Here is a 121,896-nt window from a genome sequence, read left to right as displayed (position 1 = left end):
TGACAAGCAGAGGACCTTACTGTTCCTCCAACTCTGGGGGCCAAACTGCGTGGTCAGAGTGTGGGGACAGCAATGAGATGGTGGAGGATGGATTGTGTAGAAATGACAGTGCAGTGTTCTGCTCTTTAAAGACTGGTGGTGGAGAGCATAGAACTTGTTGTCAGATGGATCTTAGCTTTGCCACCTACTGGTTGTGTAAATTAAGTACATTTTGCCACACTGTGTCTTAAGTTTCCTCATCTGTACTATAGCAATAATAATATCATCTACCAAACAGAGTTGCTATGAGTACCTGGTACATAGTAAGTGTTTATTAAGGGGAAGAGAGGGACAATAATGATGGTGATGATAGTGATGGTGATAATGATAATTTAGGCTCAGAATCTCTTCCTGTGGGTAATCTGTCTACTTGGATGCTTTTCTGATTTATGAAAAATAGTAACTTTGGTTTAGCTTATATAGTTTAAACAAAGTGTTAATAAATACCCATTTATCATGTCTTCTTATGGTCAGTTTATCTAATTGTCCTTGAAGAAAATACTTGTTTATTGAACTAAAACCAGTTTTCATTCTTAGATATTGCAGTTTTGTGCCTGCAAAATAAAAATCTTTGATTTTGCTGTTGTTTCCTAGGAAAGCTTTTCTTCTGGAGGTCTTTTTGATACGTTAAGATCCTCTATGAGGATAATTAAAGAATTTAACATGAAAGTGAAAGTGAAGTTGCTCAGTCCTGTTCGACTCTTTGTGACCCCATGGACTGTAGCCTGTCAGGCTCCTCTGTCCATGAGATTTTTCAGGCAAGAATACCAGAGTGGGTTGCCATTTCCCCCTCCAGGAGATCTTCCCGACCCAGGGATTGAACCCAGGTTTCTGGCATTGTAGGCTGACGCTTTACCATCTGAGCCACCAGGGAAGTCCAATTTAACATATGAAGGTAAAAAAAGTAAGTATTAAGCCAGAAAAAGCTTTAGCTGTGAAACCAAAACAAAAGGGACATGAGGGACTTTTTTAGTTGTTTTAACTGGCGGCTTAGCATCAGCCTGGGATTTAAACATACATGATGTGGCATTCTATGTAATTTGAGGGTGTTCCCTTATTATGCTTTATGGAAACCTGACCATGGTTGCTCAAACATGTTTACTAGATTTTGTTTATGGGTTTTTTTTTTTCCTCTTTTTTGGTTATTGTTTTCATTCAGAGATCCTTTCTACTCCTAAAATCTGTCCACTTATGTCCACTTTGTGTGTGGCTGACAGGTGGCACTTGTCCAGATGTGGGTTTCTCACACTGGTCCCATCAGGTGAGGATGGGTGTTCTCCCACAGTGCACTGGTTTCCAATCTGCAAGTAGATTGAGAAGATCTGGGAACCACAAACACCGTAGTAGGCTTTCTGGTTCCAGTGTGATATATGGGGTGCTTGTGAATTTCGGTGAAGGACACTGAGATGAATCTTCCCCTGACTGAAAGTGCCGCCCACTTACACTGAGTGACATGTGTACTTCCTCATGGCTTCCAGGGCAGTGATGGCGCCCTGACAAACGGTGCTTGTTGGAAGCGACTGAACCTGAGAGTTTCTAGCCAACTGACATATAAAAGTGTCAGCATCCTCAGCACCCAAGGGAGAGAATTTGGTGATAAAGCATGTGACTTTTGCAAACTTTTGTTGCATCTCATGCGATGACGTTTGTTTTTTCTTTACCTACCTTGTGACTCTGGTATTCTAGGTACCTGGTGCAGCTAGAAGTAGAACAAAGTCACTGAATGCCTTCAGAGCCAAAGGAGGGCCAGGATGGCAGCATTCCAGGTCTAGGATCTAGGTGGTGTGGAGGCCTAGTCTAGGATCTAGGTGGCGGTAAGCTCCAAGGAAAAAAAATGGCCACGCTCCCGAGTGCAAGCCTTAGTCCTTATTTCGTCTGTGAGAGAATCAGGGAGGGGGGAGGCGCTGCGGAGGGGTGGAGGTGGACTATGCTAGGAGACGAGGACACAGGATGAGGACAAAGACGTGAGCTGACGCGAGGTTTGCCTTCACGAGGGTCTCCCCTCACCCACATCAGCCTCGGCCGCTCGCTTGACAGAGGCGCTCGGTTTCCTCTTCCGCTTCCGTCTTCCCCTCCGCCGCTTGTACGGATAACTCTGAGGTGAATTAGCTTGAGACACACACGATCTATTTTGGAAAACAGGCTGCAATTGTTTGGAGAGAAGTTTCTAGACCTCCTTTTGAGTCTATTAAATCAGCCGAGCCAAGAGCCTGCGCGTTTGTCCCACCCGTCCTGAGGGAGAGTGCAGGGGAAGCCAACCAGAGACCATGATCTCCACTCTTCTTCGTATCGGTGACTGAGAAAATAGCCATTACACTGTTGAGCAAGGAAAAAGCTTGCTTTATCTAGAATTTTCCATTGCACCCAGGAGTGAATCTGCATCATAGCAATTTGATATCTTTTGCTCCAGGGACTGAAAAGCATACAAGCTTGAGTTACTTCAGCTGCTTCCACAAAACGTGCTCTGTCTCTGACACACATGTAACTTTTTTTTTCCCCCTCATGATTCCAGGATGAGGGGAATTTGCCTTTTATTGTTTAATTGTATTACTATAAGAACAGATCACCGACTCAATGGACATGAGTTTGAGCAAACTCCGGGAGATGGTGAAGGACAGGGAGGTCTGGCTGCTGCAGTCCATGGGGTCGCTAAGAGTTGGACATGACTTAGCAACTGAAAAACAAGAACACAACAAACAGCGTGCCCCAGCCTCCATATTGGTGGTCTTTGGTCTGGATACTCTGTTTCAGGGGCTGTCCTGAATGCTGAAGGACTTTTATAAGCATCCCTGTCCTGTACTCACAAGATTCAGCTGCTAGCTTCCCCCTTTCCTCTCCAATCCCGTGTTGTGACAACCAAGTATGTCCTCAGACACCACCCAGTGTTCTCTGGGGCTGACACTGCCCACTCCCTCCGTGAAAACTACTGCCCTTGAGATAATGAAGATCCTTACTGATACTCTAAAGCCTTCGATACATCTCTGTTCAAAGAAAGACCCAAGTGGGTTTCTGTTTAATTTGCACAGAAGCTGAGTCCTTGTGCTACAAACTGTTGAACTCTCTTTTAGGTGACCCTCACCAGCACAGAATGACAATCTGAAATGTAATCAAAAAGCTCACTCAGGGCTTCTGGGTAGAGTCCTAAATCTTCTCCAGACTATAACAGGTCATTATATCAGATCATGTGGGGTCTTGACCAGTTGACAAAGTGGATTTTTTTTAAAACATGGCAGTTGGATTTATAATAATATTTAAGATTAAGTGGGAAGATGAGGGAAAAATTATTTTCTCTTGTCATGCATGCCCTTAATTGAATTTTAGAATGTCTGTTCGGAAGAGCAAGTTCAATGTTAGATAGAAGGTCAGGAGTATGCCACATGGTCAAAGTAAAAACAGATCCATGATGCTCTAAGAATTCCAAGAAAAATGAACTACACTGAACTCTTGTGACGGTCTATTTTATGTGTCAATATGACTAGGCCACAGTGCCTAGATATTTGGTCAAATATTAGGCTGGATGTTTCTATGAGGGTATTTTTGGTTGAGATTCACGTTTAAACCAGTGGACTCCTGAGTGAAGCAGGTTACGTTTCATAATGTGTGTGGGCTTGGATAGAACTCAAGATTGTCCTCCCCAGAGGAGAGAATTCTCCCAGCAGAATGCTTTTGGACTTGAATTGTGTTGGCTCCTCTCTGGGTCTCCAGCAGGCCCACTCTGAAGATTTTGGACTCATGAACCTCCACACAGGACTTCCCAGGTGGCTCAGTGGTAAACAATTCATCTGACAATTCAGGAGACATGCATTCAATCCCTGGGTTGAGAAGATCCTCTGGAGAAGGAAATGGCAACCCCCTCCAGTATTCTTGCCTGGAGAATCCCATGGACAGAAGAGCCTGACGGGCTACAGTCCATGGGGTCACAAAGAGTTGGAGATGACCGAGCAACTGAGCACTCAGTGAGCATGGGCCTCCATAGTCACATGAGCCAATTCCTTAAATCTCTTTGTCTATCCATCTGTTGTGCTGCAGTCCATGGGGTTGCAAAGAGTTGGACACGACTGAGCGACTGAACTGAACTGAATGGATCCATCTATCTATCATCTATTTCTTTATGTCTACTCTATCTATCCTCCATCATCTACATATTTATTTGTATCTATTCTATTTATCAATATATCATGTACCTATTTCTTTATATCTATTCTACCTATCCATGTACCATCTATATATTTATTTATATCTGTTCTTCCTGTCTGTCGTCTATCTGTCATCTATCTGTCATCTCTCTGTCACCTGTCTTCTGCTGGGTCTGTTTCCCCGGAGAACCTCAGCTAATACAACAATTGAGGCTATTTCAAGTACTCAGAACTTCCTGGTTAACTGCCACCACCCACTCACTCCCTCTCCGTTCTTCAGGAGCATATGGCTATAGATATCTCTTGGGAAGGTTATGAAATGCCTGTCTTTTTTTGTTTTGTTTTCATTTTTACACTGCATAGGCAGCAGGATGTCAACTCTTGGGGAAGAAAAGTTTACTTTGGGGTTTGTAGAGGGAAGCATTTAACCAGCACAGCAGCTGTGAAGTTAGAAAAAGCTGCAGGATTGCAGAAGAACCCCACAGGCTGCTGAGGTAGGAGGCAGATGTTTAAAAAAGAATTCATTAATTAAAAACACTTTGGGTCTGGCGGTATCTCCCACCCTGCAGGCTCTCCCTTGAGTCCTGCCCTTTCTCAGGGTGCCTGAGCCTGGTGCCCGCTGGGGTCAGGTGGTCCCTCCCTGCCACATGGGCTGTGGTACCTACAACCTTGCTCCTGAGTACACGCGGGCTGCCGGCTTGGGGAAGAGCCAGGACTGGGTCTGGGGGCAGGATGGTTCCAGGCTGGTGTGCACTGGCACACACTTGAGTCAGCATTCGGCAGTGTAACCTCCGAGCAGGTTCAAAACGCTCATCTCAGAGCCCGGTTGCCTTCGCACCTGCTCTTCAGCTCCCTCCTGGCATTGGCTTTAATTGGACAGACTCTCACGATGTCTCTGGTCTTGCATCATCAATTAACAACCTCCACAGTAATGATGATAAATGAACATAGACGGTGTGCTCACACAGCCCCATCGGGGAGGTTCTGGAGGCTTCCTCTTGCTGGTGATGAAGCTGAGCCCAGAGAAGAAAACCCAGCTGCCCAGTGCAGGGAGGAGGGACATGGACTCTGAGGGTGCACCTCCCCTCTGGGACTGCGTCGGTGGGGCTGACCCTGACCCTGGTTTGAGGATGCAGCTGAGCGTCCTCTGAAGCAGACAGGCATCAGTGCCACAGACATGGACCTGAGGACCAACCCAAGTTCCTTTCTCTGGCCCCAGACAGGAACTCTCCCAGGGCTTCTCATTCCTTTAGGAGGGCATGTGCCAAAAAGTGAACTGGTCTCCCCAGGTTGGGCCAGGCAGCAGACACCCAGCAGGGACTTGGTGCGAGGATGTCTGTTTCTTGGTGCCCCGGGTGGGTCTCAGGCTCCAGCGACGGCAGCTGGGAAAGCTGGAGGCACTGGAAAATGGCATGTTCCTCTCCGGCGCCTCCCAGGGCTGGACTCCTTCCAGTAACACTTGTTAAGTTACAAGCACATTTCTTGCTGAAACCATTCAAAGGCTGAGCTTTGTACCAGGGTGACATGGGCCCCAACAGAGACCGGGGCATAGCATGCAGAAGCCGGGGCAGAAGGCAGCCTGGTCGACCTCGGGGTCATATGGGATCCCCAGGGGGTCCTTTGGTTCCCAGGGTGCCCATCCCTGCTCCTCGGGTCTCACAGCTCCTCCTGTCTCCTCTGTGTTTCTTCGCTGCTCCTCCTGCACACCATCCAGAGTGGCACTGAGCCAACCATCTCCTTCTGGAATCTTCTCTCCCTGCTAACCCACCATCTCAGCATTGCACAGTTCCAGCATGCTGTCCATGTTGGAAACCCTGTTCCACCGAAACTGGTTTCCCTATTAACCAGGGGGTTAATGCCCGCAATTTTCTTTTCATCTCTACAAAACTCTGTGTACACAGTGGCCCAATTGGACAGGTGAAGGACTGAGATCCAGAGATGCTGATTGAGAAACTTCTTACCCCAACAGGGGCCAGGTTGGAACCAGGCAGGTGTGAGCCTGCCCCAATGCAAAGCCCACCACCCTAAGCCTTTCCTCGAGCCCCCCATCGAAAGTGAAAGTCGCTCAGTCATCTAACTGTGACCCCATGGACTATACAGTCCATGGGAACATTCCAGGCCAGAATACTGGAGTGGGTAGCCTTTCCCTTCTCCAGGGCATTTTCCCAACCCAGGGATCGAACCCAGGTCTCTGGCATTGCAGGCAGATTCCTTACCAGCTGAGCCACCAGGGAAGCCCCCTATTCATCACCTTACACTTACTGGTATGTCGGCTCTGACTGGTACCTTCCTTACGGATCCCGAAAGGAGTGTAAGAGTCCATGGGTCTATCCTAGTCACAGACACATGCAAGCATCCTCTCAGGTGATTTTGTTTTTTAAATTAATTTTTTTGGAGCATAGTCACTTTACAATGTTGCATTAGTTTCTCCTGTACGGCAAAGTGAATCAGCCCCACACATATCCACACATCCCCTCTTTCTCGGATTTTCTTCCCTTTTAGGTCACCGCAGAGCTCTGAGTGGACAGAGGAGGCTGAAGGGCCGCAGTCCATGGGGTCGCAGAGAGTTGAACACGACTGAGCGACTGACACACACAGAGCCCTGAAGTCCCCGGCACCTTACAGTGAAGTTCTCATTAGTTATGCTTTCTACACAGAATCAGTGGTGTACACATGTCAATCCCAACCTCCCAATTACTCCCACCCCAACTCCTTTCCCCTCCTTGGTGGCCATGTATTTGTCTGTCTGTATATTTCTGTTTTGCAAATAAGACCCATCTATACCATTTTTCTTCCCTGGTGGCTCAGACGGTAAAGCGTCTGCCTACAACGCGGGAGACCCAGGTTTGATCCCTGGGCTGGGAAGATCCACTGGAGAAGGAAATGGCAACCCACTCCAGTACTCTTGCCTGGAACATCCCATGGACAGAGGAGCCTGGTGGGCTACCGTCCACAGGGTCGCAAAGAGTCAGACACAGCTGAGCAACTTCACCTTCATACCATTTTTCTGGATTCCACATATATGCATTAATGTACACTATGTTTTTCTCTTTCTGACTTACCTTACTCTGCGTGACAGCCTCTAGGCCCATCCTCAGTTGATTTCAGAACATTTCCATCACCTCAGAAAGGAGCCCTGTTTCCTTAAGCTCTCACCCCCTGTATCCTGCCTGCCCCCCAACCCCCAGCCCTGTGCAGTCACTGTCTCTAGATGTCTCCCTATTGTGGACACTTCATGTAAATAGAATCCTATAGTACATGGTCTTTTGTGGCTGGCTTCTTTCACTGAGCATAATATTCTCAAGGTTCACTCATATTGTCCCATAGATCAGTATTGCATTAGTTTGCATGGCCAAATAATGGAATGATATTTACAATGGAGTAATATTCCATTTGTGTGTATGTGTGTGTATATAACATTTTATGTATTCACTCCTCAGTTGATGGACCTATTTGGGTTGTTTCTACCTTTTGGCTATTATATATAATGCTACCCTAAACATCTGTGTACAAATTCTTGCAAAGACATGTGTTTTCATTTATTTGGGGGTATATACAGAGGAATAGACATGCTGGGTCACACAGTAACTGTTTAATTGTTTGAGGAACTGCCAGCCTGTTTTCCTAAGTGGCCGCACCGTTTTTCATTCTCTGAGTCACTGTGCATGGGTTTAATTTCCCCACATCTTTATCAAGGCTTATTATTTGGACTTTTGATCCCTGCCATCTCTGTGGGTGTGAATGGGTCTCTCACTGTCTCGATTTGCATCTCTCTGGTGACTGTTGATCTCGAGCATTTTTCGGGTGCCTATTGGCCATTTGTGTATCTTCCCTGGACAAGTGTTGGCTAACAGTGGCTTTTGACCCTGGGGAGTGAGCTTCAGTCTCAGTCTTCCCATCTGTGAAATGGGCTGACCACTGCCCGTGGATCACTCTTACAGAACACAGGATATGTGCTATTGGGACTTAGTGACTTTGACCTGAGGATGCATGCAGCAGAGAGCTGTGATCTCAGGAGCTACTAGAACTGGGGGTGAATGCCCTCCCCCCCATGGCCTGGGTGACTTATAACTTGGCACTTTTGCCCTGCTCTCTTTTGGGTCCCCCAGCACACAGGCTTTGGCCGCTCTATGACCAGCAACACTGTAACAATCTGTAGTGGGCAAAACTTTCTCACAGTAAAGCTCAGGAAACCAATTGACCAGATGAACAGCTATTCCAACAGTGTGAGCTGGGAGCAGGGTTTCCGGCTTTTCATCTTGTGGCTGAGCCCTGAATTGAATAGTGTCCCCCTGAGAAGATAGATAGTTCAGGTCCTGAGTCCCAGGGTCCATGAACACAACCTTTTTTGGAATTAGGGTTCTTGCATATCTGATTTGTTGAGGTGAGGTCATCTAGGTGGGCTTCTCTGATGGCTCAGATGATAAGGAATCTGTCTGCAATGTAGGAGACCTGGGTCCAACCCCTGGGTTGGGAAGATCCCCTGGAGATGGAAATGGCAACCCACCCCAGTATTCTTGCCTGGAGAATCCCATGGACAGACGAGCCTGGCAGGCTACAGCCCACGGAGTGGCAAAGAGTAGGACACGACTGAAAGACTAATGCTTCCAGTTTTCAAACTGGATGGGGGTGGCTCTGGTCCAGTGACTGCCATCCTTAGAAGAACAGGGAAGTCTGGACACAGACATGCAGGAAGGTGTCCATGTTAACAACAGAAGCAGAGACTCGGTTTGAGTTGCAACAAGTCAATGATCATTAGGCACTGCCAGCAGCCACTGGAAGCGGAAGAGGCCAAGAATTATCGCCCCTGGAGCTTTTGGGGGAAGGCGGCCCTGCCCACACCTTCACTGCAAATTTCTAGGCTCCAGGACCAAGAAGTCACACATTTTCCACTGTTTTCAGCCACCCAGTTTGGGGTACTTTGTTATGGCGGTGACTAACAAATGCAGGTGATGATGATGTTCGTGACGATGTGGAACGCCCTGGAGGCAATTCTGCCCCACGTTTGTTATGTGGTTGGTATTTCTGTTTGTGTGTGTGTTAGTGACTCAGTCGTGTCCGACTCTTTGTGATCCTGTGGACTGTAGCCCGCCAGGCTCCTCTGTCCATAGGATTCTCCAGACAAGAATACTGGAGTGGGTGGCCATGCCCTCCTCCAGGGGATCTTCCCAACTCAGGAATCAAACCCGGGTCTCCTGCATCGCAGGCGGATTCTTTACCCTCTGAGCCACCAGGGAAGCCCTTCATAGTCATATAGTAACTAGATATAATCATGAGTGTAATAAATGGTGGAAGACCTGCAGCTCTTATCATTCTCAGGTCTGCTTAGACACAGATCATTCTGAGAGATAATATAGATTTTGGAAGAAGGTAGGCTGCATTCTCTAAGTGGAGGGTCTGGGTCCTAGTGAGTCAGCAGTGTTTGGTAACCTCCTCCCAACAAATGTCTACACAAACATTTCTCAGAAGTCTACGTGGCCTGGTAAGTCAATGTTATGTACCTAGGACAACTCTCTACCCAGTGACACTAAATGCACAAGACCCTCATTCTGTCCTCAACTTAGGAAGGGAGGTGGAGGCGTGAATGCAAAGAGCAGCATCCAGAGGTGACATCAGGGGCTGAAGGGAGGCCAGGGCTGGGGACACAGACTCTGGCCATGTGTGCCTTCCCCTGGCTCAGGGCCACCAAGCTGCCCTGTCCTTCTAGGGTGAAAACAGGTCAGGGTCCCTCCCAGCCCACATCTGTAGTCTGACTCTGGATCTCGAAGCTAATAATTATGATTATTTTCTCATCCTGCTCATAAGGGTTCCAGGGGATCTTTGGATAAATTAGGTGAATGTCTTATTTGTCAAATGCTGCTCACAGCCACCCCTGGGCTTACTACTAATCATTCTTCCCAAGTCTGTTCCCAAAGGACCTTCCAAGCACAGGGCCAGCTGCTCGGCCCAAGGAGTACATTTTAATCCACCACATTAAAGCTTTTCCACTTTATGACATTTCAAAGGAGGCGATTAGACTCAAGGTGCCAGGTGTCCAATAGTTTGGCTTTGTGTCTGGGAAACAATTTGTGAACATACTCCTTATTTTTGCATGTTCGTTATTTCTTTTGAAACCATCTGGCAACCCTAGCGAGATGAGAAAGAACAATCTCTGAGATATAAGAGAAAACAAACCACGCAGGAGCTTTATTAGAATGATTATTCTTGAAGTTAACCGTGGATAAATTCATTCAGGGGAACAATTTGCTTTCAGCGATCGGGAGCCCGCAGATACACGCCAGATGCAGCTAAAATGACAAGAAAGATGCGCGGCACGGCACTCCTGGCTGCAGCAGTACAAGGCGTCAAGGATGGGCCTTCAGCTCCGCAGCAGAGGGTGCAGCGGTCCACAGACGGACCCGCGCTGCCTGCCCTCAGGATCCCTCAGAGATGCCGGCTCCGGGAGGTAGCCAGGAGGAGGCTACACACCCAGGCGGCATCTCCAAAAGCCAGCCTCTGTTTATAGCAACATCTCAGTGGCTAAGAAATACGAGATGTGACTACGCACTGCCGTGAGTGTGAGACCTTGGCTCCAAAAGTCAATGAGAGGGGAAACCAAACGTTGCCTTTAAGATGTGAAGCAGGGCTGGCTTTTCCCTTAGAGAGGGGCAAAAGCTAGGTCTGCATCACCTTTACCAACCGTGGACATGGAGTTGGAAAGAGCGTCAGAAGGGCTGTGGGGTGCCTGCTGTCCCCATTGCGGATCTGCTGCCAAGTGGGACAGTCAGGCCACACCAGCTCCCAAAGCGTTTGCTCCGGGAGATTTGAACATGTGCCTTTCAGAAAAGCAGGGCACCCAATTGCTGTAAGCAGTCTAGGGCAGCTCTGGGTGGGAAACCTGGGCAGAAAGCATAGGATAATCTGAGATGCCCAAGTGAACGGTGCCCTAGGGCAGAGGGTGTTCTGACACTTCGACTGACTGACAAGCAGGCTTTTCTAGCTCCAGTGGTGATGTGATGCTTCTACTTTTCCCTCGGGGAGCAAAGGCAGGTTTTTATCTGATCTTTCCCTGTGGTCAATGCTTTTGCTCTAGCGTTCCAGGGTTATCCATGTGTCTATTCTTCCACCTGGTCAGGGATCACTCCGAGAACTTCAAAGCAGTTCTCGAGGTGATCACTGAAAAAATGAAGGTTCGCCTTGATTTCCCGGCGAGCCTGTGTGGATGGTGGGGCCGTGCGGGACTTGGGACCCACACTGAGAAATTTCAGTCTGGAAGTATTCCCTTTGGGCAAAATTTTTCAGCCAGATGACTCCTGGAATAAAAGAGCCTCTTCAGAGCTATAGGCTCTTCTCTGGCTTTTCTGGCAGAGCTTGGTGTCGCCCTGTGATCTGAGCCCTCGTCACACAAGGGAGGGAAATTCAGTGATGCTGTTGTCTATTGCAGTATCCTCCCTACTCAGGTTTTCTGTAATTAACGCCTTCATCTCTTTCTCTTCCCTCTAGGTGTTAAGATTTGATTGTCCTATGACTAAAAAGCATGCAATGATTGAGCTTTCCCCTGACCTTAATCTAATCCTCCCAGATTTGTGCCTGCTAATTTTTAAGACCACTGGCAGGGCAATTGATGAACCAGAACTAAAGCTAAACTGGGAACAACGTCACTTCACCCGGGTCTTAGTAAGTTCTGCTCAGGGCACAGAGAGAGGCGTGATGGTCCTCAGGTGACACCAGCCAGGACTCCCTGGAAATGAGGATTGGGGGTCTGATTCTAGTTTTAGAGCTGGAAATTGAAGGCAAAGGAAGGGGCACTTTGCTTTGTCTTAGATTTCCCAGTGGGGCAGTGTTTTGAGGAAGATGCCAGTTCTCTTTGCCGGAGGAAATACCAAGTGTCGGGGAACCGAAGTGTGCCTGGTGAGGGTGCTGGGTCCTCGCTGGTCACTTGCGAGGCTGCTGGATATGCTGGGTCCTTGGGGAGGGGTGTCTGTCTATGGAGGCGTGGGGCTTCTGGTGGGCCACCTGGGCGGCCGCTGGGGGGAAGTCCTTGTCGCCCTGTGGGAAGACACGGAAAACACTGGCTCAAAGCACTGTCTCATCAACCGTGAACAGCTGGGTGAGTTCATGCACGCCTGTCTGCCCAGTCGCTCAGTCACATCTGACTCTCTGTGACCCATGGACTGTAGCCCACCAGGCTCCTCCATCCATGGGATGTCCCAGGCAAAAATACTGGAGTGGGGAGCCATTTCCTTCCTCCAGGGGATCTTCCTGACCCAGGGATTGAACATGTGTCTCCTGCATTGCAGGCGGATTCTTTACTGTCTGAACCGCCAGGGAAGCCTGAGTAAGTTCATGAGCAAGACCCAAAGCCGGCATTCTCTGGCTTGCCTGTGCGAGTGGGTGGGTGGTGGAGTGGAGAACCTGTTGGAAGGTGGAAACCCATCTCCTAGGACTGTGGGGTAGTCCTGAGGCTTTCTGGGGGGCTCAAAGGGGCACAAAGACCCATGTACCTTCCAGAAGGTGAGAAAGCTCGCCATCTGTGCCCTCATGCCAGGGGCTCAGGCACCACACGACTCATTCAGAACCAAGCTCGGGTGTTGGGTGGCTTTCTTCTGCTAGAGCGGTTCTTGTGGTTGTTTTGAATCCCATGGACAGAGGAACCTGGTGGGCTATAGTCCATGGGGTCACAAAAGAGTTGAACCCGACTTAGCGACTAACACTTCACAGGTATCACCGTGTAATTCTTATTTCAAATCTCTTCAACCATTAAAAAATGTAAAAACATTGTCAGCTCACAGATCCCCCAGAAACCCTTTGGCCTGTGGATAGTCTACTGACCCTGGTCAAGTCTAAGGAGAAAGAAGACAGCAGAGGGTGGAGGAGAGGCAGGCAGGTGCTGTGGGCTCTTCCTGGCTACCACCCCGTCTGTCCCTGACCACAGAAGCACGTTCCGTGGACAGGGGGGCAATTAAGAGCCCCCCAGTGCCCCCGGCTCCCGGGTGGATGCATGGGGTGGGAGTAAGGACAGGAGGAATCAGGAGATCACGTGCTGAGACCCCGAAATGACGAAAGGGTGCTTACCCGGGCAATGACTCCAGAGATAAACACGGTCGGCTTGGGTGGACTGGAAGACAAGAAGGAAAAGACATGGACCACCATGAGTCACAGAGAGGAACACACAGGTGATGCGAATGGGGAGACTGACTTCATGACCGCATGACAAACCAAGGAGCCCCCGGAGGGCGGCGGGAGCACGCCTCTTCCTGTTATTTCATCACCCGCTGGCCGCCGTCCTCTGGACACCCTTCTTCCTGAGGCTGAGCTCAGGCAGAGAGGGAGAACGCTGTAGCAGAGGACGTGTCGCTGAAAAGCACTCTTTTTGTTTTTGGTTAATCCTTCAGCTAACTGTGGGCAAGCCCAGTGGTTTTGGTCTCAGCAGACTGTGAACCTGGGTGATCCCTGGAGCAGGGAAGGGGCAGGGTCACAAAGGATGAACAGGAGACTCCAGGCAAGGGGCCTCCGGTCCTCTGGGCTGCGAGGCGCTCTCTTGCCAGAGTCCTCAGCTTCCAGAAGCTTCTAACCTGTGAGTTTCCCAGAGCCGATCGATGCAAGGCTCTTGGCCCTTCTGGGATGCCAAGTATTAAAAACGTAAGGTTCACGCTTCCACTGCAGGTGGCATGGGTTTGATCCCTCATTAGGGAACTGAGGGGATTCCCTGGTGGCCCAGATGGTAAAGAATCTGCCCACAATGCAGGAGACTCAGGATTGATCCCTGAGTCAGGAAGACCCCCGGAGAAGGGGATGGCAACCCCCTCCACTATTGTTGCCTGAGAAATCCCAGGGACAGAGGAGCCTGGTGGGCTACAGTCCATGGGGTCAGAGAAGAGTCAGACAGGACTTAGAGACTAACACTTTCACTTCACTGTCTTAGGGAACTAAGATCCTGCATGCCCCATGGTGTAGCCAAAAAAATTTAAAAAAAGAAAAGAAAAAGTAAGGTCCTTGTGAAGCTCTTGCTACTTTTTTACACTCTTTCATCATACTGAGCTGACCCACCCTGTCACCAATACTGAGGGAACAGGATTTAGGATGAAAGCAGTACATGTTCATTGTTCAAAAGCAACAAGGCAAGCACATTAAAATCACTTGTAGTTCTACCACCTGGAGAGAACTACTGTTAACATGTGGGATGTCCTTCCAGCCTTCCTTTCTGTGGATAGAGAAATGCACTTGTTTCCTTATTAAATTTCCTTCTGTCTTACCAAAAGAGTCACCTTGTTTTGTAGTCTGCATTCAGCACTTAGTATCTGATGAGCATACTTCTAAGATATTAAAAATTCTTCTATGGGTTCAATTCCTTGAGTCAGGAAGATCCCCTGGAGGAGGGCATGGCAAGTCACTCCAGTATTCTTGCCTGTAGAATCCCATGGACAGAGGAGCCTGGCAGGCTACTGTCCATGGGGTCGCAAGAGTAGGACATGGCTGAGGTTACTTAGCACGCACACACATGCCTTTATAAAAATAACTGCATGTGTCGTAGTTTAGAAGCATCAGGACACAGTTACAGGCAGTACACAGGTGCTCAAGCCTCCGAAATGTCTCAATGAGAGATAAGGGGACCCGGAAGCTGTTAGGTGAATGCAAGGCCGGCCAGTCAGGGTGGAAAGTGGGGTGAGGGCAGCTCTCAGAAGTTGGTGGCTTGGCTTACAGCTAGTCCTGTGGGCAGACAGAGTGGAATCGTCACCCCTGAGCTGCCCAGCCCTCCTCCCACCAGCTCTGCTGCTCCACCCTGGGAGGAAATCATTCGTTTTAGCTTTCTTTTGCTGCTGGCAAAAGTCCCAGCATTCAGAAAGTTCATTGTTTACATCCCAAGTTCAGTTCAGTCGCTCAGTTGTGTCTGACTCTTTGCGACACCATGGACTGCAGCATGCCAGGCCTCCCTGTCCATCACCAACTCCCAGAGTTTACTCAAACTCATGTCCATTGAGTCAGTGATGCCATCCAGCCATCTCATTCTCTGTCTTCCACTTCTCCTCCTGCCTTCAATGTTTCCCAGCATCAGGGTCTTTTCCAATGAGTCAGTTCTTCACATTAGGTGGCCAAAGTATTGGAGTTTCAGCTTCAGCATCAGTCCTTCCAATGAATTTTCAGGACTGATTTCCTTTAGGATGGACTGGTTGGATCTCCTTGCTGTCCAAGGGACTCTCAACAATCTTCTCCAACACCACAGTTCAAAAGTATCAATTCTTCAATGCTCAGCTTTCTTTAGAGTCCAACTCTCACATCCATACATGACTACTGTATAGCTTTGAATAGACAGACCTTTTTGGCAAAGTAATGTTTCTCCTTTTTAATATGCTGTCTAGATTGGTCATAGCTTTTCTTCCAAGGAGCAAGTGTCTTTTAATCCCAAAGAGTTTAGCAAAAACACCTGAAATTCCCCCAAGTAATTTCTGTTGCTCCATGAGACTAAGGACTTCACGTCTTACTAAGCAGCACAGAAATGTTCCCTACATGATGCTGGTTTTGTTTTATTTAGCTTTTGTGGTTGGTTAACTGGGTTGGTTTTGTTTTTTTTTTTTTTTTTTCACAAATATGGCTTGGCTATGGGATCAACAGCCAGCCAGGGATGAGTAAGTTTTGCCCAAGTGTAAGTCTCTGATGTCATTATGTTTGGATTTGTCTGGAATCCAAGCACACCCTGCCTTGACTGCTCCAAATCACCCACCAGCTCTGCCTCCAGGGATTTCACGGCCAAGGGTTTCCCACTGGAAGCTTAAGAACCATGCTCTGGATTCTAATATTTTGGAGGAAGCATCGAATGGCTTTCCACAGCATTTCCACATCTTAGATTCCCACCAGCAATGCATATGGGCTCAATTTCTCCACGGGCTCACCACTTTTTCAAAAATCATACATTTATTTATTTAATTTATTCATTGGTGAGGGTGGGTCTTAGCTGCAGGACTTGGGATCCTCCATCTTCTCTGCGGCATGCAGGAGCTTTCAGTTGCAGCACTTGGGATCTAGTTCCCTGTTGTTGGTCAGTCGATAAGTTGTGTCTGACGCTTTGCAATCCCATGGACTGCAGCACTCCAGGCTTCCCTGTTTTTCGCTATCTCCCAGCCATCCAGCCATCTCATCCTCTGTCATCGCCTTCTCCTCCTGCCTTCAATCTTTCCCAGCATCAGGGTCTTTTCCAATGAATCAGTTCTTCCCATCAGGTGGCCAAAGCATTGGAGCTTCAGCTTCAGCACCAGTCCTTCCAATGAATATTCAGGGCTGACTTTCTTTAGGATGGACCGGTTAGATCTCTGACCAGTCTCGAACCTATGTTCCCTGCTTTGAGAGCTCAGAGCCTTGGCCACTGGACCACCAGGGAAGTCCCCTTACCACGAATTATTTCCTGTTATTTATTTATTTATTTTTTGATAGAAGTCATCTCAGTGGGTGTGAAGTGGTATTTCATTGTGATTAGATGTAGCAACTAATTTTAAGAATAAGCTTTCTTATGGCAGGGAATAATAAACATCTGTATTGATCATTCAAGATCTTTAAAGCATAAAATCCACTGCCCGCAACAAAGTCCAATCTCCTCTAAAACACTGAAAAGGCCATAACCAACCATAAGGACACACGGCAACTGCCTGTACAAAGGTGACGGACTGAAGGCTAGCCCCTCGTGTCTTATCTAAGAGCGATCTCTGTTTTCACAAGTCTGGCAGAGTGTGTGTGCAGTGCTGGTTTTCATCAGACTTAGTCTTTTCCATCTTCAATTAATAGCATCTCAAACTGGTCAGTGATTGTCTATTACCTTCCTGTAGTAAAAGCATTCTCTAAACTCCTTGAGACATGGTAGCTTAAATTCACAAACCCCAGTAAACCGTGTGCTCTCGAAGCTGTGCTTGCAAAAACACACTTGTTTTAAATTCCATTAGGGTTCCACGTGAAGCATAACCTACATTTCCAAGATTCTATAAACTGTGAGAGCGGCTTTGAGGATTTATTTAATCTGATGAGAATCATTCTGACAGATGTTGGTTTGAAGAAGCAACATTACTTTCACGAAACAGAGACGGTGAAAAATATCGTTCCTGCCCTCCCCACATCCTCAGGCCTTTCCAGTCTTTGAAAACCATATTTATTTAAATTTAAAGGAACCGCAAACCTGATGGAATTAGCTGGAATTAGAGCCCCTGTAACCCTCCCAGCCTGGTGGGCTGCTGTCCATGGGGTCGCACAGAGTCAGACACGACTGAAGTGACTTAGCATGCATGCATGCATCAGAGAAGGAAATGGCAACCCACTCCAGTGTTCTTGCCTGGAGAATCCCAGGGACAGAGGAGCCTGGTGGGCTGCCGTCTATGGGGTCGCACAGAGTCGGACACGACTGAAGCGACTTAGCAGCAGCAGCAACCCTCCCATACATCAGCAGAAACCGCAGCTCTCTCACACTTGGCTTGTGTAGCTGCCAAACGTTTGATGCACGTGGGTTTCCAGTATCCACCTGTCAATATGTGTTAGGTCCTCAGTCGTGTCCGACTCTTTATGACCCCATGGATTGTAGCCCACCAGGCTCCTCTGACCATGGGATTTCCCAGGCAAGAATCCTGGAGTGGGTTGCCATTTCTGTTTCCAGAGGGATCTGCCCGATCCAGGGATTGAACCTGGGTCTCCTGCATTGAAGATGGATTCTTTACCTGCTGAGCCATCTGGGAAGCCCGGCTTACAGGTGAGGGGACAGTACATCAGAGAGGTCCATAAGTCACCCGATGCCTGCACAGCGGAGAAGCGCTCTGAGCCAGACTTGGAACAAGGGCAGCCCAGAGCGTTAGCCTGTTGCCCTCATTTCAGGGCTGAGAACTGGGTCATGCAACAGGCTCTATTTTTAGGTTCTGGATTTTACACACGATTTAGAGGTGCAGATTTTTCACGTAAGTAATCTACATGCAGTCAGAGGATTCGTTATCCAGGCAGACGGTACAAGGTATTCAAACCGGCCTCCACACTTCCTTTCTGACTGGGTAATGGATTCTTTTCCCTTGAAAACCATCATTTATGTCTCTAGCACTTAACTAGGGCATGGAGCACTTCCATATAAGTTATTAATGCATCTGATGCTCTTCAGCAGGTGTTAGCCCTCTGTTACAGGTGAAGGCATGTCGACTGCAAAAGGCTGAACCTTTTCCGTGGTCCTTGGAAGCACAGCCTGGAGGACGCAGGTCTGGGGCCCTCAGCTCCGTGATCTGTGTTGGTTCACAGGCCCCACTGTTGCCTGCATCTCAGCTCCCAAGCTTCAGGAACAAAGCTTGGTTTCAAACTATCCATTGAGTCAAAATGCAGTCTACATGGCCTAAGAAGGAGGCCCAGAGGAAGGTGGCAGGTGGATGCCAGTTGAGTGTGGGTTCTGATGTCAGACCATCCCAACTCTGCCAATGATTGGTGGGTGGGCTGGCGTCTGACCTTCTGAGGCTCAGTTTCCTCATCTATAAAATGGGTGGCAGTGGACCTTCTCTCACCAGGTACTATACATACACACGCTGCTTAGCACATAGCAAGTACTTGGCAAAAAGAGGATCTGAGATACATATACAGATGTCACCAAACCATGGACTTGAAGAAAAAAAGCCCTCTGGGTCCTCAGTCGGATTCCTGTCTGACCGGATCGGAACAGACTGCTTGTTAGTTTCCCAGCCCATGGAAGACTGGAAGCAAGCCTGGACAGTGATAAGGCCACATGAGCTTAATTAAGGTGGGGCGGCTGCCCTGCGGCGGGTGGCTCTACCCGGCCCACCAGCTACTCATCCACCGCCAGCTGTGGTCACAGCACAGGAAGCCAGCTGGGAAGAAAGCTGCTGGGGACGCTGGAAGTGGTGGCGGGAGCACCATCATGTCGGCTACGTGGGGACCTGGGAGCCATCATCACGTGCTGCTCCACCCTTCCCGGTGAGAGAGCATGTGAATGCTCAGAAAGGGACTGTACCCTAAAAATCTCCCTAAGAGTCAAAGCTGCCTGGGAATCAGGGAGCAGGGCTCTGATGAATGCTCAGACCCAGAAACCTGCATCAGAGTCTCGATTTCATTTTCTGACAAGCGGCTAACACCCTGGGTGCAGCGTGCAGGTGGGTGGGTGGGTGGGGTACTTTGTAGAAGGAAGCCAGAGCAGACCTTGAGAGGCGGAGTTTAGGCTGAGATCTGAGTGTGAGCATGAGCACACAGGTGTGTAACAACAGGAAGGATACGACACCACAGCCCAGTGAGAAGGAAGGGGCTTGGCTTCATCTGCTGTTGTCAGCAGAGTGCGTGGGGCCCAAGCCTCTCATCTCTTAGTGACGGAGGTGCGTCACTTTGGGCTCAGGTCCTGTGATGGACTCCTGGGGAAAGCCATCTCCTTGCTGGGAGGACCGAACCTTGAGGTGGTCTAGAAGCTGAGGCTGTGGCTATGGTCTGTGACTTTGTGTTCTCACAAAGTTTACTGAAAAATATATCCCACCTGGGGTGATGCTGAATACATTTTCTAGTAAATGGAAGGCAAGCAAAATCCTTCCTGGCCACTGTTAATTCTTGAAATATCTTTCTGGCTTGGCGTTCGCTTATTAAAGCTATTAGTTTTCTGGACACCAGAATCCTAAGTAGCATGGCTGGTGACCAGAGGGAGCCCTCACACTTGACTGCACCCGGGCATTGCTTTGTCTCTCACCCTTCGAAGCGTGGCAGTCAAGGTTGCCTCCCTCCTTCGGCCTGATGTCAGGCGCTTCGAGAACTCTCCCACAAGATGGCACTGCTGGTCCTCTGAGCTTGCGGCTCTCAGGCCAGCAAGGCTTTGTCCAGCTCGGCCAAGCCCAGGAAACTTCCCCCAGGAAACTGGGGGTCCGCGGTGGGCAGGGGCCACGGGCATCTTAGGGGGTGCCCCCTTCTCCCTAAGGGCGAGGTTATTGTTCAGGGAGTCTGACTGCAGGGAAACCAAGGACGACTCAAGGGCTTTAGGAGAAATTCTAGATTAAAGAAAATGATCAGGAATCCAACTCCTTCCAGGATTTGGCATTCAGAGTTTGCAAAATCCTTAAAAAAAAAAAAAATTGGCTGCATCAGGTCTTGGCTGCAGCACTCAGGGTCTTTTTTGCTCGTGTGGGATCTTTCCTTGTGGTACACGGGCTTCTCTCTAGTTGCAGCGTACGGGCTCAGTAGTTGCGGAGCTTGGGCTTAGTTGCTCCATAGCAAGTGGGATCTTGGTCCCCCCAACTAGGGATCAAACCTGCAACCCCTGCATTGCAAGGCAGATTCTTAACCGTTGGACCACCAGGGAGGTCTCCTGTAATGTCTTTTTAAGGGCGTGAGCAAAGGTGCTTCTCTGGAGGAAAAAGTCTCAGTTTGTGTTCTCATCTTCATTTCAACAAGACCAAGCTTCAGCATCAGGCACGGAGTCTCTAGTTCCCCGACTCAGGCCTGCTGATCCCAGGGGGCCGACTTTGGGACAAAGCCCAACCCGGCCTGTTCCTCTGAGTCTGTCCTAGACATGGGTCTCCATGCCAGAGGAATTCCAAAAACTCTGCCCTCCAGATGACACTCTGCCCACAAATACTGGATTGGTTGTTGATCCAGATGCCAGCACCTCACCACCTGCTTATTTCGAGAAGACTGCTGCCCCTAGCGCTGACCGTGTGAGGCAAGGATGGCCCACGTGTAAACAAAGGTCCCATAGACGCTCTAGCCACAGTGGTTGCTGCCTTACTAGGGCCTCGGAAGCCCCTTCTTCCCTTTAGACACGTGTTTCCAGAAAGCTACTCTAAGCTTCCCACCAGTCTCTACACACAGGACCGTCTCGTCGTGTGACCCGACGGTGCTCCCTCCTCCGGCTTCCCTCTGCTCTCACCTTGTTCTCTCTCCCTTGCTGGATGCAAAGAGGATAAGATAAACACAGTCCCGACTCTCACTCTTAGCTTGCATCCTAAGGATTTCCTACACAGGTGCTGTTCCAGGCCACTGTGTGTGTGTGTGTGTGTGTGTGTGTGTGTGTCTGCATTCATCACGATACAGAGTGGTCACCACGTCTGATGAGGGAAGCCTAGCCTGGTCTCCTGAGCGTGCTGGGGTGAGCCGAGCATCTGCAGGGCTTGGCAACGCACCGCCTTCTGCCGCTGAATCTACCAAGCACTGTGAGGACTCAGCAGCAGAGAGCAAAGCTGTGTAATGGAGCGTTTGAGGGCTGGGCTTTGGAGACAAAAGGCTCTGGGTTCAAATCTTAGTGCAGAGTAGCCGCCTCCTTGAGCCTCTGTGTCCATCTGCAAAATGGGAACAATTCCTATTGTACAGAACAGCTGTTCAAGTCAAATAATGTATATAAACTGTGCTTACAATAGGATATTGCCTCCACTGGCAAAATCAGTTCATTACAACAGAGACTTTCTCTGAGCTTAACCTGAGACCACTTCATGTAACTATCTGACAACCTGTGTAGCAATCCTTCATATGTATTAAATATTCTAAATGTTAGCTCATTTCAGTAAAGAGCACTTACAACGAACTAACCCATCTTCAATTCTGAACACATTTGTTTCAGTGTCATTCTTTTGAATTCCAATATGGGGAAGTACTAGTGGTTCAGATGGTAAAGAGTCTGCCTGCAATGCAGGGGACCCGGGTTCGATCCCTAGGTCGGGAAGATCCCCTGGAGAAGGGAACAGCTACCCACTCCTTGCCTGGAGGATCCCATGGACAGGGCAACCCGGTGGGCTGCAGTCCATGGAGTTGCAAAGAGCTGGACATGACTGAGCAATTAACACTTTTCACCAGTGAATAGCAAATGCTGACTAGACAGGTGCTAAAAAAAAAAGATATTTGTGGCCTATATAGCTTGAAATCAGATCTTGTTGGCTGTCTTCAGGGTCAAGGTTATGTTTTATAATAAGCTGGGGGTTCATGGTTCAAAGTACAAAGTATGTATTTTCTATAAGACAGCTATCATGGCTATAAAAAGGAAAATGATTGTGTAAGTAGAAAAAAACCTGACAAGATGACTGTTAATAGGATTCCTATTAAAAAGAGGTACACACTGATGTTAAATCAAATACAGATACCAAAACCCTCGTCTGATCTGGGTCTACTCCCCTCCTGGGAGGTGCAGGGGGCTGGCTTTGCATGGGACCAGCTCTTGCTAGGCTGGTTCTGGGAGACCCTAGCCAAGAAAGAGGAAACCCAGATTAACTTGCTCCCGGGAGACTGTCAGCCAGCCTGTCTTGATTGTGGGAGCTTTGCCTCACACAAAAGTCAAGACATGGCCTGGGAGGACCAGTCACAGCTCACGTTAAAGTCAAGTACATAGAGAGATGGATGAGAGCTTTTGGATTTCTCTGCTGCTGGATTCCCCAGTAATTACATCCTTAATCCACCCTCCAAACTCACGGCGTGGAGGGACTCCGTGAGCTGATAGCGGCCGTGGCTCTCTCCCCAGGCAGTCCGGTGCACACGATAAGAGATAAGCCGTGGTCCTCAGTGGTCTCCGGATTTTCAGATTCACCCGCCGCCTGATTAAAACCCTGGCTCTGTGGGCCCTCTTCAGATAGCACCATGCCCTCCTGCCTTTTCCAGAACTAACAGAAAAAGAGGCAGAGTCAAGTACACAGAAAGCTAAACGCATTGCCAATTCTGCTTACTTGAAATAAGCAAACGCACGAGTTAGGACAACTTCCGTTCAGTTGGGCAGCTCCCACCCTCTCCCACGTTTTGACAGCAAGCTCTTGGGAATGTCCTGCTAGCACACAGCACAGCAGAATGGACCGGGTCAAGGTCACTGCGGTCGTGGGGAGTGCAGGCTGGGCGCTGGTTGGAGCCTTCACTCTCTGATGGTGAATAGTCAGCAAGCTCCGATTCCCCCCACAGTCCAGGTCACTGCCGGGGCGAGAAATCACTGTTCAGGACCCTAAGGCTTATTCTTGACTCGTCAGTTTCATTTGTTGGGTTATTTGTTGATTCATCAGTTTCACTGGTTTATTCATTCAACAAGAATATGTGTGTGTACACACGTATACACTCTAAGCACCCAACATGCCTCAGAATTGGGAAGAGGCCTCACGTTACATCAGATGCATCTCCCATTTGCTGCCTGGGCGGCGGCTGCAAGGACCTCCCCCTGCCTCTCATCATGCCTCCTCCTCTCCTCTGCTAACACCCACTGGGCAGCGCGCTGGGTTAGGGGCCGGGGGAAAGATGAAAGTCCTCGGGGAGCTGGGCCTGGAGACCAACAGGGCACACCTGTGAGGTTCCCCAGATGCCAAACTGGAAAACAGGTCAGCGCCATGTTCCAGAAATGGGTTTTCCTTATTTCAGTTGTGGCCCGCCTCCATGACAACCACAGGGAACCCAAGCTTGTCCTCATCGGCATGAAGGAGGTCCATAGGCCGATCCTCCGATGGGGACGGATCCTCCAGGGCTGCTCCTGAGCACCAGTGGGGGACCAGAGGCTCTCTCTGAACTTGACCAGGAAGGGTTCCAAGTGGGGAAGGAAGGGCAGAGACCCCAAAGCTCTCATCGCCACCCTCCCTTCCAGTGTTCCCTTTGGGTATCACCTTCCTGATGGTCCTTTGCTTTCCATTGAGGCACCCAGATAATCTCCTTTTGACACCAATGATGCATTCATGGTACCTGATATTAACATGTGAGGAGGGTAACAGGAGAAGGGGGTGGCAGAGGATGAGTTGGGTAGATAGCATCACAGACCCAATGGACATGAATATAAGCAAACTCCAGGAGACAGTGAAGGACAAGGGAGCCGGGCTACAGTCCACAGGGTGGCAGAGAGACTGAGACACTGCACGACAAGCACAACAGTAAGCATGCAGAAGCACGGGGCTGGGAGAGACGGGCTGGCAGACAGAAAACACCCTCTCTGACGGCCAGGTAGCACCTGAGCCTCAGCATCCTCATCTGCGATGTGGAGCTCGTCACCCCTGGATCTCACAGGGGTTCAGGAAGATCCGGGGAGCGCTGTTTGTTAGGCACGCTGCGTACGAGGTGGGACTCCAGGGAGAGCTGTCATGAGGCTAGTGTGTGAACGAGAGCAGATTTATCACCATGTCACCGTGTGGACGGCGGACTGGATGGTGGTCATAGTACTTGCAAAAATTAAAGCAGAGAAGCACATTCTTGTGGCTGGAGGAAGTGTAACCTGTAACCGTGAGGCAACACTTGGAGACCACGACGTGGATTGCGCCTGGGGCTTTGGGGGAAGAACTGAACCTGAACCAGGGCCGCGGCTGAGCTCTCAGCAGGCTGGTGATGACTGAGCTCCTGGGGTACTAGAGCTAAATGCAAGCCTGAAAGTGAGACTGTTGGTAGTCTCTCAGTCGTGTCTGACTCTTTGCGACCCCATGGACGGTAGCCCACCAGGCTCCTCTGTCCGTGGGATTTCCCAGGCAAGAGTACTGGCTAGAGTGGGTTGCCATTCCTTTCTCCAGGGGATCTTCCCCACCCAGGGAATGAACCCGGGTCTCCTGCATTGCAGGCAAATTCTTTACTGAGCCACCAGAGAAGTCCAAATGTAAACTCAGTGTTTAAGACATCAAAGAAGAACCTGTGTTTTGAGATGGCAGGCATGAACACACCCCGCCCAGTGCCTGCCTTCCACCACCATTGGGCAAATAAACCCTTACTGAAAGCACATCTATTCTGAGTGGGTAATGGCAAGTGTGAGGACAGTGTGGCCACATTTCAGAAGAGCCGAAGGTCGCCCTCAGTCAAGGGCAGCTGTGAATTACCATCACAGGCGTAAAGGATTTGGGATGTAAACTAAGGCTGGGAGAGAGAAAGAGGCAGGGGCCCTTTTCCTAGTTTTTTTTTTTTTTTTAACACCCAGAGGAAGGGGAGTTTCGTTAGGGTTGGGAAAGGCGGACAGTTCAGTTGGAAGAGCAGGTTCTGGCTGGGGAGCTCGACTTGGTGCTGTCAGGATCCAGGGTGGCACAGATGTCCATGGGGGTGTTCACCACCCTCTGTGCCTGGGCCTGTGTGTTGAATAAACACTGAACAACGCCGGTACAGCCAGAGGGCTGAGTTCTACAGACCCAGCATCACCAACACAGCCTAACTCCGTAGGGTGGCCTGGGGCTCAGGACACATCTGACCTACACGCAAGTGGACTCAGGGCCCCAATTCCTCTGGGTTTCTCTGGGTCACGTGCCACAGGTGAGAGAACCCTGCCACTGATTTGCACCTTGTTGTTGAAAACTAGAACACACTGCCTGACAAGCAGAAGCTCTCGTGTGACAGTGGGAACCAGTGTTTAAAACCAGAGCTCTTCCAGGGAATGTGGGCCACGTGGTCTCTGGAGCAGAGGGTACGAGTCGCCTGGGTTTGCACTGTCCACAGCCTCGGTTATCACATCCGATGGTGGAGCTGTTACGATGGACACCAGAGAGAAGGACCCTAGACTAAAAAACGCGACACCCAGGGGCCACCTGGAAAGGTGTGGGGCATGGAGTCTGCTGGGGAGTGGGTGCCTGGCTGAGAATCACTCACCCGGGGGAATCAGAGGGCCGTGTTCCACGTGAGACTCTCGACCAAGCACCCAGATAAACATCACCGGTGGCCCTGCGTCTTCTCTCACGGAGGCAGGCGAGGGTGGAATGCGAGTGCGAACTTGAAACACTGGTTTGTTTTTTTGTGGGTTCTTTGGTTTGTTTTTAAATATTTCTGGAGTATAGCTGCTTTACAATGTTGTATTATTTTCTGTACAGCACAGTGAATCAATATACATACATGTATATGTATATATGTATGTATGTATATATATCCCTGTTACAGGAAAAAGCCACTGCTGACTCCACGTTGGGACTGTTTCTGTGACTTGCTTTCTGTTGCTTTTGTTATTATAATCACACATAAAGGGCATCCTCAGAGAATCCTGCCCCTGTGCCTGACCATTAAACCAAACTGCTTTTGTTCATTTAGCACCCTGTCCTCAAAGTGGATGGCAGGAAGAAATGAACACCTCCCCTACCTGAGGCTTGCCATTCTAGGAGATACTTGCAAGATTAATGGCCTTTTCACTTTGCTTCCTCACCCCCCCCCCCCAATCTCTGATCCATAAAAGAACCTGGCATCTAGACACTGATAAGACGGTTATTTTGAGACATTAGTCTGTCACCCTCTCACTCGGCTAGCTCTCCGAATAAAGTAGTATTCCTGGCCGCAACACCTTGTCTCTGACTCACTGGCCTGTCAGGCAGTGAGCAGAGAGACCTGGAACTTGGTGACACCCTCTTCTTTGGATTTCCTTCCCATTTAGCTCACCGCAGAGACTAGGAAAGTTCCTTGTGCTGTAGCAGGTGCTCAGTAGTTATCTATTTTATGTGTGTTATACTGTGCCTGTGTGCTAAGTCATGTCCAACTCTTTGTGACCCCATGGACTGTAGCCTACCGGGATCCTCCACGGGATTTTCCAAGCAAGAATACTAGAGTGAGTTGCCGTTTCCTCCTCCAGGGAATCTTCCCAGCCCAGGGATTGAGCCCACGTCTCCTTCCTTGGCAGGAGTCACTTGGAAAGCCTTATTTTATGCACGGAGGTGGTTTAGTTGCTAAGTCGTGTCCAACTCTTGTGACCCCGTGGACTGTAGCCTGCCAGGCTCCTCTGTCCATGGAATTCTCCAGGAAAGAATACTGGAGTGGGTTGCCATTTCCTTCTCGAGGGGAACTGAACCTGGGTCTCCTGCATTGCAGGCAGATTCTTTACTGACTGAGCTAGGAGGAAAGCCTATTTTATGCCCAGTACTGTATATATGTCGATCCCAATTGGGATTGAAACACTGTTTTAAAAGAAATAACTTGTATCCCCTACAGCAAACCCCAGTCACAGAGGAGCTCTTCTTAACTCAAGATGTTCTGTTAAGTTTCCTCAGCATAAAGCGACATCTTTATGGTTCAGTAACAGGGCTGTGAGTCCCTAAAACAATTACTAGTGAGGTAAATACCAAGTATTTTCTGCATCGCTGTTTTCAAAACAGATCACGAGGGCAGAAGGCATTGTATATTTGTCTTGCTTCCCTTTCTGGGAAGAAGAAACAAAGCAGCCAAACCCCTCCTGCCTGTTCCCAGACCAGCAGAGAGAAGACAGAATTGGCCCCTGTGGTCCTGGGGACAGTCACGTGTCCCTGACTCCCTGGGACAGTCCAGCTTGAGGCCTGGGTCACAGTGTCACTACTATTTGCACCTCCTTTCACGCTGGAAGACATACCAGTCTAAACACGTTGCATGGCCGCTCCAAGCCGAGACGGAATTCTAGAAGGGTCCTCACCATTACTCGGGCTCTAAGGAGTTTGATCATGCATGTTAGCAATTCTCAAACTCGTGCCTGTATGACCTGAAAACCTGAGCCAGCTTCGAGGGCGGCTCATGGGCTTTCTTTCCATTGTTTTCCCTGCACTGACCCTTCCCCAGCTGTGCTACCCTGAGGACTTCCCACGTATCGTGATACAGCAGAAGCGCTTACACGCCCAGCACCCCGTCAAGGTCAAGGTTAATGGTTGAGTTTACACTGTCCCCAGCACCTGACATAGTATCTGGTGCACATGGAGGCCCAACAGATGCCGTCAGCACCAGCTGAGCGTGGCGGGCACAGTCTACAGTGGCAGGGGTGGGAGGGTGAGCTCACGTCTTAGGAACGCGCAGAGCTCCCCTGGTACCAGAGCCTCAAAGGCTTGCAAGGAGCAATTCAAAGATTTGCTTTTGTTCCCTACCAGTGGGCTGGGCCAGATCTGGTGCAGGGGATGGTGGACCTGGTGTTTTCAATCAAATGGGCTCCTTCCCCAGCGTTTGCCAGAATGACCTTGAAAACTAGTAAACAGTCTCTCCCTATTAAGACAGGGCTCAGGCTAAGAGGTACCTCTTAAGTCATCTCACGCCAAACTGAGAGTGCTGGTGGAACCATGAGTTGAGTCTTAGAGGATAAGAACAGTTAGCTGAGGGCGGATAGAAGACAGAAAAGGGGCGAGCACCTTACTGAGACCACTTTCCAGAGCTTATGAATTAAATTTCACAGGAAAAGAATCCATCAACTTTCTCTATGGCCATTCCTGGCAGATGCCAATAAGGGTTGGGTTTCTTTGCAGGACTCTCATCACATTTCCCTAAAAATCTCAAAAAATACAGACCTAAGGCACAGGTTCAAAGGCAGCCAACCCTGTAAAGAAACTGGAGTCTTTTTTTATAAAGTCTGACTTCACTTTACTGCAAGAGGGACCATAATGTCCGAGGCATTGACTCCAGAGCTTGGAGAAGACGAACTTGAGCACGTGCTATTCCAACTCTCATCATGGACAGGTTTTTAAGTTCCATTTGCTTCTTCCCTTTGGGGCTTCCCTGTAGGCTCAGACAGTAAAGAATCTGCCTGCAATGCAGGAGACCTGGGTTCGATCCCTGGGTTGGGCAGATCCCCTGGAGAAGGGCATGGCAACCCACCTCAGTATTCTTGCCTGGAGAATTCCATGGACAGAGGAGCTTGGCGAGCTACAGTCCATGGGGTCACAAAGAGGCAGACGCAACTGAGCGACTAACACTTGCCTCTTCAGCTGGATTCTCAGATATGTGTGTCAGGAATAGTTGTCGGGAATTTTATTTTAGAATTTGGAAGGACCACCAAGGGAGTAGCCCAGTGACCTTAGCTCTAAAAGAGATCTTCCTTCTAACAATTAAAAGAAATACACCACAGGATTATGAGGGCTGAGTAAATCATTAAAGCATTAAGACGTTGATATAAATAAGCAGTGTGCATTTGATCACTCAAAACGGACTGGTTCTACAAGACTTCCAAGACTCATAAAATAACGCTGGCTTTTGGCGGTAGCTGGCACCTTAGGTGCGGCTTCCCTGGTGGCTCGGTGGTAAAGAATCTGCCTGCTAATTCAGGAGATGCGGGTTTGATCCCTGGGTCAGGAAGATTCCCTGCAGAAGGAAATGGCAACCCAATTCTGTATTTCCATTCCTGGGAAATCCCATGGACAGAGGAGACTGGCAGACTACAGTTCATGGGGTCGCAAAAGGGTCAAACACAACTTAGCAGCTAAACAAAAACAACAACGAACAGCACCTGGGGTGCATGCCAACGGCTTCGTTAACCCGGCAGCCTGGCTGTGGGGTGCCAGGGAGCCTTCTCCTTGGCTGCCTCCCAAGGTGCCCAGTGGAGCAGAGAGCAGGGCCCTGTGCGGTGATGCGGGTCCCTGCCACCCAGCCCGGGGCCGGCCACTGGCCGGCTGTGACTTTAAGAGGGCGGCAGGGAGGAAGGAGAGAGAGGGGGTCACAGATGAAGCTTCCCGCCAGGTGCCGTGATAATGATGAGTGGGACAGTGAGACTGATCCACACGGTGTAGCAACCTCCCACCTGCACCAGGAACGAGGCAGCCCGCGCCCCCAGGCCCCGGGCCCGCGTGGCTGATGCTCATCTTCACACGTGCCTTTGTGCCTCAGAGTCTCCAGTATCTCCCCTGACTTCAAATCAAAACCCTTGGGGCCAGATAAGTTTCAGAATTCAGATTTTGTTGCAAATATTACAAAGGCACCACACTGCATAAATTGTGATTAATGAATATTCCCAAAGGGGCCAGGGGCAGCACCCTTTAGTCAAAACCATTCATATTTTCTACAGCCAAAATACGGAGGTTCCACCCAGTAGGATAAACAAGAACTATAAATAGCTGCACTTCAGTTTCTGCCACCGTATGAGTTTTATTGTGAAAATATGAAAACCTCTGCAGTTTTCCCAGCCCCCTTGGACTGTGCACTTTGCTTCTCTGGGGACACTGGGGCACTTTCCGCTTGCTACCTCCTAGGAGGCTCCCTCCGCCACCGAGCAAGAGAAATGGATTTGAAATAAACAAGACAGTACAGCTGTCGAGCGGTAAAAAGAATCTTAGGCATTAGTCTGGGATTACACAGAGAAGCTGCAGTCAGCTCTGTACATTTATCTATAGACAGCAAAATCTGATTCATGCATTTAAGCCAAATCTTTGGCAAGGCAGAATAAAACAGATGCAACCAGGAAATTCCTCCCAGATTGGCAGCCTGCCCCAGTGTTTTCAGGGTTCAGACACTTGCACTAATAACCTAGTCTCACATTTGCAGCTGATCTCAGAGCCTGCATTCCAGCCACTCTCTGCGAGGCGGGCAGGGCAGGCGGCACATGGGGAGCTCACCCTCTTTTTATACAGATGAGGAAGCCACCTAATGATAGAGGAGACCATGTTACCTGTGGTCCCCTGTCTGAGAGGAAGTGGGGTCCCAACAGGAACCTGGGTCCTCAAATTCTCTGGCAAACTGTCCTCCTGACACCGGCCACATGCACAACCCTCAGGACTGTGGCCCTCAAATATGTTCCAATCACTTCTAGTCTTTTTTTTTAAATTATTATTTATTTTTAATAGTATTGTGTTGCCTTCCCTGGTGGCTCAGACGGTAAAGACTCTACCTACAATGTAGGAAACCCCACTTTGATCCCTGGGTTGGGAAGATCCCCTGGAGAAGGAAATGGCAACCCACTCCTGTATTCCTGCCTGGAGAATCCCATGGACAGAGGAGTCTAGCGGGCTGCAATCCAGGGGGCTGCCTAGAGTTGACACGGCTGCATGACTAACACACACATTGTGTTGCCAGCCACCTCTAGTCTTGTAATGTGATGTGAGTAACCTCGGCCAACTAATTCTTGGAAACCCTGCTGCCCGTCTCCTCCTCTTGGAGATTTAAATGCCCTGAGCGCATGAGGACCCTGAGATGTTGCAAGGAACCCAGATGAACTTCATTTCATGTGTGTTTCGTGAATGCATTTGAATATGAAATCTCTGGGGCAGAACTCCCGTTGGCTCTGACACATTCAGGGACGCTGATTAAAGGCAACTCCAGTTGTGTTCCAGGCTGTGCACAGAACTGAATGCGGCTGATCCACTTGGAAAGTGTTTCACCTCCAGGATTAGAAGAGAAATCACAGTGATTTATCGGGAGACCCAAGTCTAGGGAACCCATTTTTCCAATCTTCCTCCTTCTCCTCCTTTGGCCAGTAATCCCCAGCCACGTGCTGTTGGAGTCCTGAATGGACAAGCCGGGCTCCCTCTACTGCTGACCGTGAGCAAGGCTGGGAATCCTGCTCACAGTTGCTTAGGCATCTTGTCACTTGCAGGGAGACAAAGTACCCCCACGGAGGGCTGAATGTCCTCACTGACTCACACTGTCTATGCAAAACCTGGTGAACAATGGGCATTTTTCAAGGCAAAAGGGGACCCATCTGTGGCCTAAGACCCTGCCCTCCTCCAGCCTTCCTTTCCAAGCCAGTATACCCTTTCCTGGGGCTTCCCCGTTGTTGCTAGTGGTAAAGAACCTGCCTGCCAATGCAGGAAACATAAGAGATGGGGGTTCGATCCTTGGGTTGGGAAGATCCCCTGGAAGAGAACATGGCAACCCACTCCAGTACTCTTGCCTGGAGATTCCCATAGATAGAGGAGCCTGGTAGGCTATGGTCCATAGGGTTGCAAAGAGTTGGACAGGACTGAGACGACTTAGCACACGAATACACATCCCCTTTCCTGGCTGAGCAAGGTGATGAGGGCACAGCTGCTGCTGCTGCTACGAAGTCGCTTCAGTCGTGTCTGACTCTGTGCGACCCCACAGACGGCAGCCCACCAGGCTCCCCCGTCCCTGGGATTCTCCAGGCAACAGCACTGGAGTGGGTTGCCATTTCCTTCTCCAATGCATGAAAGTGAAAAGTGAAAGTGAAGTTGCTCAGTCGTGTCCGACTCCCAGCGACCCCATGGACTGCAGCCTACCAGGCTCCTCCGTCCATGGGATTCTCCAGGCAAGACTACTGGAGTGGGGTGCCATCGCCTTCTCTGTGAGGGCACAGCAGCAGATTTAAAAGCAAAGTGAAGTCACACCTTTGGTTCTGATTTTTCCTTTGGAATTTACTTGACCTATCAACATGCTGGGAAATTCTAGAAATTATGAAATTCTTGGTCAGGTGGGAGAACTAGACCAAGTATCACTGGTGAACATTTGTTCCTGCAACTGTAACAAAGTGACGTTCAGGTGGTCACTAGGAATTTTACCTTCATTTGGGTAATAGTAAAATTGCCCTTGAAAGCCTGTGAGGTCCCTAGAAACAAAGCATTTTTTCAAACGTGTGCTGTTAGGTGGGACAAGAAAGCAAAAATTATCTCCAAACTTAGATCGGGGAATTCGAGCTTTGCTCAGGGTCAGCACTTGTATCAAACAGTAAGTGGGACACTGAAGGGTAAGGGTAAGGAAGGGTTAGTCGCTCAGTCTAACCCTGAGTTAGCGACTCAGTCAGAGTCGCTCAGTCGTGCCCAACTCTTTGTGGCCCCGTGGACTGCAGCCTGCCAGGCTCCTCTGTCCATGGAATTCTCCAGGCAAGAATGCTGGAGTGGGTTGCCATTTCCTTCTCCAGGGGATCTTCCCGACCCAGGGATCGAACCCGGGTGTCCTACATTGCAGGCAGATTCTTTACCGACTGAGCTACAAGGGAAGCCCCTGGGACACTGAAAAGATGCCCTAAAACCTGTGAAGCAGGTGGCAGCGCTGGGGCAGCCTGGCCCACTGCCTCCTGCCAGCCTTCCCAGTGGACAGCATGCCACAGCCAGAACAGACCCGGCAGCACCCTGTGCCCTAATGTTCTAGAATAACCAGAGGGATCTACTTACCGTGCGAGGACTGCTTTCAGCTCTAGGATTTTGACCGTAAAGTAGGTGAAGGGTCTGTTTTGGACATCCTGCTACTAAGAGCTAATGTTTCTCTTACTCTGTGCCAGGAACAAACCCAGGTGTGGGTGGTGTGTTAACTCATGCAGTCTTCACAAGGGACCTGATCAGGTAAGCTCTATCATCAACCACAACTTATCCACTGATGAGGACGCCAAGGTACAGAGAGGTTTAGTAAGCTGCCCAAGGCTACACAGCGAGTAAGAGGGGGAAGCTAGGATCCAAACTCACAAATCTGGGCCCTTCAGGGCAGGCAGTGCTTTTCAGAGTCCAAACCTCCACATACTTTAAGGTCTTTTGTGGCTGTGACACAATCCTGTGAATTTACCCAAATGTTGCTTATGTGATAAGAAAATCAGACCGTGACTGATGAGTTGTTAAGACTAACTCACTTTACTAATCGACGGCCAGGCATCAGTGAAGCTCCACATAGCAGGTGCCTCTGAAAGGGCAGAGTGTGCCAGGGCACAGAAATGACTTGGGGGCATAGATGGGCAAACTATAACTTAAGGAGAAAAAGCTGAATCTTCAGTTATTAATCCTCTATTCTGCCTGATGCGAAGAGCCGACTCATTGGAACAGACTCTGATGCTGGGAAGGGTTGAGGGCAGGAGGAGAAGTGGGGGGCAGCAGAGGATGAGACGGTTGGATGGCATCACCGACTCAATGAACGTGAGTTTGAGCAAACCCCTGGGGATGGTGAAGGACAGGGAGGCCTGGCGTGCTGCAGTCCATGGGGCTGCAAAGAGTCAGACAGGACTTAGCGACTGAACGACAAGTCTGGAACTGCTTAAGCTATTCTCTATCAGACGGCTTTGATCAAGACCCACAATGAAAACTCGGGTCAGGTAACACCGTGACCCAGTGCGCACACACAGACACACCTGAAACAAACAGCTCTGACTCTCACAGCCTGGGAGGCACTCACGTATTTTCTGCTTGATCCTATTCCATTAAAAAAAATGCTGGTCTGTTTCTACTCGCTGAACTGACTTCAGTGGATCATAGCCTGCATTTGTAAAGTACGGTTTACTCTGAGGAATCAGAGTAAATGGTAAGCCTTCCTGTGCCTCCATTTTTGTCTGTAATCATAATGATGCTTGCACATCGCTGTGGTTTCGCAGGGAAAGGCCCGCCCTGCAGGGCAGTTACAAGAACAGGCTGGCACACAGCCACGGCTCCCTGACCAGGACGCAGTGTCCTGGGGCCAGATGGTGAGGCGCTCGAGGGTGGCTGGAGTGTGTTGTCAGGTGGCTGATTTTTCCATTAGAGGAAAACCTTATTTAGTCAGATTTCACTGATTTGAAGTTTATATACATTAGGGGACAGTCTGGATGAGTAGGCAACATAAACAAGATGGCAGGCAGGATATCAAAACCCTTTACAGAAGAAAGGTTTGGGGAACAAACCCCGAACACTCATCAGTGAAAGTATTATTTGTGTATCATCTGTATACACAAATAGTGAATACGTTTATTACATAGGCATGAAATCACGACTCTTCTACGAGGAATTTTACTGGCAACACTCTAATTAGACAAGCCTGAGTTACGGTTTGGTTGCAAAAGTCACAATATCACATTTCTTTCTATTTTCTGACTTGGAATTCTAAAAAGAGTATCCCGTTGTTGTTGAACAGAATTAATACGATCTGGTAAAAGTTCTACTGCATGAGGTTATACTTTATAAGGGCTGTTAGGTTTGCTATTCAGAATACATACATGCAATCCTATAAACGGTCAGGCAGGGGACATCCCTGGTGGTCCAGTGGCTAAGACTCCAAGCTCCCGATGAAGGGGGCCTGGATTCGGTCCTTGGTCAGGAAACTAGAGCCCCCATGCCGTAACTAAAGAGTTCGAAAGCCACAGGTAAAGATTCCACATGCTGAAACTAAGACCCGGTGCAGCCAAATAAATAAATTTTTTTTAAAAAGAGGCAAATTACTTGGGATGGCAGGTGACAAGTAAAAGTCCAATTAATTCCATTTGACCCCACATTAGTCTCCTGGAGGCTGTGTAGCTGTGCCCAAGGTGCAAGGTCCAAACAGAACGTGCCCCCGAGAGGAATGAGGTAAACAGGTCAAGGGCTAGAGCCTTTCCACCGTCAGAGAAGGTTTCCTCCCCCACATCGCTGTGACAGCCCCGCTGCCCCCTGCAGAGGGCTGTGGATGCGCTCGGCAGATGTTGAGGCTGCCCAGGGTTTGTGGTTTTCTCTGTGCTGGGCCTCCCAGGCCAGGTCACAGCTCAGGTGCCCTGGGAATTCCCAAGACAGGACCATGAAAGGCACTGACGAGACTTCTCTGACCACAGGACTCTTAAAAATTTTCCTTTTAAATTTTAGCTTTTCCTTTAAAATCTGCAAACATACACAGGAGTAGAAAGCATCATGTACACTAGCACCCATACCACACTGCTCTATCATCTGTTCCTCCCCACTTAACTCTGTCTCGTGGTGGCTTTTAAAACAAATTCCTGGTGCCACATCATTCCATACATAAACATTTGAGCAGCTATCTCTAACAGATAAGGATTTTTGACAGAACAAGACAATACCATTTTAGTACACCCAATGCAATTAACATTCATTTCAAAAGTAGTATGTAATCAATAATGTGTTCAATTTTCCTGATTTGCTGGAAAAAAAAATCGTTTTTCCCTTGGCTTGTTTGAAGCAGTAAAAGAATACGTGGAACTTTAAAAATATTTGTATTAAAAAATGCTGTCCTGATTGTGCCCTGTGCGTTGGGCAGCCTGCAGGTCATTTCCACCTTGTTCTATGTGGCAGCCACTGGCTGGTGGGTGATCAGTGGGTATGGGCCCTGAGGCCACCCAGCGGGCCCCTGGTTCTCAGCCAGAGGCCTCTTGGGAGAGACTGCACAGGAACGCCAAGGGCACAGGAAGACAAAGGGGGGAAATTGGGGCCACAGGACTCTCTTTATCAGGGTCCTTTACGGGGCTGGCCGGCTGGGATGAGCAGGCTTGGAAAATTTTACACAAGGAATGCACCCACATCTCACAGTATCATCAAAAAACATGGCTCATGTAAAATAAGCTGACAGTTAGCTCCTTGTATCATGTCCCAGGGGGAGTCCTCGAAAGGCAAGCATGGCTGTCAGTGCTCAGCCTAATTTATCACGTGTCCCTCGAGTGCTTCAGGGCAGTGGCTCAAAGTGTGTGTCCCACAAGGCAGCATCAATTCTTTGGGAAGGGGCTGGAGAGGCAGACACTTGCCCCCCCCCACCCCCAGATTTGCTCAACCAGAAATGCGGGGGGCGGGGGGGCAGGGCTGGCGATCTGTGTTTCAGCCACTCCCAGGAGACGCTGCCTTGACTCGGGCTGAGAACGAAGCTGTCCCCAAGGTCATGGTGCTCTCAGGGAGAGGGGCAGCCCTGGAAGTCCGGTCTCCTCCACCTTTAGAAACAACCAGGGGAACACTTGCTCCCGTGTGTGGGGGCACTGACGACAGGACAAGAGTGTGTGTGATGGTCGCTCGGTCGTGTCTGCCTGTTTGCGAACCTACGGACTGTAGCCCGCCAGGCTCCTCCGCCCATGGGGATTCTCCAGACAAGAATACTGCAGTGGGTCACCATGCCCTCCTCCAGGGGGATCTTCCCGACCCAGGGATAGAAACCTGGGTCTGCCGCATTGCAGGCAGATTCTTTACCGTCTGAGCCACCAGGGAAGCCCCAACTAAGACAAGGCCCAGGGAAATAAAGAAATATTTTAAATAAGCGTTTTGGTCCTAACTCTGCACCTGTCCCATTTCAGAGGCTGAGGGGACCCTCCAGGGTGCAGCCCCCCCCCCCCAGTTCTGGGCAGGCTTGGGGTGCCCTGCGGAGCAGCAGAGCTGGCGCAGATGGTGCTGCAGGGAGCCCTGCTGGACAAGGACCAGGGAAGACGACGAGGGCCAGGGAAGACGACGTGCAAGTTCTGTAATCAACAGTGGACAGTGCAGGCGGCTGAGCTGAGAGAGCCCTCATTACGCTAGAGCAAGTCTCATCAGTCCACCCTCGTTATATTTGAAAACGGAGAAGGTACTCAGGACTGGCAGAGCTGCAGACCTGCTGTCCCGTCACTTAACTAAGCTGTGAGCCCTCCCCCCCTGAACGGAGGTGCATATGGGGTATAGAACCCTGAGAACCAGGCCAGCACCTAGACCTTCGAAAAGTTGTCTGATGTGCCGGAAAATTAGAGTGAATTTGAACTTGAGTGAAAGATGCTCAGTTGTGTCCGACTCTTTGCAACCCCGTGGACTGTAGCCGGCCAGGTTCCTCTGTCCATGGGATTCTCCAGGCAAGAATATTGGAGTGGGTGGCCATTCCCTTCTCCAGAGGATCTTTCTAAGCTAGTCGAACCCAGGTTTCCTGCCCTGTAGGCGGATTCTTTACCTGAAAAGCAATTCCCAAGAGTTTATCTGGGGAGGAAGCAACAGACAAAAGTGAAGGATTCACACAACTGTCGGGAAAGGAGGGGGTTAATGCAGGTTTCCAGGCAAACGGGGCTGTTTCTCCAACGCTGTGGAAAGAGCTGGGCAGCTGAGCAGGACGGGCGCTCTCCTGCCTTGTCCATCATCCGTGCCCCGGGGCCACGAAAGCTCACCGTGGAATTTTCACCAGGAGGCTGCACCGAGGCGTTTATCACTTTCTTTGCATGTCAGCTTGTCACATGTAACAATTAATTTGATGATCCCAAATTGGACCTGACAAGAAGCCTCTTGATGATACGGCATGCCTGGTATTCGGCAGAGATGAACACCATTTCTAATTTCTCCTGCAGAGACGCAAGGATCAGCTGGGGCCTCGATTCTAATTCCCAGAGCACTCGACTGGGTGCCCGGCTCGTGGCCGCGAAGCCCTCTCCTCTGACAGCTGTGGGTGATTTTAGGAAGCGCCATGTCCCAGGGCTGCTCACTGATCATTTACAGTTTTCAGGATGTGAGGAGGACAGGCAGAAACCGAGTGCCGCCAAAGGAGAATCAGTGGGAAAACACGGCTGAATAAACTCTGACAGTAAGTCAGGAAGGAAGAACATTTGGTTGGGGAACCAGATTAACAATGAACTTCTCAGGAACCCATCAATGGTGCCAGGTACACGCCCTTTGGACTAGACATCCATGGGCAGTCATCTCATTCCATCTCCTCCCCTCCGACAAGCAGCCACTGGCTAAACCCAGTCCCTGCAGTGTGGGGGTCCCTTGCTGGCTGCCACTCCTGCCCCCCAGGGCAGATACCTTGGTCACACTAAGGAGAATGGTTTAGGGGAAATATGTGTGTGCTAAGTTGCTTCAGCCGTGTCTGACTCTTTGTGACCCCATGGACTACTGCCCGCCCTGCTCCTCTGTCTATGGGATTCTCCAGGCAAGAATATCAGAGTGGGTTGCCATGTCCTCCTCCAGGGGATCTTCCCGATCCAGGGATTGAACACACTGTCTCTTATTGGCAGGCAGGTTCTTTACCACAAGCGCCACCTGGGAAACCCGGGGGAAATATATCACCGTCTAAATGAAGACACTTGTCCCCTGACAGTGATACCTCCCAGCTCACACCCACCACTCAGCAATGGGCCCTCACGCTTGACTCTTTCTGGAAGTCACTATTCCCAATCTCCCTTTAAGGGATGCAGTTAGGAATGAGCCCACAGAACCAAACATCAATCACAGAAGCTGCACAGCTAGACATTCAGTGTTCAATGTACTGAGAAACCCTCTTTACACGTCTTCTAGCCCTTGGCTCCTGCAGCCTCAAAGTCTTTGCCGTCAGAAGGTCAGCCGTCCTTCAGAATCATGTCCCTTGATGAAATGTCAAAGCCAAAGGAATATAGACAGACATGCCTTACACACCTGCCACCTCACCTCCTTCCTGCTATCATGTACTTAGTTGCTCAGTCATGTCCGGCTCTTTGCAGTCCCATGGACTGTAACCTGCCAGGCTCCTCTGTCCATGGGATTCTCCAGGCAGGAATACTGCAGTGGGTTGCCATGCCCTCCTCCAGGGAATCTTCCCAACCCAGGGATCGAATCCAGGTCTCCCGCATTGCAGGAAGATTCTTTACCATTTGAGCCACCAGAGAAGCCCAAAGAGCAAGCAGTTTACAAAAGAAAGCCAGCGAACCATTTCTCTCATCTGAAACAGTATTTATGACGATAAACTCTTAAGCTGATAGGAAAGAGAAGATACGTTAACAGCTTATTAGATAACAAATAAGAATGCAAAAAAACACGGCAATTAATTTAATCCCTTATATATACATCTCCTGTGTTCAGTCACTCAGTTGTGTCTGACTCTTTGTGACCCCATGGACTGTAGCCCACCAGGCTCGTCTGTCTACAGGATTCTCCAGGCAAGAATACTGGAGTGGGTTGTCATTTCCTCCTCTAGGCAATCTTCCAGACCCAGGGATCTAACCCACATCTCTCGTGTCTCCTGCATCGACAGGCGGATTCTTTATCACTAGCACCATCTGGGAAGCCTATGTGTCCCCTATCCTATAAACATCATTTGAGTTGTGCAAGATCCCTCAACTAGGTAGTGGTACAACTGGCCCAACTCAGGTCTTCCAGCTGAATCCTTCTATTCCATCTTGATACCCAGTGAGAACAATTCAGTGGCTACGAACCCTAGAAACAATACTAAGCTCCTCTGGAGCATCATAATGTTTATTGGTAAGCCCACTTCCTTGGGACATTTGGGGAGAAATAACAGATGAAAAATAGAGGTGCTTATAGAAACAACTGTTAAGAATACTCAGGCAATAAAAAAAAAAGAATAACCAGGCAAGAAAGAAAATAACAGTTTTGAGTATTTTTAGTAAAGGAACAGACAGCATGCTACAGTCACTAACATACAGTGCTTTTCAAGGAGAGACTATTTTGCAGGCTCTGGGTCAGAAGCAAAAGAAGAAATGTGTGAAAGCAAGCTCCCACCTCACTAGAAGTCTTGGTCTGAGTTGGCTCTACGTCTTACTATACGTCACCATCTTCTACCAGTCAGTCCTAAAGCAACTCCATCCTGAAGAGTCACTGGAAGGACTGATGCCGAAGCTGAAGCTCCAAACTTGGGCCACCTGATGCGAAGAGCCAACTCCCTGGAAAAGACCCTGATGCTGGGAAAAACTGAGGGCAGGAGGAGAAGGGGGTGACAGAGGATGAGATGGTTGGATGGCATCACTGACTCAATGGACATGAGTTTGAGCAAACTCTGGGAGATAGCAGAGGACACGGAAGCCTGGCATGCTGCAGTCCATGGGACTGCAAAGAGCCAGACACGACTGAGCTACTGAACAATAACATCTTCCTTCTCATTATAATGCTTAGTCATCACAGTGCAGCATTGATAGGGCTCCTAAGGATGAGTGAAAAGGATGCTTATCCATCTTGCCCTGCATCTGAAGGGTCCTGGCTGCCATCCGAGTGCATCTGCCAGCTGTCCATTTGGAAGATTATGGAAGAAATGCCGAAATACAGATGCGGCATCGTTCAGGGGCAGAAAGACACATATAGCACAAAGGTAAACCTGAGCGATTTGTTTAATGAGCCACTGAGCACGGGCAGCCCATTTCCCTGTGCTACCCTAAAACTGCTTTACAATAACTTTTAGTAAAAACTTAAAAAGATTTAAGAGCACAGCCCCTCTCATCCTGTTTAAGCCTGAAATGGTTTATAAACACCCACCCAGGAACTCGGTTGGGAAGATTCCTTGGAGGAGGAAATGGCAACCCACTCCAGTATTCTTGCCTGGAGAATTCCATGGACAGAGGAGCCTGATGGGCTACAGTCCCTGGGGTCGCATAGAGTCAGACACGACTAAGCGACTGAGCACGCACGAGCACCCAGGAACTACTCTATCCCCAGGGGAACGCAGAGGACCTCGGTGAGGACTGAGCCATCTCCCCAAGTTTCTGGAGGACTGAGTTCTGTTTTCTCATCTCCTCTCATGTCTAGTGGAGTTCTAGATAGGTGGAAGTATCTCCATAACAACCAGAGACTGGTTAATTCGTGCTGGGTTGCTAGTTCTCGCTCCTCAGAGCTTGCAGAGACTCACTGCCTCCTTCCGTTTCACTACAAAAGTCCAAAGAGAAATAGATTGCTCTACAAACCTCGTGCTGCAGATGAGGAGAGAGGCCCCAAAGGCCAGCATTCTACCTGGGACCACCCAGGGGCCATGGGCCAGGACACAGGGAGCCACCAACGTCCAACACCTGCCCCCACGTCCACCTCCCCAGCCAAGATGCTGTAGGCACATTTCAGGAACACGTGGAAACCTGATCCTTGAGGAGGACGTGTACCCAAGTGACTTGACTGCACGGTCATAAGGGTGGTCGAGATTTAAAAAGGAAACTGAGAAGACCAACAGATAAACTAACAGATGAAAGGCCTGAGTGGGTTTCAAGGGGACTATTTCTCTGCTTTGGTTCTGGGTCTCCCTAAGAAGCTCTCGTGCTCAGCCCCGCACCTGGGTGTTCAGAGCTTCTCATTCAGGATGACAGCCATCTGGGCACAAAGCCACAGGCTCTGAGAATCCAGAGATACTCAGGGTGGGATTCCCTCCCCTTCCCAGGAGGAGAGGTGGGGGTCAACAGATGCTTGCCAGCCTGAGCCTCATTCTGCCTCAGGCGCCCCTCTGCCTCTACAAATGCAAAAAAAGAGATTTCTCATAGAAATCCACCCTGCAGGCTCAGCCGTGCGGAAGGTGGCAGCGGTTTGCATCTGTTTCTACTTATAATCACATTCAGAAACTCTGGCAAAATGAAAACAGCCTCTCCCATTCTTTAACAGCATTTGTTCTGGGTCCATGTGGCACCACCCTTCCCATTTAGGCCATTATTTCTTTTTTCCGCTTAAAGTCGTAACGCATTTAGGGACCGTGAATCACTGGCTTCACCTTGACGCCAGCTTCCTTTCATTTGTACTTTGGTCTGGTCTCCTTTCTTTGCAGCGGACTTTGGAAACCTTGGACCCAGTTTCGTCCAACCAGGGATCGAACCCACAACCCCCATGATGAAAACACAGGGTCTTAACCACTGGACTGCCAGGGAAGTCCCAGGCTCCCTTTTCAATAATTTCTCTTCAACTCCTTGTGAAAAGAGGGCCAGCTGCCAGAAGACAAAGACTGGGCAGCAAATTAGCAAGTCTTTGTTGTTGGTTTTTTTTTTTTTTTTTAATGTAATAGTAAAGGACATTTTAAAAAACTTTTTATTTTATATGGGTGTATAGTTGACTTACAATGTTGTGTTAATTTCAGATGCACAGCAAAGGGATTCAGTCACACATATACATGTATCTCTTCTTGTTCAAGTTCTTTTCCCATTTAGGTTGTTATATAATATTGAACAGAGTTCCCTGAGCTGTACAGTTGGTCCTTGTTGGTCCATTTTAAATATAGCAGCATGAGTCTTTGGAATCAGAGGTTTGGGTTCAGATCCTACTTCTGTCAGTTTCTGCTGGAATGACCTTAGGCACATTATTAGCCTTTCTGAGCAAATTTCCTCCTTCATAAAATAAGGGCCCACCTTCCCTGTAGGCTGGGAGGACAAAATAAGACTAAGCATATAAAGCACTGGTCTAAGAGTGGCTGGTATTTGTCATTGTTTGACTATTAGACTTTCTGAATGATGCTGAATTGCTTGCTTGATAGCAGGGACCACCTTCTAAACTTATTCCGTGAGGCCTGATTAAGATGGGACATAGTCATAAGCTCACCCAGCTGAGTGACAGATGCTTTCTCAATAGATTCAAGTCCCATAGAAACAGGGTCCAGTCCTGCTTCTGATGGAAACAGGGACAGTTCTCAGAGTGTCTGCCTCCTTCTCTTCGCAGTACTTATAAATATGGAGACCACTTAGGAAGTTATAACTGCTTATGAACAGCCAAAAGGTAAACTGTTCATGTAACATTTTCTACCTTTTATAATACATGGGCTTCTCAGGTGAGAATCCGCAGTAAAGAACCCTCCTGTCAGTGCAGTTGTGGATTGGATCCCTGGGTGGGGAGGATCCTCTGGAGGAAATGGCAACCCACTTCAGTATTCTTGCCCTGGAAATCCCATGGACAGAGGAGCCTGGCGGGCTGCAGTCCACGGGGTCACAAACAGTTAGACATGACTGGGCAACCTTTGGCACAGTGCTGATACACTTCTGACAAGCACACAGACTTCGTCAGACAGACAGGGATGGGGTCTGGCTACACTAAGTGTGGTGGGAGCAGGCAGCACCATGCCCCATCCTCCCAGAACCACCCCACCAGCCCATGGCATTTTGGCAAGATTCCCAGGTGATTCACAAGTGCTCTGAAATCTGAGAGGGTCTGTCTGCTCCTGAGGAGCACTGCTGCTTGGCCAAGCACCACTGGGCAAGTCCCACGCTGTCCATGCCTCCTCCTTCCACCCCACCTGTTAAACTGCAACCTGTAAAGGATCTGGGTTTTACTTTACCTGCCAGCCAGCCAGTGTGGGGGAAACAAGGGGACGCCAGTTACAGATATCATATATATATACATAGTCATATATATATGTATGTATGCATATATATATATATATATGTATGTATGTATGTATGTATGGCTTCCTGATGGCTAAGCAGTAAAGAACCTGCCTGCCATGCAGGGGACTTGCATTCGATCCCTGGGTTGGGAAGATCCCCTGGAGGAGGGCATGGAAACCCACTCCAGGATTCTTGCTTGGAGAATCCCATGGACAGAGGAGCCTGGCGGGTTACAGTCCATGGGGTCACAAAGAGGTGGACATGACTGAGAACAGCACATATACTCACACGTATACTATTGTATAACTTAATACTGTATTGAGAGAGTAGATCTTAGATGTTATCATCACTAAAAACGCTAATTATTTTGAGGGGGTGGAGGTGTTAACCAACCTTATTGTGATGGTCACTTTACAATGTACACACCTGTCAAATCATGCTGCATACCCTGAATTTACGTGTATGTCAGTAATATCTCATTAAAGCTGGGAAAAGATTTAAATAAGAGTGGAAAACCTAGAGAGGATCAGGGTTTGGTGGAAGAAAATGATGTGTTCAAATCTGTAGGCAACTTGAAACATTTTTTAGGATTGAGATATCCAATCTCTATATAATTAATAGACAATTACATATAACATTAGGACATTTTTAGTTCACTTTTTTTTTCAGACCCCAGAAAGTGAACTTATTTTATTTGTTTACTTTTAATTTGTTTACTAGTAATATTTGTTGACAAATTTCTACTGTTTTATGAATTGTTTATTCATGTTCTTTTTAATTCTTTGGAACTCTAACAGTTTTACTATCAATATGCTCCCCATTCATTTTTGCAGTCCATGTTAGGCTTTTAATCATCACTGCTATTAAAAAAGAAAAAACATAAGTATGGAGTTACTAAAAACGCTGGGGAAAGATTTAGACAGCCCAAGGGGCAGGCAAGAAAGACCACACTGGGAACCTTGGAGGGACCAACACTCCTTTCCTTTCACCTTATTTTTCAGAGCTTCAGGGAAATGAAATATAAATCGATGTACAGAGTGGTAGATTTTGAGTGCAAGAAGTTAAAGCAGTGCTACTGACCTATAACCTAACTGCTCTGTGAGTGTTCTTTAGACACCTGACCTGCCAGCGTCAGGAATGGATATCATCTAGATCTCAGGTTCAAATGAACCATGAGCCAGGAGGAATGTATCCTGCCTGAAGGTAGGTGTTTTTGGTCACACCCCACTGCAGCGGCAGGGAGAGAAACAGCCGTATGTGGAGACCTCAGGCACGGTGTGAGCGAGGAGAGGAGAGCATGGGGAGGAGGAAGAGGAGGACAGACCCACCCCCAGTTCACCGTCCAGCAGGAGCACTGCTCACCCCACCTGTCCCCAAAAGCCCCTTCATGCTGTTCCCTGGCCACTGCAGTCTCTCCCTACCTGTCAAAACTTCATATATGCTCCCAGGCTCAGAGCATCAACTCTTCATTGTTAACTGAACAGCAGGTTCAGTAACTACACTCACGTGTTAATCATCTTAGCTTTTCTCTCAACTCCCAGAACTTATCCAATACTGCAGAGTATCAACGGTACTTCCTCCGCAAAAAGTGTAGATTTCAAAACTGTCAAAAAACGACTGCATCTGGTCCGTTTTCTACCGAATCCCTGTGTCGTAAAGTGAACTTAGCAGCAAAAGTCCAGCTATTCCGTAGGAAGGAATGTTGTTAAAGAAAAGGGAACCAGTTAGTCCCCCTATAATCAAACTTAAACATTATCTTCCACTGCCATCTTTGAAAACAGGCACCCAGACCAGAACTTGGCTGTCTCTACTCTGTCATCTTGGCTTTCCATCCTTTCATTTTCAGGCCTCCCGCGATGCCCCCAGGAGGGTAAGCAGCAATTACTTCTCTAAATTTAGTCAGCCTGGCTGAAGACACTCTAAATTTCACCGTCATCACACTGAGGGAATCAGCTACAAAAGGAGCAACAGATGCCATTTGGAATCTTTGCTCTCCCACTTTTCATTTTTAGTCCTGACTTACACAAGGTCAGCGTTAGCCAGAATAAAAAGTTCACGGTGGCGGTCCAACTTTTGGACAAATTCTTGGGGGTGCCAAGGACATACTCTTCTCAAACACTCTGGGATGCTCCCCCGTGGGGCTGTGCTCACCTGAAGTGCCAGGAAAGCAGCCAACCACCCCTACCAGCACACCAACCAGCTCGTAAGTAGAACTGTGTATTATCTGTCCTTTTGTGAGTGGCTTATTTCACTTGTTTTTGTTGTTTAGTTGTTCAGTTGTGTCTGACTCTTTTTGACCATGTGGACTGTCGCCCGCCAGGATCCTCTGTGGGATTTCCCAGGCAAGAATACTGGAGTGGGTTGCCTTTTCCTTCGCCAGTGGATCTTCCTGACTCAGGGATCGAACCCACGTCTCCTGTTTTGCAGGCAGATTCTTTACCACTGAGCCACCTGGGAAGCCTATTTCACTTGACACAGGTTAATCCACGTTGTGGCATTGTGACGGGATTTCCTTCTTTCCTAAGGCTGCACAGTATTCTGTTGTATGTATACACCACATTTTGGCTACCTGGTCATCCACTGATAGGCATTTAGGTTGCTTTGACCTCTTGGTTATTGTTAATAATGCTGCCACGGGTCTGCAGATAACTCTTGGGGACATTTTTTCAATTCTTTTGGATATATATCCATAAGTGGGCAAGGGCTTCTTCTTAACATAAAAATCTCTGTGGATCTCTTCCCAATAGATGTTTTGCTTCTGGTATCTAGACCTTTCTAGGTCTTTAAAACAATCTGGCATCTAGTCTGTCAAGAGCTCTGCCTAGGAGAGCCTGGGTTAGCTGACCTCTCAGGTGTGTCCAGCTCTAAATGCAATGATTCTATGAGGATTTCTGGAGTATAATACCATCCTCGTGACTCTGGTCCACATTAATGAGTATATCTTCCCCTATAAGATGTACACAACCAGAAATCAAAGTCAATCTCTCCCTGGAGACAGCTGAGGGCTCAATCGAATATCCCAGAAGGAGGAAGAATGTTCTTCCTTAACACTGACCTTACCTGGCTCACCTCTTTCACTAGCTGGAAAATAAGAGGTAACCAAGTTACTAAGTTAATTAACTATTTACCTTTAAAGAATCAAATTCTAAGCTCATTATTACTGATTCACTAAGTATTTTCTGAGTGCTATGCATTCTGACCCAGTTGAAGTCAACAGTTTATTTATTTTTGTTTTCCTCTTTCATTCTTTTTTTTCTTTTTAAATAGAATGTATTTAAATAGGGGGCTTAAAAATTTCAGGCATAGTTACTGTAATGTAATAAACTCAATAAAGGGCTCTTGTTTCTATGTAGTTATTTTTCGAGGTAGCATTATCCTATGTTGTTATTATTACATATTGCATTCTGTAAAATCCAGCCGCTGGAGAGTTGATTTAAATTCAGTTCCTATGTTTATGTAACAAGGAAACACTCTTGATAAATATTGCAACCCTCTGAGGAGCACCATAAAAACAAAAGAATTATCGGTTCCAAGAGGCTGGCTCCGGGGCAGACGCACAGGGCTGTCTGGAGACGGAAGCCGATAGCTCCATCTCCCTTCTCCCCTCCTTCTATCTGACGAAATGTGGAGGGCAGTGTGGCGGTCTGGTCAGGAGGCTGGAGGATTGTGGAGGGAGGGAAGCAGATGCTCAAAAGCGCATCGATCACACCTTGTTTCTGCATCCCTTACGGAACCAGATGTTGGGTAAATACTGCCTCCAAGCCCATGACCAGCAGCACCAGGCACCGGAGGATAGCACGTCCCTTCTCAGCCTCACCCTGGCAGGGTCCAACCAGGCTCTCCTGACACAGGGGTGCCCACATGCTTCCTCCCTCCACTGAACAGTGAGGTTCCGATTCACCACCCACCAGACCCCAGCCTGCCTCAGGGCCCATCTAGGGGAGCTCAGACTCTGAGCTCCTGATGACACCACTGCCCACGACTCCCAGGACACAAAGTATTTTGCGTCCCGTGCCAGCGGCTCTGTGTTCATTGCACAATTCTGGGCAAAACTTCTTAATGTACCTAGTTGTGCTCCTCCTGATCATCCTAAAATACATGAAGCCACGGGTTTTGGAAGACATGGAACTACCTACAACCAGAGAGGGGCTACCCAGTGTCACAGGGGTAAAGAATCTTCCTGCTAAGCGGGAGACATGGGAAGCCTGGGTAGGAAGATTCCCTGGAGAAGGGCATGGCAGCCCACTCCAGTATTCCTGCCTGGAGAATCCCATGGACAGAGGAGCCTGCTGGGCCACAGTCCATGGGGTTGCAGAGTCGGGCACGACTTCACGACTGACAGGGAACTCCTGTTGAAGCCACCACCCGCCAGTCAGTGACGAAGGCAGTCTCGTCTCCAGAGGCCACGGCACAGTTGGGGAAAGTGATAAACGTGCAGATTATTTTATTTACATTTATCCTTTATCTAAAAAACCTCAAACACAATGAACTAAACGTCACCGCGGTTCACTCACAGGGCCTATTTTGCCCGTCTGCAGCTGACTGCCCCCACCCGGCCTCCTGGTCCCTGGGGACCGAAGGGCCCGGTGCCCATTCCTTTACTTCCTGTGTCTGACAACATACGCACGACACTGGTTTGTGGGCTAGTTAAATTCTCTAGTTCTACCTTTCATATGTTTCAAGCATCTAAAACTGCACTCAAATACACAATGAATGAATTTAAACTAACTATGACAAGATGAGGGGGCTTCCCAGCTGGCGCTAGTGGTAAAGAACCCGCCCACCAATGCAGGAGACATAAGAGACTCGGGTTCGATCCCTGGGTCGGGAAGATGCCCTAGAGGAGGGCATGGCAACCCACACCAGTATTCTTGTCTGGAGAAAACCATGGACAGAGAAGCCTGGTGGGCTACAGTCCATGGGGTCGCAAAGAGTCAGACACGACTGAGCGACTTCAATTCCAGCTCGAGCTTCTCGTCCTGGTACGTGTATTTCATGAACCACATTACGAACACCAAAGATCTAACTAGACTTGACAGGAAGCCACCCTTCCCCACAAAACCTGAAATCACCAGGAAGGACATTAGAAATTTAGATTTACATCCTGAATCATTAATGAGAAACACTACCTCAAGGGTATTTGGACCTTGAGATATGAGCTAATGACAATAAAAAGTCATAATGGTTGGCAGGACATTTAAAACATTGCTTATTTCACCTTGATCTCATACATTAATATCCATTTTGTATACATTTTGTATATAACAGTAGCAAAATATGCACAGTATAATTTAAAAATGAATACACAAATATGGGGGGTGCAGGCAAACAGCAATTTTTAAATTGATGGAGGGACTTCCCTGGTGGCCCAGTGGCTAAGACTCCAAGCTCCCAATGCAGGGGGCCCAAGTTCAATCCCTGGTCAGGGAATTAGACCCCACACACCACAAATAAAGATTCCACATGCTATAACTAAAAGACTTTGCATACCTCAGTGAAAATCAAAGATCCTGTGTGGCGCAACTAAGAGCCGGAGCAACCAAGGAAATAAGTAAAATAAATACTTTTTTAAAATACTAAAAAAATAAATTTGGGGGTGTACAGTCATGATTTTGAGCCACTGCCCTGGTACAGGGCACCCACTGGGATGGGAGGGCAGACTGCTGCAGTGCTCAGCCTGGGCAACTGTACATGCTCGCACAGAAGCAGGAGTCATTTGCTGCGTGGGCCTCACAGGTGATAAGTTACTGTGCTGCCATTGCTGTTGGGATGTCATTGAAGCTGGGCGCTGCCAACTGGTGCCTCGTGCCATGAGGTGCTGAAGCGTGTTAAGAGGTGAACTGTGTGTTCCTCTGCTCCCCCTGCTTCTTATGTTAAAGTCCTAACCTCCAGTAGCTCAGCATGTGGCCTCATTTGAAAACAAACTTGTTGCATAATTAGTGGAAGCAGTGACAAGATTTTATTTTCTTGAGCTCCAAAAATCACTAAAGATGGTGACTGCAGCCATGAAATTAAAAGACACTTGCTCCTTGGAAGAAAAGCTATGACAAACCCAGACAGCATATTAAAAAGCAGAGATACAACTTTGCAGACAAAGGTCCATCCAGTCAAAGCTATGGTTTTCCAGGAGTCATGCACAGATGTTAGAGTTGGACCATACAGAAGGCTGAGTGCTGAAGAAGTGATGCTTCTGAACTGTGGTGCTGGAGAAGACTCGAGAGTCTCTTGGACAGCAAGGAGATCAAACCAGTCAATTCTAAAGGAAATCAACCCTGAATCGTCATTGGAAGGACTGATGCTGAAGCTGAAGCTCCAATACTTTGGCCACCTGAAGCAAAGAGCCGACTCACTGGAAAAGACCATGATGCTGGGAAAGACTGAAGGCAAATGGAGATGGGGGTGGCAGAGGATGAGATGGTTAGATAGTATCACTGACTCAATGGACATGAATTTGAGCAGACTCTGGGAGATGGTGGAGGACGGAGGAGCCCAGTGTGCTGCAGTCCATGGGGTCACAAAGAGTTGGAGATGACTTAGCGACTAAACAATAACCAGTTAAGATGAGGTCATTAGGGGGGCCCTGATGCAATATGACTGGCATCCTTATGAACAGGGGAAACAGGCCCCGACACACACAGTGAGACAGCCGTGTGAACACTAGAGTCCCGCTGCCTCAGCCCAGGAACCAGGAGGGGGCCTGAAACAGATCCTCGCCTACTGCTTTCCGAGAGGGCATGGGTCTGCTGACACCTTGACCTCAAATTTCTCGGCCCCCAGGGCTGTGAGACAATCCTGGGTCTGTGGCACTTTGTTCTGGAAGCCCTAAGGAAATGAATTCACTCCTTCCTTGAGGGGAGGCAGGCTGCCTGGCAAGAAGGTCCTACTATAACCCAGGTGGAGACGCAAGCAGGTGCACCTGAGCCTTTGCAGAGTGATGGGGAGAGGAGGGCTGCCTTGAGAAGGGGCTGCAGACTCCGTGATGCAGACAGACGCTCCCCACCCCTTGGCAGGCTCTCCCGCGCTACCCGCTGACCCGGGCTGCCATGTGGGGACCCGGGCACCTGCATGAGCTCTGTTAACCTTCTGCAGCCTGAGCGGCTCCAGGCAAAATGATGACTTTCACAGCTGCCTTGCCAGCATACAAACTGTACCACTTCATCCATGCCCAGGTGGCCTACAGACGCAGAACACTGACCATTGAGACTCCCGGGCAAAGCTGACAGTGAGAGCTGCCCAACGGCAACGAGACTCTCCCCGTGTTCCCCACCAAAGCAGACAGGACCGTCCATCACGACTTCCGGTTGCCATGACAATGTGCCTCAGGCGCCTTCTATTTGGAGGATCTTGCTGTACCTTCAAGAAGGCTCTTCCCTGGAGGTGGCATCTCAGTCCACAAGCAGGTGACAACCCGTTACCCCATTACAAGGACACCCCCTGTTATCCAACACCCCACCTCATCAAGACTCTTCCTGTGGCTGAAGGCAGGGGTTGGCTGCCACGTCATGGGTCCTGCCGGCTGACCGGGGCACCCAAACAGCACAGGAGTGGATGGCTGGCTGGCACCCCTAGTCCACTGGCAACTTCACACATCATGGGGAAAGGGTCACAATGCTTCTAAAAGGTAGCTGACAGCTAGCCTGGATATAAAAGATAATCCTATTGCAAAGTAAGGATGATGCTGAAACTGGCTCACAAGCCTCATTCAAGTTCAAACATGAAGATAATGGCTTAAAGATAAAAATTCCCAGGCGTATAGGGTGTGCCATCTCTTAACCTCAACGTTTTCAATTTTCCATTTCTTACTTAAGACAACTTTAACTGAAAGAACCATTAATAATGGCCATAGATTATCATTTGGCATCTATTAGGGAATTGACCCGTTCCCCACCCCCAACTACGAGAAGCCCTTACCCTCAGGGCCTTAGAATTTAACCTTTTATGGAAACAGCGTCTTACAGAAGTAAATGAGTTCAAATGAAGCTTTTAGGGTAGGTCCTAATGCAATATGAGTGGGGCTTCCCAGGAGGCGCCAGTGGTAAAGCACCCCCCTGCCAATGCAGGAGACAGAAGAGAGGCGGATTCAGTCCCTGGGTTGGGAAGATCCCCTGGAGGAGGAAATGGCAACCCACTCCAGTATTCCTGCCTGGAGAATCCCATGGACAGAGGAGCTTGGCGGCCACAGTCCATAGGGTGGCAAAGAGTCGGAAACAACTGAAGCGACTCAGCACGCATGCACAACGTCCTTACAGAAAGGGGAAAGAGACACACAGGGGGAAGGTACAACGACACAGGGGGAGGGCCGTGTGAAGACGGAGATCGAGGCGAGGCATCTAGGACTTCCCCGGTGGTCCAATGGCTAGGACTCTGAGCTCCCAGCTCAGGAGGTTCATTCTCTGTTTGCGGAACTAAGATCCTGAGCGCTGCACAGCATAGACCAAAAAAAAGTGATATATGTATAAGCCAAAGACGGCCAGCAAAGGAACCAACCCTGAGGAAACCTGGGTCTCGGCATTCCAGCCTCCAGATCTGTGAGACAATACAGCTCAGTTATTTTAAGCTACCTGGCTTGTGGCATTTGTTCCGGCAGCCTGAAGGTAACTCAGCCTGCATCTAGCAACAACTGTTTCAGGCTGGAGTTATCCATGACAGTGAAGAGCAACAGGTGAAAGCTTGTTGTGAAACAAATACAGCACTTTCACGGTCATTCACAGAACAGGAGCAGCAACAAGGAACATCATGGATGTGCAGGTTCCCATCTGAGGCCCAACGGGATGACTCTCTGCCACCCACCCCCCCTTTTTAAAAAATTTATCCCTTTTTAAGAAAAACTTTTAATTTTGTATTGGGGTATAGCCGAAGAATTGATGCTTTTGAACTGTGGTGTTAGAGAAGACCCTTGAGAGTCCCTTGGACTGCAAGGAGATCAAATCCTAAAGGAAATCAGTCCTGAATATTCATTGGAAGGACTGATGCTGAAGCTGAAGCTCCAATACTTTGGTTGTTTGATGCAAAGAGCTAACTCCTTGGAAAACACTCTGATGCTGCGAAAGACTGAAGGCAGGAGGAGAAGGGGACGACAGAGGATGAGATGGTTGGATGGCATCACCAACTCAATGGACTTGAGTTTGAGCAAGCTCCAGGAGTTGGTGATGGACAGGGAAGCCTGGTGTGCTGCAGTCCATGGGGTCGCAAAGAGTCAGACACGACTGAGTGACTGAACTGAACTGACAGCCGATTAATAAACAAAGCTGTGACAGTTTCAGGTGAGCAGCAGAGGGACTCAGCCATACACATACCCTCAAGCTCCCCTCCCCTCCCATCCAGGCTGCCACATAAAACTGAACAACTCTCTGCCTTCTTATCTCAGGTCTTCTACTGTAAACGAGTGTCTTTTTCATGGTCTCCATGTAAAGAAATTCCTTGCTTTGTGATTAATAAGTATATTGGGGGAAACAGACTGCAAATAGCCCGTTTCTCCTTAAATTTTTGCCCTCCAATTGTAGTATCCCTCAGTGTATCCTGCCAACAACAATTACTGTGGTGTTTGCCTATTGGTGATATTCTACTTTACACATTTATTCACTGGAATTCTTCTATAAAGAAGAGCTGCCCCTTCTCATCTATGTGTTCAATTATTCATATCAGTATAGACTCATGGATATCTATTTTACTCTAGGGGTTATAGTCCAATACTATCATTATTTATTTTATCATAAATTATTCCAGCTTTGCCATTAGGTGCGCCTTCAGGATGGCTTCTCTGTTGCTCGGGAACACTTCCGTGTGTTCTGGCACTACAAGCTGTGCCAGGCTCATCTGGTACTTTTCCAGCCCTGGTCCTGGAATGAACCACTTCTCCAAAAAACCCCTGATTGGGGAATGGTGTTTAGAAACCAAGATCCCGGCCCTGGGGGGTGCTCATGGCTATGTGGTGACAGTTCTTTAATGCCCTGTCAGTAAAACAGCTAGGATGTATGTACCTCTTCCATGTATGTTTATTTATGTATGTATGTTCCCATCTATACCTACCGTCCATCCATCCATCCATTCATCCAGTTAAGCTATGAGTTCGTACTAAAGTAAAGTGTTAGTCTCTCAGTCCTGTCCGACTCTTTGTGACCCCATGGACTGTAGCCCTCCAGGTTCCTCTGTCCATGGGATTCTCTAGGCAAGAATACTGGTCTGTCCATGGGATTCTCCAGGCTAGAAAACTGGAGTGGATAGCCATTACCTTCTCCAGGGGATCTTCCCGACCCAGGGAAGGAACCTGTGTCTCTTGCATTGCAGGCAGACTCTTTACCATCTGAGCCACCAGCGAAGCCTGAGTTCATACCAATACCTCCAATTCTGATTAAATATCACAGTCATCTTAGTCTTCCCCTTTCGATCTGTAATCTCTTTCCCTGACCGTGAGAAACTAGACTCTTCATCAGCCACAACATATTTACTTATTTGTTCAATCCTAGTGCACACATAAAGCAATTTCAGAATCACTAACCCAAACTCCTGTATGAAACACTGACTAACTGGAGTGTAACATTTATGCACAGTTTTTTTGTATTTTTTTTGTTTTTGTCTTTAGCCTGATAGTATCCAGTCAAAGTAATGTTTCCCAAAGTCACTTATGTTAGATCATTTTTTTTTTCCGCTGTACTCCTTGCAGTTGATAACCGTAAGCATTTGTGTTACATTGAGGGCCAGCTGTTACTGTGTGTATCCCATCTTGGGTATTTCCCACATCCTGGATGATTGGAACTGTTTGCTAATTTTGGGGGCGGGGGAGGTATGTGAACAAGAAACAGCATCACAGTCCTAAGTCAGTCCTGTACAAATTGTGGAGCTCAGGAAGGGCTGTTCCCTCCTGACCCTCACCACCCCCTTTCCCCTCCCTCACTCCTTCTACCCCTTTCCAATCCTCACCAAAACCTTCCAATTCTACTTTACTCCTCCTGCCACCTACCTTTTAGAATACTTTCTACCCAGCTTGATTCACGCTCAGGCCTCAGCACATGTTGACCACTACACTGTATGTTAGTGAATTCTAATGACCCCTGAAATCCATTCTATGTCTGCAGTTTCTCCGTTACATAATCAAACTGGACATTTTGACTTAATATGCTCAGCAGATGGCTTTGAGAGAAAAATCAGCTTTCCTTGATTGGGTCAGTTCTGAGATTGAATCTTGCACCCACTCAGGAAAGTATTAGCCCACAACAATGAAGCCTCTTACTCTTCTTGGATACAAAGGGCCGCAGGTAACTAGAATTCAGCCTGATGGGAATGTTTGGAAAACATTTTCAAATTTCTGCTACATTATTGGTTTCTTTTTTTTTTTTAATAGCATTTTTAAACAATTTGGTGGTATAAGGAATTATCTCTTTAATATCTGAAAAATGACAGGATTAAGGGGACAAAGGATAACACAAAGATTTGCAAAAGAAAAGTACAAGTAAGAGTGCTTTGAGGTTTTTTTGGGTCACACAACAACCTCTTTAATGCTCCAGTTGTTCATTTTCTCTGCAATCAGTATTTGATTTTCTGATTGGGAAAGGAAGCCACCAGAGATGAGTCAGTAAATGCAAAGCCAGCTTTAAATATCTAGGAAGTAAAGCAGAGAGTTTTGCAAATGCATATCCAAGGAGGAAATTGGCACCTGAGACCATGCACTTATTTTCATATTTGGAAAATGCTTGGCTCAAAACATGATAAAATAGAAAACTTTAGAATGAGGGTAATGTGAATTTTGAAGTCACATGCCATGGCATTTCCAAAGAAATTAATGTAAAACATTACATACCTGACTAATTCTGGAAATAACTATGGCCTTTCCATATGTAAGGAAATCAGCCCAGTGTCCTGAAAGCTTATTATAAGCTGTAATTAGGCCATCTACTTTGGTAAGGTTGCATGGGTGGGATTGTGGGCTTGAGGAATATGGGAAAGGTTATGGGCAACCCCGGAATCAATGTTTATTTTACAGAGGATCTAGGACTTCCCTGGTGGCTCAGATGGTAACGAATCCACCTGCAATACAGGAGACCTGGGTTTGATCCCCGGGTTGGGAAAATCCCCTGGAGAAGGGAATGGCCACCCACTTCAGCATTCTTGCCTGGAGAACTCTATGGATAGAGGAGCCTGGCAGGCTATAGTCCATGGGTTGCAAAGAGTGAGACATGACTAAGCTACTAACACTTTCTTCATTTTTCTGGATCTACAGTCTATATTGATCCTGAAAATATTTCGTCAGTTCAGAGGGTTTCTGTACCCTATTAGGGACATGGGATTCCAAGTTAAGACAGAGTTAGGGCTGAATCCTGGCCAGACCACTGATTGGGTCAGATAAGCTTACCGAGCCTTGGTTTCTTCATCTGCGTAATCGGCAGCTTTTAGGTGGTGTGAACATTAAACCCAGTGGGAAGCACTTACTAAGTGCCCAGCACAAAACAGGCACTCGTTGGTACACACAGCAGGGGCTAAGAGTAGGGGGCTCTGCACCCAGCTGCTAGTCTGGGATGCTGGCTCTGCCACTCACTTGCTGTATGCCTTTGGAAAAGTCATTTAACCTCTCTGAGCCACTGAAGTGGGAGTAGTAATCTGGAATGGAGATAATAATCAAGAGCCAACTCCCAAAGGGGGATGAGAATAGAGTAGTTGCAAGGATCAAATGAGTCAACAAGGGCAGAGCCCCCGTTAGAACCGGGCTAGGTCCACTGCACTCTGTATACCATCAGTGATCGCTATTAACTATAATTATTCAATTAGCCCACTAGCAAAATGGAGACTGCGTGGTGGTGGAAGAGGACTATTACACAGAGTTCCAGGTCTGGTGCGGGGAGTTTGGAAGGAGTTGTATTGGCAACATGTGCCGATAGCTGCAGCGTCGACAGAGGCTTCCCCCCACCTTTGTCAACAGTGTGGGGGGATTTAACCCGCAGCAGTGAGGAGAGAAGCCGGAGCCCAGAGGACAAGAGCTATCAGCCCCACAAGGAACACGGCACAACAATTTGACTTCAGGGAACAAACATACCCTGGCTCATATGCAAACCCTGCCCTGCAGTCAGCCAGACTCAAAATACCTGGTTCCACAGCAAACCAGCCTTCACGGTGGGTGAGAGACTAAAACCTAGGGTGCTGGGTGTTCCCCTCCTTTCTATTGTAATCATTCATCCTCTGGCACCTTTATTTACACTGTGCATCTTCCATAAATGCTGTATTTCACCTCATGAGAAAAAAAAAATCAGTAGAAAGAGAATGAACGGGCTGTTCTGTCTTGGTTTCTAAACATGCTAAGAAATGATCAGTTGTCACTGTATTGACACTGTGTTACACACAGAAGTAGCTATTTGTCCCTTATTCCACTTAAACTCATGCAGAAAAGCATGTTTCATTAATTTCCCAGGGTTTTTTCCCCCCTAGATACAGCTCTGTCTCATCCTCTTTCTCCCTTCTTAAGGAACCAGTGGATATGAAGGGAAATGACATTCCAGGTTTCTAGCGGAAGAATGCTACAGGTCACATGATTTTATCCTTGGTTCCAAGTCCAAGAATGTTTTCAACACCAAACGTTCTAACTCTTATGCAGGCAAAACTTCCCCTGAACTGGTCCAAGTCTGTAAATCTTTAAAATGAATCTCAGCAGGTATGAATATCATACACAGATTCCAACAGGCTGCTTGAGACCCCACAACAGGTACTATATGAAATACATACGATCTTATTCAGCTAAAACCTGCTTCCTCTCCCAAAACATGAGAATTTCTGAATTCTGATATGAATTAGGCCCCACGGTTTTCAGATACAGGACCATGGACCTGTAGGAGAATTCCTGATGCTGTTATGTTCCAAACACAAGTGAAGATAGTGGAAAGAAAATTCGAGACTTTTCTTTAAACCACTTTCTTCTTTTAAAAAATCAGAACTTGAGCTGACTTTCCTGGTGCTGATATCTCATGATTTAAAATGGGCAATAATCACTCACAAACTTCTCCCCCAATTTTGTCCTCCCCTCCAGCGACTGCCCTAAGTGACACCCGAGGTTTTACAGAAAATACCCAACGGCACAGCATCTACGTAAGCAGATATGTGGGGTCACCAAACCCATGCTCGTCCTTCTCAGGGGGCACCTCCTGTCAGGAGCTATCCTTTGGAAAGCCTGGGCTGCTCTGAACCCCAGGCGTGGGGTTCACTCCTGCGCAGTGTGGCAAGCATTGACCTCTGTGGACTTCAGTCCCCCATATGTAACCTGGGGAGCATTCCGCCTGCTCTTCAGGACTGCTGGAATGAAATGCACAAACATGCGCTGGCTGCTCTCCACACTCCCTTTCCCTCTGGCTGAGATTCGGTCAAAGACGAGTGACAAGGTGCAAAGCTTAAGTGATGAGTTACAAGGTGCAAAGCTTGGTGTTCACTTCTCTTTCTGGGGACAGGCTCAGAGACAGGTGGGCACTGAATGTGTGTTACAGGTGGGAGGAGATGGGCTTGTATCAAGGTCCTTGGACCAAACTTGGCATCAGAACCTGCAAGGAAAGCAGGTGTAAACAGAGATGGTGGTGTTGCAGGAAGGTGAGCTTTCGGGGACCCAGGGATCTGGGGGCAAAGACATCGTTTAAGGGCACTTGGTCACTCATCAGGGTGTGGCCTCGATGATTCAAGGTTTGGCTGAAACTGACAAAGCCCTAACGCTTGTGAACACTGTTTAAATCAGTGGTTCTCTGCCCTGACAGCCCAGAGACTCAACTAGAATGGCATTTTCAAAGGTCTGTGGATGATTTTAATGTGGTGGTGGAGGGCTTCTGCCCAAAGACGGATGAATCCACTTAGATTTATTCGGGGCAAGGGAAGAAGGCGTGCTCTAGCTGTCCTGTTTCTCCTCTGTCTGGGGGACAGAACCCCCTCCTCACTGATCAGGAGAGGAAAAGCTCACAGCACAGGGCCCCAGGAGCCCAGGGTTTATCGGAAGCACACAGCAGAGAACAAACATTAATGTTTAACTGAATAAGGGTGACTTGTGAATCCAGAACTTGCCTACCTGGGGCTCTCCCACTCCTGGTCGTCCTTGTCCTTCTCTTCTTTGGTGTCTCCAGAATGCGGGTGTTTCTGCACAATTCGCATCCCACCAGCTTTCACTGAAATGAAGACAACGGGGTGTGATCAGTGTGAACACACAACCACCAGATGGCAGGGGAGCTACTCAAAGGTGTGTGGCTGTCCCGTGGCCCCAGGTCCAGACCAGCTGGCAGTGACAGCGATTAATCACGGAGAATAGTGCTATTATTGCCGTTTTTGAGTGACTCAGTCATGGCTGACTCTTTGCAGCCCTGTGGACTGTAGCTAGCCAGGCTCTTCTGTCCATGGGATTGTCCAGGCAAGAATACTGGAGTGGGCTGCCATTTCCTTCTCCAGGGGATCCTCCCGACCCAGGGACTGAACCTGCGTCAAAGCCCCAGTACTACTGGGGGAGATTCAGAATGACAGGACACTCAGCCCTGTCTCGTACTCTGGAGCCACTCGATATTTTCCAAGGCTTGTCTGTGTGTCTGGTCTCCTTTCAAGTGGGTAAGAGCAGCGGTGCTACCAGAGTACAAACCACATGGAGAAAGCGGCCGCCTGCTTTTAGGTTTTGTACAGGTTGTGATGCCGCAGCGGCCACTCCATCCCTGCCGGGGACATTTTCTCAAATGCCGACGGTGCTCTGATGGGGATACAGCCACAGGCAACACAGGACATCGGCCGTGTCACAGCCACAGAGCCCGCTCTGGTGACGACCTTTCCCGGACTGTGCTGTGAAACCCTGGGTTTGGCAGAAGTTAATTTCGTTTTTAAAAAACAGCCTTATGGACATATAACTCACATACGACATGGTCCCCCTGGTTAAGAGTGTACAGTTCAGCGGTTTTGTGTATATTCAGAGTCGCACAACTGTGGCCACAATCATTGTTAAACAGGATCATCACCCTCAACAGAAACCCATCAAAGGTCCCTCTCCAATCCCTCCTCTCCCCCAGCTCCTAGCAACCAGTCATCTGCACCAGCCTATTCGGGACATTTGACATAAATGGAATCATAAAATATACAGCCTTTGATGACAAGACTTTTCTCTTAACATAATGTTTCCAAGGTTTGTCCATGTTGTAGCATGCGTCAGTACTTCATTCCTTTTTTCCTTTAAAGATTTTTTTTTTTTTTGATGTGGACCATTTTCAAAGTTCTTATTGAATTTGTTACAATACTGTCTTTGTTCTGTCTTGACCTTTTGGCCTCGAGAAATGTGGGATCCTAGTTCCCCAAGCAGGGATGGAACCCGCACATTCTGCATTTGGAAGGTAAAGTCCCAACCACTGGACCACCAGGCAAGTCCTTTCATTCCTTTTCATGGCTGAATAACACTCCACGGCATGGACAGACCACGTTTTACAATCCACTCATCTGTGGATGGTCAGTTGTGCTTTCCCACATTTTGGCTACTGGGAATAATGCAGTTATGAACGACTGTGTATGTACAAGTTTTGTGTGGCCACATGGACTTATACCCTTATTTCCTTGGTACATATGTAGGAGTGGAATAGTTGAGTGACATAGTAATCCCACATTCACCCTTTTGAAGGATCTTCAAATGCTTTCCAAAGCCATGGCACTGTTTTACACTCCCACCAGAGGAGGTTCTAATTTCTCCACATGCTTACCAACACTTGTTATGGTGTTTCTTTTTAATTATAGTTGTTCTAGTAGGTGTGGTGTCTTATTATAGTTTGATTTGTATCTCCTTATACCTAATGTTAATACTGTTTTGCAAGAGAAAAAGCAGCAACAAAAATGGAGATTCTAGGATCTAGCAAGTGTGGAAAGAGCTAGGTTGAACAAATTAAGTGGCTTTCCTCAAGATAGATATTCTGCCTTTAGCATGTGCTGTAAGGTTCATGTGGGCACACAGAGTGTGCCGTCTTTCCCAAGTGTATTTGACCACAGAACGTCCCTCCTTCCCCAGTAATACTGGTTATCATCCTTTAGGACTCCTGTATTCCACGGGATAAAGCTTGGAAATGCCGGCCTTATTCCCAAAAGCCAGTGTCACATGGCAGTTGACAGGGTTGTGTTTTAGGGTCAGCAAGTCCCTCCATGTCCTCAGCTGCATGGTCTCAGAGTAGTCAGCTGCTCACAGTCTCAATGCTTCATCTAGGTTAAAAGCCACGTCCTAAGTTGGAGGAGTTTAGATGAGAAGAGAAGCTATCTCTTCTATCTATCTCCCTCCTATCTCCCAAAGTCATGCTGTTTGGAGGCGAGGCCTTTGGAAGGCGCTTAGGTCATCAGGCTTCCCTGGTGGTTCAGATGGTAAAGAATCCACCTTCATTGAAGGAGACCTTGGTTCAATCCCTGAATTGGTAAGATCCCCTGGAGAAGAGAATGGTTACCCACCAGCATTCTTGCCTGGAGAATTCCAAGGACAGAGGAGCCTGGGGGACTACAGTCCATGGGGTCGCAAAGAGTCAGACATGAGTAAGTGGCTTTCACTTTCTTCCTTTCTTTTCACTTAGGTCATAAGGGTGGAGCCCTCATGAACAGGATTAGCACCCTCCTAAAGAGAACCCTGAGAGCTCCCTCACCCTTTCTGCCAGGGAGGACAGAGAATACAGCTGTCTGTGAACCAGAAGCAGGGCATCACCAGACACTGAATCTGCTGTTGCCTTGACCCTGGACTTCCAGCCTCCAGAATGGTGAGAATGTCCACTGTTTACAGCCACCAGTCGATGGTATTCAGTTGTAGCAGCCCAAACAGACTAAGACAGAGGTGCACAGCAGCTTCCCAGCACTTAACAGAAAGCAGACTTTGCTAACTGAGCTCATGGTCCAGGGTTCGTATGTGGGGCTCACAGCACCACCCACCCCTCAACCTACCCACCCCCTCTCCCCGCCCTGCCCCAGGATAGCCACTCCACAGTTCTGCCACAGCCCTGCTCCCATCACAAAGTACAGCCAGCTGGTCAGCCCACCTCCTCGAGTGTTTCAAATTAAGTTGTTCTTGTTCAGCTGCTAAGTCGCGTCCGACTCTCTGTGACCCCATGGACTACAGCATGCCAGGCTTCCCCGTCCTTCAGTATCTCCTGAAGTCTGCTCAAACTCGTGTCCCTTGAGTTGGTAAAGCAAAGTTAAGTTGGACCCTGCTGAATTAGGAAAGCTCCGGACTGCTTTCTTTGTGATGCTGCAAACAGGAAGGAGAATGTGAGACACTTTGAGGCTTATACACGTCAGGTTTATTAGTTTTCAGTTTCCCTGGGAGAATTCAGAAAGCTGCTGATGGCTGCAGCATGGCCAGCGGTACACAGAGGCACTCACTCAGAGGAAGGTAAAGCAGAGGCACGAGAAATAAAATACTGTATTTAGTGACACGTCTGCGGGTCTGGGTTTGGGATGAGAGTCTCCCTGCTGCCACTACCACTTCTTTTCCGCGGGGATATTCTATTTGTTAGGAAAGAAATACAATCCTGTCCAGTAATTCTCTCAAAAATCTGACTTCATCCTGAAAATTTTTGAAGTAGGAATAATTATCCTGATTTTGATTCCAATCATTTTATCTTTTCATTTCTAAAGCATTTCCCCCCTCGAATTCATGTGGTCTTTGAGAGCATTTTACTTGTTTCCCATGTTTTTGATTCTTTTATATATTTAACCATTTTAGCCATGCCTGTCTTGTGGTTGTATATCTAATTTTTTTAGTTTAAATTTTTGGTTGTGCTGGGTCTTTGTTGCTGCCCACAGGCTTTCTCTAGCTGGGGCTGTGCACCTCTCTAGCTGTGGTTCACAAGCTTCTCATGGAGGTGACTTCTCACGTGGAGTACGGGCTCAGGAGGTGCTATTCACAGGCTCCAGAGCTCGGCTCAGAAGTTGTGGGGCACAGGCTCAGTCGCTCCACAGAATGCGGAATCTTCCCGGTCCAGGGATCAAACCAGTGTTCCCTGCATTGGCAGGTGGGTTCCTATTCACTGTACCGCCAGGGAAGTCCTATGTAATTGTATTATTATCAGGAGTCTCGCCCCCACTGTTTGCTTTTCTGAATCTGGCTCGTTTGGGGGGAATGTCTTCAGTGAGCCTCTGTCTGTGGGGATCCTCTGGGGGTGGTCTAGGCAGCACCCCTTGGAGAGATGCTATGCACGCTTCTGTCAAACCAGGAGTAGGGGCAGCAGGAAATCGTTTTTACATCTGATTTCTCAGGACAGGAAAGACCAAACAGTGTAAATCTGAACAGACTGCCCATGTAAAGGCATACCTGCAGTTACAAATTCTCAAGGAGACTCTGTTCTCCATCCGGAGGCCAGGCTGAAACACACCAGCTTCCTCACCCCCCCACTGTGCTGCTGGACACTTTTTCCTGCACCCTTTCTCCATGGGTTTGGCCTCTGAGCACCCAGCTTGCAGGTGGCGTCTTGAGTTAAACGAGGCTGTGTGTGTGTTGGGGAATGGGTGGGGGATTGCCTAATTGAACATGAGTGAAAGTCGCTTTAGTTATGTCCAACTCTTTTCGACCCCAGGGACTGTAGCCTGCCAGGCTCCTCTGTCCATGGGATTCTCCAGGCCAGAATACTGGGGTGGTAGGCGTTCCTTCTCTAAGGGATCTTCCTACCCAGGGATGGAACCCAGGTCTCCTGCACTGCAGGCGGATTCTTTACCAGCTGAGCCTCCAGGGAAGCCCAACATGACTGCTGTTCTTATCAGAAGAGAAGACACCAAGTCACTTCCTGCCTCTCGTGGGCCCAAGGCTCAGGCTAACTGTTCATTTAGTTTCTTCTTTGGATGTTGTTCCTAGAGATCGCCCTCACTTTGGGCTAAGATTTAAAGAAGAAAAAGAAAACAAAAATAACATTTTCAGGTTGTTTCTCAAGATTTCCAGGGTTATGAAGCCTGCCAAACTTTAAGAAATGGGAGACTGAAAAGAAAATTCTACATTTACATTATTTTTCACCCACTCTCTTGAAATGTAAGATTATGAATGCTTTTGTTTGAACAATAAGGCTGGAAGAATAATCTCATTAAATTAAAAAAAAAAACACATTTTCCTGCCCCATTTATCCCACCCCTACCCCATGTCCATGAGAAATGGGTCAAAGGTGCTGTTATGAGTTGAACTATGACCTCCCCAAGTTCGTACGTTGAAGCCCTGATCTCCGGAACTTTAGGCCTGACTGGGTGTGGAGACAGGCCTCTAGAGAGGTGATTAAGGGGACTTCCCTGGTGGTCCAGGGGTTAAGAATCTGCCTTCCAAGGCAAGGGATCTGGGTTTGATCCCTGGTTCAGGAACTAAGATCCCACATGCTGCGGGTAAAACTAAGCCCAGGAGCCTCAACTAGAGAAAGCCCACATGCTGCAACAAAGACCTAGTGCAGCTTAAAAAAAGAGAAGTAATTAAGTGAAAAAGAGGCTGTGAGGGTGGCCCTGAGGCTTCCCGGCTGGTGCAGTGGTAAAGAATCCACCTGCCAATACAGGAGGCATTAGGGAACGTGGGTTCAATCCCTGGGTCGGGACGATCCCCTGGAGAGGGGAATGGCAACCCACTCCAGTATTCTTGCCTGGAGAATCCCATTGACAGAGGAGTCTGGCAGGCTACAGTCCACGGGGTCGTAGACAGTCAGATGTGACTTAAGAGACTTTACACTCACACACAGTCACACACACTCACACACACACAGGGTGGCCCTAATCTGATAGGACTGGTCTTCTTATCAGAAGAGGAAGAGACACCATGGATGCATGTGCAGAGAGGAAAGGCTACAGGAGGACACAGAGGGAAGGTGGCCATCTGCAAGTCGAGGAGACGCCTCAGGAGAAACTACACCTATTGGCGCCTTGATCATGGACTCCTGGCCTCCACAACTGTGAGAAAATAAATTTCTGTTGATGGAACCACCCAGTCTGTGCTATTTACTTTGTTATAGCAGCCTGCACAAACTAATAGAGATGCCCATTTAAAAATAATCTCTGAATCACTTCTGCTTGGCAGACAAAACACCTTGACACTGTAAGTCCCAGGTGTATTCTATCAACTGTGGCTAAAAGTAAAAAAAGGGTGCGCAACTCACTACAAAAGGAACAGATGATGAATGCCAAGGTGATGTTCAAAATAATCAAGCCTTGGGAAGCTCACAGGGAGCCCGTCCACTCCTCTCTTGAAGTAAACACACACTCCCAGACTCACACCTCCACATCAGCACTTCTTAATCTAGTTTATAAAAACAATTAACTTCATCAATCTCTCACAGTATGGGTGGTGATTAATGCTGCAATAAAGTGGCAATAATAATAATAACTCAAGGCTGAGACAGATTCATTTTAACTTGCACGACTGCCAAAAAATATGACAGCACATATTTATCGATTGTTTTATCATTGTCACTAGGACTCTTCATCGGTCAGAAATACAAAGGGAGAGTTACTTCTGCAGAAATCTTTGCAGGATTATTTGCAAATGCAAGTATTTTTCTGAGTAGTAAAAAACAAAACAGATTTTTGTTGTGATGGTTGTTATTCAAATATGAGCTTCAAATGTAAAGACTAACAAGCTTCCTCTTGGTACAAGTCCTGAGCCAAAGTTAAGGCATGGATTCTGGGAGCCGGATCTCCAGATTCAAGTTCCAGCTCTACATGTGTGTCCCGGCAGGTTGCCGGCACTCTGCCTCAGGGTCCCATCTGTGAAGAAGGGTGGCAATGCTGAGGACTGCGGAGGGAGCCCACCTGGAACACCCCCATCAGGGCCCGGCTCCCACAGATGCTCAACTCCTAGCCACTCTCACTCAGTGAAGTCGCTCAGTCGTGTCTGACTCTGCAACCCCATGGACTGCAGCACACCAGGCTTCCCTGTCCATCACCAACTCCTTGAGCTTGCTCAAACTCGTGTCAATCCAGTCGGTGATGCCATCCAACCATCTCATCCTCTGTCATGCCCTTCTCCTCCTGCCTTCAATCTTTTCCAGCATCAAGGTCTTTTCTAAGGAGTCAGTTCTTTGCATCAGGTGGCCAAAGTATTGGAGCTTCAGCTTCAGCATCTGTCCTTCCAATGAATATTCCAGGACTGATGTCCTTTAGGATTGACTGGTTTGATCTTGCAGTCCAAGAGACTCTCAAGAGTCTTCTCCAACACCACAGTTCGAAAGCATCAGTTCTTCAGCATTCAGCCTTCTTTATGGTCCAACTCTCACATCCATACATGACCACTGGAAAAACCATGGTTTTGATGAGACGGACCTTTGTTGGCAAAGTAATGTCTGCTTTTTATTATGCTGTCTGGGTTTGTCATTAAACGGTTTTAACACTTAGCATCCAGCACTCAGAGAGCCCTCCGTGTCCGAGTCCTTGGTGGTTTATCACCTCCTCCCCACTGTTTCCTCTGTGTAAAGTGGGGGTGGCAGGATCTAAGCACCGGATTGGTGAGTGAGCCACTCGCCCTCCATGGTGAGGGACTCCACCGCCTGGCAGCTGACCACTTCCAGGACTGTCCTCAGCCCCTCCAAAAGGAAGCTTTTGGAGAGTCGAGGACCTTGGATAACCCTTCCCACCGGATGGCGCCGCGTGCCAGGCCCTGTTCTAACCACCGGCCAGTTTCCACCCCACCCACTTCACCCTAACCCTGTGGTGCAGACCACACCCCCACCCCCACGAGGAGGGGAGGCCACAGTGAGCAAGCTTCTGACCCTGCCAGCCAGCGCCCTTAATCTCACCCCACAGGCCTTTTCCTGCTTCAATGTTCCAGGAAACAGAGCATCAGTGCTCCTCAGAGAGATGCCTCCGGGCAGGTTCTAGGCCCAGGAAGGCAGTGTGTTTGATGTGGAGAGCTCTCTGTGAAGCAGGTTTTCCTGCCCACAAAAAAAAGCAACGTGGGCGGAGGAAACAGCCTCCAGCTCGGACTTTGTCAGGGAGGGAAGCAACTGATGAAGATACTGCCCTGGGGCCTGGCAGCCCCTGAGGTGCTGGGGTGCCTGGCTATGAAAGGGTTCCCAACAGATTGCTCCATACCCTCAACAGCAGGCTAGGAAGACCCACAGCTGCAGGTCGGGCAGGGGAACGAGAAGGGTGTCCCCAGCGGGCTTGAGACAGTAAAGCGCCCGGAGCCAAGGGAGGGGCCAGCCCTGGGGACCAGTGGGGCAGGGCCCGTGAGCAGAGGCTTCCCTTTGCTCTTGCTGGGAAGAGCTATTGAAATCTGGTTCAAAGGAAAGCAAACACACCTAAAAGAAGCCAAGAAAGGCTCTGAGAATTGCTCCGGTGAGAAAAAAAGGAAGGCAAAACAGAGACGCCCAGAGCTGCAGATCAGGGGTGAGCGAAATCCTCCCAGGTAGAGCAGCGCTGTGGCCGGAAAGTGAAGTGGGCACCAGACTGGACGGCCCTGGGATGGGGACAGTGGGTGGGACCAAGGCAGAGGGAGGCGGTCATTCTCCATTAAGAGGAGGTGCCCCACCGGGAGAGGGGTCTCCATGGCCAGCAAAGAAGCCACGCCTATCCGGGGAGGCTGGCGCCCCGAGCCAGGGGGAGTCGCAAGGAGTGAGAGAAAGAGGGGCAGCGGCTCTGAGTTAGAGGGGGCCCCTGGAGCTCCCCACCCCCCGCGGCCACGTTCAGTCCCCACAGGGGCTTTCTGCAACGGGTGAAAGGGACGCTTGCCTGAAAAAATGAGTCCCTGATACATTGCTGAACTTGCACCCCTGATGGTTTCCTCTCTGAGAAAACAGAGGATGAAAGAAGGTAAACTGCCATTCTCCACTTAGAGGCGAAACGTGTTAGGGTGGGAAGGCCCTTAAGTGACAGGGAGGAAGCTCACTCGCTCTCCAGAGGCAGGGTGTGACTCAGAGACCTCGTGCGTGGGCTGGGACTTCCAGGCCGGCCAGTCTTCCACACAGTGCAGGCTCCATCCCCTAGCGGCTGTGACCCAGAGGTCAGAGTGCCTGGTCATTGTTCAGTCGCTCTATCCTGTGAGCCTCTGTGACGCCATGGGCTGCAGCACACCAGGCTCCCCTGTCCTCTGCTATCTCCTGGAGTGGGCTCCAACTCATGTCCACTGAGTCGGTGATGCCATCCAACCATCTCACCCTCTGTTGGCTGCTTCAACTTGTGGCCTCCATCAGGATCTTTTTCAGGAAGTCAGCTCTTCCCATCAGGTGGCCAAAGTATTGGAGCTTCAGCATCAGTCCTTCCAATGAATATTCAGGGTTGATTTCCTCTAGAATGGACTGGTACTGGTTGGACCTCCTTGCAGTCCAAGGGACTCTCAAGAGTCTTCTCCAGGGCCACAGTTTGAAAACATCAATTCTTCAGTGGTCAGCTTGTGTGGTGACAGGGCCCAGACCTGCCAGACAGTGACTGGTCCAAAGCTGAGGACTGGGAGAGGCGGATGCAGGGGAAACCCTGAGTTCAGGGAGGCTGGTTTCAGAAAGTCCAGGGAAGAGTGAGATCCCTGCCTCGAGGTTCTCGGGGACAGACAACCCGACAGTGTTCACCGACCACAACCCTAGTCTCCCCGCAGTGAGAGTGGGGCCATTTACCTGGGTTGTGGCCAATTCCGGGGAAAACAGACCACGGTAGGCAGGGTAATGTCCCCCTCCCCACCAAGCTGGCCACGCTCTAGTCCCCCACCTGTGAATACGCTTGGCAAGGAGGAATTAGGCTGTTAATCAGTTGACCTTAAAATAAGGAGGCTATTCTAGATTACGTGGCTGGGCAAACTGTGATCACAAGGGGGACCTGAAATGTGAGACAGGGACACGGAAGCATCAGCATGCCTACTGTGAGGAAGGCTGGACCAGCTGTTGCAGGTGAAGGAAAGGGCAGTGCACCCAGGAACGTGGGGGTGTCTGGAAAGTAGAAGTGGCAGAAATGGGGTTCTCCCAGGGAACCGCCAGATGAACCAGCCCTGCAAACGCCTTGACGTCTGCCCAGTGAGACTCATTTTGGACTTCTTACCTCCAGAACTGTAAAACAATAGAGCGGTGCTGTTTTAAACAACAAAGTTTACGGTCCTTTGCTACAGCAGCCGTGGGAAACTAACACAGTGACACATGTCACTTGCAGGTGGCACCTCGAGGCCCCAACACCTTGGCGTGCACAGTCCCCTCCGAGGAGGCCACACGCTGGGCAGGAGGGGCCTCGCCCTCTGCATTTTTTCCCCCCCCCCGGTTGGAGGGCCTCCTGGGAGAGAAATCAACCTTGACTTGTTCAGCCACTGCGATTTGGGGTTGTCTGTTACAACAGTGAATACATAATATAGCTGATATAACTGTAACTAATACAGGACCTGATACAAAAGTGGATAGTCCCTATACAAACAAAAGAGTCTGTGAACCTGGGAAGGCGAGGCCATTCACAAGACCAAGTAAGAGTGCGGAGGCATCTTCTGAAATGAACAGGACACTCACAGAAGTGAGGAGCAGGAGGCACGTGTCAGCCAAAGTCTCAGAGCACAGAGGGAAAATCTTAAACACGTCGTAGAAGTGCTTGGTCCACCCTAACTGGAAGCTCTTGAAAAAAAAAAATGCACTGACTTAAAGGGTCCCTTTTTCTTCTTGGCATCTCAGGAGCAAAGGCAGGCTTCCCAGCTGGCACTAGTGGTAAAGAACCTGCCTGCCATTGCAGGAGACATAAGAGATGTGGGTTCTATCCCTGGGTTGGGAAGATCCCCTGAAGGAGGAAATGGCAACCCCCTCCAGTATTCTTGCCTGGGAAACTCCATAGACAGAGGAGACTGGTGGGTTACAGTCCATGGGGTCGCAAAGAGCTGGACATGGGCCATGACTTAGCGACCGAGCACACACACGCAGGAGCAAAGGAGGACACCTCTGTCCTGTATCTTCAAGCACTGATCAGTGACTGGGTTGAGGATACTGGGGGTCGTGCTTAGCACACCTGTGATTTCACGGCTAATACAATAAAAACCAAATCAGTCTTGCCTTTCTAGCAACAGAGTGGCCTGGATAATATGAAACCTCCAAAGGGAGGTAATTCAGGGGGAAGTATCACCCACAACCTTTTAAATGTATCCTGAATGATCAGTAGAACAGAGAACTGAATTATTTTGAAGTTACTAAAGAAAAACAAGGTGGTCTCTTTTCCACTATAATGAATAGAATCGTGTTTGTATTTCCATTTGACTCAGTTCTAGAAGGGACATAAAGTCTACTCTTGAAAGGAAACCACACATAAGATTAGTAACACTTCAAGCCATCACGTATTAGATTTATGAGAACTTTCCTGACATATGGTTTGCGTCCCCTGGGAACTGGGAGGGGACCAGGACCAGCAAAACGTATGTCGCGAAGAGACGTTATTCCCACCACTGCCAGAAACCCACGGAAACCGGCAGGAGTGAGTCACAGTGAGGCTTGTCACCGAGTCCCCCTTTCTGCTGGGGATCAGCGTTCTGCTGTTAGATGAAACAGAACGTCAGTCACTCTGTTCATCTGTTATTTGCAAGAATTCCCAGAGAAGCAGCAGTCTCACCTCATCTCTCCACAAATATTTGGTTGCCGAGAACAGTGGCGAGCTCTCAAACATGAAGACTTGGCTACTTTGACAGAGGACCCAGCCACCAGCACATCACAGGATGCCAGGCAGTGCCCACCAGCACTGTATTTATTCACACAGTCCCCTTCCTCCGAGGCTCTTCAGGAGCCTCATTAACCTCACAGCCTGGGAGGAGGACCTGGTGAAGAATGGAGCCCCTTTGAGAAGGGCTGCTGAGGTTCCAGGAGGCAAAGCCCCCCCCTCAGGGAGCCCCCCTGAAGTCACTGTCTTGGGGGTGTCGGCAACACTCCAGAGGGCTTGGCCAGGGTTAAAAACAGCGTCGTCCCCTTGATCCCAACTGCAAGGTGACTGTTCGTTACTGCCAAGTGCTTAGAACTGACTGGTGAAGGGGAGCAGGCTGCCACCCCCAAAACCTGCCTCTTGGGCAAGTATGATTTTGAGTTGATTAAGAAACAGCACACAAGGAAAAGCTGGATACAGAGAAGTCACCCTTGCTGGGAACTTTTACACTCGTAGGGGAGATCTCCAAGTGTTAAGTGTCTCTTTTTCTCTGTACCAGGAAGAGAAATATGACTAAGTCACAGGAGAATCCTACTCTGCATAACGACCTTCCCCTGGCTTACCAGGCATTTCCTGGCTCCCTCCCACAGGGGGAACCTCCTCTCCTGGGCATGTTTTATTGTTAGTATTTAAGGTGGGGCTTGGGAGTCACTCATTTATCTTGAGCATCTCCTTTGTACACAGGAGAGATACATGTTATTGAACTGCTTCTTTTTCTTTATTAGTCTGTTCTTTATCCTAAGGGGGATCTCAGCCAGGAACCTAGAAGAATAAAGGGAAAGTGATTTTTCTCCCTTACACCCCACACCCTAAGCGTGCACACATACTAAGTTGCTTAGCCCTGTCCGACTCTTTGCACCCCTCTGGACCATAGCTTGCTAGACTCCTCCATCCCTGGGATTCACCAGGCAAGAGTATAGGAGTGGGTTGCCACACCCTCCTCCAGGGGATCTTCCCGACCCAGGGATCGAACCTGCGTCTCTTACGTCTCCTTCACTAGCAGGCAGGTTCTCTACCACTAGTGCCACCTGGGAAGCACCCCATGCCCTGTAACACTCAGCAAATATAAGTTACGATTTCCATGATGCTGCTGCCGCCTAAGCTGGCTGACAGTCCCGCCTGCACCACGAGGACACGCTGGAGACAGCTCAGCAGTGGAGGGAAGCTGTGGGCCTCTCGTGCCAGGGAGGAAGTGAGAGGCGGTTAAGAGGCTCTGGAGAAACTCACAAGCTATTTATTACGTATCACAAGCCAGGCCCTGCTCATCAACGGGACCCAGGCCCAGAAGCAAGGGGCACAGGCAGACAGGTAGAGGTTGTGGGGTGCAGAGAAGCGCACCTGGCTCACAGAGCAATAATGAGAAAACACGAAAGAACATGAAGAGAGTCACAGAGGAGAATTTTATTGTTTTCGATCGCAGACTTAGGCACGAGATTTTGTTATCCAACTTAAGCACTTAATGAAAAGTGTTGCCAATGTTTCAAGGCTGTTATTTTGATTTAGGAACTGGGCTCTGGGCTATCCGTGATGATTACCCTTTATTATAGTAGATGCTCTTTTTTCCTTTTAACATCTACTCTGCAGAACTTTCTGTTCTCTGGTCATGCTGGAGTAAACAAGACCACCCAGACCTTTCTGCCAGAAAAGGCTTCCACACAGAGGTCTCTGTGCGGTACTAACGGAGAGGCAAGACACTGCAACCGATGAAAGGTCTCTTTCTAACCTGCACCCCTGGGCCAGGATGCTAGGCCCTTCCTCCAGCTCTGGCCAAGTGTGACCATCCTTGCGAAAGGCAGGATGACAGTGATGGCTTCCTTAGCGTCTCCTGCTGGACTGGGAGTGAGCTTAAGTCTCAAAGCCTTAAGAAGTCACTGCCTGAAGTCACCGGAGTTGTTTACCTGTGGCATTAACTGTCCCTGGGCTCCAATCCTATAGACGGTGACATTAAGAGCACAAAGGCAGCCCTGCCCTGCTACTTCCTCAGGGACCATCTGACACAAACCTCCCATTTCATGGATTAGGAAAACCGAGCCCTAAAGAAGTGACCAGCCTCAAACTCAGAACTCAAGTTCACTGCTTTGCCAGAGCAAATACATTGGCTCCCTTCTCCTTGAACATAAATAAAATACTTAATTCGTGATTCACACAGCCTAGCTGTTTACAATTCAGAGAAAACTCTGAGTCCTTCATGAAATTTCTCCCAGGGAGGTAATATCGACAGTTTATTCCTCCAGTCTTAAAGATCTCCATATGGCTGTCTCTATATGCAATTTAATTACTGCCACTTTGCTTTGGTATCATCCCAACACATACATTCTACTGCTACTCACTCCCTGGGAACAGGGGAGCCCCAGGCAGACTGCGGCTGAGGGTCACCAGTGTAAACGAAGGTGTTACCTCCTGCCCAGCTGCCCAGGTCATCAGGCAGCTGGGCATGAACCCCCAGTGGTAAGACTTACAGGCCAGAGTTATCATGAAAGGAAACGCTTTGACATTCTTAACTTAAAACTGATTCAACACAGAGGCCCCCAAACTCTACTTTCCATTACAGTGGAACTGTTTTCTAATATCCCACACCTCTCACACCCCACATGCATTGGTTAGCCATCTTTCTTTCCTGGTGCCTGTCTTGCTCTTGAGAGCTTATTTCACTAATGAAAAGTATGACCTACTCTGGAATGCAACATATGCTAAGGAACTGCTCTATTCACTGTGTGGAGACAAAGAATTAGCGCCCTATGGTGGGGGCGGCAGGCAGAAATTGGGGAAATCTTTCCTTCAACAAGAAGATGGCATAAATGTTCCACAGAAAGCAGCCATGTTTGGCCCAGGCCTCTGTTACTAGCAGACTGAGTTGATACTCTTCACTAATGTGTGGAATGAAGACCCTAAAAATCCCACAGGCTTACGCGACTGGGGGTCAGTCATCTCTAATTCCCTTCCAGTGCCCTTCCATATGGACTGATGGCCATTTCAAGGGAGAGGTGAAAAAAGCAATCGACCAGTTTGGGCAGATTCGAAAGAGCAAACAGGAACTGTGTTCAAAAGGGGGAGGAGACGATATGAAAATAAACGCTGCTCAGAGTCCCATTTTCGAAGAAAAAAAGACTCCAGCATTTAACTTCCTTGCCTCAGAAGTTTGGGATGTACAGAAGCTAAAAGCAAAAAAAAAAAAAAAAAACAAACCACACACAGAATCAAACCACTTTTGAGGAAAGGCAGAATGCGAAAGAAACTGGAGGGAGGGAAAAAAAGTCATATTGAGTGGTTAACGAAAAAAAAAAAGATTTCCACTCCTTTGGTTCTTTTTTGTAATGCTGTCAGCCTACAATTAATCATCGCCAAGACGCTGAGAACTCTGTGATTTGTCACTGTTTTGGCTCCTCGTTTTCTTTTCTAAAGCATCTGTGCATTCTAAGGAAGCATTCACCGCCCAAACTTTTGGGGACACATTGTTCAGCTGGGGTTCTTTCAAGTCAGTCTAATCTGCACGCAACTCCCACGGACTTGCGATGTTTTCGCGTAAAGAAAACAGGTGTCGCCCGCGAGGGGCTGAGTCTACCTCAGACCGCACGAGTCGACCCATCCCGGGGCGGGTCGCTGCCTCCCCGCCCGGCGCCCCGCGCGTCCCGCGCCCCGCGCCCGCGGGTTCCAGCCCGCCCTCCGGACCCGCGAGAGGAGAGAAAGTGGGAACGCGTCCGTACCGGCGGGCGGGTGTCCAGCTTTCGTCTCCAGCTTCCCCTCGGGAGGCGAAGACATGGTGCGAAGCCGGTTTCAGACGGACCCGGACGGCGGCGGCGGGCTCGGGCTGCTAGGAGGGAAGCGCGCGAGCGTCGGCGCCGGGAGTGAGAGGCGCGCGCGTAGCGCTCCGGGGCCGCGCACAGGCTGACTGACCGCGGCCGCCGAGAGGGGGCGCGGCCGGCGCGCGCCGACGTGGCACGGTCCCGCCCACCCGCGGCTGCGCAGTGGCGTCACCGCACCCGCCCAGCCCCGCCCCGCCGGCCCCCCCGCGCGCGGGCGCGCGCTTGTGTCCCGTGGACTGAGCATGCGCACTCCGCGGCGCCACGTAGGACGCCAAGGTTAGAGGCTGAGGAGGAAGACGGGGGCGTGGGGAGGGCGGGGCGTTGGTAGACGCCTGCGGTGCTGGCGAGGCAGGAGCGGGAGACTGGGTGAGCGTAGTCCAGCGGGAGGGTGGCACCGACGTGGGCGGGGCTCCGCCAGCCCGCCAGAAGGGCTGTGACCGTGGTGGGAAAGCTGAGCCTCCAGAGCTGGGCGCCCAGGCCAGTGGTGCCTGTCGTCGTCGGGGAACCGGCCCGTCAGCCACGTGTCCTCCGCCCCCCCCACACCTGGAGCCGCAGTTCGGAAATGAGACACCAGCGGGGACCGACCAGGGGCACGAGAATAGCCCGGATTTATTGAAGTTCAGTTCAGTCACTCAGCCGTGTCCGACTCTGCGACCCCATGGACTGCAGCACGTCAGGCCTTCCTGTCCATCACCAACTCCCGGAATTTACTCAAACTCACGTCCATTGAGTCGGTGATGCCATCCAACCGTCTCATCCTCTGTCTTCCACTTCTCCTACCTTCAATCTTTCCCAGCATCAGGGTCTTTTCAAATGAGTCAGTTCCTCGCATCAGGTGGCCAAAAATTGGAGTTTCAGCTTCAGCATCAGTCCTTCCAATGAATATTTAGGACTGATTTCCTTTAGGATGGACTGGTTGGATCTCTTTGCAGTCGAAGGGACTCTCAAGAGTCTTCTCCAACACCACAGTTCAAAAGCATCAATTCTTCGGTGCTCAGCTTTCTTTATAGTCCAAATCTCACATCCATACATGACTACTGGGAAAACCATAGCTTTGACTAGATGGACCTTTGTTGGCAAAGTAATGTCTCTGCCTTTTAATATGCTGTCTAGCATATTGGTCATAACTTTTCTTTCAAGGAGTAAGCGTCTTTTAATTTCATGGCTGCAGGATTCATTGAAAAGATGCTGCAAACGTCCCCACCCGCCACCGCTGAGAGAGCGTGAGGCAGCGCTTTGAAGCCTGGAAACCTTAAAGGTCTTGGAAAGTTGAGCGTTTGTGCCCAAAGGATGGCTTTGCAATGGGTCTTGATTCTGTCCAAAGCTGAGTTGGTCTGGTGCACTGAATCTCATCCTTCTCGACTTCTCAAGCACTTTGCCACTACTCGTATCCTCTCCTGCACAGTCAATCCCACCGTACTAAGTTAGTGTTCACACATGTCCAGTGTCATTTTGAAATGGAAACACTGCCACCTGTCTTGACCGTACATCTAGCTTTGACAGCACAGCTGCTGGAAGACCACCTCACCCACTCTCACTCCTCAACCCAGTCCAATCCATCTGTTTGTCGTCGAGCTCCACAGAGGCTGCCACCCGCCAGGAAGGTCGTTTTATCAACTCCACTCCTAACCTCTCTGCTGCCCAGTCCAGTGGTCGCTCTTCAGCTCTCATCCTCATTGACTTCTGGGCAGCACTTGACCTCACTGACGTCAGGCTTCCATATCGCTGCTTTGATATCCAGTGTTTGGACTGGATACCTGCTGCTAACTCTCAGTGGGGTTGGTTGGCTCCTCTTGTAGATTTCTAAACACTTGAGAATCCCAAGGCTCAACACCAACTCCTCTCCACCTCACCTTGGTTTCCCTGGCCCGTGAGGCCCCATTACCATCTGTGGGCTTGTGGGTCACAAAGCTGCAAACCTATCTTTCTACACCTGTCCCTTCACTAAGCACCAGACTCACATTCCACTGCCCTCTCAGCCTCCCTAACTGGAGGTCTCACCCAGTGCTGCCCAGCTCTTTGCTTCAGGGCCCACGTAGAAATGCACACACTACAGGTGGATCTGGAACTTCCCCCCATTTCAGTAGCACTATTAGCAAGAGAGCTGTTGGCCAGGCAGCAGTCATGATATAGTTGTCATTATCTTGCATTCACATCCAAACTTGCAGACGGGTGTCAGCAGCTTTGAAGAAAATCCGAAATCAATAGTGGGACACTCTTTGAAGAGATGCTCCATCACTAACACTGTTGATATAAAAGAGTGAGGAATACACAGGCACAGGTGATCTCGATTCTAAACAGACGCTTGAAGGACATGTAAACAAATTAATTGTATGAATAATTTCCGTGACTGCTATATGGTTAAAAACTTAACTTTAAAATTACCATGTCTAAGAAGTGCAGGAAAAAAATTATGGGTTAGAAAACACTGTGTTATAGTTTAACTGGCATCATTTTTTCCCCTTCAGTCAGTCAGGTCAGTCTCTCAGTCATGTCTGACTCTGCAACCCCATGGACTGCAGCATGCTGGGCTTCCTTGTCCATCACCAACTCCTGGAACCTGCTCAAACTCATGTCCATTGAGTCAGTGATGCTATCTGAGCATCATCCTCTGCCTCCTCCTTCTCCTTTTGCTTTCAATCATCAGGGTCTTTTCCAGTGAGTCACTTCTTTGTATCAAGTGGCGAAAGTATTGGAGCTTGAACCTCAGCATCAATTGATCCAATGAGTATTCAGGACTGATTTCCTTTAGGATGGATTGGTTGGATCTCCTTGCAGTTCAAGGAATGCTCAAGAGTTTTCTCCAACATGTCAGTTCAAAAGCATTAATTCTTCGGCACTCGGTTTTCTTTATGGTCCAACTCTCACATCCATACATGACTACTGGGAAAACCATAGTTTTGACTAGATGGACCTTTGTTGACAAAGTAATGTCTCTGCTTTTTAATATGCAGTATAAGTTGGTCATAGCTTTTCTTCCAGGAATAAGCATCTTTTATCTTTTAATTTTGTGGCATGATCACCATCTGCATGATTCTGGAGCCCAAGAAAATAAAGCCTGTCACTGTTTCCATTGTTTTCCCATTTATTTGCTGTGACATGATGGGACTGGATGCCATGATCAGTTCTTTGAATGTTGAGTTTTAAGCCAACTTTTTCGCTCTCCTCTTCCACTTTCATCAAGAGGCTCTTTAGTTCCTCTTCACTTCCTGCCATAAGGGTGGTGTCATCTGCATCTTGATTCCAGCTGTGCTTTATCCAGCCCAGCTTTTCACATGATGTACTTTGCATAGAAGTTAAATAAACAGGGTGACAATATACAGCTTTGACATACTCCTTTCCAAATTTGGAACCAGTCTATTGTCCCATGTCTGGCTCTAGTTGTTGCTTCTTGACCTGAATACAGATTTCTCAGGAGGCAAGTAAGGTGGTCTGGTATTCCCATCTCTTTAAGAATGTTCCACATTTTGCTGTGATCCACATGGTCAAAGGCTTTGGCATAGTCCATAAAGCAGAAGCAGATGCTTTTCTGGGACTCTCTTGCTTTTTAATGATCCAACAGATGTTGGCAATTTGATCTCTGGTTCCTCTGCCTTTTCTAAATCCAGATTGAACATCTGGAAGGTCTTGGTCCATGTACTGTTGAAGCCTCGCTTGTAGAATTTTGAGCATTCTTTGCTAGTATGTGAGATGAGTGCAATTGTGTGGTAGTTTGAGCATTCTTTGGCATTGCCTTTCTTTGGGATTGGAATGAAAACTGACCTTTTCAAGTACTGTGGCGACTGCTGAGTTTTCCAAATTTGCTGGCATATTGAGTGCAGAGCTTTCACAGCATCGTATTTTAGGATTTGAAATAGCTCTACTGGAATTCCATCACCTCCATTAGCTTTGTTCTAGTGATGTTTCCTAAGGCCCACTTGACTTCACATTCCAGGACGTCTGGCTCTAGGTGAGTGATCACACCATTGTAGTTATCTGGGTCATTAAGCCCTTTTTTGTATAATTCTTCTGTGTATTCTTGCCACTTCTTAATGTCTTCTGCTTCTGTTAGATCCATACCATTTTTGTCCTTTATTGTGTCCATTTTTGCATGAAATATTCCCTTGATAGCTCTGATTTTCTTGAAGAGATCTCCAGTCTTTCCCATTCTATTGTTTTTCTCTATTTCTTTGCACTGATCACTGAGGAAGTCTTTCTTATCTCTTCTTCTATGGAACTCTGCATTCAAATGTGTATATCTTTCCTTTTCTCCTTTGCCTTTTGCTTCTCTTCTTTTCTCAGCTATTTGTAAGGCCTCCTCAGACAACCATTTTGCCTTTTTGCATTTCTCTTTCTTGGGGATGGTCTTGATCCCTGCCTCCTGTACAATATCATGGACCTCTGTTCATAGTTTTTAGGCACTGTCTATCAGATCTAATCCCTTGAATCTATTGTCACTTCCACTGTGTAATCATAAGGGATTTGATTTAGGTCATACCTGAATGGTCTGGTGGTTTTCCTTACTTTCTTCAATTTAAGTCTGAACTTGGCAATAAGGAGTTCATGATCTGAGCCACAGTCAACTCTTGGTCTTGTTTTTGCTGACTGTATAGAGCTTCTCCATCTTTGGCTGCAAAGAATATAATCAACCTGATTTCGGTATGGTTTTTTCCCCCTTAGTGGTACATAAAGCTGTACGTTAAGAGTGATGGCAGTTTAGAGTCAATGACCCATGATATTGCTAGGAACCCTGTGAGTAAAAGAAGGAACCTTCTGAGGAAGGAATTAACTACCCGGGGGCCCTGGAGGCTCTGGTCACCACTGGGCTGCAATGAAGACTGAGAGAATCCATATATTTGCCTGAGACCTGTTTTGGGACTACACTGATCAAGACGCTCTGGTGTAACAGTTGTGCCTAGTTTTACATGTAGAACCTGAACTCCTGATTCACCCACCTACCCTCAGAGACCTTCCCATCTAAAGGAGAATCCAAACTAATAATTACAATGGGAGTACCTGCCTAATCCCTTGCGTTTTTACTGCAGAAAACACTGTGATTTAGGGAATTGAGCTTGAAAAAAATACCCATTTTTCCCCTTGCAGCTAGGAGTGGCCAAGAGACAGTTCTGGCCATTGAAATACAAGTGGAAGTCGACTGGGGTTTTCTGGGGGAAGTTTCTACAATTTTGATATGTGGACCACTCTTCTTCCTGGTGACTTCATTGTTCAGATGGCCTTGAATTCAGACAGAAGGTAGAAGCCAGAGCGATTGTACTGCACCCATGAGGCAACCAAAGGCATGAAAGCCATATACAAGAGGTGGCAGAGCAGAAAGACGGAAGGAGGTAGGGCTTTGAGATTCTGTGGGGGCTTTACAGAGTAGCTGACCCTGCCTCCAGACTGTTTTGTGTTGTGGGAAACAAACCCCCTGTTAGATCCAGCCCCTGTGGGTGGTGTCTTTACATGCAGCCTAATGCAACCCCTAGCCAGTGATGGGGTCCTGCCTGTCCCCAGAAGCTCCTCTCTCACAGCAACTCTGGACACCGGCCTTTCTGGTGCTCCTCCCCTGTGACAAGCCAGTCACTCCCTTTGGGCCTTAACATTAGCTGTTTCCTCCAGCTAGGACCGTCTCCCCCAGATTCTTGCATGGCTAATGCCTCCCCATTCTGGAATCAGGATTTGAAAGGGCCTATCCTGACCACTCGGTCTAGAGAAGGCAGCCCAGGCCCTTGACTCTCTCCACTTTGTCTTCATCCTCATCCATCATCTCTCTCCCTGGGCATTACTGTCTTTCTCCTCTGGTGCACAGTCTGTGTCAGCCCCATGAGGAGAGAGGTCCTGTCCAGCTTGCCTGCTGCATTCCTAGCACCGAAAACCAGGGTGAGCACAGATAGACATTCTCCCCCATTTCCCCCATCATTCCAGAGTGTAGATACATTTAGTTTCTCACAACTGTTATATAAATGAAGAGCAGCAAATGAGGTCTGCAAACAGAGTGAAAATTAAACATAGTCATGGAGGATAGAGGAGCCTGGTGTGCCGCAGTCCATGGGGTCTCAGAATTGGATGCAACTTAGTGACTGAACAGCAACAACAAATGTAGATGGCGTGAATTCAGGTGGCCATGAATCTTTTCTGATACTTTACTTTCACTCATAAGTACGTTTGTGCCTATGTGTGTATGTTTGTGTGTTCATGTGTGTATTCGTGTGTGTTTGTGTGTGTGTAGGTCCAGCCACTCAAGTCCTGGATCCTGAGGATAAATGTCAGACACAACCCTTTGGAAACTTTTTATGTGGACGTGCACACAATAAATATTAGAATTCCTGAGTGAATAATCTTACAAGTGCACCATACCTCTGGGAGTAAAATAAATTGACCCATTTTTACCAAGAAAAAAGGCAAACAAAAGGGAAAAGAAAGGATCGTTGGACTTATGTGGGACACAAGCCTGTTGAGTGCATCCTGGGACCGGAAACCACATCATTAAGCCCCAAACCCATTTCCTCCCACCACTGGCTGCCTTCTAAAGTAAGTTTTGTGAGCTATTTTCCCCCTGCTCTCTTAAGAAGGCTCTCTTGTCATCCCAAATGATACTAGGGAAAATGGCATTGAATCTAAGACACTACTTAATATGTATGCTGTAAACACTGGAAAAGTATTCAAAGAAGAAACAGAAAATGCAGATTCTCTCCTCCGTGTGAGTATTTTGTGCCCTCAGTTACTTCACTGAAACATTCCGAACTTCAGTTGCCTTATCTGCAAATTGGAGATGTGAACTCTGCCCTCCCTCAGGCCTGGAGAATCCAGGGCCTTCCCAGTGCCCTTCCCAGAGCCACACCCATATGGCTGCCCATCATCTGTTCTCCATAAGATCCTGAGACACCAGGGCTTCTCTGCCCTCAGGGATGGAGGAGCCGAGCCTGTGAAAGGCCAAACTCGGGCTGGTCCTCAGGGATGTGAAAGGCCAAGCACAGGGACTGGTAGCTAATTGGGTAGACCCGAGAGAGCCCAGCTCTTGCCACAGTCCTGGATGCACCTTTGGAAGTGCTTTATAAATCGAATATACTATGGGATGTACAGCTATTACTGCAAAAGGAGTTCTCATTGTTGTTCAGTCACTAAGTCATAGTCCAACTCTTTGCGACCCCATGGACTGCAGCATGCCAAGCTTCCCTGTCCTTCATCATCTCCTGGAGTTTGCTCAGATTCATGTTCATTGAGTTGGTGATGCAATCTATATGCAGTTCTTATTCAGTTCAGTTCAGTTCAGTCACTCAGTCATGTCTGACTCTTTGAGATCCCATGGACTGCAGCATGCCAGGCCTCCCTGTCCAACCCCAACTCCCAGAGTTTACCCAAACTCATGTCTGTTGAGTTGGTGATGCCATCCAACCATCTCATCCTCTGTCATCCCCTTCTCCTGCCTTCAATCTTTCCCAGGATCAGGGTCTTTTCCAATGAGTCAACTCTTTGCGTCAGGTGGCCAAAGCATTGGAGTTTCAGCTTCAACATCAGTCCTTCCAGTGAACACTCAGGACTGATCTTTAGGATGGACTGGTTGGATCTCTTTGCAGTCCAAGGGACTCTCAAGAGTCTTCTCCAACACCACAGTTCAAAAGCATCAATTCTTCAGCGCTCAGCTTTCTTTATAGTCCAACTCTCACATCCATACATGATTACTGGAAAAACCATAGCCTCGACTAGACGGACCTTTGTTGACAAAGTAATGTCTCTGCTTTTTAATATGCTGTCTAGGTTGTATTCATTAAATATAAGAATTATCCCATGGTGTTTTAAAATAACCCTGCCTATCAATCAGTTTGATGAACATTGTTTTTTCATTCCATGCTGACCCATACCTCTGTCTTCTTGTGGCTGTTGTCTGATGGATGAGAATTTTTATATTCTTACTCACCTCACAGGATTTCACTTCCATTTTTGATTTTGCTTGGAAGGTGAGGGCAGCAGCCACTCTGAGCCTTGCTTTGTAACATCCAGGATGTTTCTCACTATATAATGTTGTAGGGATTTAAATAATATTTATTTAAATATAATTTCTTTGACACCCACAAGTCACATACAATACTTGAAAAAGGTAGATAAGCATGTCCCAAAACCAAATAAGAAAGGTGGACTATCTCACTCCCTCCCTCTGGCGTTCTCTCTCTCTCTCTCTCTCTCTCTCTCACACACACACACACACACACACACATACACACTGGGTCCGTCAGAGTTTCATTGGACCCCAACTTGTCAGTCAGTCACAGGGTAATTGAAAAGCATTTCAAGGCATTTTGCAAAAGTGATTCAACAGCTGGTAGAGAACCTGAAGGTCACTTTCCATCACATCTGAGGTCGTCCTTTGCTAAGGATATTTGAAGAAGAAAAAAAAAAAATAACCAGTCTGAATCTCAGCAAAATATTCCTCTTATCTTTATTTGGAAGTTGGAAAATAGAAACTGCAGCAAAGATGGGAATACGACAACCATGAATACTGATTTGGCACAGAATTGCAAATGCTATGTAAGTTCTTTATGAAAAATGTGTTTTAGCAAGAAATGGGGGTGGAGGGTAGGGATAATTTTGTTTCTGGCTGTTTCACTGAGTCATTATTTGACCTTGCGTAAACTACTTCCACATTCTGTGATTATAGTGGAGGCAATAATATACCTCTCAGGCGGGGATTCAAACAGTTACTCAATATTATGTCTTAGCATTTATCTCCTTGTGTAAAATGTCCTACAGGGGTATATGAATTGCTATAAGTACAAAAAGCAAACATGACAAAGACATCAAGAATAAAGAGGCTTTCAACAGGATAAAATCATCTCGAGGGGGTATGAAATCTACAATAGAAGAACAACGTACTTTTGTTAGCTTTTTTTTTTTTCTTTTTAAAGAATCTAGCCAGATTCCCTGATAGCTCAGTTGGTAAAGAATCCGCCTGCAATGTGGGAGACCCCCGTTCAATTCCTGGGTCAGGAAGCTCCCCTGGTGAAGGGATAGGCTACCTAGTCCAGTATTCTTGGGCTTCTCTTGTGGCTCAGCTGGTAAAGAATCCATCTGCAATGTGGGCGACCTGGGTTCAATCCCTGGGTTGGGAAGATCCCCTGGAGAAAGGAAAGGCTACCCACTCCAGTGTTCTGGCCTAGAGAATTCCATGAACTGTATAGTCCATGGGTTTGCAAAGAGTCGGACACGACTAAGCAACTTTCACTTTCATCCAGGTTTAGTGGTATTAAGACATTATTTTACCCTTTTTTTCTTAGCCTGAGGAGAAGAACCTGTAAATGACTGAGGTTTGAGACTCAGCCTGCTCACAACTGAGATGTGCAACATCAGAAACCATTCACTGTGCGCCTCAGCGCCCTCACCTAAGGTGGGGGCCATACCGCGCCCTTCTAGAATGTTCACAGAAAGTATTGTACATGTGACAGCACATTCAAAGTGCTGGCTACGCTTTAAAGGGCTAAGCACAAGTTTACCAAAAGCACGTTATTAGAGATTTTAGATCACCATCCAAATAGACATTTATTTTAAAATACAAAACAGACAATGAATGTTCTAGGACAGAAAGGAGATTCCCACAGGTTTGTGGGTGGGTAGGAATGGTGATAAGGAACAGGTTTCAAGGGAGGGCGTGTGTGGAACAGAACCTTCCTGGTGACAGAGGCAGGAATAGGGCATTCTCCTAAAGAGAAACGTGGAGGGAACAGCAGCTCACGTGCCAGAGACCTGCTTGGTCCAGCCTGACTTGAGGTGAGTGTAATGACGGACCAGAGGGTCCTGGTTTAAGTCCCGCTGAAGAGACCACTAGGTTCTTATCTCTGCCTCTGTATTCAGTCTCTTGCAAAATCATGTCATGTAACCTCTGGAAAGGAGAAGGGAATGGCAATCCACTCTAGTATTCTTGCCTGGAGAATTCCATGGACAGAGGAGCCTGGCGGACTATAGTCCATGGGGTCGCAAAAGAGTCAGACACGACTGAGCAACTGACACACACACGACCTCTGAAAAACTTCCTTGTACACTTGAAAGAGAATAAAAGAGGAGGAAAAGAAAGCAAATAACATTTCAGTATTATTTAAAAACATTTGTTTTGACCTCACAGATGCTGTGGATAGATCTAGAAAACCTCCAGGGGTCACTGGACCACACTTTGAGAACTGCTGTTCTAAATCATTCTTCAGACACTTGTTGATTTAACAATAAGAAAAATATTTATGTTTGGATTAAGATACAATCACCACACTGTAGTCAGTGGTAATGTCAACCCTATAAGCAGCCAGGATTACAATGGCAGGGGGTGTTGCCCAGGCTTGGCCCAGGGCAGCAGGGGAACTCTCAGAGGCTCCCCTCTTTTCGGCTGACTCACTGGCTTTGGGCCAGCGATATCAGTTGGGAGGGAGGTGTGAGGATGGCCTCCAGAGACAGAAGCAGCCCCCACTCACTGGGCTTCCCCACTCACGACAGCTGTTTCTAGATTCACACAACTCACCCACTGTGCTGTTTGCCTTTGAAAAGGCAGTCTGAGCAGTCTTTGAGTTTTAATAGTATCGCTGACATCATTTTTCAAAAGGGCTGCCTTGCACTGACTTGAAAAATTGAGATGTAATTGACACATAGCATTGTGCAGGTTTAACACTTACAATGTGTTGATTTCATACCTTTATATATCAAGGGATGATTACCACCCTAGTGTTAGCTAACGCCTCTATAATATCATATAATTATCATCTCTCTCTCTCTTTTTTTTTCCTTGTGGTAAGAACAATTAAAATGTAGTCTTCTAGGAACTGTGACGTTTAGAAAACAGATGCTATAATCACTATCCAGTGTGTTAGATCTCCAAGACATTTTATCTGCTAGTTCTGGGGGCTCAGATGGTAAAGAATCCACCTGCAGTGCAGGAGACCCGGGTTTGATCCCTGGGAAGATCCCCTGGAGAAGGGAATGGCTACCCACTCCAGTATTCTAGCCAGGAGAATTCAATGGACAAAGAAGCCTGACGGGCTACAGTCCCTGGGGTCACAAAGATTCAGACATGACTGAGTGACTAACATTTTCACTTTCCAAATTTGTATATTGAACAAGATTTCTCCCATTCTCCACTCCCCCCACCCTCACCATTCTACTCTCTGTTTTTATGAGTTCAGCCCCTTTAGATTCCACATGTAAGCGATGTCATACAATATTTATCTTTCTCTGACTTATCTTACTTAGTATAACGCCCTGAAGGTCTTTCCCATTCACAATACCATCAAAAACAATAAAATAGTTAGGAATACGTGTAACCAAGGAAATGAAAGATCTGTATTATGAAAACCACAAGACTTTGATGGAAGAAATTGAAGAAAACACAAACAAATGAAAAGATATCCCATATTCATAGATTGGAAGGATCAATATTGTTAAAAATGTCCGTAATACCCAAAACTGTCTTTGGATTCAGTGCAAACCCTATCAGAATTCTAATGACATTTTCCACAGAACTAGAAAAACCCATTTTTCATAGGCTTTTAAGTGAGGAATGGCAAAAATCTCAAACAGGATACTCTTGGCAACATTTTTCTCTCCCAAACTACATAGTGTGCCTTTGCTCATTAGGCAAACTGAATGTCTTGACTGCTTTCAAGAAATACTTTCTATGAATACATTTTGAAAAATTACAAAAACAATATACTTTGGTAAACCTAAATAGCAGTATTCTCTATGTCCAAAGGAGAAAGTGAACCACTGCATGTCAGTAATCCTGGAGGCATAAAAGTCTATTATTTATTGTTTGCATGTTGCCTCAGGCTTCCAGAAAAAAATAGATAAGGATTCTTGCTAACTATGTCATCTTGTAAATTATCCTCCAATTTAGGTTTGCTTGTTGTTTCATTGTTAAACAGAGGTTATGAGTTTTGGGATGGAAGGCCATATAAGTGAAGTTTCATTTTTATGTTGATGATGTTCACCTAGATCACCTCCCTGATAGAAAGGGCTTTATTTATTTATTTTTGGTCTTTTTTTGTTACTGGCTTGTTAAAAAAATTTATTTATTTATTTTTATTGGAGACTAATTACTTTACGGGCTTCCCTAGTGGCTCAGATGGTAAAGCGTCTGCCTGCAATGCGGAAGACCCAGGTTCGATCGCTGGGCCAGGAAGATTCCCTGGAGAAGGAAATGGCAACCCAGTCCAGTACTCTTGCCTGGAAAATTCCGTGGACGGAGGAGCCTGGTAGGCTAGAGTCCATGGGGTTGCAGTGGTTTTTGCCATACATTGACATGAATCAGCCATGGGTGTACATGTGTTCCCCATCCTGAAACCCCCTCCCACCTCCCTTCCCATCCCATCCCTCAGGGTCATCCCAGTGCACCAGCCCTGAGCACCCTGTCTCATGCATCAAACCTGGACTGGCGATCTGTTTCACATATGATAATATACATGTTTCAATGCTATTCTCTCAGATCATCCCACCCTCATTTTCTCCCACAGAGTCCAAAAGTTTATTCTTTACATCTGTGTCTCTTTTTCTGTCTCGCATATAGGGTCATCGTTACCATCTTTCTAAATTCCATATATATGCATTAATATACTGTTTTGGTGTTTTTCTTTCTGACTTACTTCACTCTGTATAATAGGCTCCAGTTTCATCCACCTCATAAGAACTGGTTCAAGTACATTCTTTTTAATAGCTGAGTAATATTCTGTGTGTATATGTACCACAGCTTTCTTATCTGTTCGTCTGCCGATGGACATCTACGTTGCTTCCATGTCCTGGCTATTGTAAACAGTGCTGTGATGAACACTGGGGTACATGTGTCCCAGAAAGGGTTTTAAATATGGTTGTTTTATAGATTTATAAGGATTCCCAGGTGGCCCAGTGGTAAAAAATCCACTTGTCAATGCAGGAGACCCAAGAGATGTGGGTTCATTCCCTGTGTCAGGAAGATCCCTCGGAGTAGGAAATGGCAACCTCCTCCAGTATTATTGCCTGGAAAATTCTATGGGAAGAGGAGCCTGGTGGGTTATAATCCATGGAATCACAAAGAGTTGGACACAACTGAGTATGCACAAATATTTTATAGATTTATGTTAATTTATTCATGAATTTAGCTCTTTATTAGGAATCAGTGTGAACATACACTTAATTTTTTATACCCTAACCTTGAACTTGCCTAAAAAGTGATAATAGTCTATATTAATAAGTGTATACCTGGCCTCGTTTCTGAAAGATAACTTTTGAGCTCTTCCAATTGCAGTTTTCTTCTCTCTCACAGTTCTGGGGTTAGAAATAGTAAGTACTTTCTTCTATGAATTTAAAGCCTATTTTCCCTGCTGAAGTTACCTTGGTTTCTTTTTAAGCCATCTTTTTCCCTCAGCCAAGTGATTTCAAATAATTGATTAATTATTCCATGCAGGCTAAAGTATCTGTGTGTGATTTTTGTAGACCAGAGAAGGCTGTAAGTGATGACTTTAGCCAGTATCCTAGCTCTTACCATGTTTGCAAGAGAAGTCAGCTCACCTCTTGCTCAATGTTTAAAAAAAGGTCTGAGCTTGGGAAATATGATTGCTGTTAATTTACATAAGAACATACCCCGAGCCCATCCTTCAGGTTTGGAGGGGCCCCCCGGGGCACCATTCAGAGCTTTTCACTGACATAAATGAAACTACCACTGACTATAGATAAGATAAAAGAAAACATACAACTTTCAATGGCGTACTGGAAATTCACAACCTAACTATTTGTCTTCCTAACGAAGAACCATGGAGCATTCGGCTAAAGAAAAGTTACACTTAAGCTGTTCCTTGCAGGGTCCACAGAAGAGCTAAAACATGGTGTGATGGCACTCGGGCAAGATGGGAGAGTAACTGCTGGGCCACACCTGGGCTGGGTTTGGCTTATTCACTGCTCCTTTTTCACTTAAGGATGTTATTGTTCTTTCCTCTCCTCCCCTTCCCACTCTCTCTCCCCTCTCCTCTTCCTTTTTCTTCTCAGAAAGAGAAACCAACTCTGAGTATTTACTGGAATCTTGTAGAATACTGGAAGAATTTGTGGAATTAAGGAGAGGGCTCCTGTAGCTTCAGGAAGAGACATGGACCAATACCTGGGCTTCTCTCTCTAAAACACCATCAGAGGATAAATCTAGACAAAGGTTCATTCTTTGTGTCTACTTGGCTAGGCCACAGCACCCAGGCATTTGGTCAAAGAGTACTGTAGATGTTTCTCTGAAGGCATTTAAAGAATGAGATTACCATTTAAATTGGTAGACTTTGAGTAAAGCAGGTTACCCTCCATAAGGTGAGTGGACCTCCAACCAGTTGAAGGTCTTAATAGAAAAAAATAATAATAATAATAACCTCCCATAGGTAGTGTATTAGTCAGGGTTCTCTTGTTATCTGTGGCTTACTCATTGGGAAATGTAATCCTTTAACCCCATTCCTTGTGTAACACCAAGTCATGAAATATGTTTAAGAGAATTGCATCAAGTCCTAAACTCACACCTGGTGAGGAATAGTGTTAGTGCATAAATCATGCCTACTGTTAGGAACTCAAGCTGCAAAAGCTCCCTGGCTTTGTATCAATTTAGCTCACCACCATAGATTATATATCTTATGTCAAATCTCTTGCTTGTTGGAAGATTCTCAGACTTCAGGGTCTAGTTTTTTCTCCTTCTACACTTGCAGGTTACAGATAAATAAAAAGTATTGTCTCTAGTGGATCTGTGACATAAATAGGTTTGCTCTACACCCCATTCTCTCCCCAGCCACCCTCTTTCTGATACTACCTTGCTGGAATTTCTGATGCTAAAATCCGCCCCATCCCACGAGACACAGCGTTGGTTCCAGGCTCTCCGTCAGCTGTCCACAGCTCTCCACTTTAATTCTGGGCTTCTCCCTGGTGTTCTTCACCAGCTTTTCCAACGTTCACTTACATGACTGGAGAACTGAGTGGTCCTTGAGGTTCCAGCAGCTGCTACTGTAGCTGAGGCAGAGGAAGGAATCTTGTCCTTATTACCCACGCACAGGAGATGGTCCTGATACACATATGCTGGCCCCAAGTCTCCTTCCTGGAAGCCCTGTCCTTCCTACTGAACCAGAAGGGAAGAAGGCAAGGCATAACCTTTAAAAGGATGACATTGCTGTTAGGGACATGATATACACTGGTTAGAACCAACAAGGTCCAAGACGGTGAAAGATTTGACTTCCAATAACCTATATCCTTTGGACAAAGAGATCAAACCAGTCAGTCCTAAAGGGAATTACCCTGAATATTCATTGGAAGGACTGATGCTGAAACTGAAGCTTCAATCCTTTGGCCACCTGATGTGAAGAACTGACTCATTGGAAAAGACCCTGATGCTGGGAAAGACTGAGAGAAGGAGGAGAAGCAGAGAGCAGAGATCAGATGGTTAGATAGCGTCACTGACTCAGTGGACAAGAATCTGAGCAAACTCTGAGAGATAGTGGAAGACAGAGGAGCCTGGCATGCTACAGCCCATGGGGTCACAGAGTTGGACCCGAAACTGAAAAATAACAACAAACCTTTGTTATAATATATTAACATCTAATGACATGCCCACCAGTGCCATGACAGTTTCAAAGCCAAACATAAAAGGCCAAAGAATGGGTGGTGGCCCAATTCCTGAAAATCCCTGCCCCTCCCTGAAAATAGTTGGAATCATCCTCCCATTCATTACTTTATGAAATTACCCAGCCCATAAAAACTAACCACATGGTATTTCAGAGCCTCCTGCCTTCTGAAATGGCCCACACTCCGTCTGCAGAGTGTGTTTCTCCCAGGATCACTCTTTCCCTTTTGAGAAGAACCACATTCTATCTATGGAATGTGTTATCTCATTATGTGAACCCGTGTACCTATCACATTGCCTCTCACCAAATTCCTTCTGTGCTGAAACAAAAACAACAACAGCTACAACAGCAAAAACAAAAACTAAGCTTCATTAAGTCCTGAGACCAGGTGTGTGATCTTAATTAAAAGATGGTGGATTTGCATCGCAGCCTGTGGGTTCAGGTCCCAGTCTGGGTTTTGGCTGGGTTTGAGTCCTATCTGAGTTGTGTGGTTTCACTACTATCCCAGGGTTATAAGGGCAGGAGGAGGGAGGCACAGTTCCTTACCAGACTCTGAGGACAAACCTAGAAATCTCAAGACTAGAAAGGGGTTTACTGATTTTATAGACTTTATTTAATTCAGCAGGCACCTTTGAGGACCTACTCCATGCCGAGCACTTTTCTAGAAATTGAAAATAAGTTCTCAGCTTTTGGGGGGCTTCCCTTGTAGGTCATCTGGTAAAGAATCCACCTGCAATGTGGGAGACCTGGGTTTGATCCCTGGGTTGGGAAGATCCCCTGGAGAAGGCAAAGGCTACCCACTCCAGTATTCTGGCCTGGAGAATTCCATGACTGTATAGTCCATGGGGTCTCAAAGAGTTGGACACGACCGAGCGACTTTCCCTTTCACTTTTCTCAGCTTTTTTAGAGCTTATATTCTGGATGACTGGAGGCTGAAAGGGTGCAAGGTGACAAGTGACAGAGGTCAGCTTCTGGTATTCTCCTCTAAACCAGCTGAAACCCCAGTCAACTTCCCAGATCCTGAAGCTTTGAGATGTTAACATGCTGTGTTGTTTGTGCAGGTGTACTGAACAAAGAGTTCCTCTGGGACACATTTTAAAAGATAAAATCCAGGTGTCAGCGGTGTTTCTGGTTCCCTGTTACGGTCAAGCAAGACCCTTCAGGCAGAAACTGTGGGTGTGGAGGGATTTATCACTTTCAGGTGTGACTCAGACACTGAGAGCCAGGGTGGGTCTGGTGGTGAGAGTCCTTCCTCCTCTGGGGCAGGGATGGGCACACTGCAGCCCATGAACCAAGTCCAGCCTGCCTCTGGTTTTAAATAGTTTTATAGACACTCAGCCATGTGCATTCATCTGTGTATTGTCTATGGTTACTAGCCATATGCTGCAGTGGTGGAGTTGAGGAGATACAACAGATATGAAGCTGGCTGCAGAGCCTAAATTTTATTATTTGAGCCTTCATAGAAAGTTTACAGACTCCTTCGGAATAATGGGTCTGTGCATGAAAAATGTTGCCTGCCGTCAGTAAACAAAGGAAGTTGCAGCCTTCAAGCCACCACAGCTGCCCCCAGTGGCAAGCCCCGAGGGCGCTCAGGATGGAGCCAAGCAGGCTGCCTCCGGATGGCAGCCACCCCCAGCTGTGCACCCTGAGGGCATCTGGGTGGGAAAGAAGAGGATACTGGCCCCAGCTATTTGAGGGCAGATCAAAGGAATGATTTCAGTGAGCCCAGACTCTTGCATCTTTCCATACACAGATCAGCTCAGTTCAGCAGTCACTCAGTCGTGTCTGACTCTTTGCGACCCCATGAACCATAGCACACCAGGCCTCCCTATCCATCACAAACTCCCAGAGTTTACCCAAACTCATGTCCATTGTGTCGGTGATGCCATCCAGCCATCTCATCCTCTGTCGTCCCCCTTCTCCTCCTGCCCTCAGTCTTTCCCAGTATCAGGGCCTTTTCAAATGAGTCAGCCCTTCGTATCAGGTGGCCAAAGTATTGGAGTTTCAGCTTCAACATCAGTCCTTCCAAAGAACACCCAGGACTGATTTCCTTTAGGAGGGACTGGTTGGATTTCCTCGCAGTCCAAGGGACTCTCAAGAGTCTTCTCCAACACTACAATTCAAAAGCATCAATTAATTCTTTGGCGCTCAGCTTTCTTTATAGTCCAACTGTTACATCCATACATGACTACTGGAAAAACCATAGCCTTGACTAGACAGACCTTTGTTGACAAAGTAATGTTTCTGCATTATTAATATGCTGTCTAGGTTGGTCATAACTTTCCTTCCAAGGAGTAAGCATCTTTTAATTTCATGGCTGCAATCACCATCTACAGTGGTTTTGGAGCCCCCCAAAATAAAGTCTGACACTGTTTCCACTGTTCCCCCATTTATTTGCCATGAAGAGATGAGACCGGATGCCATGATCTTAGTTTTCTGACTGAGAAGTGCTAAATTCATTAACTTGAGATGTCTGGTTTTCTTTGTTTAATAGTAACGTTTTGACATTCTGACTACCTGGCCTCTGTTGCAAATCTCCCTTTGTTTCCTGGCTCCTCCCTTATCTTCCCAGAGCAATCACTCAGAGCTGTCTGAGAGGTTGCCTCCCAGGCCTATGTCCTCAGTTGTATCTGTCAAATAAAAGGCAATTCTCAACTTTTAGGTTGTGGATCTTTTCAAGTCAACAGGTTGTGTTAGTCTGGGGGCTTTTCACTTTGCTGACCCCTGGTTTTTCCAGGTGACAGTCTCGCCTGCTCTTCTGTACTATTGAATTCTAGTACCTCGCTCACAAGCACTCAGACACCCCCAAACTCATGGAATTTAACTCTGTACAACAGGAGCTTCTTTCCCTTGGAAATCCATGTCCCCAGCTCCATGAAGTTTCTTGGGTTCTGTCCCAGCCCCCCAGTCTCACCCTTCATGTGCCCAGATTCTCAGAGGTCTGCCTTCACGTCCTTCCTGTTCATCCTCTTATCTGTATCGTCCCTAACCACCACTTTAGTTAATGTCTCCACCACCAGCCAGTGAGTGGGGTTTTGACTAGTAGATAAATGGAAAGGAAATAAGGAAGCTTACTGAAAGGAAGAGAAGGGAGGTCTCCAAACACTCAGAGATGCAGAATGCTCATCTTCTAATTTTTAGCTTGTGCAATTCATTTCAGTCGACAGTTCTCAAAGTGTGGTCCCCGGACCAGCAGCACCTGCATTACCTGAGACCTCGCAAAAATGGAAACTGTCTCTCAACCCTAGAGCTACTCAGTCAGAAACTCTGGGGTGGGGCCCAGCAACCTGTATTGTTAGCAAGCCTTCCAGTTGATTCCCATTCATGCTAAAGTTTGAGAACCATCAAACATTTGACTTTTTTTCTTCCTATAATTTTTCAGGACCTACTAGGAAGTCGAAATCTCAAAGCAGTCTTCGAATTCCTGATATACCCTTATTTTTTCACATGATTACTAAGAAAGTGAATGTTGCATGTTGAGATGCACTGGCTGAAGCATTTTAAGGGAGCCATCACATACAGTAATGGCATTACTGATTAAGAACTGTATTCACCGCAGAAAGGATCATTAACTGATTTTATGACACTTAGGAGGGCTAATGTTTAGCTCACTGATTTATGAACATCACATCAGTGTCCCTTTTAAAAGTTAAATCTCTGTAGTTTTTGATCACAGTTGAGGAGACGACATTGATTGATTATGTGTATTAGTGCTCCGTGACTACAAACAACTCCGCGTATTGTCCCAGGAGGCTGTGAATGAGTCTCATTACAGGTTCCCATGTGAAGGCAAAGAGTCAGACATGACTGAGAACTGAACAAAAGCAACAATGTAAGGGCACAAGAAAGGGAAGGCAATGGCTGCGCCCTTCTTGCCCTGGGTAAGATTGATGCTGCCCCTGAGGCTGCTGACTCTTAACCACTATTACCCTCTTTTAAAGGAAAAAAAATCCCTGCCTCTTGGCATGCTGAGTTTCAATGTTTGGGATTTCCAAAGTGCAGTCTAAATGAGGAAATGGAAGTGAGCACTGGAAGCCTTTAGTCCATTGTTTGGAATATTTCCCTGGTTATGTAGATGAATGATGAGTGAAAACTTTGCAAGAAGGAGGGCCCCTTCCAGGGTCCAAGAGTGGCTCTTATCTATTGCTGTTGTTTAGTTGCTAAGTTGTGTCTAACTCTTTGCAAACCCTTAGACTGCAGCATGCCAGGCTTCCTTGTCCTTCACTATCATCTCCCTCAGTTTGCTCAAACTCATGCCCATTGAGTTGGTAATGCCTTCCAACCATCTCATTCTCTGTCTCGCCCTTCTCCTTCTGCTTTCAATCTTTTCCAGAACCAGGATCTTTTCACTGAGTTGGCTCTTTGTATCAGGTGGAAAGTATTAGAACTTCAGCTTCAGCAGAAGTTCTTCCCATGAGTATTCAGGGTTGATTTTCCTTTCCAGACCTGTATTGACTGGTCTGATCTCCTTGCAGTCCAAGGGGCTCTCAAGAATCTTCTCCAGCACTGTGATTCAAAAGCATCATTTGTTCTGTGCTCAGCCTTTTTTATGAACCAACTCTCACATCTGTACATGACTACTGAAAATACCATAGCTTTGAACATATGGAAGTCAGGGGCCTTAGGAAGCATCACTACCAACAAAGCTAGAGGAGATGATGGAATTCCAGTAGAGCTATTTCAAATCCTAAAATATGATGCTGTGAAAGTGCTGCATTCAATATGCCAGCAATTTGGAAAACTCAGAAGTGGCTGGAAAAGGTCAGTTTTCATTACAATGCCAAGGAAAGACAATGCCAAAGAGTGTTCAAACTACCACACAATTGCACTCATCTCACACACCAGGAGAGTAATGCTCAAAATTCTCCAAGCCAGGCTTCAGTAGTACATGAACCATGAACTTCCAGATGTTCAAGCTGGATTTAGAAAAGGCAAAGGACCCAGAAATCAAATTGCCAACATCCACTGGATCATCAATAAAGCAAGAGAGTTCCAGAAAAACATCTAATTCTGTTTTATTGGCTACGCCAAAGCCTTTGACACTCTGGATCACAATAAACTATGGAAAATTCTTCAAGGGATGGGAATATCAGACCACCTTACCTGCCTCCTGAGAAATCTGTATGCAGGTCAAGAAGCAACAGTTAGAACTGAACATGGAACAACAGACTGGTTCCAAATTGGGAAAGGAGTACATCAAGTCTGTATACTGTCACCCTTTTTATTCAACTTATATGCAGAGTACATCACGTGAAATGCCGGGTTGGGTGAAGCACAAGTTGGAATCAAGATTTCCAGGAGAAATACCAATAACCTCAGATATTCAGATAACACCACCCTTACGGCCAAATGTGAAGAAGAACTAAAGAGCCTCTTGATGAAAGTGAAAGAGGAGAGTGAAAAAGTTGGCTTAAAACTCAACATTCAAAAAACAAAGATCATAGCATCTGGTCCCATCACTTCATGGCAAATAGATGGGGAAACAATAGAAACAGTGACACACTTTATTTTCTTGGGCTCCAAAATCACTGCAGATGGTGACTGCAGCCATGAAATTGAAAGACTCTTGCTCCTTGGAAGAAAAGCTATGACCAACCTAGACAGTATATTAAAAAGCAGAGACATTGCTTTGCCTACAAAGGTCCATCTAGTCAAAGCTATGGCTTTTCCAGTAGTCATGTATGGGTATGAGAGTTGGACTATAAAGAAAACTGAGTGCTGAGGAATTGATGCTTTTGAACTGTGGTGTTGGAGAAGGCTCTTGAGAGTCCTTTGGAATCGAGAGTCCCTTGGACAGCAAGGAGACCCAACCAGTCCATCCTAAAGGAGATCAGTCCTGAATATTCATTGGAAGGACTGGTGCTGATACTGAAACTCCAATACTTTGGCCTCCTGATGTGAAAAACTGACTCACTGGAAAAGACCCTGATCCTGGGAAAGATTGAGGCCAGGAGGAGAAGAGGATGATAGAGGATTAGATGGTTGGGTGCCATCACCGACTCGATGGACATGAGTTTGAGCAGGTTCCAGGAATTGGTGATGGATAGGGAGGCCCGGCATGCTGCAGTCCATGGGGTGGCAAAGAGTCAGATACAACTGAGCAGCTGAACTGAACTGATATGGACCTTTGCCAGCAAAATGATGTTTCGGCTTTTTAGTATGCTGTCTAGGTTTGTCATAGCTTTCCTTCCAAGGAGCAAGTGTTTGCAGGCAAATTCTTTGCTGTCGGAGCCACCGTGGAAGCCAGCTCTTATCTAATGCTCAAAAATGAATTTTCCAAGGAGCTAACACACGCTGACAAAGCAAGAGAGTTCACTGAGAAGGAACACCGAAGTGGAGAGTAGTAGTGTTGGGGAACCCAGGAGGACTGGTCTGCCACATGGTTCACAGTCTCAGGCTTCATGGTAATTGTTTAGTTTCCTGGTTGTCTCTGACCAGTCACTCTGACTCAGGGTCCTTCCTGGTGGCACATGCATCACTCAGTCAAATGGATTCCAGCAAGAAGGATTCTGAAGGTTGGTAGGACCACAGACTGAAATCTCCTCTCTACTCTTGCTGCTGCTGCTGCTAAGTCGCTTCAGTCGTGTCCGACTCTGTGTGACCCCATAGATGGCAGCCCATCAGACTCCGCCATCCCTGGGATTCTTCAGGCAAGAACACTGGGGTGGGTTGCCATTTCCTTCTCCAATGCATGAAAGTAAAAAGTGAAAGTGAAGTCGCTCAGTCATGTCTGACTCTTCGCGACCCCATGGACTACAGCCCACCAGGCTCCTCTGCCCATGGGATTTTCCAGGCAAGAACACTGGAGTGGGCTGCCATTACATTCTCCGCCTCTCTACTCTTAACTTTTCCCAAATTCTTCCAGTTGGTGGTAGCTTGTTGGCTCCATGTTCCTTACCAGGACATCCTATTGTAACATAACTGATGTAAGTGGTTACTATTGTGCCTGGCCATGGTGGGCAGTTTGGGTCAGTGGTCCCCCTAACAGAAAGGTCCCATCACACTTTCTTGATCTGGTGATAATGCCCTGACTCCTGTTTCCAGGTGCTCAGACTCGAAGGATCTCCATGACCAAACTTCTTCCTCTGTCTTCACTTTAGGTTTAATAATTACCATCATGTGCTTTTTCTTTCATCTGTATCCCCCAAACACATGGGATTTTCATGGTCAGCATGATGTTTTTCTGTTATATCATTAACTAAAATAAATAAATAGTACTCCTCTTCTAGTTGACTTGGTAGCAATTCATTATTAGAATGGCAAAGGGAAAATATCAGGTAATTTCAGGTCTTCCCATGCTCACCCCATTGATTCAACTGTCACACAACTTGAAAAACAACAAGACAATTCCCCAGTTATATGTCCTCTACTTGGATGGTGACTATCCTTACTGACTCAATATGATTTGCATCTGTTTGTGATGAAGCACTTTATACATGTGACCAAAATGCCTTTGTTAGAAATAGGAACATACTAGCACTACTGTACATTTACTGCTAATTTTTATTTTATTCCCAAATAGAATATAGGCTATTCTCAACTGAAGGTTTGGCTGACTACACCTGTGAACAAAATTTTGCCTGATGCCTGTTGGGTAAGTAAAGTTTTATTGGAACACAGCTATGCCTCTCTTTTACATATTACTTAATGCTGTTTTTGTGCTCTCATGGTAAGGTGGAATAGCTGGGACAGAGGTTGTATAGCCTTTAAAGCCAAAAAAATTTACTGTCTGACTCTTTGCAGGAAGTTTGCCCACCCCTGTCAACTGCACCACTTAATGCCTCCAAGAGAGACGACATCACAGGGTTAGGCACAGACTGGCTTCTTTATGACATGAAATCAGGTAAAGGATGCTGCTTTCCTGTTTCAGCTCTGCCGATGTCACCAAAGTCTTGGCTCCCTGTAACCGATGCTGAATAGAAATACAGAGACAGAGTTTGGAGGGAATGAAAGATGGCTTTATTCCTCTGCCAGTCATAGGGGGAAGACACGGCAGGCTATCATCTCAAGAACTGTGCCCCACCCTCAACATGGGCAATCGGGGGGGATCATAAAGGTGGAGCTCGCAGTCCGGGGTATATGGTGAGGCACAAAGTAGTGAGAGTCTTGCTTTCTTCTTTTTCTTGCCTTTTTTCAAAACAGTTAGAGCTGCTGTCAGGTAGCCCAGTAATCTGGTCTGTTTGTCTCTGGTTTATCAGCCTATGAGCTTTTTTCTTAAATGTAAAAAGCTACAAGGGGTAGTCTGTTACAAGCGAGCACAGATTCTCTTCCTATATAGGTCATTACAGAATATTGAGCAGATTTCCCAAGTGCTATACAGTAGGTTCTTGTTAGTTATCTATTTTATATATAGTAGTGTATGTGTGTTAATCCCCAGCTTCTAATTTATCCCTCCTTCCCGTGTTTCCTCTTCGGTAACCATAAGTTTGTTTTAAAGATCTATGAGCTTATTTCTGTTTTGTAAGTAAATTCATTTGTATCATTAAAAAATTTGATTCCACATATGAGGATATCGTATGATATTATCTTTCTCTGTCAGACAAACTTCACTCAGTATGATCATCTCTAGGTCTGTCCACATTGCTGCAAATAGCACTATTTTGTGCTTTTTTTATGGCTAATATTCTCTTATATGTATGTACCACATCTTCTTTATCCAGTCATCTGTTGACAAGTAGCTACATTTTTGGGGCAATTTGTTATGCAGCTATAGATAACCATTACACGGGAAAGAAAAAAAAAAAACCCAGAATGAGGGAACGGTATAGCTTTCAGCTTGATAGAACTTGTTCAGTCTGCTTTACTTAAGTTAAATACAATTGGAGAATATTATGCAATTAATAAGTTATCCCCCTTTAGAAGCAGATTGTTAATTTGACATGAGCTCAGACACCCCTACCTATTTTCAAACACATGCTGGGTCTCTCTGTCCTCTCATCGGTTTGCATGGTGTGCTGGGTCTTCAGCTATCTTCACGCACAGACCTAATATCTCAGCTCCTGAAGGAAAATGGTCTTATACATATGAACTGGCTAATATTTATACAAAAGAAGATGCCAGAAAAATGCCTACTTTGTATTGAGCTGCTGCTATTTCTTTCTTTGAAAATCAAACGATGGCACATCACGGATACAGGTTTGGACTTTGCGGACATTCCCGCTTTGACCCATGTTCACTTGGTGGAACAGCTGTCGTGCTGGGCAGCTTCTAGCACCTGCGCTCGGCAGAGGAGCCGTGCACAGCGGGTCCTGGGCAGCTGCAGCTGCCCCAGCATCACCCCAGCTGGATCCGCTCACCCCGCTGCCCCTTGGACCCCTGGCAGCTGCCTGGGTGGCTGTCAGCCAGAGCTGTGAGGGGGCGGGGGCAGGGCTCGGCTGCCAGGGCTGCTTGGCCCAAGATAAGCTGCTTCTGGAAAAGACAAATCAACTCAACTTGTTCGCTTTGCTTTTCTTCTTTCATTCTCATCTGCAGAATCTTGAAGCTATTTTCTGAACATGGGTACATGCTTAGAAAACACACAGACCTGGACACACGGATACACACGCAGACACACACACCTTCATTCTCGTGTTTGCTTCATGTGGATGGTTAGCAGAGCTGAAGAGTCCTCTAGAGCTTGTCGTTCCAGTGCCTTTAAACCAGCCATCCCTTGCTGTACCTTGGGGGTGATTTTTAAATGCAGATTTGGGGTCCTGTCCTGACCTAGTTGAACCAGTCACTGGTGTGGCATCTGTATTTATGACAGATGGAAATTTGTCCATCACCATCTCCACCCACCACCAAGTGGCCACATGTGTTTGGTGAGTGGTGACCTGTTTTAGTTTGTGCTGCTGTTATCAGGCTTCCCAGGTGGCGGAGTGGAAAAGAATCCGCCTGCCAGTGCAGGAGAAACAGGAGACGCGAGTTCGATCCCTGGGTTGGGAAGATTCCCCTGCAGTAGAAAACAGCAACCCACTCCACTATTCTTGCCCATGCATAGAAGAGTCAGGCGGGCCACAGTCCAAGGGCTCGCAAAGAATCAGACACGGCTGAGCGACTGAGCACACACGCTATAACAACGTACCCTATGGACTCACGGGCTTAAACCAGAGATGTTTATTTGCTTGTAGCCCTGAAGGCCAGCAGTCCAGGCTCAAGATGCCTGCAGACTGGTTCCTTCTGAGGCTGGGAGGCAGAACCTGGTTTCAAGAGTCTCTCCTCAGAGGGTAGACAGCCGTCTTCTCCGTGTCTCCTCACAGGGTCTTGCCCCGTGTGTGTCCAAATGTCCCCTTTTTATAGGGACACCCATCTTATTGGATTGGGACCCACCCTAATGACCTCATTTTAATTTGATTATAGCCTTTAAGACCCTCTCTCCACATACAGTCATGGTCTGAGGTACTGGGGTCAGAACTCTAACATGTTTTTTTGGAGGATACAATTCAACCCATTAAATACTTTGAATGGTAACGGATCCAGCTTTTGCTTTTTTCCAGACTTTGGAGTTTTACCCTTCACTTCCTCCAGAAGCGCCCTGCCTCAACAGTCAATAATGAGGTGTTGAGAAACCATGGGTTGCTGGGTGGCTATAGCCCATAATAGACAGTATGTCCTGAATCTTCCACAATAATAACATGATCATGGCTATGTTTATGGGCACTTACTATCTGTGCAAAGTGTCTTACATGCATTATTCAATTTTAACTTTCATAGCAAACTTTGAAAAAATTGCTGTCATGTCTCCTAATTTAGAGATGATAAGACTGAGGCATAAGGAAATTGGGGAATTTGCCCAAGACCTCAGAACTAGGGCTTCCCTTGTGGTTCCGCTGGTAAAGAATCCGCCTGCAGTGCGGGAGACCTGGGTTTGATCCTTGGGCTGGGAAGACCCCCAGGAGAAGGGAAAGGCTACCCACTCCAGTATTCTGGTCTGGAGAATTCCATGGACTATATAGTCCATGGGGTCACAAAGAGTCGGACATGACTGAGCGATTTTCATTTTCAGAACTAGTAGATGCAGGTTAGGGCCCCAGTCCAGGTCAGAATAATTCTAGAAGCCATGCTTTTCTCTATTGTACATTAATTGTTATAAAGTTCTCAGTTCAGTTCAGTTCAGTCACTCAGTCATGTCCGACTCTTTGTGACCCCATGGACCACAGCACACCAGGCCTCCCTGTCTTTCACCAACTCCTGGAATTTGCTCGAAGTCATGTCCATTGAGTCAGTAATGCCATACAACTGTCTCATCCTCTGTCATCTTCTTCTCCTCCTGCCTTCAATCTTTCCCAGCATCAGGGTCTTTTCCAATGAGTCAACTCTTTGCATCAGGTGGCCAAAGTATTGGAGTTTCAGCTTCAATATCAGTCCTTCCAATGAACACCCAGGACTGATCTCCTTTAGGATGGATTGGTTGGATCTCCTTGCAGTCCAAGGGACCCTCAAGAGTCTTCTCCAACACCACAGTTCAAAAGCATCAATTCTTTGGTGCTCAGCTTTCTTTATGTTCTGATTGTTACCAAAGCCTCTTTGCATTTAGCTGGTCTTTCTTCCCTATCTCATTGGTCTAACTTTTTTGTCCCCCTTCTGTAGCCTGAGTGACTACACTCTTTCCTCGTTGTCAGATGCTTCCATAAGGTTTCTAGGCCCTTTTGAGCCCTTAGTTTTCCAGGGCCCACACCCCTATTCTTTCCTTAGGTGCATGCCCAGTGTCCTCTGACCACAGTCCACCTCTTGGACCCCCCAGTTTGCTGATATGCATCTTAACGTGTAGTCCCGCTGTAGACTGGAGCTAGGCTCACACAGTCTTGCTGTAAGTGAGCTGACTTATTATGCTCAGAGTAAAGAAACATCTCCCAGCCAAGTGTGCTTGTTGTTCCATCAAAACAGATCACGCAGCTTCTGTTCCTTCCAGGTAAGTACATCGGAATATGGGCTAAGCACACAATGTGGGCCAGGACTCTATGTATACATCACCCTAAGCAATGCATTCCCACTGTGTTGACCAGGGCAAAGTTACAAACCAAGACAAGTGAGCCCCAGTATTCCAGGGACAAAACCCTACTGTTGGGACCATTTCTGGGGTTTCCAGCTCACTGTACAGTGCCGACCACAAACTCCCCTCTTAAGTGGGCTTATCACGGTTGGAATTATCTGGAATTATCCAGGGCTTTTTCCAGCCTCTGGAACTGGGAAGGACTCTCCTTCTCACCATCTTACTCTCTTTGGCCATTAAGAAAACTAAGATCATGGCATCTGGTCCCACCACTTCATGGGAAATAGATGGGGAAACAGTGGCTGACTTTATTTTTCTGGGCTTCAAAATCATGGCAGATGGTGATTGCAGCCATGAAATTAAAAGACGCTTACTCCTTGGAAGGAAAGTTATGACCAACCTAGACAGCATATTAAAAAGCAGACATTACTGTGTCAACAAAGGTCTGTCTAGTCAAGGCTATGGTTTTTCCAGTAGTCATGTATGGATGTGAGAGTTGGACTATAAAGAAAGCTGAGCACTGAAGAACTGATGCTTTTGAACTGGATGTTGGAGAAGACTCTTGAGGGTCCCTTGGACTGTAAGGAGATCCAACCAGTCCATCCTAAAGGAGATCAGTCCTGGGTGTTCATTGGAAGGATTGATATTGAAGCTGAAACTCCAATACTTTGGCCACCTGATGCAAAGAGTTGACTCATTGGAAAAGACCCTGATGCTGGGAGGGATTGAGGGCAGGAGGAGAAGGGGACGACAGAGGATAAGATGGTTGGATGGCATCACCGACTCAATGAAAATGGGTTTGGGTAAACTCCAGGAGTTAGTGATGGACAGGGAGGCCTGGTGCGCTGTGGTTCATGGGGTTGCAAAGAGTTGGACACCACTGAGCAACTGAACTGAACTCTCTCTGGTTTATACAATTGCCCTTTAGGTAACCTTAGAATTCTAGAGATGGTCATTGTCCCACATTCGTGGTTTTGTACTTGGCTTGCTGAGTATGGAGGAGATTGACATCACCAGCTTGTGCAGGGCTATTCAGCGTGGTTAATTTCAACGTCTATCATGGGACAAGAGCCCAGTTGCTAGCCCTCCTTCCCCTGCCTCCCAAACAGTGATGAGCTCTGGCTCCAGGCTTTCTAGATTCTGGGTACCCTGTAGTTGAACAAGACACATAAGTTTCCTGCCCTCGGGGGCATTCTAACGGTGGATTGACAGGTGATAAACAAGTAAACCCATGAAGTGTGCTCAGGTTGTGTTAACTGAAATGATGGAAATAAAACAGGATAATGGAGGGTGTATGTGTGTGTGTGTGTGTCTGAGCCTTCTTCTACCAAGTTTGTCCAGTGCTCAACTTTCCAGCTTCTAATTTTTGCTTTCTTAGCAGGCCTACAGTCTCTTGATACATCCTGTGTCACTACCAGCTCACCTGTCTCATCCCTCTTTGTTTGTCAGGTGGAGTTCTGCAAAGTGAGTTTTGAACTTACCCCAATAGTGGAATTAAATTAAATATGCAATCAACCAACTTAAAACTACAAGTGGTTCCTGCCAATGTTTTCACTCAGCCCGGCACGATTCTGGACTTCAGATATGATATGAACTCCTCGACACCACCTCTATTTTGTGAGACCTGGTGGAAGCAGAGTGGAGCCCTGGGGAAATTGCAGAGCCCAGCAAGATGGTCTTTGTTTCCTGTTCCTCTGCCCTTTTAACTCCTTGGCAATGCCCCTGTCCACCTCTCAGCCCTCTTCATCCTGGATCCGCTCCACTAATCAAAACAAGAAAAAAGAGGCTATCATTTATTTATGGTTAGGAGGAAAATCAGAGTCAGGGTTACCAGGCCTGGGACCCTCTCTTCAGGAATAATGGTGCATTTTTCAGTAACCTCCACAGTTCTCATCCTTGAGGACCTCCAGCTTCACCAAGCAAGTTCTAGGTCAGGGACCCTGGCAGGTCAGCACACAAGGAAAGAGGAGCTATGAGGCTAGTGCTGGCCCTGCCTACATCAGTCAGGCCCAGACAAGGCAGCCAGGGATGGGATCCATATCAGAACAAATACTGCCTTCCATGGAGGGCAAAGGCCCTCAAGTCCAGGGATGCAGAGAAGGCTTTTTCAGGCCTTTTTCCTGAGGCTCAACAGGGCAGAGCTGATGGTCATATTGAGTCCTAGAGCCCCTACTTGGGCTATAACTCAGGGAAAATGATCTCAGGCTGTTTTTTTTTTTTTTTAATTAACATTTTAGGCACCCACTCTCCTCTTGTGGGGTGGGAGGTTCTACCCTTTTTAAATGACATCTCAGACATGAGCCACCTAAGCTGCCTGTCTGCTGGGCACTGGGGGTGGGGTGGGAGTCTAGGCGCTGCCCTGAGCCCAGTCTCCAGGTCTCTGGGAGACCCTGCTCTGGGTTGGAGCAGTTCCCAGGGCGACCTCGCAGGCTGCTTCTGAGCGGTCACTGGATGGGGTCAGGTCATCTCGGCTACTTCAGGGCTACTAACAGCGTGGCCCAAGCAAGGGCTGGGGCATCCGGGCTCCCCGGGCTGCAGCCCCAGGCCAGAGTTCTGCCCTGTGGGGTGACCACCTCTCTTCCTGGCTCTCCCCACTGGCTCCCTCCCTTTGCTGCCTTCACAGAGGCTGGGGCTCCCTCTCCCCTCATTCCTCCCCTTCCTTTAGCCTCTGTTCTTTCCTCCTCCTGTGCAAAGATTTCCAGCTCCACAGAGCTCATTTCCTGAGTATCATCTGTCCATCTTTGGACTAAGTCTCTGCCTCCAGGCAGAGGCACCGGAAGCTTGGACCAAAACTGGAAGCTGGAAGTGAGAAGCAGGAAGCAGTTGTTTCTGCTGCTTCCAGATTCCTTCCTTTGGGGCTCAGGAAACTTCACCCCGGTCAAGACCAGTGAGATTAGGGATGCAGAGAATCCTACCCTTAGGGCTAAACTGTAGAAAATATTCAGGAAGATGGTTAACCAGGATGCTGATTTCAGCTACAAAGTAAGGTGAGATAAGAAAAATTATCAGGAAGCTACTGCAGAAATGATTTCAATAACTATCATATAAATGAGTGACATGATCCATGGTTACTTGTCACGGGGTGGATAAACAAGTATGCACATCAAAAAATGTCAACCTAACTTTAAGGCAAGTTTTCATTAATTATAGAGGCAAATCCAGCTGATATATGTCCCACTTTCCTGGTGAATTCTCAGGTAGCATGGTCTAAAAGACAATTAGAGACACTGGCCTGTAATGAACACTGTGTGGACACCTCATTGTGAATATTTTATCAAACATGTTACTTGGGTTTCCTTCTTTTCAGAGTTTACACGTCATGTAAAAATTGAGTGCAAATAAAACTGTCCTGTCATGTAGTATTTCAAATGCTCTCTAAGATCTGTTTCTAAAGCATGCACTCTCAAGGGGAGTAATTCTGCACTCAAAGGGGGGTGAAAATCATTTTTAATGCATCATTTATATAGCTTTTTATGAACAAAGCACAGATATATAATACATAAGTAGATATACAGTATGTCTTTAGTATTAATATTTCATTGGGGAGTGATTAGGACAAAAATATCTAAAAAGAGTCTTTGAGGGGTAGAGATGATAAAAAAATAAGTTGAGAAACACTACTTTAAATGGATGATACTTTTATGAAGGTCTCTATTTTAAAGTATTATCTCCTAGTTAAGTTTTAAATTAGAAATCCAGATTTTCAGATATTGCGCTGCTTAAAACAAGACAGATCTATAGCAAGTCACTTACTGCTAGAAGGCAACATCCATCCCTCTTTACCACAGCTTGGAGGCCCCCAGGAGAGTCTTCCAGTTGGGAAATCTGTGCCATGCTGTTTTAAAATAATAAGGCTGCTTAGTGTCCACAGCCCGTGAAAGCAGTCTCATTATTGTTTTATGGTCAGATCTCTTTGGTAATAATAGTACTGATAATTACAACATGGTGTTTCATCAAACCAAGACTCAATTGATTGTAAGATGTGCAGTTAAAGCTTGACACAATGCCAGGATGCTGCAGACTGTCATATGCATGGAAGAAACGTTAAAATGTGGGAGAATGGGATCAATGAAATGTATAAACAATAGCTGACAATCAGCGAACCTTCACCACGTGCCTGGTGTATCTCACTGAAGACTTTCAACAGTAATGCCGATTACACATGATGATACGTATTACTACCTCTGTTTTTCAGATGAGGATAACTGAGATTCAGAGAGGTTAAGTAACTTGCCAAGGATTGTACAACTTTAAAATAGTGGAAGAAGGAATTAACTAGAGGACTCCAGGACCCTCTTGCCTTTATGTTTTGAGGAACACGCGGCTGCATCTTTTCCTGTTCTATCCCCTGTTACCTGGAAAAGCAGATTCACCTCCATTCATTCAATGTCCAAGTTTCTGGAAAAATGTACAAGACAGAATGCTTGTAACTTTCAAATTCAAGAGGCGGAAGTTATTTTATAAAGAAATGTTTTGGAAAGAATGCTTTGATAAGGTGGCATCCGCATGCCCTCCTGACCTAATTTAGCTTGAAGTTGGGGTTGGTCCTGACTCCTACCTCCTACCGTGGGATTGTGGCTGGACGTTCACCTTTTTGAGTCTGAGTGTCAGTCCTAAAGTTTGAGCCTCATAAATCTAGGCTCTGATAGTCCAACAGTGTCATTAATAAGCTCCTGGAGGATGAGACATTCAACCCACATTTCTAATAGGTTTACAGTCTTCGGCTTGGGGTTGCTGTCTGGGGGTGGTGTTCTGTTTCTATGACTTCTTTGCCTTCATTCAGATTGCTGTTCTGTAAAGGATCCTGGCTGTCCAGAGTATATTTAGCTCATACGGCAGCAACACTTTCTTAACAGTATAGAGATAACCAATTATATAGTTTATATTGGAATTGAGGATTTTGCCTCCCTCAAGAATATTATAATCTTAACTACTGTTTGAGGCTCCATTGCTTTTAGATAAATACAAAAATGCGTTTTCTCTTCCCTTATTCCAGTGAGCGGTTTTTCAAATGGACTGTAACCGAGGCTTTTTCTGTTTGCATTGGGAGCCATCTCAGGTTTATTTAAAAAACCTAATAAAAATGTGAGCTGCAAAGAACTGGGCCAAAGCAGAGGAATGAAAAGAATTTGTTTGATGAGGATTTTGCAGAACAGAGGGACAAGGCTGTTGCTCACAGAAGGACTTAGTTTTTTTCTCAGGAGGGGGATGTTTACATCTGTCCACCCCAGCTAGTCACTCCAGAAGGTTCACAGTACCCTTCGCCCTTCATACAGAGTGATCCCGCACATCTGAGGCAGAGACTCCTTCCACGTGACCTCTGTTAGATTGGGGTCCCTTTCTAGTAAGTTCTTTTCTGACTCTGTGCGTTATAAAGCCATTTGAAGTTATTTTAAGCCAAAACAAACAAAAATTTCATAAGATGATGTCTCCCTGAGCTTACCTGGTGATGTTTATTCTGCCAATTTCTAGACAGAAAAGCATCCCACCTATGTTAACTATTATTGTTGTTGTTCAGTCACTAAGTCACGTCTGACTCTTTGCCACCCCATGGACTGCAGCATGTCAGGCTTCCCTGTCCTTCACTGTCTTCTGGAGTTTTATCAAACTTATGTCCATTGAGTCAGTGTTAACTATATATTTTGGCAAAAGTCAAAAGGACCGTTTTCCCCCTTAAGGTTTATCCATGGCTTTTGTTTACTTCAGTAAATATCGTCAGTTGAATAAATAAACTTTGGCCAGCAGCTGGGCTGGTGTTTTGCTTCTGTTTCTTGTGAGGGTTGAGTATTGTGGTCTTTTAACTTGCACTCACATCACCCGTGATTCCCTGGTACCCGAGCGGAAAGGATGCTCACCACAGTTGATCCGAGGAGTCTCTTCCTGACCATGCTTTCAGTGACATCATGTCAGGGCCTGAAAGTAGCCTCGAGGGAGCATTTACACCCCAGAAATTGGCAAGCCCTAAAAATCACAGCACACTTCCCTTGTGGCTCAGGGGTAAAGAATTTGCCTGCCAAGCAAGAGACCTGGGTTTAATCCCTGGGTCAGGAAGATCCTCTGGAGAAGAGAATGGCAACCCACTCCAGTGTTCTTGCCTGGAAAATCCCATGGACAGAGGAGGAGCCTGGCGGGTTACAGTCCATGGGGTTGCAAAGAGTCAGATATGACTTAGCAACTAAACAACAGCAACAAATCATGGCCTCCCCACCGCTCCCTGAGAGTCTGTTAAATATTTACAGCTGTCCAGTGCCTGCGGCTGTCACATCTCAGAGACTCAAGCCCTAGAAGACATGTTACAAGCGCTGGACAAAGAGTGATCATCTAGGAACGTGGTCTGGGGCTTCACCAACAGAGGAGAATGCTGGATGGTCCTACATCCGCTGCCTCTGCCATCAGTCAGCCAGAAGGTATATATGTGTGTGTGCACAAGTGTGCCCTTCTGTATGCATTCATGCATGTACCTGTGCGTGTGCACATGTAAACACTCAAGGGAGCCTTGGCGTGTGACCGAGGGCCCAGGCAGGTCCGCCCTCCTGCGTGGATTCTCTTTCCTCCTCACCCTTCCCTTCCTGCCTGAGCCTGTCAGACCCGGCAGGGCATTCATTAGCCAGGCAAACAGGCAAATGGCTGCTCAGAGCTGACCACGCTTTGGGGGAGTGAAGAGTGACCCCCAGGGCAACATGAGGCTGGGGCCATGCCAATCACATCCTTCCCCTTATCTCCTCCACCACTCCTGCCTGCCCCTTAAACTTAACATTCTGGGCCCTTTAAATGGGAGAAGATGCCTTGGCTGGGGCGTTAGTGGGGAATGATGGGGGAGGGGAAGCTGATGTGACCTGTTTGCCAGGCAGTTGGGGTGGGGGTGGGGCAAGAGTCTGGACTGGCCATGGTGTCAGAGCCTCCTGGCTTCTCCAGAATCTTCCAGCTGGGCCTTGTCCTCCTCATCACTGAAAATTCAGACTGACCTGAGGATACTGAATCTTTGCGAGCTCTTAGCTCTTGCCTGACCTCTGCAGATACTGCTTAGGCTCTTCGGGGTAGAGGCCTGAGTCATCACTCAGAGTGAGAGATGTGAGCAGGAGCCCCGGCCTCCACTTTGTGCTCTGAGGCTAGGCTGCTCGGTCCTTTTGAAGGCTTACTAACTATTTGCCTGCATTGCTCTACAATCTTTATGTATCATAGAAGCCTTAAACCTCACAGGGATCCACCGGGGTCAGTCAGTCAGTTCAGTCACTTAGTCATGTCCGACTTTTTGCGACCCCATGGACTGCAGCATGCCAGACCTCCCTGTCCATCACCAACTCCCAGAGTTTACTCAAACTCATGTCCATTGAGTTGGTGATGCCAGCCAACCATCTCACCCTCTGTCGTCCCCTTCTCCTCCCGCCTTCAATCTTTCCCAGCATCAGGGTCTTTTGCAGTGAGTCAGTTCTTCTCATCCATCAGGCCAGCTCCACTGGGGTAGGTAACTCATATTCCCATTTCCCTGGTGGGTAAACAGATTTCAGGTCATGAAGTAACTTGTCCAAAATCTCACAGCCAGAAAGTGGGAGAAGCAGAACTGCAGGCCAGAGTTCCAGCCCTTCATCACCATTCAGTCTCTCAGGGGCCAGAGGCAGGTGTTCAGTTTAGTTGTGAGTTCCTTTGACTCTCTCCCCCACCGATGTAGAATCTCACATGTAACCGTAGGAATGCTGGCTCACTGGGGCCAGGAGAGGAATCCATGACTTCAGGGGCCTTTAACTCTCCCTGCATTACCTGTGTGACTGCGCTGCAGTGGGGGGACCACCCCTTTTAGACTCTGCAGGCAGGACCCAAGGAGCGGGGTGGTGGTGGGGTGGTGGTGGTCCATCCCCAAAGCTGCCCCTTGCTCTGCTCTGGGGGAAACCACAGCCCAGCGAGTAGAGATTGTGGACGGCTTGTGGACTTCACTCTCCGCCAGGCCAGCTGCAGCCCTTTGGGAGTACTTCCCTGTCCAAGAGGGCACCCCCAGGGCTCTGCTGGGTGTGGGGGGTGCATGCATGAGAACCTTGAAAGGCGGCGGGAGATCACCGCCATTGTCCCCTAGGAGTTGCTGCAGAAGGACAGGGCCCATCTGAGAAGAGATGCAGAAATGTCCCAGGTGCCTGGTGGGTGGGGCTGCGTGAGGCCCCAGACGTGTGTCCTCGGTGGGTACCATGTGGGCATCAGTGAAATGAACCGAAAGTCCACGGCTGCCGGAGGCCGGGCATTTGGTCCCTCCGCCCCCACCCTCCCCTCCCAAACCTCCCAGAACCATCGCAGGGCTAGAGGGAGACATTCTCCTAAAATGAAAGTGAAAGTCGCTCAGTCGTGTCTGACTCTTTGCTTGTAACTCCATGGACTATACAGTTCATGGAATTCTCCAGGCCAGAATACTGGACTGGGTAGCCTTTCCCTTCTCCAGGGGATCTTCCCAACCCAGGGATCGAACCCATTGCAGGCAAATTCTTTACCAGCTGAGTCACCAGGACAGCCCAAGAATACTGGAGTGGGTAGCCTATCCCTTCCCCAGCGGATTTTCCAAACCCAGGAATCCAGGTGCTTAAAACCTCCATCGATTGATGAACAGAGCAAGCAGGGATAAACAGCCCTGACGGTGGTGGGGGAGCACCTGCTTGACTGTCTTCTACGGTTTCTTTTCCAATCTTGCCTCTTCTAACGAGTCTAACCTCAGCCCTGATCAAATAACGCCTTGGTTGTACTCCTTTCCTTAACTGGAATCACTTGTTTTGTTTGAGCATGCTTGTCATTTTGCTGCCTGCCTGTGAAAGGGAATATGCTCAAATTTTACAAGTTCATGAATTTCATATATTTTCGATTTTCAGCAGGGTCTCCAGGCTGATTCCACATCTCCCTCCTGGCGACAGTTGTTCCAAAGATAGCAGTTCTTATTTATTTATTTTTTAAATAAAACTCTTTACGATAGAACAAGGGCACTGACATGTCGGGGTTCATGGAGAGGTGTGTTTTTGTCCCAACCTGTTTACTGTTAGCAGGTGTTAGATCAAGTCTGATCTTCAGCAGGCCATAAAACATTTGAGTGCTGGTATTTTTTATTGTTGCTTAGTTTGCTAAGTCATTTCCAACTCTTTTATGACCCCAGGGACTGTAACCCGTCAGGTTCCTCTGTCCATGGGATTCTCCAGGCAAGAATACTGGAGTGGGTTGCTATTTCCTTCTCCGGGGATCTTCCCGACCCAGGAATCAAACTGGGGTCTCCTGCACTGCAGGCGGACTCCTTACCACTGAGCCACCAGGAAAACTCCTATTGGTATTTAGATAATTACAAAAACATCCTAACAGTTCACTTTCATTCCGGATAGAAGACTGTCAAGCTTTAAAATATTCTATAGCCTGGGGGGCCTGGGTGAAAACAGGGAGGTTTCTTTTGTGTTACACAAAGTGTAGAAGACTCTTTTTTTCCCTTCACTTCCGAGGAAGAGGTTTTCTTGTACAGTAGAGCTCAGCCGAACCTGACATCTGCTCTCTGCCTCCGAGTTCTCAAAGGTGTGCTGAATGAAACTCAGCAACAAGTCTCAGAATGGTCTTTACTTCTAGGTGTTGTGGGGATGACCCACAACAGTGTGTATAATGCCCTCTTCACACGTGCGCATGAGCCACATCCGGATGTGTGAGCCTTTCAAAGTCCCCAAGGGGCACTTCCCAGGAGGAAGTGACAAGGTCAAGGTCAAGGTTACAGCCCAGACCTTGACCAAAGCCACCTCTTGGTCTGCTCTTTCATCTTTTAGATGTAGGAACTGCTACCCTCTCTCATGAGAAAATATCCCCTTGACCTTGTAATCATCAAAGATGCCCCAGCTGATGCTTTTCTAAGTAATCCTACCTAGCCTGCATGAATCAGTCTTAAGATTGACCTGAAATTATCTCCACATAGAAAGACTAAGACAATCTTGTGCACCGGTTTCACTCAGCCCTCCAAATTCAGCCCATGGGATGGGCCTCCATTCTTTACTCCTCCCTCTTTCCCAGCCTTTTATCAGGTGACTTTGCATCTCTGCTTATCAAGAGGTAATGTGTATTTCCCCACCTCTGCACATGACCTGGTCTTATGTCTTGCAGTGACTCAACAAATGCAGCAGATGAGACCGTGGGGACAGGCATGACCCTGGGCCTCCAGAGACCCTGTGCACTTCTGTTTTCTCTCACGCGTCTCTATGAGAACATGGCCAGGCTAGCCTGTCTGAGGATGAAAGATCATTTGAAGTAGACCCAAGATGTCCCAGCCCAAGACCATCACAGACCTGCCCGTCCCCAGCCACACTTCTCACCTATTACAGATGCGTGAACATGGCAGCCAATGACACCCAAGCCCGTTCAGCTGATTCAGAAATGACATTAATACATGGCTGTGGTTTTAAGGCATACAATTTGGGGGGCTTTTTGTTACTCATCAGTAACTAACTGATACACCTAGAGCACAGCAAGTGTTTGTAAAAATAGATAATATTTTTAGATTTTTATTCAGCTCATCAAATAAGCCTGGCTCCACCACTGTGAGTCCCCATCACCTGGGTCTCCCGACTCTGGTCCCCATTTACTTCTGCTCCGTGTGCTAAGTACATGCATCGGAAGGCTTCATAAACGCTAGACATCATCCACTCTTCACTTTTCATTTTCCTACACAGAGTCCAAGAAAAGAAAAAAGAAAAATAAATCAAAGTGCTCCTTCCTAGTGGGAGAAAGAGGAGAGTATATTAAGTTTCTGGAACCACATTACGTTGACACAGAAGTACAAGATGAGTGGCGACTCGATTCCAGGCACTGCAATTTGGCATCAATTTGACCTCCCTCCATCTCTTTTAAGCAGGAACATCAGTCCTCATTCTCACGATTGTCTCAGGTGAGCCCCTAAATGCTGAGCACAGAGGGAAAACAGAGTAAATACATGGGGAATGGAATTGAATTAGATGGAGAGAAACTGTCTAATTCTGGGTTTGATTTCTACTGGTGTCGGGTATCTGCTGTTTGACCTTGGCCCAACAAATCATCCTCTGTAAATGTGTTTCTTCTTCCCCCAGATAGGAATAATTCTGTCTGCTCTATGCACCATTGCAAGAATGACATTAGATGGCACGTTGGAAACGCTTTGTAAACTATCGAGAACTCCATAGTATAATGGAGTATAGTGAGGCATTGTTGTGGTTGTTACTATTTCAGGTCCAGCAGGGGAGACTGGATCTGGGAAAAATGGCAGACAGCCCAGGGTGGCCAGGCGGGGAGGAGGACTTGTTTCTTTATCAGCAGATAAACGTAGGCAAAGCACTGTGACTCAGATCAGAGAAGAAACCTGGCAACAAACACAAAGAAAATAGTCTGGGGAAAGCTGATGAGCCCACAGTTGGAATTCTGCACTGGGGTTTAGAAACACCAGCACCAGGATGCTGAAAACATTGGAAGGAGTCCAGGGAAAAGCCACGTGGGTCACTGCAGAATGGAAGATCCAAATTGGGAGGGAGTTGGCGTCTGAACTTCGGCTCCCAGAAAATAGCACTTATCTTCCCAGGCTCCACCGGGATGTGTGCCTTGCTCTGAGGTGGGGGGAGCTGGCGTACAGAGCCCCACAAAGGGGTGTCCAAACTCCACCCTTAGTCTGGGCAGAGAAGACAGAGATGCTCCAGAGGAAGAGGAGTTGAACGAACTTTTCCATGTGGACCATACAGAGTTATACTAATTGGGGTGCTTTGGGCTGCAAATAACAGAGAGCTAGCAAGGCTAAGGTCATTCATTACCCTTTAAAAAGAAGCCCCGAGATGGGCCAGTGCCGGGACTGATTACATCAGCAGCTCAGCAGAATCATCTAGGACTCAATTTACTCCTCCTTCTGTCTCTGTTGCCCCCAGTGGCTTGAAAGCATGTTAGTCGCTCAGTCGTCTCTGATTCTTTGCGACCCCCATGGACTGTAGCCTGCCAGGTTCCTCTGTCCATGGAATTTTCCAGGCAAGGACACTAGAGTGGGTTGCTATTCCCTTCTCCAGGGGATCTTCCCAACCCAGGGATTAAACCCATGTCCCCTGCAGTGCAGTCAGACTCTTTATGGTCTAAGCTACCAGGTGGTTTGGTTTGTCCTTTTAAACCAGCTTCCCGCATAGTCCAACGATTGTTCCTATGATTCCCATCACATCACACAGATGACAACATCTCTACCCCTTTGTGAGAGAAGGAAACAATTTCCCTGATATTTCCCAGCAGATACCTCCCCTCCATTGCCGTTGAGCATGACTGCATCCCTTTGCTAAACCTACACCCGTCATCCACAAGGGGAGTAACATGGCATGACTAGCTTGGACCAATCAAGATTGTCCCAGGACCTAGAGTGAGCCTCGTCCACAGAAGCACAGGGCCTTCTAATCCCGGAACACAGTTGGGATTCTGATGGCAGGCAAGGAGGGAAACTGCAAGAAAAGAGCTGGCTGGGTATCAACCAGGAACCCCTGCGTCTCTCTGGTCCTTGTGCTTCACAGGTGATGCTCTTCAAAATGGCACACATCAGAGATAGGATGCTGTTGTCGCCATGGTGATGGTGACATGATGACGTATTGGGCAGTTACTCTGTACCTCGTGGGGTGCTTAGCACTTTACAGGTGTCACCTCATTCACCATCTCAACAGCCGGAATGAAATCCCCCTCTAAGGAAGTTTTTGGAGGAAGAGGGGTGTACCTTGAGTAACTGAAACTCCTAGGAAGAGTCCAAGGTTAATTCTTCCTATATCAAATTACTCTCTCTAAATAAGAGTTTGTTGTGGTTCTGGTGAGTTTCTTCTGCTCTTTCTAGCAGCCGGCCTCACCTCTGACCTCAGTGATGTCTTCCCTGGACTGTTGTCTTGGATGATGTTCTCAGTATACATGACCAGGGATCTAGGAGAGAGTCCAGTGATATAAAAAAACAGGCCAGAAGGGAAAACCCTTTGACGTTCCATAATTTTGTTTTTGACTTTTGTTTTTGATTTTTTGAATCGAAGCAAATTTTTTTTTAAAGCCACAACACAAAATTACTGTTAATAGTACATTTGGTATAAAACAGTGTTCTACTTTACAGCACAGGGAACTGTATTCAATATCCTGTGATAAACCATAATGCAAAAGAATATGAAAAAGAATGTATTTATATATGTATAACTGAATCACTTTGCTGTATGGTAGAAATTAACACAGCATTGTAAATCAACTATATTTCAATAAAATAAATGCAAAAAATAAATTACAGAAAGTTAAAAAAAAAAAAGCAAATTTGCCTCCCACACTAGTCCCTGCCCCAGTCTTCCCCCCTCATTATTCCATTCCTTCTTTCCAATTTACTGGTGAATTATACTTTCTGGTAAAGAATCCTGTAATGCAGGAGACCCAGGTTCAATCCCTGGGTCTGGAAGATCCCCTGGAATAGGGAATGGCAACTCACTCCAGTATACTTGCCTGGAGAATTCCATGGACAGGGGAGCCTGGAAGGCTATAGTCCATGGTGTCTAAAGAGTCAGACTTGACTGAGTGACTAACACTATTATATGCCCATTGCAGGCTGGCCCATGGAGATTCATGAAGTTTTCTTTGGTTTCTTCCCTCTCAGCATTTCCAGCATCCATCAGTGCCAATCCCTAAGCACCCGTTTTCACAATATCTCCTCATTCCTGTCCATTCATTGTTTCTCCCTGGACCCACGGTGCCGGCCTCCAGCAGCCTTCCTCACTCCACTACCTTCTTGCTCTTCATCTCCATCCTCTTTAAGGGTATATTTTGCACAGGTTACAACATGGACTGAGTTGTACCCCCCAACCCATCCATTCATATGTTGAAGTTCTGACCCCCAGTACCTCTGAACATGACTATATTTGGAAACAAGGCCTTTAAAGAAATGATTAAGTTAAAATGAGGTCATTGAGGTGGACCCTAATCCAGTATGACTGGTGTCCTTACAGGAAAAGGGGGTTTGGGTGTGGAGGTGTGCACGCAGGGGAGACCATGTGAAGAAACCTGAGAGAAGATGGCCCTCTGGGGTCAGAGGAGGACCCGGGGAGAAGCCACAGAAGAAACCAGCCCTGCTGCCAGGTTGATCTTGGACTTCCAGCCTCCAGAACTCCAGATAAATTTCAGTTGTTCATGGCAAACAGATGGGGAAACAATGAAAACAGAGAGAGACTATTTTCTTGAGTTCCAAAAATCACTGCAGATGGTGACTGCAGCCATGAAGTTAAAAGACACTTGCTCCTTGGAAGAAAAGCTATGATCAACCTAGACAGCATATTAAAAAGCAGAGACATTACTTTACCAACAAAGTTCCATCTAGTCAAAGCTATGGTTTTTCCAGTGGTCATGTATGGATGTCAGAGCTGGACCATAAGAAAAGCTGAGCACTGAAGAATTGATGCTTTTGAACTGTGGTGTTGGAGAAGACTCTTGAGAGTCCCTTGGACTGCAAGGAGATCCAACCCGTTCATCCTAAAGGAAATCAGTCCTGAATATTCATTGGAAGGACTGATGCTGAAGCTGAAACTCCAATCCTTTGGCCACCTGATGTGAAGAACTGACTCATTGGAAAAGACCGACCCTGATGCTGGGAAAGATGGAAGGCAGGAGGAGAAGAGGATGGCAAAGGATAAGATGGTTGGATGGCATCATTGACTCGATGGACATGAGTTTGAGCAAGCTCCTGGAGTAGATGATGGACAGGGAAACCTGGCGTGCTGCGGTCCATGGGATCACAAAGAGTCAGACACAACTGAGCAACTGAACTGAACTGAAACCACACATTCCATCTTATGGTACTTTGCTGCAAAAGCTCTAGGAAACAAATACAGACAGCTCTGATCAAGTCAGTCATTTGTTCAAAACTTTTTGACAGTTTCTAGTTTCTTTGCATTAAGCAGACTTCCTTCCTTTCTGGGACCTTAGGGTCTGAAATTGACCTGCCTTTACTGTCTTCACTGCTTATGCATTCACCTTCTGTGCTTCAGCTCAGAATCAGCCCAGAACTCTGGGCTGATTTTCATGCAGTGGACATGTCCTGGGATCTCCTGCCTCTGTGGCCTGGCACACACACAGGTTGTTCCCTTTATGGAAAACACGTTTGCATTCCCATGCTGTGCCCCTTCCATCTCTAACTGCTGAAACCATGTCCATTACTCAAGTCTGACCTGAATACCGCCTTCTTGATAAAGCCATTTGCTCTCCCAAACCCACGATTTGGTGGGACCATTCTTTCCCTTGCCTGCACTGCTTTGTAAAATCCTCATGACAGCCATCACATTCTGCCCCGTGTTCTACTTCAGTGTATTTTCGATCACCTTAATATGTGACTGTGAAATTTTTAAGCACAGCTTCCGCATGTTGCTCAGCCTTCCCTCTTCGCTCAAGGATAGGTAGACAAATAGCATATTTTCCTAAAGATGAGTGGGATAAAATAACATTGTTTATACTTTTTTTGCTTTATTTTTTGATTGTTTTTTTGAAATTATTCATTTGTTTATGGCGTCCAGGATTCGCCATGGCACACAGGATAATCTGTTGCAGTGCACAGGCGCCGTGGCTCCGCAGCATGTGGGATCTTAGTTCCCCAATCAGGGATTGAATCTGTGTACCCTGTCTTACAAGGCAGGTTCTCAACCACTGCACTACCAGGGAAGTCCAGTTTTGCTCCATTTTGAAATGCTATTTATTACTATTTTCAAAAAATTAATTTGTTTATTTTAATTGGAGGCTAATTACTTTACAATATTGTAGTGGTTTTTGCCACACATTGACATGAATCAGCCGTGGGTGTACATGTGTTCCCCATCCTGAACCCCCTCCCACCTCCCTCCCCTTCCCATCCCTCAGGGTCATCCCAGTGCACCAGCCCTGAGCACCCTGCCTCATGCATCGAACCTGGACCGGTGATCTGTTTCACGTATGATAATATACATGTTTCAATGCTATTCTCTTTTTTTTTAAAAAATATTTATTATTTGACTGCCCCAAGTCTTAGTGTGTGTTTGTTGGTTTTTCGGTTGTGACCCACAGGATCTTTAATTGTGGCATGAGAACTGTTAATTTGCAGCTTGTGGGAGCCAGTTCTCTGACTGGGGGTCAAACTCTGGCTCCCCGCACTGGGAGTGCAGAGTCTTAGCCCTTGGACCATCAAGGAAGTCCCTTGATTCTATTTTGTAGTTAGGAGCCAAAATTTTAAAATAATCTCATTAGAAAAGCAAGAAACAGGAAAGAGGAATTTGAATTGTGTCCCTTCTTGAATGACCCAGAGGAAGATGTGAAACTCTGGGTGGAGAAACCCTGAATGCACAATTTAACTACTTCACCTGCTATTGCAGGTGAAAATATAGTAAAAGTATAGTAAACATAGTAAAATATAGGCTGCTTAGCACAGCGTTTTGCCCGAGTATCTTGGGATGTTTTTTGCGAGAAAAACATTTGATCTCTGGAGACAGTCTTACAGAGGCTTTGCCTCAGAAAGGTGGCTGGACGGGGGTGAGATTCTGTCTTTTTCCTCTGGAATTAACTTGCCTTTGAGATGCTTCGCAGCGTGTGAGAGCAACAGTATTCAGCAGGGAGCAGGCTGCTGAGTGCAAAGCACTTAAAACCTTCCTCTCTGCACACACATAGCAACCATTAATAAATTGTACATGTGGGTTGGCCTGGACTCGCTGAAACGTGATCAAAGGAGAATGATTTACACCAGCTCTCCCTTCCTATTAGCTTTCTGGGCTGTCATTAGAGTGAAGAACCCAATTAGAGGTTAAAAAAAAAAAAGAAAGAAAAGAGAAACAAAAATATCACTTCTCCTCCAAAATGCCTGCAAAATGAGGGGAAAAATGCTTTCTTTTCACTATTGCAAGAGAAAACCGAGAGATGAAACCCTTAAGGACGTGAAATCTAATGGGAAAATGGATGGATATTTTTTTTTCCCCTAGTGAATCTCAAAAGAATACCATTTCCACCCTCCCCCTTTATTTCTCTTCCTTTCTCCCTTGTCTGTCCCATTAGTGAGGCCTGCTGGCAGGCCCTGAGTAGGATCTGTGATGACCCGCAGGCCTCCCCAGAACAGTGGCATGCACACGCCTTGAGCAGCCGTACTCGAGGGGAAGGAGCCGTGCAGTAGTTTTCCTCCCTCACTGGGGAGTAACATGTGCTGGGCCCTGGGGCCCTGAGACGTGGCTTGGTGGAGGGAGGGGGGCTTCCTGGCCCCTGAGACTCTCTGGTGGAGCTGGGTTTCCGGGGTGCCCTAGAGTCCCAGCTGTCAGAGCCATGAGGTTTCAGGGAGGAGGGATGGCAAGCTGGAGACGAGGACGTGCCTCTGTGCTGAGAAGGGCTGGGGGAGGCTGGAAGGACCTTCGGCCACGCAGACACTCTTGACTCAGATGCTGAGTGTCTTATATCAGAGAGCCCAGAGGCAGAGCCTGAGGCAGGACGTTATTCAAGGGGTTCGTTGAGGTAGTGCCCTTGGTACAAGGGCAAGAGGGGTCAGCAGAGAGCAATTCGAGAGTGGGGAGAGGGGAGCCAGGTGAGAATGTGGGCCCCACTGGAGACCAGCTTCAGCTTGATCCCAGGGGGAACTCCAGAGCAGGCCTTGTACCACACGGTTGGTCCTTTTAGAGGCAAGAAGGCTGGCCCTGTATATCATGTTTGGTCATGGGGTAGGAGTGGGGCAACTTCTACTGGGCAAGGGGAATGCTCAGGAGATGAGGCCAGTGGTGCATTATCAGCTGTGTTAGTCCATCCAGGCAGCTGGGACAAAATGCGTTGGTGCATTAGTCCACGCAGGCTGCCAGACAAAGGACCACAGACCAGGGGTGGGGTGGGGAAGGTGCTTAAACAATAGAAATTGATTGACTCACAGTCTGGAGGCCAGAAGTCCAGAGTCAATATCCCCAGTGTTCATCATTGCAGCACTATTCACAGTGGCCAAGACATGGAAGCAACCTAAATGTCCATCAACAGAAGACCATAGGATATCACTTATAGGTGGGATCTAAAAAATGATACAGATGAATTTATTTACAAAACAGAAACAGACTCACAGACATAGAAAACAAACTTAGGGTTACCAAGGGGAAAGGCGATGGGGGAGGGATAAGTTAGGAGTTTGGAATTAATGGATACACACGACCATTTATAAAACAGATAAACAAGCTCCCACTGTATGGCACAGAGAACTATATTCACTATCTTATAACAACCCACAATCAAAAAAATCTAAAGAATCTAAAAAAGAATATTCTTGCTGTGTCTCCTTATGTCATGTTCCCCTAAGGGTCCAAATAAAAGGGAACCTTTCTATAAAGACACCAGTCATAGTGGGTTAACCACTCTTCCCTTGACTTCATTTGAACTTGATTACCTCTGTTGAGACCCTATTTCCAACAAAGTCATAGTATAAGGTGCTGGGAGCCAGAACATCAACACAAGAATATTTGGGCTGGCACAACTGAATCTATAACACCAGCCAACATTTTTCAGCAGCCGGGGGGAGGGTGCAGCTACAGGCTGGTTAGAGCACCCCGGCCTCCTCCAGTTAACTGAAAAGCAAGCCCCGGTGTGAGGTCATTTTAGTCGTCACCACTGGTTTCTTCTGCACCTTCTTCTCAAATTCTCTCTGGGGGACAGAATTCTCAGCAAGCACTAAAGGCTGCTAAACACTCGTATCTTAGCACAGATTCTTGTTGGAAAAGCACTTTTCTCCACAAGGAGGCCAGGCTACTGAGGAGATGAGTGGAAAAACTAAGGAGAAGGTGAAAGGCAGGGAAAAGGGGAAAGCTTTTGAGTCCTTGGGGCCTCAGGCAGGCTGGGCGGGCGGGCCAGGATTGTGGTCAGGGCAGGGGGTCTGGCCAGAGATGCAAGCGCGCTCCTCCCCCGTTTGAATGGGAACAGCAAAGTCTCTGATTAGGAGAAGCAGTGTCATTGTGGAAACGGAACAGTGGGAGATGTAGGCTCAGCGTTAGAGGTGGAAACAGGGTTGGCCAAAATGTTCATTCAAGTCATCTGTAATCTGTTACAGAAAAAGGATGAATTTTTTGGCCAACCCAATATGACTGCAGAGGCATCTGGATCACAAAGCCCCTACTTCTCCATGTTATCGGGGGAGGGGACAGGATTGGGGTATCCCCCTGAACTCTCCCCACTGCTGTGGCCTCCCCGCTTCCCTCTCAGTCCACACGTCCTGTATCCAGTCATCTCAGACCCCAAGGGCGGGACTGTTTGCAGAGCTCCTTTCTACCCATGCTTAAAGACCAACACACTTTCTGGAAGGCTCTGCACAGGGGAAAGTTTGTAAGAATCGGACCTCCTAGACTGCAGCCATTTCTGAGGTTCTGAAGGAGGTTCTTGGGAGGCAAGTGGGTTTTCCCATCCTCCTTGTGTGATGCTGGAGAAGGAGATGGCAACCCACTCCAGTACTCTTGCCTGGAAAATCCCAAGGACAGTGCCGGGAGCCAGCACATGAGATCCCACCCGTGACAAGGCCATGAGGGAGAAAACCTGACAGGCAAGGCGGATCAGGTTTCCAGGGGTTTCGAAAAGGCCAGCTCATGAGATCCCACCCGTGACAAGGTCATGAGGGAGAAAACCTGATGGGCAAGGTGGATCAGGTTTTCAGGGATTCCAAAAAGCTGCCCCTGGTGCTCACCTTAAAGATGATATCTGTCTTTCTGATGCTTGCTTCAATAGGCTACTCCCTAATTTCTGTGACACAGGCAGAAGGTCTTCCCTGATCTCTTTCCAAATAAAAATCAATTTAGAACTTTAATCAATAAGTTTCCCGGGTGGTGGTATTTTATGAGATTATCCAGGGTGAAAGGAGTGTTTTAATTTAAACTCCTTTGCTGGTATTTTAGTTTGTTTGGCAAATGCATTTATGCCCTTGGTACTAATATGCATGACTGCTCATAATACCCTAATCATAAAACAGCATAAAGAACCTGATCATATAAAGGCCTTAATAGACATAGAGCCTTTTTGGGGGGTGAAGGAGTCCTATTAGAAAACATAAGAAAAATTATTCTTATATAATTTGAATAATTTAAATAATTATATAATTATTGGGTTAACATTTGCTTGCTGTGTTTTTACTCTTAATGTGCTAAGGTTGTGCAGTGGAAACCATTGTTAATATAGTTATAGATCTAGAAAAATAAGAGCTTAGCCCTAGTGTGGTAACAATGAGATGGTTGCTAATTGTCAGCCAGGAGTGCTAGGCAGAGACTGCCTCACCAAAGTCGCAGAGTCAGTCTGGGGTAACCTTCTCAGATAAACTCAACTGCCAACTTCTGCAGAAGGATTCATTTTTGTGTTAACAAGGTTATGCTTCTACTCTGTACTGTTGCCCTATGAGACTGCTACCTTTCAGTTAAGGTCACCATAGAAACAGAAAATAGGTTTACATTCACCTGACTTGCATAAAATGTTAATAGGCCCCAAGGCCAGAAGATAATGTACAAGACCTTCATAAGCAAAGAAGTATGCAGAAAACACCCTGGTTTTGTGAAGGCCAAGCTGATGTAATGTTAAACTATCTTCCCCTTAGAGATGTACTAACTTAGGGTATAAAAGCCACGGTAAAAAGTAAAGCATTGCCAGACTCTGCTGCACCCCCCATCTGGTCACTCTCTCTCTCTCTCTC

At 47.4% G+C, this 121,896-nt stretch overlaps 1 protein-coding gene and 2 long non-coding RNA genes across 3 annotated transcripts; 2 read left to right on the top strand and 1 right to left on the bottom strand.

The window, feature by feature from the left end:
• Positions 1-10,334: 10,334 nt before the first annotated feature.
• Positions 10,335-73,830, bottom strand: LOC122683891 (death associated protein). Its single transcript, XM_043887813.1, has 4 exons — positions 73,623-73,830; positions 58,397-58,493; positions 13,230-13,272; positions 10,335-12,203 (listed from the first exon to the last, which is right to left on the bottom strand). The coding sequence occupies exons 1-4, from the start codon at positions 73,675-73,677 to the stop codon at positions 12,090-12,092; spliced, it is 309 nt and encodes a 102-aa protein (XP_043743748.1). The 5' UTR covers positions 73,678-73,830; the 3' UTR covers positions 10,335-12,089.
• Positions 45,371-64,267, top strand: LOC122683892. The gene is made up of 4 exons (XR_006337862.1): positions 45,371-45,571; positions 60,900-61,079; positions 62,122-62,330; positions 64,084-64,267. It is a non-coding gene; the product is annotated as an uncharacterized LOC122683892 (long non-coding RNA).
• Positions 73,831-89,512: 15,682 nt separating the features above from the next.
• Positions 89,513-104,587, top strand: LOC122683906. The gene is made up of 4 exons (XR_006337869.1): positions 89,513-89,672; positions 96,807-96,878; positions 97,028-97,127; positions 102,705-104,587. It is a non-coding gene; the product is annotated as an uncharacterized LOC122683906 (long non-coding RNA).
• Positions 104,588-121,896: the final 17,309 nt, after the last annotated feature.

This window comes from Cervus elaphus, chromosome 25, assembly GCF_910594005.1.
Source record: "Cervus elaphus chromosome 25, mCerEla1.1, whole genome shotgun sequence".
In the NCBI taxonomy this organism is placed as follows: Eukaryota; Metazoa; Chordata; class Mammalia; order Artiodactyla; family Cervidae; genus Cervus; species Cervus elaphus.
The sequence above is the reverse complement of the archived record's forward strand: the minus strand, read 5'-3'. Positions and strand labels throughout refer to the sequence as shown.

Excerpts from the sequence above, each read along its gene's own strand:
- LOC122683891 (XM_043887813.1), bottom strand. The coding sequence starts at position 73,677 with ATGTCTTCGCCTCCCGAGGGGAAGCTGGAGACGAAAGCTGGACACCCG. Across the intron at positions 58,494-73,622 it reads AGCTGGACACCCGCCCGCCG|TGAAAGCTGGTGGGATGCGA; the intron begins GTACGGACGCGT and ends TCTTCATTTCAG. Across the intron at positions 12,204-13,229 it reads TCTCTGGAGTCATTGCCCGG|GGCGACAAGGACTTCCCCCC; the intron begins GTAAGCACCCTT and ends GTCTTCCCACAG.